General features: G+C 34.5%; 4 protein-coding genes across 19 annotated transcripts in view; 2 read left to right on the top strand and 2 right to left on the bottom strand.

Moving 5' to 3' along the window:
- Positions 1–42,436, bottom strand: part of slim (scruin like at the midline) — a 42,775-nt gene extending 339 nt beyond the window's left edge. Inside the window, exons 1-4 of one of the 6 annotated variants that reach the window (XM_073989662.1) lie at positions 42,141–42,436; positions 41,157–41,841; positions 779–1,321; positions 1–720 (exon numbers count right to left, since the gene is read on the bottom strand). The exon at positions 1–720 is cut by the window's left edge and continues 339 nt beyond it. In XM_073989662.1, coding sequence (XP_073845763.1) covers positions 283–720; positions 779–1,321; positions 41,157–41,813 — 1,638 coding nt within the window. In that variant the 5' untranslated portion in view covers positions 41,814–41,841; positions 42,141–42,436 and the 3' untranslated portion in view covers positions 1–282. The other 5 variants (XM_073989663.1, XM_073989664.1, XM_073989665.1 and 2 more) reach the window with 5 other exon arrangements.
- On the top strand, positions 6,685–11,675 carry LOC141405396 (uncharacterized). Its single transcript, XM_073989680.1, has 2 exons — positions 6,685–7,445; positions 11,636–11,675. The coding sequence occupies exons 1-2, from the start codon at positions 6,932–6,934 to the stop codon at positions 11,638–11,640; spliced, it is 519 nt and encodes a 172-aa protein (XP_073845781.1). The 5' UTR covers positions 6,685–6,931; the 3' UTR covers positions 11,641–11,675.
- A 121-nt stretch (positions 42,437–42,557) lies between the features above and the next one.
- On the bottom strand, positions 42,558–53,392 carry LOC141405395 (uncharacterized). Of its 7 annotated transcripts, none has more exons than XM_073989678.1 (3): positions 53,122–53,392; positions 52,138–52,822; positions 42,558–42,581 (listed from the first exon to the last, which is right to left on the bottom strand). In XM_073989678.1, exons 2-3 carry the CDS (start codon positions 52,792–52,794, stop codon positions 42,573–42,575), a joined length of 666 nt encoding a protein of 221 aa, XP_073845779.1. In that variant the 5' UTR covers positions 52,795–52,822; positions 53,122–53,392; the 3' UTR covers positions 42,558–42,572. The 7 variants fall into 7 exon arrangements, with proteins under 7 accessions (XP_073845779.1, XP_073845780.1, XP_073845773.1 ...); XM_073989679.1 differs by lacking the exon at positions 42,558–42,581 and adding an exon at positions 43,939–44,646; XM_073989672.1 differs by lacking the exon at positions 42,558–42,581 and adding an exon at positions 43,939–44,215.
- A 20,250-nt stretch (positions 53,393–73,642) lies between these two features.
- On the top strand, positions 73,643–143,360 carry Ttd14 (TRPL translocation defect 14). Of its 5 annotated transcripts, XM_073989668.1 has the most exons (12): positions 73,686–73,859; positions 74,029–74,436; positions 89,062–89,129; positions 89,798–89,835; positions 89,912–89,949; positions 90,798–90,929; positions 140,834–140,962; positions 141,025–141,161; positions 141,467–141,680; positions 141,752–142,082; positions 142,149–142,330; positions 142,716–143,360. In XM_073989668.1, exons 2-12 carry the CDS (start codon positions 74,262–74,264, stop codon positions 142,796–142,798), a joined length of 1,527 nt encoding a protein of 508 aa, XP_073845769.1. In that variant the 5' UTR covers positions 73,686–73,859; positions 74,029–74,261; the 3' UTR covers positions 142,799–143,360. The 5 variants fall into 5 exon arrangements, with proteins under 5 accessions (XP_073845768.1, XP_073845771.1, XP_073845770.1 ...); XM_073989667.1 differs by having other exon boundaries at positions 73,643–74,436; XM_073989671.1 differs by lacking the exon at positions 90,798–90,929 and having other exon boundaries at positions 73,701–73,859.
- Positions 143,361–144,179: the final 819 nt, after the last annotated feature.

Here is a 144,179-nt window from a genome sequence, read left to right as displayed (position 1 = left end):
AAGTAGCAAAAATAAATTCATTTTATTTTTTATTTATAATTAGTAAAGTATCCAAATTTTCTATAGGCATTTGCAAAATGACTACCTTCGCAAATCTAATATCCTTCTATAAATAAAATATGGATACTTCAATCCCTTAAATTATCCTAGGCAATATATAAATTTCTTTAACGAAAATATAATTTAAGAATACATTATCCTTGTAAACAAATGGCAAATGATCCGTAATCAATTTGAATGAAACACCTAACAAACACCTGAACAATGTAATGTGAAACGTATCTATTCGAGATGAGCACGCATTCGTTTTGTTAAACCATTTAAGAACGATGATGATGAGGGTTCATCAGATGAGTGTTTGCGAATACGTTCTGGCAAGGCGGGTAAACGATTGACATAACGCTGCGGTATGCCTGCATTTAACAAAGTGGCACGGTCAAATCTATGAAGATTGTGGTTATAGTATGTAATGGCGTCCCAACAAATATCACTAAGCTTTGGAATTGTCATCCACATTTTAAAAAGATGATTGCGGCGTCTCATGTCCCTCTGAACTTCGTTGTATTCGATTCCGCCAAAAATATACATGCACCCGTTACCAGCGTGCGCTGCAGAATGAAAATATAATGGACGTGGAAGGGTAGCGGTATGTATTTTATACCATTGTTTAGTACGTAGATTTAGCTTCCAAATATCATCGAAGTACGTATTAAAATCGCCCTGAATGCAAAAAGATATAAATTAGAAAAAGTTTTAGCATCATATCTAAATAACATACCTGCAGACCTCCAGTAATGAAAGCTTCGATATCACCATTGCTGGCTGTGTGTTGCACGCATGACAGACATTTACGCGCTTTTGGATATCCGGGATCTTGACTTGATGGTGCAGTCCGGTCTGGTAGCGTATCAAAGTGATCCCACCGATTGGTTTCCAAATTAAACGCGGGTATACGTTGTAGATCGTAAACAGTGTGTGAAGTACCTCCCCCCAAAACATATATGTGGTGGCCATCGTACACCACTTCATGCCTATAACGTCCCTCGGGGTCGTCTCTCATTTCCGGCCGACATATATAAACATTCTCCCAAACTTTAGTTTGAAGGTTCAATCGAAATACATCACAGGAATAATCGAAACCCGTTGTTCCGCCTATTGTATAAAGGTAATCGTTATGTATCACAATTCCAGGTCCATATTGGGCTATTGGCAAGTCACCAGTGACTTTAAGAAGCATTACTTTCGGGTTTTCTCCAGTTGTGTAAACGTAACAGTCATTGGAACATGTTTCTCCAAATGGGTAACCTGTACCACCATGCGACTAAAATATCGAATAACAAAATAAAATGTACATACAGTGAGTAAATTAAGTGTTTTGTCTCTTTGAAAAATTTTAATAAATTCGTTAATTTGATTTGAAGAAAGAACGTATCAAAATATAGGACTAGGCAAAGACAAAATCAACATTTCGAAAGCAAAATAAAACATATTAAACATGATTAAAACTCAGAGCAGAATTTAAACACAATTTGTAGAAGTTTGGTAATAACCAAATGAATATATATGATATTCAGCAGAATGATGATTTAAGATAAATTTTTCTTTAAAATGTTTGTTACGGCGGAAAAAATCGTCACATAGAATACAACCCAAATTTTTTTTACAAAATTATAGTTTTATATTTTACATCTTTGTGTTTATTTCAGCTTTAGTTCATATTTTGTTGTATTCAAGTATTTGAATAACAACAAAATGTTTTACAGTGGATATGAAATTGATTAGTTGCGGGCGGAGGGTAGGGAATACTATAGTTTCAGTTGTCACCAAACAACTTCATCAGTTCCCTTTTCCGCCGACTCTGTATCGATAAACAGGTCAATAAGCCCATCCAGCAAATTAAACAAAATGAGAAATTTGCTATATGGCCCTAAAACTGATTACCCTACAATTTGAGTCGAACTAAAGAATTTCATATCCACCACTGTTTTTATGTCGTCTTTGCTTTGCAAAGAATACGAACATAGGAGTGTTGCTTCAATAAGCGGGGGTAAAACAACGAGAAAGTTGTTGTTTTTGCATTACGCATCGATCAACAAGGCCGTGCTGATGCCTATTATTGTTGTTGGCGTTTTTTATTGTTGGACTGCAGAATTTTACATCTTTGTGTTTATTTCAGCTTTAGTCCATATTTTGTTGTATTCAAGTATTTTATATTTATATTCTGAACCAAATGCATATTATACCAGGTTGTGATTTTTTCGTTTTTTAGATATATCACATTTTTGTAGGTGCGTGTTATCCTTGCAGAAAAATATTTTTTTAATTGTTGGTTAGATGAAGAAAATATTAAACACAAAAAAGCATCGGCTTTGAACTAAAAATACATTTTCTTAAAAGAAATATTCACCATATGTTGTAAAAATAGAGAGATGTGTCGTAGTCAGTATTCTTGTTAATTATAGCTGTAATATGTTTTAAATATGATCCATGTTTACACCACTTGTTTGGTTCTTTTAAACGTATAATGTTTATAAAGATTTCTCCGTGAATCAAAATTTTTAATATGTCAATCCTTATAAAAATCTTTTCGTGGATCAACATTTTAGTTCGTTATAACCGTGTTTTCGTTCTAATCGCTTTCATTGGGTTAAAATTAATAAAGTAGGTACAATAAGAACAGGGGGTAGAAACAACAAAATTTGTTCGTTATATCCGGCGATCGTTATAAACGTGTTCGCCTGTAAAATTCTTATTTCAACTTTCAGAGCAGTACCAACAAATTGAGAGAAATTCTACGACCTGGGTGAATTTTTTTGTTCGTTATAATCACGAAGTTGGACGTGAGTGCAAATCTTCATTAAATGTCTATGGGAACAAAAAACTTTGTTCGTTATAAACGTAGTTTCTTATAATCAATGTTCGCTATAACCGATTTCTAAAATCAATAACAACACAAATTATTTTACGTCAAAAAATATTTTGCCTTTAACATATTTTTTTATATAAGTATATAATTAAAAAAGTTAAGTAACAGTGCTTTATTTATAAATGCACTTAAAAGTACAAAATAATTTTTCATGATGGCATCTCTCAAATAAAACGTTTGCATTTGAATTAAAAATTTTGACAACATTGAACGGCAAGCGTTTTATTTGAGAGATTCCATCATGAAAAATAATTTTCTACTTTTAAGTGCATTTATAAATAAAACACTGTTACTTAACTTTTTGCTCTTTCCATTTTCAACGGAACCGCAGAACCAATTTAGGCCGAAAATGTAGATACAAACTTTAAAATGCCTGAAATTGGGTGGTACCATTTATAGGGGCTATATCAAAACCTGGACCTATGTCCACAATTTTTGGTGGAGAAGTTGGGAACTCGAAATCAAAGTTACAGCTATTTCGCCCAAAAAGTAAGACTTGAAATCGGGTGGAGCTACACCAACACCTGGACCTATGTCACAATTTTTGGTGGAGAAATTTCTGTACCACTGGGATCTCCAAATGCCAAGTTACACGCAATTCGGTATAAAAATGAAGATAAAATCCTTAAAACACTTGAAATCGGGTGGTACCGCTATATGGGGGCTATACCAAAACCTGGACCTATGTCCATAATTTTAATGGGTACGTTTCTATACCATTGGAAACCCTAGTTGTCAAAAAACAGCCAATACGGGCTTAAAATGACGATAAAATACCTTAAATCGAGTGGTACCGCTGGATGGGAGCTACAGGAAACAAGTAAGAACGGCGTTAAGTTCGGCCGGGCCGAACTTGTTATACCCCCCACCACAAGTTGTATTGAAGTAAAATGGAATAATTAGTTTCCTTTCGTGTATGAGGAAGACTTAATCCTAAATTTCAGCAATTTCGGTAAAACAATGTGAGGCACCATTCTATGGGGGCTATTTCAAAACGTCGATCTATACCGACAAATTTCTGACGGAAAGTTTTTAGGCTCAAAGAAGACAAAATACCAAATTTCCTATATTTCGGTAAAAGAATGTGGCTAAAACTTCAAAAATACCGAAAATCAAGAAGTACGCTTTTATGGAGATATAGGAAGACGTGGACCTATACTTATAATACTCTTCTTGAATATTTTATAACTCTTGGAAGACTAAGTAACGAATTTCAGCCATTTCGGTTGGATATTGACGTCGCAATCTTCAGTATTACGAAAATCGGGAGGTACCGTTCTATGGGGGCTATATCGAAACGTGGACCTATACCGACGAATTTTAGTCAGAAATGGGGCAATATGAAAGCGTGGACCTGTACAGACATATTTCTGGCGAACAGTTTTATATCGCATTGAAGACTAAATACCAAATTTCAGCCATTTTGGTGGAATATTGAAGACACAACGTTAAAAATACCGAAAATCGGGAGGTACCATTCTATGGGGGCTATATCAAAACGTGGACCGATATATCCCATTTTCAATACCAACCATCCTGCAAGTAATAAAAACTTCTGTACCAAATTTTGACTCTCTATCTTTAAAATTGCTAGCTGTATCTTGATTTCAACAGACAGACGGACGGACGGACAGACGGACATGGTCAAATCGACATATAATTTTATGCTGATCAATAATATATGTATATACTTTATATGGTCTCCGAAGAATATTTCGATGTGTTACAAACGGAATGACAAATTTAATTATACCCTCCATATGGTGGAGGGTATAAAAATGAACCCATATTGGTTTTGGTTTCATATTCATGTATTGCCATCCAAATCTGAAAAGTGTACAAAGTTTTAGTTCGGTTGGTCAACTAAAACTGTGTGAAAAATGAGTTACCAGATTTAAAAAGCATATTAGATAAAAAAACTGTAAAACAGTGTAAAAATGGACCAATATTGGTTTTGATTTCATATTCATGTATTGTCATCCAAATCTGAAAAGTTTGCAAAGTTTTAGTTCGATTGGTCAACTGCAACTGTGTAAAAAATTAGTTACCAGATTTGAAAAGCATGTAAAATTGAACACTGTAAAAATCGACCAATATTGGTTTCGATTTCATATTCATGTATTGTCATCCAAATCTGAAAAGTGTGCAAAGTTTTAGTTCGATTGGTCAACTGCAACTGTGTGAAAAATTAGTTACCAGATTTGAAAAGCAAAATACCGGAAATCGGGTGGTACCGTTATATGGGGATGCCTTGGCACCTACAGCTGTACCTGCTACAAGTGCATCAGTTTCTAACCCCAAAGTTGACGACTCGGTTTTTCGTAAGAATCATGATTTGACCAGGGCTGGTGAAAGCCAGTCCAAGGCAGACAGGACTGCAAGTTTGGGCGGGGACGGCCCTAGGACGAATCTCAAAAAAACTATCGACGACAGTTTAGAGAGACAGAGTAGGGAACTCCTTGACCAGCTGGAAAGGCTTGTGCCGGAAGAAACCACTGAGGACATGCTCCCGAAGGAACTGCTGCACAATCTTACTCTGACTGACGATGAGCTGGACACCACGGTTATCCCGGCCAAGTCTACACGGGTAGATTGTTGCAGCCCTGACGAAGGGGGTATAAGCCTGGTGACTCAACCGGAGGCAAGTCGTATTCCGACTGGTCCTGTGTCGGCACATGCCGACAAAAAGCTTGAAAGGCAGGAGGCGACGGAAACGATGTCCGACGACGGGGAATCGGAAGATGACCCGAAAACGGACAGCGGCTCAAAGTTTGCCTCGGCCCGCAAAGCATCGGATGCGAGACACTACAAGCGTGCCGTATCCTATCTCCGCAGGTTTGTAGGGAGAGATGCGAACTTGCATTCGGAGAGGGAGGTCCACCTCATCAAGGGCAAGTTGAAATTTATGAGGAAGTTCGAAAGAATGTACCCTCGTAAATTTCATCGCGAATTCCCGGTGGAGAGGATCTTCCTCCCGGAAGACGTAGTAGAGAAGCCAAAGCCTGCTACCTCCGGTAAATGTGCTGCGCCAAAATCTTCTCCGAAGCCTAACCCGAACCGAGAGGTAAAGAAAAGGACTATTGAGAGCACCCCTAAGCCAACAGTCGTCACCCCTAGTGGTGATCGAGCGGTAAAGGACTCTGCCTCAAAGCCCGATTCTGCTCCAAAAGGCAAGGGTGACGCAATCGGAGATGCTGGTCTCAACAGGGAGAAGGTTGGACCAGCTAAGGAAACATCGTCTTCGGGTGGAGAGAACAGCGCCCCGCAGAGTAAATCTGTAAAGCGTGTACGCTCCTCTGAGGGTCCGCAGCCTTCAGCCAAGAAGACGATGACTTCTCAGCTGATCGAACCATCAACCTCGTATGCAGCGGCCGCTGAGCGTGTGACCAAGGAGAAGCAACTGAGTACGGAGAAGGTTTCCGCCTCTTCTGGAAAAGTTAAATCCAAGGTACGCGGTCAAAGGCGCAATAAGCCATACGGCAGACCAACTGCTGTGACAGACGATGGCCTGCAAATAGCAATCATCGACAGAGCTGATCCAAATGGAAAAATCAGCGACAGTCACTGGTTGCTATTTGAAACTGGTCTTCGGGCTGCGATAGTTTCTGGACCGGAAGATCCGGAAGACCGTCAACTTGGCAGCGCCTTCTTGCGTAAGGGTGTCAAGGTCATCAACTGTATGAATGAAAGGTCGCGAGACTTTCTCGTTCAGACAGTGAGTGGTCTTGGTGCGCTGTGGGAAGGAGCTGATCTGGCGGCGGTCTCCCTATCGGACATCCCGTCCAGAAAGGTACTCTCAGCGTGGATTCCCCCACCTACGGTAAGCAAGGAAATCCTGCTGAGAATGCTGAGGTTGCAGAATCCCAATCTTGTTACAGCGGGCTGGACTGTTATTAGTCTAGTCCCCTGTAGCGAGTTGGGTGGCTTAGTGGCCAGAGTGGCGGTCGACCCCCCTGGGGAGTTATACTTAAGAGAACGTGAGGGAAAGCTGAATTTCGGTTCAGGATGGGTTCGGTTTCGACTGAGTCCACCTCACGAAAAACAGTAAGGGTAGGGAAGCGGCAAAGGTTGCGCATACTGCAGATTAATCTGCACCATTGCAAGGCCGCTGCCGCTGAACTGCTCTTGTCCCTCACGAACTCTGAAGTAGACATTGTCTTAGTCCAGGAGCCTTATATCTATAAAAATAAGGTTTCTGGACTAAACAATGCCAACTTCGACATCTTTGCCGCGTCCGAGGGGGACAAGGTAAGGACTTGTATAGTAGGTAAAAAGAGTTTAAATCTAATCTTTCTATCTAATTATAGTAACGGTGACATATGCACGGTCAGGATGGAGCATGGAGAAAGCAAGGCCACGCTGCTGTCACCGATATATATGCCTTTTGAGGCCCCAGACCCACCCAACCAGTGTGTCCGACGTCTGCTTGACGAGATGATGGGTACCTGTAACGTAATCCTGGGTTGCGACGCAAACGCTCACCATTTCCAGTGGGGCAGCAAGGACACCAACAAGAGGGGTGAGTCCATATTCGATTTTATTTTATCTTATAATTTACGGATATGTAATAGGGGTAGTGATCCAACGTTTAAAATTAGGAACAGGGAAGAGGTCATTGACCTAACCCTTTCTAATTTAGATGACTCTGTCCTGAGGAATTGGAGGGTATCTAAAGAATGTTCCTTTTCGGACCATATGAAGATATTCTTTGATGTCTCTCTGGACAGAGGTCGCCAAATTCCTTATAGAAACCCACGAAGGACAAACTGGGACAAATACACGGAACTAACGAACTCGCAACTGACTCCTAATATTAGTACGGAAACAGTTGATGACCTCAATGGAACCGTAAATAATCTCACTGATGTTCTTCTTCGTTGCCATAAGGAGTCCTGTCCACTAACATATCCTGGGAGGAAATCTCAGCCGGTGTGGTGGAGCAAGGAGCTTGGCGAACTTAGGAAAAACACTAGACGACTGTATAACAGGGCGCATGAGACTAAACTCGATATTGATTGGGACTCCTATAAAGTGAGTTTCAATAAATATAAGAGTGAAATCAAGCGGGCAAAGAAAACATCTTGGGTTAACTTCTGTGAGTCGGTAGAAGGAGTTAACGACGCAGCTAGGTTTCGACGACTACTCTCCAAGGACCCCAAATCCATTGGAAGTATCAAGAAACAAGATGGTGCGTGGACAGACTCCGCTACTGAGACTCTTGATCTCCTTGCGGAGACCCACTTCCCAGGCTGCAAGGATGAGGATACTGTCAACAATGAGCGTGACGACTTCCGAGTTCAGGAGCCTTTGGATTTGGTACTCATTGACAGGGTGGTCAACAGAAGTAGAATTAAGTGGGCGGTCCGCACTTTCAAGCCTTACAAGTCTCCTGGGCCGGATGGCATAACGCCGGCGATGCTACAATTTGCATCACCGATCTTATACCAAATCCTGGAGGAGATTTTTAGGGCGTGTTTGACTTTCTCATTTATACCGGGGCTGTGGAAGGAGGTAAAGGTAACTTGCATTCCCAAAGCGGGAAAACCTAGTCACTCTGCACCTAAAGACTACAGACCCATAAGTTTATCATCCTTTCTCCTTAAGACACTCGAAAGACTGATCGACCTGGAGATAAGGAGTCATGTAGACACCGTCTCTATAAGCAACTCACAGCACGCCTATGTTAAAGGTAAATCTGTTGAGTCTGCCTTGCATGAGGTGGTCGGCTTCATTGAGAAAAACATGGAAGACTCAAACTTTACCTTGGCTGCCTTTCTAGACATAGAAGGAGCTTTTAACAATGTAAAACTTGAGTCCATCAATCTCTCACTGAAGAAAGTTAATGCACCTGAACCCCTAACGTGCTGGATTAATAATATGCTTCAAAGCAGAATTATAAATTATAGCATTGGGGAGGTAAAAATAAGGAAAACAGTGACTAGAGGCACCCCTCAAGGAGGTGTGCTCTCGCCATTACTGTGGCTCCTTGTTATAAACAATATTTTGATGGAGCTGGACAATCAAGGTATCAAAGTTGTTGCTTATGCTGATGACGTGGTACTGCTGGTTTCCGGTAAATTTCCGTCAACCATTTCGGAGCTTATGCAGGGAGCATTATCGACTCTATCACGCTGGGCCAAGGCTAATGGTCTTGGGGTTAACCCAACGAAGACGGAACTGGTAATGTTCACAAGAAAGCGTAAGCTCGGCGCCGAAGGGAATGATTGCACTTTATTCATGTAAGAATTCCATTGGGAAAAGCTGGGGACTAACTCCTTCGATTATACGCTGGCTGTATAATACAGTGGTTAGACCCATCCTATCCTATGGTTCTCTCGTTTGGTGGCACTCATTGCGTCAAAAGTCAACATCCACTAAGCTTGATAAGGTACAAAGAGCCGCCGCAACTCTTATTACTGGAACTACCAGGAGCACGCCACAGGCTGCACTGAACGCAATGCTGAACTTAAGACCTCTGAGTATCAGCATTAAGTGTCAGGCAACCAGGAGTGCCCTGCGGCTTCATGAACAGGGTCTTTGGCGGGGTCGTACCTATGGGCATGGGTGTATCCTGAATGAATCAGGTATTTTTGTGAACCATTGTGGCAAAATAAGTGACTATATATCACCAGTCTTGAGATTTGACGATATAGAAGTCATTATACCTAGTAGAGACGCCTGGAACCGCAGTAACCCCCCTCTGGGCGGTCTGGCTATATATACCCAGCAAAATAAATTGGAAGTAGTGCAATGTAGACTAGTTCTTTCACGGCATGTTTTTATGCAGTTCAAACGGAGTCGTGAAAAAGGCACTCCATTCCTCACATTTTAACTGCATTTGGATGCAATCCAAATAATCACATCCATTTGTCACAGTTTAACAACATCCGGAGGCAGTTCAACGGAGTCGTGAAAAAGGCACTCCAATTCCTCACAATTTAACAGCATCCGGATGCAGTGCAAACGGAGTCGTGAAAAAGGCACTCCGTTCACTACATTTTATTAGCAGTTGTTAGAGATCCCTACATGTACATAAATCAGTTTATACATCTCTACAGGCAGCGGAATAAAAGAGATAATCACGTTAACATTTCCAAACATTTGTTAATACAAACTAAATAATATTTAATTTGTGAACATTTTTCCGGTAACTCACGAGAAGAAAATTTCCCAATGGAGTGCTGTTGGAGTACATGTCGAAATCTTAACTGGTGATGGGAAGACAATATCAAACCCATTTAGCAGAAGAAGCAAAAGCACTTAAGCTTGGATTAAATAAAGAGCGGAGGAAAACACATGTTTGCTATTGAATTCAATAGAGAATTTTCATAATTTATGTTAATTTAATAAAGTTATTAATATTTTTGTTTTACACAAATAATAAATGAATTTTATTTTGTTATTCAAAACACGTGCTCTGGACTGCCTCCTATTCTACCCCAAAGGGTCAGTTAAAATGCAATGCCAAAGGGTCAGTTAAAATGCAGTGCCAAAGGTTCAGTTAAAATGCAATGCCAAAGGGTCAGTTAAAATGCAGTGCCAAAGGTTCAGTTAAAATGCAATGCCAAAGGGTCAGTTAAAATGCGGTGCAATGGAGTGCCTCTTTCCGGGTCACTCCCTTGTAAAAATCATGAGTGAAAATGCATAATTTGATGCACTTCCAAATCACTTGTACATATCATTTAACTGCCTCTTTGGAGGCAAACTTTTCGCTGGGTACAGACGGCTCCAAGATGGAGGAAGGTACCGGTGCCGGTGTCTACTGTGAAAGTTTATCACTTGAACGCACATACAGGCTAGACAGCAACTGTAGTGTGTTCCAGGCTGAAATCTTCGCGATTTGGAAGGCGGCGGAATTGATTAAAAATCTGGATGCAGAAATCTTTGAACCGGTGTCTATCTATGTGGATAGTCAAGCGGATCTTAAAGCCATCAAATCCTGCAACATCAAATCCGACGTCGTCCTCAAGTGTAGAACAGCTCTGGATGCGCTAACTAACGGCTTTCGGCTATGTTGGGTACCTGGACATCGTGACTACCAGGGTAATGAAAAAGCAGATGAATTAGCTAGACGAGGATCACAGTCCGCTGATCTAGCTATCACTGACTCCATCAAACCGCCCATCTGTCACTTTTTCCAAAAAGTCGAAGCGTTCTCTGACGAAAGAGCCAGTGAATTGTGGCACAATGAACCTAGGTGCATTGTGGCAAGATCCATATGGCCGTCTCTGTCAGCCAGAAGAACGAATTCGCTGTTGAACCTGAGCAAAGCGGAAGTGAAGGTAACGACGGGAGTCATCACTGGACACTGCTATGTCAGGGCCTTTACCATTAAATGGGATAGGGATGTTAATGACTGCAGACTCTGTGAGGATGAGGAGGAGTCGGAGTCGATCGAACACCTCCTGTGTCGTTGTCCAGCCCTGGCTCGTAGACGACACAGACTAGTGGGTGTTCGTTTTCCGCCGTCTCTAACCTTCTACTCAACTGTGGAACCTGCTGTAATCTGCAACATCGTTAAAAATCTAAAGTGGCTGGGACAGCGCAACCTAAACGCGTAACGCTTTGTTTTTTCGATTATTCTGCCTACCTTGTTTCTTATTTGTTTCTTAATTCTTTTAATTCTTTTTATTCCTATTTATCTATTTATTCTATTATTTCTATTTATCTCTCTTATCTATCTTTATCTCTCTCTCCACTTTTCTAAAGGATGATCACAATGGACCGTAAGGTCTCCGAGTGGCGCAGTCACAATTAGTGGCTGCACATCCTCTAACCTAACCTAACCTATATGGGGGCTATAGGAAAAAATGGACCCATATTGATTTTGGTTTCATATTCACGTATTGTCATCTAAATCTGAAAAGTGTGCAAAGTTTTACTTCGATTGGTCAACTGCAACCGTTTTAAAAATCAGTTACCAGATTTGAAAAGGGGGTTAAGTTAGACACCGTATAAACACTGTAAGAATGGACCAATATTGGTTTTGATTTCATATTCATGTATTGTCATCCAAATCTGAAATGTGTGCAAATTTTAAGTTCGATTGGTCAACTGCAACTGTGTGAAAAATTAGTTACCAGATTTGAAAAGCAAATTAGAGAAAACACTGTAAAACAGTGTAAAAATGGACCAATATTGGTTTTGATTTCATATTCGTGTATTGTCATCCAAATCTGAAAAGTGTGCAAAGTTTTAGTTCGATTGGTCAACTGCAACCGTGTTAAAAATGAGTTACCAGATTTGAACTAAACACACACCAAAGCAAGTTAAATAAAACACTGTAAAAATGCATTTTTTATTACACGCTCGAATTGTTTGTGGTAATTATTTAGGGTTTATCGTATTCTACAAGCGTTTCGGCACCGATTGTCAGATATTATAATGGAGAAACTTTTAGACTCAACAATAGAAAAAATGCAAAAAAAAACCGAAAATTCTTACAAAATATGTCGTTGATTTATTTGCAGATATCAAGAAAGACGACATCAATGAAACACTAAAGATTCTAAATGCATACAACCCACAAATTAAATTTACAATGGAGATGGAAAATGATAACACACTACCGTACCTAGACTCAGTCGTTATTAGAGATGGATGCAAACTAAAATTGGACTTGTGCCAGAAACCCACGGCTTCTGGGAGACTCATAAACTACACATCCATACATCCAAGAAAAACCATAATAAATACTGCTTCTATCTTTATTAGAAGGGTGTTAGAAATGAGTGATGCGGAGTATCACAAGAAAATCATTGACAAATTCAAAGAAATTCTTAGCAAAAACAGTTTTCCCAATGAGACTATACACAACCTTATAAATCGTGCAGCCAAAACCAATCACACAAAAACGCGGGAGATGAACGAAAAGATTTACAACCAACCCAATGACATATATTCGAGGTTTCTCTGAACGAGTCAAACACTCAAAAATCTATGACGACACCAAATATGAACTGGCGTTTAAATCAAACAATACTCTGAATAATTTATTCAACAAACTTAAAAACAAAATAGACATCGAAGACAAATCCAATGTAGTTTATTGCATTATTGTTTATTTATTTCCACATTTCATTGTAACAAAGCCTCAATAGGCCATAACAAGTTACGCAAAACAACAAAACCTTAAACTACTCCGAAGCCTAGCTTAAACTTAATATTAAACAAAATTTCTTCGTAATAAAGCAAACAATAACAACCATTTAGTTGACTCCTCTTTAGCCTATCCAAACTAAAAATTAAATGTAATAAACTAATCGAAAAAATCTCAATTGAAGCATAAAAAAAATTTTTACATTAAATTAAACACATGTTTTACTACTTACACAATTTAAAACTATTAGCAAGATTGAGATCAATAAAAAAATAAAATAAAGCAGTTAGACATAAATAATTCATTCAAAATTCATGTGCCTGAGCATGCAAGAAAAGCTTTTTTATAACTTCCTAACGAAAAATTAAATGACTTCAAGTGCTCCGGAAATCTGTTAAACATGCGCGCAATTCGTACTAAAAATGACCTTTCCAAAATAGGGGTCAAACACGGCAACACAATTTGCATATTCCTTGTAAATCTCCCAAAAGAAAACAAGCTGACTACAGATAATGGAACCTGCTGCTTAATTATTTTATAAAAACAACAAATGTTTCTAATACACACAAATTTTTTAAAACTACATCCAAGAAAACATTCAACGTATGATGAAACATGCTGATGCCGACGTAAATTATAAACATAACGAATGACTCTATTGAGCAGTAAACGCAATTTACGTAACACATAACCACAACAACCACTAAAAATCTCCAGGCCATATTGGCATTATTAATGCATGCACCACCCGTACCTTTATTGCACGGGGCAACACTAGGTCTAACGAATATAACTTTCTCAAAGAAAATTTAACCTTAGACACCACCGAGTTGACATGGACTTTAAATGCCAAATTGCTATCAATCACTAAACCCAAGCAATTTAATTTGCTAACGACATCTATAAGATTATTAGAGATGGTAACCGTAATTGCACCGTCAGGAATGCGACCGAAATACATTGCCTTTGATTTTTCTGTGTTAACTTTCAGGCCATTGTTGGACATCCACTCCACTAAGAGGCTAACAGTACAATCTATGGTGTTTTGCAGAACATCCAAAAAGACAAAATCACCAACAAATAAGAGCTGCAGATCGTCAGCAAACGCAAAGGACAAACAATTCCTACTGCTAATGCGACTAAACAAATCATTAACATACATAATGAACAATAAGGAACCTAAGACTGAACCTTAAGGTACTCCACTACTCAGAGATAATACGGTGGACATACAATTTCTACCACTAACATACTGTTTCCTACCACATAAATACGAAGACATTAGCATACACGCAGACGACGAAAACTTAAAACGTTCGAAAAGCTTTTCAACCAAAGCAACATGGTTAATTTTGTCGAATGCCTTTTCAAGGTCAAGCGACAATAGCACACAACTACCTCCGTCACTAATTCTCTTCCTTATGTTGTCGGTTAATCCAATCAGCAAAGAGGTGGTACTTCGATTGCATCGGAATCCATACTGATTATCAAGCAATAAAGAGCTATCACCCAAGTAGGCCATCATTTGCTTCTTCTTAAGATGCTCCATCACTTTTGGCAGAATTGGCATGATTGATATTGGCCTAAGTTCACCAGCTTCATTGTTCTTAGGGGTGGGGACAACCTTTGCTATTTTCCAATCCTCGGGAAATACGGACGAATACGGACAACGTGAACAACATAAACTAAGACATACGGTAAAACTAACTTCAAAAATTTCAAATTAAAACCATCATAGCCTACTGCATTTGATTTTATCAATCTAAAAGCTTCCATAACATCACTACAACAATCTGATCTGAAACCAAAACCATCACAAACTCCAGCAGGGACCGATGGAAAACGCATATTATCACGAGACTGATTGCTAACAAATTCACAATTAAGACGATCAATATTACCACTTTCTACAACATCAACAGAATCATTCGCAATACCATTCGCTTGAAGTATAGACCAAAGATGCTTAGATAATTGCAACAAGTTATCTAAACATCTTTGGTCTATACTTCAAGCGAAAGGTCTTTATGTGCCAATCTCTTTGCCTTTCTTACTACATTCTTCGCCTTATTACGCAATTTGCAATAAGTTCTCCAATTCGCATCGCTCTTTTCAGTTAAAAACGCCTTATAAGCAATATCTCTTAAAGACAGGCTGTATCTTATGTCTTGGGATTTATACCAGTCATCTCCTATTATTTTAACCATACGCTTTTTAATGGGAAAAGCTGAATGAATAAAACTAAGATTGCTATTCAACAATCTAAGCTGAACATCAACATCAGCTGTATTAAAAATAACATCAAAGTTACATAAAGCAACAGCTTCATGCAAACCGCTAGGGTCAAGCGCATCATAGTCAACATACTCATAAAACGTTTTTTTTTGCATGGGCTATGAACTTCGAGAGAGATAAACATGAAAGCATGATCTGAAACACCTGGACAAAAAATATGATTACTACACCTCAACAAATTAGGAAAAGACAATAAAAAGTAGTCTAACAACGAAGTGGAATTATGTGCTACATTAAAATGCGTGGGGATTGAATTATGAACAACACTCAGATTCATTCTACTACATATATCTCTCACTAAGACACTTTTTGTTATGTCAAACATAATAATAACATTCGCATATCTAACCACAATGTCACAAATCTCATTCTCCATTACTCATATGTCTCCATGAGGGAGATAAACAACACCAACTAGAAAAGGAGACTTATTGAAATACAACTCACAAAAAAATGTATTCCACTACTTGATGTCTAAAACAGTTATTTCGATGAGGCACATTTTGGTCGTATCAAAGTGTATATACCCTTTCTAGCTTATGCTGAGGATATAACAGGTGGCTATTTTGCTTCACAATATAATTATATTTATTGAAATTTTTATGGTGGTATTTTAGTGAGATTAAGTTAGATTTACTGCTGTAGGTTGTATATCGTTTGTAGTCAGTCTTATTGTCATAACTATCAGCAAAAATTCGCATTAAATGGTAATCAATGTTGACGATTTTCCAAATTTTATTGACGATTTGACGATTTCCGATCAAAAACTGTCGGCAACGCTGGTCGTATGACATATTTCGTTCACACGTCCAACGACAATTGTCGTTCTGATTCTTACATTGTTGCAATATGAGCCCGAACGCGTACACTCACACAAATACAATTAATGTAGTATTTAGATATTATATTCTTATAAATGTAAATTATGATTTAATATAAATAGACATAATACATGGCGACAGTGACAAGTGCTCTATCTGCACTGCACGAAAGAATAATATTTTTAAAGTGCTCGCCCATGGCACTATAAAAACAAAAGTAAATGTTGATTAGAACCGTTATATTAACGTCTGAAAGTGCTCGCCCATGGCACTATAAAGGAACTAATATAATTTGAAGCATTGTGGCGTTTTTTTATTGGGATAGCGTTAGCAATTTTGTTTTTTTCAAAATAGTCTGGCTTAATCCCATTGTTGTTGTTTTAATATTGTTACGGAATTAGATTTAACTAATCTCCGTGTAGACGTTGTTTTATTCCCCAGTACGATTTGTACCAAATAAAACAGGGTTCGTTTTAGATTACGTTTCTACAATGCTTTATTTACTTTATTGCACTTATTCGGAACCGACTTGAATTCTTTAACCGATCTGTTCAGTTCAGCGCTTAAAACACAACTAACTCAATGTTGCCGTTCCTACCGCTATTTATATCCAAAATCTCCTTGGTCTAGAATTATCCACAAAATCTGGCAACATCTCGAATCTGTGCAGCGAACACACAAACGCACATTCGCACTAAGCGAACAACCATACTCACATACATACAAGTAGACAAGCGCAGTAATGACGTAATTACAACAACAAACAAATGCAAGAAATAAAGAAGTAACAAACTAAACGATAATTACATGATTATGGCAAAACGAAACAAAAGCACAACAATGAAAGGTAAAGAACTAGAATGATGAAGAGATTTCTGCGTAATAAAACTTTACGTTACAATTCAAATTTTTAAATTAACGGAAATTAAACTAAATTAACTTAAACCTATCAGTTACATTCGTAACAATATTTTAAAACACCTATTTTATTAGTGGAAAAGATTTGTCATTGTTCGCCAAGGGGTAAGGCAGGAAATACTATAGTTTCGATCCACGCCACTGGATCTCATCAGTTCCCTTGTTTCTTGTTTGTGGATATTCTCCACCGAAGGTATTTTTCAATAACTTCTTCAACAAGAAACTTTTTATACCCAAACATCAATCGTCAGCTCGAAGTATAAAGGTAAGCAAAGAAAAAAGTTCAATGAGAAGTTTTTCCTTGGCAACCTCATACAACTCCGACGAAAGTGTCTGCGAAAGCAATTCAAACCTCTTCCACTTGTATGTGACGTCGAATTTCGACGAATGCACACACCAAAATTTCGTTGGTCTGCTTTACAGCAAAAACAACACACGTCGTGCCAGTGTCTTCAATTTGAAGCATTGTGGCGTTTTTTTTATTGGGATAGCGTTTGCAATTTTGTTTTTTTCTTTTTTTTTTTCAAAATAGTCTGGAATACTATAGTTTCGATCCACGCCACTGGATCTCATCAGTTCCCTTGTTTCTTGTTTGTGGATATTCTCCACCGAAGGTATTTTTCAATAACTTCTTCAACAAGAAACTTTTTATACCCAAACATCAATCGTCTGTCTGCTCGAAGTATAAAGGTAAGCAAAGAAAAAAGTTCAATGAGAAGTTTTTCCTTGGCAACCTCATACAACTCCGACGAAAGTGTCTGCGAAAGCAATTCAAACCTCTTCCACTTGTATGTGTCGTCGAATTTCGACGAATGCACACACCAAAATTTCGTTGGTCTGCTTTACAGCAAAAACAACACACGTCGTGCCAGTGTCTTCAATTTGAAACATTGTGGCGTTTTTTTATTGGGATAGCGTTTGCAATTTTGTTTTTTTCAAAATAGTCTGGCTTAATCCCATTGTTGTTGTTTTAATATGTTGAAACAACTATTTTATTAGTGGAAAAGATTTGGCATTGTTCGCCTTTATACTTCGAGCTGACGATTGATGTGTGGGTATAAAAAGTTTTTTGTTGAAGAATTCAATAACTTCTTCAACAAAAACAACAAATACCTTCGGTGGAGAATATCCACAAACAAGAAACAAGGAAACTGATGAGATCCAGTGGCGTGGATCGAAACTATAGTATTCCCTGCCTTACCCCTTGGCGAACAATGTTTAATACATTACATATAAACTTAAATAGCTATTGTAATATAAAAATATCTTTTATACATTAAATATAAACTTAAATATTGTTTTGTAAAAATGGGATCAGAAGAATCCAAAATTGCAAACCCAAACGCTAATTTAATTAAAAACATTGAAGTAATAGACCATACAGACCAAATAACTTCCTTATGGTACCTATTACTAGTATTGAATGTGTTAGTAGGAATAAACGTGTTAATAAAATGTTATTGTATGCATAAGAAAGCATTAAAAAAAATTTATCAGTCGAGGAAACGACTTAGATAAAATTTAAAAATCAATTAAAAACAAATTTTAAATAAATAAATAACAATTGAATATAATGAAAATAAGAATAAAACTTTAGTTATATTTCTCAATGGACTGGCAATCAATACTCTGTAAATTTAGAAACATTAAAGAGACATTCGAAAAATCATATAAATGTTTAAACACTGATAGACCGACTAAAGAGGAAGCAGTTGTAAAACACTTAGAAAATGTATTAAGATGTCCGGAAGAAATTAGGGTAGTCCTAAACGTTAACTATTCACGGCTGACTGTATCCCACAAAAGTGCAGCAGACGGATTCTTTTTATATATCAGGAATAGATTACTACAGGTTGCAGAAAGGAAGGGTATAGAACTAAAAATTACAGAATCCATTCATAAAAAAATAGAAATAACAACAATTTCGAAAAATCATCCACAAATACAGAATTGAACAATAAGGATAAATTGCAAGCAACCATATTAACAAAAGAAAGCAAAATGGCTCAATCCAAAGCAGAATTTTTGAAAATCTTAACAAATTTATTATCGGTTTATAGTTACTTATTACTTTACAAGAAGAACACGAAGAAGTATCGGTCGCTTTGGTGAAAACCAAACTTACAGGTACAGCAACAAATCTAATTAGTAATGAGTAGACATCGGATTTTGCATATTTGCATATTTTTTATTAATAAAGATACGAAAATTCTGATTGGACCAAAATTCGTTTTGAAGAAAACCGAATGCAATGACAGGCTCATATTTTTTTATTTTTTTGCATATTTGCATATGCAAAATATGCAAGTAATTTTTTTTTGACAAAAATCATCAAATTAAATTTGGAAAGCCATCAAAAAGTGTTCTAAATTAAGTTTATTGCCGTTAAACGTCGATTTCTTAGCAGATTATCATGTTATTAATTATTATTCCGCCACAGCAATAAATCTGGACTAAAAGACTTAAAAAATTTCCTATAACCCAGCCTTCTTATTACAACATAAGTTGCTTTCTAATACAAATTTGTTCAAAAACTCAATCAGAAATGTCAAAATGTACGTATCCAAATATGTTGATAGTTTCTGCTCGGCCAAAATTGCCTGACAGAATAATAAATGAGCTAGAAATTAAGACTAAGAAAATATTGAATATTACATAAAATCTTTCATATTTTACTAAACATATATAACATACAAAAAAATATATGATAACATGGGGCGCCTTCGCCACTGGGGCGGCTACGCCAGTGCCGATTTTCTCGCAAAATACAAGTGCTAGAAAAAATCCGTTAAAGGCAAAATTTTGAGTTTAATGAAGATCTATCATCTCCCAAAAGTTGGCAGTTGTGTCATAGGTATGATAGCAGACGCACGCGGTTTTGTGTTTTCAGGGTATTGGGAAAAATAATTTCGGTAGGTATTTTTTGTGATATCTTCTTTACCTTTTGTGATATCAAAAACACATTTTGTACCGTTAGAAGATATCTACCGATGAATATAAATCCCAATAATTCGCATGAAAAAAGCAATTGCTAATGTCAATATATTAATATTATGAAATATGTAAGGGGTGGGGCGCCTACGCCACTATAAAAAACATGTTCCCTTTTTGCATAATGTTTATATTTAAGGAAGAAGTATGGTAAATTTCAGTTTTAGAGACCGTTGGAGAATGTTTAATTTCGATGGCGAAGCTGCCCCATGGGTGGCGAGGCTTCGCCACTTTTTATACATTTGTAAATTTTCAAAAATAATATTTTAAAAACAAAATTATGACTATTTATATATTAAAACTTATAGTCAAGATGCGCTAATATTTGTACCAAAAATAATATTTGAAAAAACTTTAACGGTGTCGGTATGAGAACGTTTTGAACAAAAACGTGGCGAAGGCGCCCCATGTTACCATATAGGGTAATCATGAATATTTCCCTTTGAATTTTCCACACGGAAAATAATTTTAAAAAGTAATATTCTTTTAAAATCAATATTTGTTAAAAGTTGAAAACTACTAGATTCGCTTCATTATGGCGTATTCTAGTCGAATCGACAAAAATATTCCCTTTTTTGGCATAAATATGGAAATCAAAAATTGTGAAATTGGGGAAAGGAAACAAATTCTGCACGGAATTTTTATTCATGATTGCACTGATAACTATATTTTAATACTCTAAAGGTACTATGTCTTAGTGAATGAGTTTGCAACATGCAAAATGAAACGAAATAGGCCCACAGTTCCTTTTGATGATCTGCATAGATTCGCACTTATCCATCTGGCCATGTATTTTTGAAAACAAAGCACAGGTCACATTTATAGACCAATTCGCATAGAAATTGGAGATTTTTTGGCCCTAGGGCGATCCCTATTTTGGTAAGAATCGATTCAGATTTGGATATTGCTCCCATATATACAGTACATTCGGATTAATAATCCATACACCACAGGTTTCGGCGGTGTCCGAATTATCAAATTGTTCGGATTAACGAATTGTAAGGAAAATAAATTATTTTATATGATTAAATCAGTCGTGGAAGTTATATAATAATACTTTTTTAAATTGTAATTGCTAATAACGAACACTAAAATGAAAGTGCTCTACGTGTAAAAAATAGTGAGATTTTTCTACTCGACAATCCGGAAAAAGAAAAAACCAATCAGAATGTGAAAGTAGCGCCATATTTCTAGCGTTTTTAAAGTTTACATCAGGATGTAATGGGTACTTTACACGATATGTTTTTAACATATGGGTTGTCACTTTTTAAATACAAAATGTATATGCAAAGTGACAACCCATATGTAAAAAACATATCGTGTAAAGTACCCATAAGCAAACCTAGAGACAGATGTGGAATTTCATCGTTTTGTAAATTAATATTCCTTGAAATCTTTGCCTTTTATGTGTATATTGCATTTGGCAACTTTAATGACAATGTTGCGGCGAATATTTTTCTTAATATATTTATTTATATCCTATACAACAAGACTAATGTGTCATGAAAGGTTTGTCCTACTCGATAATTTTTACTAAATGTTGCTGAAACAATTTTTTACCAACTTCTCCATTAAACAACTGTCAAAATTCGAAGCATTGGTAATAATTAGTACAAATTATCGAGTACACGGACAGGTATAAATTAAACAATTGTGTATACAAAAGGGTTATGACTTTTCGACTGTGCTCCCTCGCCGGGGATAACAATCTTGGCGCGATGCGAGGGCTAGACGTCGCAGCTCTCTCATTCAACTTCCTGTAGTGTTGAACTGGGAGGCTGTGATCGACCAAAGGTTATCCACTCATTGTCAGATACCAACTTAGTGCACTGGAAGTCAAAGTGTATCCTTGGATTGAGTGACATATATTTGGTAGCGATCTCCTACCAAAGTAATTGAGAGATCCCCTAACACCGGGGTGTTATGCGACCTCGTGCCTATCGGTGTTCCAAGGTTTGCAGTTAGGGTACCAACTGTATTCGTACGGAGCCTCGCTTGATACCTGGGCACCTCAGCGAGTAGTCAGTGCCCCAGTCATGGTAGTGGAGGGCTATGCCATGGCTGTACTCAGCTCCCCCATTACCGTCAACTTCTTATGGATAATTCAAATTTAAAACAAAACCACAACAACAATCCCAAACCATCTTCATTATCGACCCTTGCTTCGAACCCGGACAATGCCGCACCTCGTGCGAACACCCAACCCCTGGGCGGGGACGTCAACGAACCGACTCTGGACAATGTCAGTGACGCAATTAATAAGCAGAGCAGGGAATTGCTCGAGCTCCTGAGGGACAGTGAGAGTCTTCGACTCAGTCAGGAGAGCCCCCCTCCATGGGACTGGGAGAGTTGGGAGGATGATGAGATGGATATCACAATTATCCCATCTCAATCATCCACCGCTACTCTCTCTCGTGCTTTGGAGAGCTCTAACCTAACGGTTGAGGCTCCCTCTCCTTCAGGGGCTAAACTGTCGGTCGGTTCCGACAAACCAACCCTGAACAGGCAAGACGCCTTGGTTGAGGATGCTGTGAAGGAGGATACGTCGACGGCCTCCCCCATGTCTCCCTCTACCAAAGCCAATAAATCTCGGCAGAAGAAGGACAGGTATAACTACCGGAGAGCCATCTACTACTGTCGTAGATTTATTGGCAAGGACCCATCCGAGGTGACCCCGTCGGAATTTAGGGAAATTGGCCTGAAGATCAGATTTGTGAGGCGTTTTGAAAAGAAATACCCTCACTTTGAAAGGATCTCCCTGCCAATTGACCAGATCCCGACCCCTGTGGAGGCTGCAGTTTCCAGCTCAGCGGCTGAGAAAAAGGCAACCTCTATGGGGAGAACCACAAAACCAGTGCTGTCAACCTGCTCTAATCCCTTGCGAGCGTCTGCGACGACCGCGGCAGGATTAGACAGGTCGACTCCACTGGCCCCGAAGACTACGGAGCGTAAGGGAAGCACTGGAGTGATCCCTTCCGTTTCGAAGTTGGTGCAGGGTAAAGTGCAGCCACCAGTTAGACAGCCGTCAAAGGTACCGCCTATGCCGACTGTCTTGCCAGTGTCTGCCACTGAACCCGCCGGGGTAAAGAAGGGTGTAGATCCAGTAGGGGCGACGAACTTACAGTTGACTGGACAACAGACAACTGTAAGGTCGTCGACACCTACTGGAGCTCATTCTTCTGATGTAAAGAGAGGTGCTGGCAGTGGGAGTGGCCATGGGGTTGCAGCGGATGACGGACCATCGACCTCAAAACAGAGCGGATACTCGAAGACATCTGCGCAGGAATGCGTCAAGAGGGTCAGATCTTCTGAGGATCCGCATCCTGTAGCTAAGAGGGTGGTGGATCGTCGACCGGGCAACCATATGGCACCGCTCTCACAAGGGACGACCGGTCAGGGGAAGTCTGAAGGGGAAGGCTAGTAAAGCCGACCCAGGAATGTCATACCCACGGACTTCCAAGGGCAGGACCCCGTTGCCAGTTAACCGGGAAGGCGTGATCGCCCCGGAGAATCTCCGGGTGGCGATAATTGACAAGGCTGATCTGGATGGGAGGATCAGCGATTCGCACTGGATTGCAGTGGAAGGCCTGTTGAGAGAGGCCATCACCTCCGATGAGGTTGACGCCAGCAAGACCGGCTTCGGCAGAGCAGTCATCCAAAGGGGAATCAGAATTCTCTACTGCCAGGACGAGGAGTCGAGAGACTTCCTTGTCCAGCTAGTAGGGGATTCTGGTAACCTCTGGGAAGGCTGTAAACTAGCTGCTGTCCCTGTGGAGGAGATTCCCAGGAGGATTGTGGCCACTACGTGGGTGCCGCCTCCTGACTCTGACGCAGGGGGAGTTGTTAAGATGTTGCGGAAGCAAAATAGGGGTCTGTCGGTAGACGGCTGGAGGCTTTTGAAGCGCTTCAGAGAGAGAGACGGCATGGTGATGCGTTTCACCATTGACAATGAGAGTGCTGAATACATCAGAGACTGTGGGGGAGTGCTGTACTTCGGGTCCGGTGGACTTCGGTTCAGGTTCTCGGGGTCACAGTAAGGTTGTTCAGCAGCACGGTCTCAAGGTGTTGCAGATTAATCTGCACCACTGTAAGGCCGCAGCTGCTGAACTCCTTCTCTCCCTCACAGACTCTGCTGTGGATATTGCTTTGGTCCAGGAACCCTATTTGTATAAAAATAGGGTTTCTGGGCTAAACAATAAGCACTTCTCACTATTCCATGCGAATAATGGAGATAAAGTAAGAACTTGTATTGTAGCTAGAAAAAGTTTAAATCTTATTCAACTCTACAATTACAGTGATGGTGATACGACTGTGGTGAGACTGGATGGGGTTACCGGTAGGGCTCTAGTCTTGGCCTCAGTCTATATGCCGTATGAGGCACCCGACCCACCTAGCGAATTGGTGCGCAAACTTGTGGAGGAGACGGCGGGGAGCTGCAGATTGGTGATGGGCTGTGATGCAAATGCTCACCACTTTCACTGGGGAAGCAGAGACACCAATACGAGGGGTGAGTCCATATTCGATTTTATTTTAGTTAATAATCTTAGAGTATGCAACAGGGGTGACACCGCCACCTTTCATAATAGGGTAAGGGAGGAGGTCTTAGACATCACTCTTACAAATATGGAGGATACTTCCATAATGGACTGGAGAGTATCGAATGAGTGTTCTTTTTCAGATCACAGGGCGATACACTTTCGAGTGCATTTTGGAGGTAAAAGGCAACTACCTCATAGGAATCCAAGGAGAACAAGCTGGGAAATCTACAACTCCCTTGCTTCCTCGATGTTGTGCGAGTTCTCCGAACCACGTACAACGGAGGAAATAGATGGCCAAGTTGAAGATCTCACGCGTGTCCTCCTGTGTTGCTATGAGAAGTCCTGCCCGTTAACTTATCCTGGTAGGAGAACACAACCAGTTTGGTGGAATAAGGAGCTGGCTAAGCTTAGGAAAAGCTGTAGGAAAGCATATAATAAAGCTAACAGAACAAAGTCTGATACCGACTGGAATCTCTATAAAGAGAGTTTCAATCGGTATAAGAGTGAAATCAGGAAAGCTAAAAGGGACTCGTGGAAAAGCTTTAGTGAATCGATAGAAGGGGTTAATGCAGCGGCGAGATTCCGTAAGGTGATCTCGAAGGATCCAAAACCCTTCGGGAGCATCAAACGGGATGACGGTACCTGGACTAACTCCGCTCTGGAGACTCTAGATCTGCTGACAGGAACACACTTCCCTGGGAGTGAGGATGCCAGCTCGAGTGCACCGAATGTGTATGAAAGCAGGAACCGCACGCCCGAGGAGGTGGCTCTTGTCAACAGATTAATAAGCTATCCCAAAATCTCATGGGCGATAAGTACTTTTCAGCCATATAAGTCTCCTGGACCTGATGGTGTCATTCCAGCGATGCTTCAGAATGCACCGGCTGTGCTGATAACCATCCTTCAGAAGATTTTTAAGGCATGTTTACTACTATCGCACATTCCGGCACTATGGAAAGAGGTGACAGTGACCTATATTCCCAAAGCTGGGAAACCAAGTCACTCGCTGCCTAAAGACTATAGACCGATTAGTCTTTCCTCTTTTCTCTTAAAGACTTTGGAAAGGTTGTTAGACTTAGAAATTAGAACTTTCTTCAGCAGTGACCTCATAAGCAATTCTCAACATGCTTATATTAAAGGTAAATCAACAGAAACAGCGCTACACTGTGTCGTAGGTTGTATAGAGAAGAATATGGGGGATTCGAATTTCACTTTGGCTGCCTTTCTGGACATAGAGGGTGCCTTTAATAACGTGAAGCTCGAATCCATTCATCTCGCTCTAGAATCACTGGGGGTCCCCTCTATCTTGATAGATTGGATTGACAGTATGCTTAGAAGCAGACTGATCAATTCTAATATTGGGGAGAGCTCTATTAGGAGATCTGTCACCAGGGGCACACCTCAAGGGGGAGTCTTATCCCCCTTGCTCTGGCTACTGGTGATAAATGGGATACTCTTGGAATTCGACAATTTAGGAACAAGGGTAGTTGCTTATGCGGATGATGTGGTAATCCTGATTAGTGGGAAATTCTTAACCACATTATCTGATTTAATGCAAAGGGCACTTGCTAAACTCTCACGCTGGGCTCACAACAATGGACTGGGTGTGAATCCGGCTAAGACAGAGCTGGTGCTCTTTACTAGGAAAAGAAAGATCAGCGAGTTCGTACCACCAACACTAGATGCAGTGCAGTTGAATCTCTCTACGGAGGCGAAATACCTGGGTGTGATTCTTGACCATCAACTTAGATGGAAAAGGAACACAGAGGAGCGCACCAAAAGGGGTCTAATTGCACTCTATTCTTGTAAGAACTCGATAGGTAAGAGTTGGGGTCTGAGACCAAATGTCGTACATTGGTTGTTCTCGACAGTGGTATGCCCCATTTTGACCTATGGGTGTCTTGTTTGGTGGCAGGCCCTGAATAGTAAGTCAAATTTGTCTAGACTAGCTAGTGTGCAAAGATCAGCCTCAGTTCTTATTACGGGGGCAATGAAGAGCACCCCTCAAGCAGCACTGAGTGCAATACTGAACATCCACCCTATGGATGCTTCTGTTCAGTATCTAGCATCCCGTAGTGCCTTGAGGCTCAAGGAGCTTAATCTATGGCGTACTTCAGGGTCTGGACATGCTAGCATTTTACATCTTAGCAGTCAGATCGGACTATGTGGCGGTGGGTCTGTAACAGACTACATCTCGCCTTCGCTGGACTTTGATGTAGCGGAGGTCTATATCCCTGACAGAAGTGAATGGGAGCATGGCAGGCCACTACCCGATAGCCTCTCCATCTTTACTGATGGCTCTAAGATGGTCGAAGGTACTGGTGCGGGGGTGTACTGCAATGAGCTAAACATCAAACGCTCTTACAAGCTTAATACGAATTGCAGTGTCTTTCAAGCGGAGGTCTTCGCAGTAATGAAGGCCTTAGAATTAATAGTAGGACTGACGGACGAAACAGGTAGGGCAGTCACAATCTATGTAGATAGACAGGCCGCCCTTAAGGCGCTAAGGTCTTATACTATTAAATCTAGGATTGTTCAAAACTGTAGGTCCTTGTTAAAAACTTGTAACTCACGTGTTAGGCTATGCTGGGTACCAGGGCACTGCAATGTTGAGGGAAACGAGATTGTTGACGAATTAGCAAGACGTGGCTCCCAGTCCTCTAACCTTATGGTAGAGGACTACGTCAAACCCCCGCTTTGCTATTTTCTCGCCAGCTTAGCCAGTTCTACGCAGAGAAAACCGAAAGGATATGGCAGGACGTACCTGGCTGTAAGGTATCAAAGTCTATCTGGCCGGCTATCTCGAGGCGTAGGACTGCGTCCCTTCTCTCACTATGCAAGTCGGAGATCAGGATCGCCACAGGAGTCATAACTGGCCACTGCGGCATTAGATCATGACGTGCAAGTGGGATGGCAACAGCATTGAGTACTGTAGGCTATGTGAGGATGAGGAGGAAACGGAGACAATTGAGCACCTTTTATGTAAATGTCCTAGACTAATTGTCAAAAGGCATTTACTTTTTGGTGTACACGTGATTGAATCTCTTTCCTACTTTTCCTCTGTCGACCCAAAAATCTTGGTAGCGTACTGCAAGAGCCTTAAGTGGCTCTGGGGCAGTACAGTGCGGTCTTAATCTGCATCCGTATGTAGCATGTAGTATACCTATATTTACATATTTACTTATATCCATATTTTCCTTACTTTCATTTACTCTTCTCCTACTCTTGATTATTACTAATTACTTTATTTTCTTCTCCCTCCTCTCATCTATTCTGTACATTTCCATTTTCTCCCTCTCCTTCCTATCCAAACCCCCTACATAACCAACCACATCCCAAACACATAGCATTGGAACTCTCACATTATCATCTTTGGCATCACCATAACAAACACCCTAACCAGCAAAAAATCACCATCTCCATTATGCACGAAATCACCATATATTCAACACAATAACCTGATTTACCTAACAACATCACAACAACATCACCAGCAATCACCAATAACAAACACATTAACCAGCAACAATCATCATCTCCATCATGCACACAATCACCATATATTCAACACAATAACCGGATTCACCTAAGTACATCACAACAAAACACCATCAATCACCAATAACAACAATAGTCTGGATGATCACAATGGACCTCAAGTTCTCCGAGTGGAGTGGCTGTCAGCATTGACAGTCACGCATCCTGAACCTAACCTAACCTAACCTTTCGACTGTGCTATCAAAATTGTTTTCCTGTAGCAGGAATAAATGAACTAGATTTTTTAGCATTCCAAATACTTTTCTAGCAGAAATATGTGAGTGGTTTTGCCATTTTAAAGACAATTCCAAGGTTTTTGACTTATTTTACCACTACCACTCTATTGTGTGGTTTTTCTAAGTGATGTCATTTTGCACTAATCATTGGGCGTTCTTCATTTTGCTTATTATTCATCGTGGATGGGTATAACAATAATGCATTACTTTTCGCCGAGGAGTGATCATTTTCCAATTCTGCATTAAGCGGTTGTATATTGTACGCATACAACAGCTTAATGCACAATTGGTATAGATCGATATTGTAAAATTATGTATTTTTAGTGCATTAAACTAAAACCATGTCATCAATATTAAAGCGGCAGTTAGAGGATTTTTCCACAGAAGCTTTTTTACCACAAAGAACAAAAATTGTTAATTTATGTCTGTATATACTGAATAAAGGACTAAACACTATAAAATATATTCAAATCTAATATTCAAACCGTATACTTCTAATTATAGTTATATTCCAGAACCTGGAATCGTAAATGGTACTTTAGTACTTTTTCCCATTTTGCGCTAAAAAACGAACCTTTTCCAAAAACTAGAGAAAATTGCGCTTTTATCTAAACAAAAATAGCGATGACTAACTCTAGCTCCTTTGTTTTTCTGCTAGACAATTTTGGCCGATTAGAAACTATCACCATTTTTGGACACGTTGATTTTAACATTTCTGATTGAGTTTTTGATTTTCCATTACCTGTCTACATTTGTAAAGGAAGCAAATTATGTTGTAATAGGAATGCTGGGTTATTTGACATTTTCTCACCTTGTGAAAACTGATTTAAGTCTTGTTAGTCTAGATGTATTGCTGTGGCGGAATATCTGGAGAGTCTCAATAAAATAATAATAAGCAAAAAACTATGTTAAACGTCAAAAAACTTAATTTAGAATGCTTTTTTGATGATTTTCCAAATTTAATTGACGATTTTTGTCAAAAAAAACACTTGCATATTTAGCATATTTTGCATATTTTTTGCATATATTTTGCATATTTTTTATATGACCCCAAACATCGAAAAATTTACCCTCAAAACGCCTAGATCCAAAATTTGAGTCCAATCGGATAAGAAATAAAAAACATGCTAAAATCCGATGTCTAGTAATGAGACAACTCTAAAAGACATAATTGAAACATTAACAAACACAGTTAAGGGCGAATCAGTGGAAGTGGTTACTGCCAAATTGACGAACCTTAGACAAAACAACAAGACCGCTAGCCAATTTGTAAAAGAAATAGAAGAACTGACAAAATCCCTTGAGCAAGCCTATATCTCGGACGGTTAGCAAATAATACTGCAAGGAAGTACAGTACACAGCATGCTATAAAAGCCATGACAAAGAATTGTTCTAATAGCAAAGTTAAAATTATAATGGAAGCGGGAACATTCAATACTATGAATGAAGCCGTTAGCAAATTCGTTAATAGTTACACCGAGGCAACGGACAGTAACAATTCGGTATTCTACTACAACCAAAGAGGTAGAAATAATAGAAATAGAAATCAAAACAAAAATCAAAATAGAAATCAAAATAGAGACAATCGTAGATACCACAATGACAGACCACAAGGTCAATCTTATAACAGAGGTGGTAATCGCAACAGACAAAGGAACAATGACCGAAGTGTAAATGTAACACAATCGGGAAACGAGTTGCCCCCTTGACCGATCCAGAATAAATGAAATATATTATTTTAATCTCAGTCTAAGTAATTTTATAGAAGTTCAAAATGCCGACACAAAATGTAGACTAATATTGCTAGTTGACACTGGTGCTGACATATCATTATTAAAGAATTTATATGGACAATATGAAAACGTAAATAAAAATAATATAACTAATCTATCAGGTATCGGGAAAGGAACCATAAAATCTTTAGGATCCATAGATGTTAATCTTAAATTATCAAATTTTATTGTGCCACACAAATTTCATATTGTTCCACAGACGTGGCGGAATACTTGGAATGGACTTTATGAAAAAATATAATTGTTTATTAGATTTTAAAAGTGGAAATGATAGTTTCGCTTTAAGACCTCGTAATTTCCACGGTTGTATAGGAATCCCATTAATTCACAAAATTAAAGAAGACACTATTTTACTTACTGCCAGATCAGAAGTGATTAAACAAGCACGTTTAGTAACTAATGAAAAATCAGTACTAGTGCCAAACTAAGAAATTCAACCAGGAATATTCATAGCTAGCACAATAGTAGAAAGTGATGTAGCTTTCGTAAGAATAATAAATAAAACTAAAGATGATGTTACATTAAACAGTAAAAATATTAAATTTGAATCATTAGAAAATTATGATATAATAACGGAAAATCAACAAACAGATAAAAGAACTAAAGAAGTTCTAAGTAAATTAAAATTTCCTTTTCTCTTTAAAGAAGGCCTCAGAAATCTCTGTGCTGAATTCAGCGATATTTTCGGTATTGACAGTGAACCTATAACATCAAATAATTTCTACAAACAAAAACTTAATATATATCAAAAACGCCAATATATATCAAAAATTATAGAATAACAGAATCTCATAAGGAAGAAATAGATAAACAAGTCTCAAAATTAATTAAGGATAAAATAGTGGAGCCATCTATTTCCGATTATAATAGCCCACTTCTCTTGGTACCCAAGAAATCACTACCAAACTCTTCCGAGAAAAGATGGCGGTTAGTAGTAGCCTACCGTCAAGTAAATAAAAAGTTGTTAGCATATAAATTTCCCCTTCCAAGAATAGATGATATTCTTGATCAACTCGGTAGAGCAAAATATAGAAATGCTCTAATGACGGACATTTGTAAATACCTTAAAATTGATAAATTGACATCAACCGCTCATCACCACCAAACCCTGGGAACAGTAGAGCGCAGCCATAGAACATTAAATGAGTATGTTCGTTCATACATATCTGTAGATTAATGTTTGGTTGAAATATTTCCAATATTGTTACAATACAACACCTTCAACAGTACACCAATACTGTCCTTTTGAACTAGTATATGGAAAAATCCCTACACCATTAATAAATTTAGGAAATGTAGATAATGTAGATCCCTTGTATAATTTAGATGACTATGCAAAGGAAATTAATTATAGATTGCAAACAGCGTACAAACGCGCAAAATTAATGATAGAAAGTTATAAAACAAAACAGAAAAAATTATATGATAGAACAACAAATGACTTTAATATAAAAGTGAGAAACTTAGTTTTATTAAGGAATGAAATAGGACATAAATTACAGAGTAAGAACCATATACGGTAACTGACTTAAATGATAGAAATAATATACAAATTATGGATAGTAAAGGAAAGCAACTACTAGTTCACAATGATAGATTAAAACCATTTAATAAATAAATAAAAACACATTTGATCAAATGTGTTAAAAATGAGAAAAATGTTTTAAAAATGTGTTAAAAATGAGAAAACATTTTTAAAAAATACAAAATATTTTAAATATAACGTTATGTATAATAAAAATATGAACTACGTAAATATAAAAAATAATAAGAATAAGAAAATGTTTAAAATACCTAGTACATAAAACACTATCATTGTTCATCAACAGAACTAAAGCATTATTATTTCGCTCTAAAATACTGTATTAAGACGAAATCTTATGTTTTCAGCAAATTTAAAGAATATGAAGCAATGGCAACTGCAATGTTACTTGGTCATATATATGAAGTTTAACTATTGACCAGGGCTGCGAATATAGGGAAAGGAATACAAGTCGTATTGTTAAGTCAATTTGACGAATCTTCCTACTTTTTATAAGTCCAATGCACAAACACACAGGTACAGAATGGGTTCATCGGATGGACAATAAACAATAGCGATGACAGTGAGTGAAAAAGGGCATAGAGCTGCAGATGATTATTTATTAACAACGAAGAAAAATAATGTGAAATCTGGACTAGTTTCCAAAGTTAAGATTTTACCCAAAACAAAACTGTTGAATTCAAAATAGGTATTCTGCTTGAAAAAGACGAAAATAGGAATTTAAATACATAAGTACAAAGTCAGGTTTGCGGTAAATGGCTGCCTTCAAGAATATGGTGTCGACTACGTGGATAATTTTGCACCAGTAGCCAAGTTGTCAACCTTACGGATGATTTTGGCTGTAGGTATATATCATGGGTACTTATTTTATCAAACGGATGTGAAAACGGCTTTTCTTTAAGGTGATTTGAACGAATATGTATATTTGGAACTTCCTGAAGTTTTTTTACGCCTGTGATGGAAATGGTCAAAATCCTTATATAGCTTTAAGCAAGCACCAACATGTTGGAACGTAAAGTTTAAGAAGTTCACAAATTGTTTTTACGTCAAAGTAGATAAAATTGCTGCGATAGTAATATCCAGTATCGGGCAAAACATTTGCATTTTAGTTTAAGCGCTATAATATTTGTAAAAACTAACTTTTTGTTCAGTTTTCAGCGTGGAAACGTTCGAAAAAAAAAAAGAAAAAAAAAGTTTTAGTACCTTATAACGCCATTCTACTTTTTATAACGTACTTACAAAAATATCCCATGTTTTAGCAAGACAAAACAATTGCAACTCCGTCATATCGCAAAAAAATTCTCGGAATTAAGTGTGTTCCCAGCAAACACAATGTCGGACGTCCGACGCGTCTGCTCAAAGTCGGAAGTTTTTTCCGACGCGTCTGACCGACTTCAGTCCGAACTCTGTCCGACTAGTCTGACGAACTTTTCCCGTCCTCTCTCTCCCTCTCTGAAGGGAATTTTTCTATTTTCTCTTGTGATGCTTTGGCAAAATTAAGTGTAAATAAGCAGAGAGAAAAGAAAGTGTAATTGTTGACGAACGAAAAATTGAGTGCTCGGGTTTTAATTTCTGTATCGGAGAACAAATTTGGTTTATTTTTGTTATGCGTGTTGATGCATAATAGTGTTTAAATGTTATTCATAGTGATCGGTTGCATACATATTTCTTTATTTTTATTAAGGTAATGAAAGTAAACATTTTTTTCGTCAAACTTCAACACTATTCCGTGGAAAGTCATATGTTTTATATTTGTATATGACCAAATTTAACTTTCTGAACACTTTTATGTGTATCAACATTTTTTTTTTGCATGTGAAGACATTTATTTTTTCATATATTAATAACAATTGTTTTACATATTTCACAGATCGTGTTGAAGAATTTGTTGTTCTCCACAGTTTTTTTTCCACCAAGTTTAACACAGCATAAGATGATATTAAAACCTTTAATATGTTTATAGTAGATAAACTTTTATAGGATTTGGATATTTCATGAATTAACTGTGTATTTTCAACATCTTTTAATAATAAAAACAAATTCTGGTCGAATATTGGTAAATAAATCAGAAGTTCATACGATAGTTCATCTGACTTCGGACCAAATTCGGTCCGAAAGTCGACAAACACTTTCGAATTTCATAAGATTTTACTTCCGAATTCGGACCGATATCTGTCCGATAGTCGGTAAATAAATCAGAAATTTATACGACAGTTCATCAGAGTTCGGACGGAATTCGGAGACCGAACACATCAACCACGCCATATGACTTTCGGACAGAGTTCGGACCGAATTCGGATCCGAACTCGGACGTTTCATCCGACTTTCGGACCGAATTCGGTCCGAACTCTGATGTTTCTTCCGATGTTGGTTGGCTGGGTAGTTAATTGCATGTTGCATGTATGTTAAAAAAAAACCCCAAAAACAACGGAACGAGGTCGACTATGTTTGGTAGTTGATATCGGACCTCTACACAACATTATACAACCCGGAAGAAACATCAGAGTTCGGACCGAATTCGGTCCGAAAGTTGGCTAAAACATCCGATTTTCATCCGAATTTCGGTCAGAGAACACGTCAACCACGCCATATGACTTTCGGACAGAGTTCGGACCGAATTCGGATCCGAACTCGGACGTTTCATCCGACTTTCGGACCGAATTCGGTCCGAACTCTGATGTTTCTTCCGATGTTGGTTTGCTGGGTTAAGAGATTACCTGAGAAAAACTAAATCTTCCATATCGTGAGCTGTTGGGTTGTATAATGTTGTGTACAGGTCCGATATCAACTACCAAATTGGCTATCTGGGCAGATTTCAATAAAATCCACCAGAAAATCATTAACAGAATTTGGAGAGAATTGCAAGATGTCTCCAATTACATTTCATCGAAGAATAACACACATTTTTTCCTTTTAAAATATTTCCTTCATAAATTTTAACCGTGAAAAGCTTATGTACAGTAATGTTGTAGCGTACAACATAGTCGACCTCGTTCCGTTGTTTTTGGTTTTTTTTTAACATACATGCAACATGCAATTAAGTACCCAGCAAACCAACATCGGAAGAAACATCAGAGTTTGGACCGAATTCGGTCCGAAAGTCGGATGAAACGTCCGAGTTCGGATCCGAATTCGGTCCGAACTCTGTCCGAAAGTCATATGGCGTGGTTGACGTGTTCGGTCTCCGAATACCGTCCGAACTCTGATGAACTGTCGTATAAATTTCTGATTTATTTACTGACTATAGGACAGATATCGGTCCGAATTCGGAAGTAAAATCTTATGAAATTCGAAAGTGTTTGTCGACTTTCGGACTAAACACCTGCATAGATACAACTGAATATATCAGTTCCAACATTTTTAAACATTGAGTGAGTATGGATATGTAGAATGTAGTTTCAGTTACAAGTTGATACTGATACTTTTTCAAACAGGTATGATATGAGTTGGTATAGACAGAAAAAAAGGAACATATTTGTTTATATCTGGTTTGTACAAACTGATATAAATGGATATTGTTAATTACAAATGAGGTCCTACAAATCTCTGTCAATCCCATGCTATAACTTATTTGACCCGAAAGTCAGGATACAAAATCTGGTTAGACATGGTGCTACTGGACCGAGTACTACAAACCAAATCAAAAATGTGAATTTCGAATTTCTTCAGAATCATTCCATGGACCAATAACAAATTCTGCATTATGAAAACCATTAGGAATAACAAAATCGTTTAATTTGTTATGGAGAGTATATTATGGTTGTCATTCTGTTTATAACTCCTCGAAATAATAATTTAAGATCATATAAAGTGTATATGTTCTTTATCAGCCTGCTTCTACACCGATATAGCCCCATGACTGTACTTCTGTGGAAATGACTTTAATGTCCGAAGTATGTAGGTGGATAATACTTCGGTAAATGTATTGTAGGTCCATTCAGCTTGGAACAACCCCTACCTTACAAAGTGACGCGTCGTTTTAAGTGCTTTTGAAGGTATTATTAAGAGAACTTAAGGTCAATCCCCGACCAGAACAACAACATTATCGGCGGTGGTGGCCTGAGTATTTCTGTCATATAAACTTATTTACAAGTTGTGTCGTAAGATACTCCGTTCGGGCTCGGCGATAAAAGTAGGTCCCGTATCATAGTGCCAATATGAATCGCTGTGCACTCATTGATATGGAAGAAGTATGCTTTCTCCCTTCCGGGATGTTGTAGGCACATATAATATATAAGTATTTGTTTAAACTAACCATAGGAAAGCAAATATGTTACTCTCTCTATCTCCCTCTCTTTTTAATCAGTACCACACCAATTTAAAAATGTAACAAGCTAACATTTCCCTGCGGGAAATAAATTGGTTTAAAGGTATTTTAAACCTAGTTTTGAAATACCCACAAAAAACGCTTCAATATAACAAAACTATTTGCAATAAATATTTGGAATATAATAAAACTATTTTTGATAAATATTCGCGATTTCATTATTAGGTCGGAAACTTTTCTAGTAGCCCTCGTACATTCCACTCACTGAACCCAGAAAAACATTCAAATTGATGCGTTCAGTATAAAAATGTTTAAAAATGTTATTTTTTATGAAATTTTCCTTAGAAGTTATTCACACAAGCCTGTTACACCTATAGTATCTGTTGGTATCTGTAGTATTTGAAAAATATCTGTTGTACAACAGATACTTGAGAACGAAAAAACAAATAAAGTTCTCACTCGTTCATATACAACACAGAACTGTTTCTAACAGTTATGTTATTGTGAATATACACAACCCAAACAATATCATAACTGTAAAGGTAAGGTCACATTAGGCAAATATTTGCTCCAGCGACCGGCATTGTGCACTTACTGAGATCAAATGAGTGTTATAATACATTGAATTTATGCTCACTTGCTCTCAATAAGCGCACACTGCCGGTCGCTGGAGCAAATATTTGCCTAATGTAACTGTACCTTTACACTCATTCCCACATGTATATCATATTATATCTGTTATGTATATGATATATCTGTTTTGTTGATATAAACAGTTATACCATTGCACGTGTTTATTTCGGACCGAATTTGGTCCGAAGTCAGACGAACTATCGTATGAACTTCTGATTTATTTACCAATATTCGACCAGAATTTGTTTTTATTATTAAAAGATGTTGAAAATACACAGTTAATTCATGAAATATCCAAATCCTATAAAAGTTTATCTACTATAAACATATTAAAGGTTTTAATATCATCTTATGCTGTGTTAAACTTGGTGGAAAAACAAACTGTGGAGAACAACAAATTCTTCAGCACGATCTGTGAAATATGTAAAACAATTGTTATTAATATATGAAAAAATAAATGTCTTCACATGCAAAAAAAATTTGATACACATAGAAGTGTTCAGAAAGTTAAATTTGGTCATATACAAATATAAAACATATGACTTTCCACGGAATAATGTTGAAGATTGACAAAAAAAATGTTTACTTTCATTACCTTAATAAAAATAAAGAAATATGTATGCAACCGATCACTATGAATAACATTTAAACACTATTATGCATCAACACGCATAACAAAAATAAACCAAATTTGTTCACCGATACAGAAATTAAAACCCGAGCACTCAATTTTTCGTTCGTACTGCATCAACAATTACACTTTCTTTTATCTCTGCTTATGTACACTTAATTTTGCCAAAGCAGCACAAGAGAAAATAAAAAATTCCCTTCAGAGAGGGAGAGAGAGGACGGGAAAAGTTCGTCAGACTAGTCGGACAGAGTTCGGACCGAAGTCGGTCAGACGCGTCGGAAAAAACTTACGACTTTGAGCAGACGCGTCGGACGTCCGACATTGTGTTTGCTGGGTAGGTAAAGACCTAAGTTTTTAAAATTTTAATATGGTCTACGATATTTGCTACCATAAAATGTATTTGTTTTTTTTTTCTAAGAAAATGTTAAGGTCCTTGCCTTAGTTTTTAGTTTAGTACTTTTAATTTAATTTTTATTTGTTTATTCTTGGTAATTTCAAAGTCCGAAGATCACATATAACGAATTACAATCTACAATATACTACTCGTAATTTCGAGCGGAAATAGCTCACATCAACAGAATATAACATAACATTATCAAAATATATTAAACCTCATAACGTGGATATTAAACACGATAAATACAAAAATTAGGAGTTTACAATCAAAAATGCTTGAGCATAAATTACTACTCAATATTCAACGGGAAAAAACATTAAGGTCAATCATATAAAAAATTAATAAATTACAATTATAAAATAAGTAAAATATAATTTAATTCATTTATATCTACTCAAATATCTGCCAATGGCAGAATCACTGTTATGCATGCAATCAAAGACATATTGGGGAGAATCTTCTAAAAAATATGCACAGAGGCTTGGACTCAAATCATGTGGCAATGAATTAAATGTTCTAACTACCCTAACAGAAAATGCACGCTCGAAAGTGATGTTAGCTTAGGAATTCTAAGTTGAGGGTTCCTTGTCGATCTAGTATATGTAAAATGCTGCAATAAAAATGAGGGGAATTGATATCTAAAAACCTTATAAAAATGCAAAATACTTCGCCCAACTACAAAATCTTGAAATTTACAACCAACCAATTTTCAAACATACGTAGTCACATGCTAACGAACATTGAGCGAATATACAGAACGGATAACACGATAAAATACCAATTAATATTAATAAAATCACCACCCAACGTCCCCGAGTAGACTTCAATATAATACAATATCAAAGGCAGGCTCTAGCTTTTTCGTAAGCTCCAGGGAAAAAGAAAATTCAACACTATCAGGCATGTCACAGATTCCGATCGGAATGGTTGCAATTCCGAAATTTCATTTCGATCGTTTTTGTCTTAGCTTCTTTAGATTCCGATCGATTTTGTGAAGTCAAAAAACTTAATTATTTATTTTAAATGCGAAATTAAATGTAAATTTGTTAATAAAACAACATTTTAATTATTTCTAAGTGTTTTTAGAGTGTTTTAAAGTGGCAGATTTAAACAAAATAAAAATACAATTCCGTTAGCAAAATCAAAAGTGGTTTCATTCCGAAAAATTCTTCGTTTTTCGTTTTCTGAAGAAGCTAAATTCCACTTTCGATCGGAATTCATTTCTGTGACATGCCTGTATATAACTTCCTCAAAAGAAAATTGACTTTAAAAACAATCAAATTAACCAGAGTACTTATTATAAACAATAAAGTCCACAGTCTTCGAAATGTGCCATCTTTCACTGAGACACAAAATGAATATCAATTGTTGGTTCGTTTTGATATAAAAAGAATGAAATTTTAACCTTTATTAAAGACAATTTTAAAACTAATAAAAAGTAGCCACGACGTACTATAACAAGTAAAGGAATGGAGATTTGATGGTTTCGTACAAAAGTTTGCTTGGATTTTTTTGAATAAAATTATCCCTATTTATCTAAAAAAAGAAATAGGAAAGGCATCATTTCAAAAACTGAGAAGCCAATTGATAATTCCCTTCGCCTGGATGAAATCATGATATTGGTAGCGATCAGTAAAATTTTGCAACACTGTCAGTTCGTTTTGAAAAACAATACTCTTTGTAATAGAGGGTAATAAATGAAGTTGAGCCAAAGGGGGAATACTCCACTCAAGCAATCGAAAATGAGATTGAATCTTCAACAATAAACAAAACAAACAAAAAACAGCTGAGGCACGGGCGAATGGAGCTTTGTTAAAAACAAAAAAAAAAAAAAACAAAATTCCAATAACAACCTCACAGGCAACTGTGTTGGTGTTCCTAGAATACTAGACACTTAAAGAGTTCGGTTTTTCGCTAAAAAGGCATCATTTCAAAAACTGAGAAGCCAATTGATAATTCCCTTCGCCGGGATGAAATCATGATATTGGTAGCGATCAGTAAAATTTTGCAACACTGTCAGTTCGTTTTGAAAAACATTACTCTCTGTAATAGAGGGTAATAAATGAAGTTGAGCCAATGGGGGAATACTCCACTCAAACAATCGAAAAAAAAAAATAGGAAATTTTACAATCTCCCGCTACGATTGATTAAGTCCATTGACCTAATCAGTTTAAAATCTTATATTAGAAGCAGAATAAAAATACATCCATTTTAAATAAATAACTAAAAACAAATGTGTATGCTTTTGGTATACATATATCCCAACAATCACATCCGTGGCTCATGCCAATCAGAACACACTGCTATCAATGATGGTACCATTTCTTATTAGAAAACTTCGTGCATGTAATGCCACTGATAATGAACCTCAATTTCATGTGATAATTTAGAAATAAGAAATAAAGGCGCGTTCTTTGTCTGCATAAAAATAAACATTTAGTGTACTATGAGAGATGACAGTGTTTCCAATATGCAAACACATATGCCAACATGAATTTTATAAAGAACTGTGTACCTAAGCTGCTAACATTTGGATTCTATAGATTATGTTCAGATCAAATCTACATTAACATTACAACAAACATACCAACAAATGAAAAGAAGAAAATGAAAACAACGGAAACAAGTTGTTGCATTAGGGAAGACCGACCACACTACGTCATATTGAATGTAAACATCACCTTTAGAAGTTCAACAAGCATGAAGCACTCGATTGTGTCCCCCTCGGAGATTATAAAACTACGTACTTTAGCAGTTTCATATGTGTGTATTTATGTTTTGTAAGCATACATACATATTTTATTTGAGAATGGGTAGGTACAACATTTAACGATACAGACGTATGACGGGGTGGGGTGATTATGTCCATTTGTTACGTAGCTACGGTGCACTGAGTCATTTTCTGAACGTTTGTATAGAATTTACGTAGCAAAACATAAAAACAAGAAAGTAACCTCGTGAATAGAGGTGTAAAGAAAAACATATTTTTCAGCTGAACTTTGAAAATTTTACAACATATGAATTACTGTATTCGTAGTCGTAGTTACACGAGGTTATGTTTAAAACAAAGGGAATTTATTTTAAAAACCATTATGCTAGAATTAGTTTTGAATACGTTTGATAAGGCTCAAAGTCTTTTATGTAATGATGTCTGTTGTTCGGGTCTTCATGTCCATTCTTCTAGTAGAAGCACATAAATAATTAATTTTTCCATCGACAACGATAATTGAACAGTTTTAATTGAGAAAATCGAATAAAAGCAAGACGATGCTGGTATATAGGTACCCGTATGTAATAAATTAATATATCTGACAATGAAAGTATATTATTTTTCGCTGGCACAAACAAATGACAACCAGAAACAAACTCAAACTAATTGGAGAGCTCATTGATTACGACATTTGCTATAAAAATCAGGAAAATGCGAGAAATAATTCCGCATGTTTTCTTAAAAATTTGACAAAACCCTGATATGGGGTATATATTTTAGTAATAACATTTCTAATACTAAAGGCTAATAAATATACTTACAATCAATACATTGTTATAGATCACCAAAGCGTTCGATGCCAACTCCCTCGGCATTTCTGAATTATCTGCATTTAAGAGTAGCTTCCAACGACCTGTTGCAAAATTGAATGCCCACAGCTCTTGAAAAAGCATACAGGCGTCAAACCGTGTGACATTCGGTGTTCTATTTGGATTATATCCCCCAAGGGAGTACAAATGTGATTCAGAAGCTATGATGCGGTGGCCACTTCTAGCTATGGGAAATTCTCCTGCATCATGATTCGCTTTGTACTGACATCGAATTAGTCGAAATGGTTGAAAACTGTAGGTATGCTTAACTCGTTCCCGATATCGATTTAACATTCTGTGCAGCCGTTGTAAAGAAACGCTTTCATGATCAAAATTAGAATCGTCGTCACAATCAATTTCATCTGATGACCAAGAATCTTGCGGTACCAGGTCTTCTAATACATCGTAATCGTCACTACTTTCATCATCTTCGTCGCCATCATCTGCACCTTCTTCTGCCCCATCACTATCATTATCACTGTCCTCTACGACGTCCATTGCCACATATTCTTCTTGTGCACCTATTTCTTCCAATGCCAGGTTCTGTAATGGTTCATAATCTTGTCCCTGCTCCTGTTGCTGCCGCTGATGTTCGTCTTCTTGGTCCATGTTGATTTCCTTTCGTTCTATCACCCCTCTAAAATATGTATATGTATGACTGATAAGTGCCTTATTAAGATTATTTAACAAACTCAGCATGAAAAGAACGACAAGTTTTAGTATTTTCATAACAAAGAATTGCTACAACAATTACTCGCACTTTTTTAACGGAAAAGTTTTTAACGGAAAAGCAGCAGATGATATAAAAATATTAGTTTGTTAAATTTTTGATTTTTGATACAAATTATTTGCCTTTTACGTATTAAACATGGACCAGCTGACTGATACCACTACATCTACATGTGGGGCTGTCAGTTTGACGTTGCCTTACCTTACCTTTTTCACAGCTCTTTGTCAATTTGTTTTGTTGTATTTTTATTTATTTGATTTGATATCCGATATCCGTCAAAAATGGTTATGGTGAATTTTGGAGTAGAGGTTTTGCATCTCCTTACACGGGATAAAATTCGAGTGGGAAAAAGAAAAATATCCTAAATACAACTTTTATATTTGTTGCTGTAGGATACTTGAGGCACCAATTATTAATGTTTTGCTTCTATTTTTCCTTCCGTAAACAAAAACACGTACTACGTCACAAGAAAGACAACCAAGCCACTTCAACAAGAATGTCGTCGTTGCCGATTTTTAATTAATTACTACGAGTTCATTTGAAAGATCTAGTTCAATAGCTCAGCTCTTTATACTGAACTAGGTCAGTAATCTAGTTCATAGTTCACTGTCCAGTTCAATCATTGGGATCAAAATCGTTCACCGGCTCTTAATCGGTCGTTTGATGATAACGCATACATGCAACAAATACAAACAAACAAAAGACTAATATAATTTAACTACTCCATAACAAAAATATAACATTTACATAGTTTTATTGCATCCTTAAAGAAAGATTAATTAATTTTAGAAAAAACATCCTTCATTTAGGTGGCTGGCAAAAAATCTTATGTTGTGTGTGTGTGTAGAAATTGTCATTGCGAAAAAGCTTTGTGCGTGTGTGTTTCTTTTTATGTTTTCCTTTTTCTATCCAAAAAGGCAGATTCATTAGGTAATCGATTCGACATATTGTAATATGTTATTGCTCTGTTCCAGAACCTGCAAGAATCTACTAATTTTTACTACGATAACAATTTTTCCTTTATGTTATCGGAAAAAATAGTAAAAACTAGTAGATTCTTGCAGTTCCGGAACAGAGCTTATGTCTCTATGTTTTTTTCATGGTACAATTAGAAAGGTAGATACCTCAGCCCAGCTGATCGAATCTAAAACGTCAAAAAACTAGGAATTCGCCATGAAAAATGAAAACAAAAAACCATATGATTCGGTAAGTAAGAGATAGCATGTCTACACTTTATAGAGAAACACAAGCGATAAAAAGAGACAACAAGAGACCATTTGGCGAAAATTTTGACAGTTTACATTACAAAAAAGTTGCTTTGTTGTAGCAATTCGCCGATGCATCTACCTTTCTTATTGTACCATGGTTTTTTTGTAGAAATCTCATTTTCGGACAGCTATTCCATGTACCTTGATCCAAAACGTAAACAAACTGATCACATTACGAAGGCATCCCTTAGCATAGACGACGCCGTCACTTTATGTATTTGTGAACGACATGTTGAACTAGATTGTGAATCGTTCGTTGATCGTACGGTCACCGACTGATTATAGTTGAATTAGGTGAACTATTATGAACTATATCGACTGATCTAGTTCATACGCTCTTTTCAATGAATCGTTCAATTGAACTAGTTCGTTCATGAACTATACAACTCTATTAATTACACTACGTATACATCAATATTACTAAATGAGCGTTTATACCCTCACATAGAGCTGTCAAACTATCGATAGTCTGACTATCGTTTTGGTTGTTGTCGTAAAACAAAGGTGGCTTCGGCCACGAAAATATGTTATTTGGGTTATCTGTCTCGAATTATTTAAAAAATATTGGCTCTGTAGTGGGATTCTGTAACTACCGATGGAATTAACGACAAATGTCGATAGTTAACGATATTTGTCGGTAAGTGCTATTCTGTATACAAATTCTACCGATTTTTATGTCGGTAATTATCGAAAATCATCGGTCAGTTACCGACGAAAAATTAGGAGTCGTTAAGTCTACCGACATAAAAGAATTTTCATATTTATTTATTGATTTATTTATTTATTTACAATTTAATTACAAAAGTGGTAAAAGCATTAGCTACAAAGGCCATCAGCTATGCTTGACGTCGACGATTGCGCCACATATTGGGCATTTATTGTCCGCGTTTTTGTTAATTAGATGTTGATGTGTTAAGATCGTATGTCCCATACGTAAGCGGGAGAAGATCTTAATTTTCTTCTTTTCAGCATTTGTAGGATATACTGGAACATGGTTATGTGGGTTTACTGCGCTGTAATGGTGATGTTGAAAGATGTTCACATTATTTGTATGTTGTTTTTGAAGATAACTTTTGATGTGGGATTTGAGATCCATGCTTTCAATAATTGAATCAGCTATCAGGGGTGATTTGCAGGCATGTTTAGCAGCTATATGTGCAAAGGTATTACCAGGGCCCTATTCCTCTAAACAACTTATTGCTTTTCATTTTGCATTTATCAAAAAGTAGTTATTTTGAAAAGTGATAACCTTTTTTTGTTCCACAAAATTACTTTTCAATTTCCCTTGCACTTAGCAAATTTGTCTATCACTGTTTTTTTTAGCACAGTTGTTGTGCTCTCTTGCTCAATTTTTCCGCCATATTGGTAAGTCTCTCAGGTTTCTTGCAAAGTGTGAATGATATTTGTTCCACAGAACGTTTTATCATCTTTGCATTATTTTTTACTTGGCAATAATAAATAAGACATGTAAAATTGAGACGAGCGAAAAAATTAAATGAAACTGATATTATTAAAAGTAAATAAAATAAAATAAAATAAAATAAAATAAAATAAAAAATAAAATAGAATAGAATAAAATAAATTAAAATAAAACAAAATAAAATAAAGTGAAATAAAATAAAATAAAATGAAGTGAAGTGAAATAAAGTAAAATAAAATGAAATAAAGTAAAATAAAATAAAATAAAATAAAATAAAATAAAGTAAAATAAAATAAAATAAAATAAAATAAAATTAAATTAAATAAAATATTTTAATATGAAATAAAAATAAAATAAAATAATTTTAATAAAGATTAAATAATAATTAAACGAAATAAATTAAAATAAGATCAAAATAAATGAAATGAAGTTAAATAAAATAAAAAATAAAATGAAATAAAATAAAAAAATAAAGCAATATAAAATACAGTGTTCGAAAATAAACACTATGATATCGTACCGTACCGTACCGTTCTGTACCGTACCAAGATGGATAGGTACACTACGATAGTGTACCGCTCCGGAACACAAACACTAAAAAATATTTTAGTGATACTGTACCGGAACACAACGATAATCGTAGTGTACCGCATGCCGGAGCACTAAAAATCGTAGTGCTCCGACTGCGGAGGACTAAAAATCGTAGCGTTCCGACTGCGGAGCACTAAAAATTTTAGTGTTCCGACTGCCGGAGCACTGGGTTAAGAGATTACCTGAGAAAAACTAAATCTTCCATATCGTGAGCTGTTGGGTTGTATAATGTTGTGTACAGGTCCGATATCAACTACCAAATTGGCTATCTGGGCAGATTTCAATAAAATCCACCAGAAAATCATTAACAGAATTTGGAGAGAATTGCAAGATGTCTCCAATTACATTTCATCGAAGAATAACACACATTTTTTCCTTTTAAAATATTTCCTTCATAAATTTTAACCGTGAAAAGCTTATGTACAGTAATGTTGTAGCGTACAACATAGTCGACCTCGTTCCGTTGTTTTTGGTTTTTTTTTTAACATACATGCAACATGCAATTAAGTACCCAGCAAACCAACATCGGAAGAAACATCAGAGTTTGGACCGAATTCGGTCCGAAAGTCGGATGAAACGTCCGAGTTCGGATCCGAATTCGGTCCGAACTCTGTCCGAAAGTCATATGGCGTGGTTGACGTGTTCGGTCTCCGAATACCGTCCGAACTCTGATGAACTGTCGTATAAATTTCTGATTTATTTACTGACTATAGGACAGATATCGGTCCGAATTCGGAAGTAAAATCTTATGAAATTCGAAAGTGTTTGTCGACTTTCGGACTAAACACCTGCATAGATACAACTGAATATATCAGTTCCAACATTTTTAAACATTGAGTGAGTATGGATATGTAGAATGTAGTTTCAGTTACAAGTTGATACTGATACTTTTTCAAACAGGTATGATATGAGTTGGTATAGACAGAAAAAAAGGAACATATTTGTTTATATCTGGTTTGTACAAACTGATATAAATGGATATTGTTAATTACAAATGAGGTCCTACAAATCTCTGTCAATCCCATGCTATAACTTATTTGACCCGAAAGTCAGGATACAAAATCTGGTTAGACATGGTGCTACTGGACCGAGTACTACAAACCAAATCAAAAATGTGAATTTCGAATTTCTTCAGAATCATTCCATGGACCAATAACAAATTCTGCATTATGAAAACCATTAGGAATAACAAAATCGTTTAATTTGTTATGGAGAGTATATTATGGTTGTCATTCTGTTTATAACTCCTCGAAATAATAATTTAAGATCATATAAAGTGTATATGTTCTTTATCAGCCTGCTTCTACACCGATATAGCCCCATGACTGTACTTCTGTGGAAATGACTTTAATGTCCGAAGTATGTAGGTGGATAATACTTCGGTAAATGTATTGTAGGTCCATTCAGCTTGGAACAACCCCTACCTTACAAAGTGACGCGTCGTTTTAAGTGCTTTTGAAGGTATTATTAAGAGAACTTAAGGTCAATCCCCGACCAGAACAACAACATTATCGGCGGTGGTGGCCTGAGTATTTCTGTCATATAAACTTATTTACAAGTTGTGTCGTAAGATACTCCGTTCGGGCTCGGCGATAAAAGTAGGTCCCGTATCATAGTGCCAATATGAATCGCTGTGCACTCATTGATATGGAAGAAGTATGCTTTCTCCCTTCCGGGATGTTGTAGGCACATATAATATATAAGTATTTGTTTAAACTAACCATAGGAAAGCAAATATGTTACTCTCTCTATCTCCCTCTCTTTTTAATCAGTACCACACCAATTTAAAAATGTAACAAGCTAACATTTCCCTGCGGGAAATAAATTGGTTTAAAGGTATTTTAAACCTAGTTTTGAAATACCCACAAAAAACGCTTCAATATAACAAAACTATTTGCAATAAATATTTGGAATATAATAAAACTATTTTTGATAAATATTCGCGATTTCATTATTAGGTCGGAAACTTTTCTAGTAGCCCTCGTACATTCCACTCACTGAACCCAGAAAAACATTCAAATTGATGCGTTCAGTATAAAAATGTTTAAAAATGTTATTTTTTATGAAATTTTCCTTAGAAGTTATTCACACAAGCCTGTTACACCTATAGTATCTGTTGGTATCTGTAGTATTTGAAAAATATCTGTTGTACAACAGATACTTGAGAACGAAAAAACAAATAAAGTTCTCACTCGTTCATATACAACACAGAACTGTTTCTAACAGTTATGTTATTGTGAATATACACAACCCAAACAATATCATAACTGTAAAGGTAAGGTCACATTAGGCAAATATTTGCTCCAGCGACCGGCATTGTGCACTTACTGAGATCAAATGAGTGTTATAATACATTGAATTTATGCTCACTTGCTCTCAATAAGCGCACACTGCCGGTCGCTGGAGCAAATATTTGCCTAATGTAACTGTACCTTTACACTCATTCCCACATGTATATCATATTATATCTGTTATGTATATGATATATCTGTTTTGTTGATATAAACAGTTATACCATTGCACGTGTTTATTTCGGACCGAATTTGGTCCGAAGTCAGACGAACTATCGTATGAACTTCTGATTTATTTACCAATATTCGACCAGAATTTGTTGTTATTATTAAAAGATGTTGAAAATACACAGTTAATTCATGAAATATCCAAATCCTATAAAAGTTTATCTACTATAAACATATTAAAGGTTTTAATATCATCTTATGCTGTGTTAAACTTGGTGGAAAAACAAACTGTGGAGAACAACAAATTCTTCAGCACGATCTGTGAAATATGTAAAACAATTGTTATTAATATATGAAAAAATAAATGTCTTCACATGCAAAAAAAATTTGATACACATAGAAGTGTTCAGAAAGTTAAATTTGGTCATATACAAATATAAAACATATGACTTTCCACGGAATAATGTTGAAGATTGACAAAAAAAATGTTTACTTTCATTACCTTAATAAAAATAAAGAAATATGTATGCAACCGATCACTATGAATAACATTTAAACACTATTATGCATCAACACGCATAACAAAAATAAACCAAATTTGTTCACCGATACAGAAATTAAAACCCGAGCACTCAATTTTTCGTTCGTACTGCATCAACAATTACACTTTCTTTTATCTCTGCTTATGTACACTTAATTTTGCCAAAGCAGCACAAGAGAAAATAAAAAATTCCCTTCAGAGAGGGAGAGAGAGGACGGGAAAAGTTCGTCAGACTAGTCGGACAGAGTTCGGACCGAAGTCGGTCAGACGCGTCGGAAAAAACTTACGACTTTGAGCAGACGCGTCGGACGTCCGACATTGTGTTTGCTGGGTAGGTAAAGACCTAAGTTTTTAAAATTTTAATATGGTCTACGATATTTGCTACCATAAAATGTATTTGTTTTTTTTTCTAAGAAAATGTTAAGGTCCTTGCCTTAGTTTTTAGTTTAGTACTTTTAATTTAATTTTTATTTGTTTATTCTTGGTAATTTCAAAGTCCGAAGATCACATATAACGAATTACAATCTACAATATACTACTCGTAATTTCGAGCGGAAATAGCTCACATCAACAGAATATAACATAACATTATCAAAATATATTAAACCTCATAACGTGGATATTAAACACGATAAATACAAAAATTAGGAGTTTACAATCAAAAATGCTTGAGCATAAATTACTACTCAATATTCAACGGGAAAAAACATTAAGGTCAATCATATAAAAAATTAATAAATTACAATTATAAAATAAGTAAAATATAATTTAATTCATTTATATCTACTCAAATATCTGCCAATGGCAGAATCACTGTTATGCATGCAATCAAAGACATATTGGGGAGAATCTTCTAAAAAATATGCACAGAGGCTTGGACTCAAATCATGTGGCAATGAATTAAATGTTCTAACTACCCTAACAGAAAATGCACGCTCGAAAGTGATGTTAGCTTAGGAATTCTAAGTTGAGGGTTCCTTGTCGATCTAGTATATGTAAAATGCTGCAATAAAAATGAGGGGAATTGATATCTAAAAACCTTATAAAAATGCAAAATACTTCGCCCAACTACAAAATCTTGAAATTTACAACCAACCAATTTTCAAACATACGTAGTCACATGCTAACGAACATTGAGCGAATATACAGAACGGATAACACGATAAAATACCAATTAATATTAATAAAATCACCACCCAACGTCCCCGAGTAGACTTCAATATAATACAATATCAAAGGCAGGCTCTAGCTTTTTCGTAAGCTCCAGGGAAAAAGAAAATTCAACACTATCAGGCATGTCACAGATTCCGATCGGAATGGTTGCAATTCCGAAATTTCATTTCGATCGTTTTTGTCTTAGCTTCTTTAGATTCCGATCGATTTTGTGAAGTCAAAAAACTTAATTATTTATTTTAAATGCGAAATTAAATGTAAATTTGTTAATAAAACAACATTTTAATTATTTCTAAGTGTTTTTAGAGTGTTTTAAAGTGGCAGATTTAAACAAAATAAAAATACAATTCCGTTAGCAAAATCAAAAGTGGTTTCATTCCGAAAAATTCTTCGTTTTTCGTTTTCTGAAGAAGCTAAATTCCACTTTCGATCGGAATTCATTTCTGTGACATGCCTGTATATAACTTCCTCAAAAGAAAATTGACTTTAAAAACAATCAAATTAACCAGAGTACTTATTATAAACAATAAAGTCCACAGTCTTCGAAATGTGCCATCTTTCACTGAGACACAAAATGAATATCAATTGTTGGTTCGTTTTGATATAAAAAGAATGAAATTTTAACCTTTATTAAAGACAATTTTAAAACTAATAAAAAGTAGCCACGACGTACTATAACAAGTAAAGGAATGGAGATTTGATGGTTTCGTACAAAAGTTTGCTTGGATTTTTTTGAATAAAATTATCCCTATTTATCTAAAAAAAGAAATAGGAAAGGCATCATTTCAAAAACTGAGAAGCCAATTGATAATTCCCTTCGCCTGGATGAAATCATGATATTGGTAGCGATCAGTAAAATTTTGCAACACTGTCAGTTCGTTTTGAAAAACAATACTCTTTGTAATAGAGGGTAATAAATGAAGTTGAGCCAAAGGGGGAATACTCCACTCAAGCAATCGAAAATGAGATTGAATCTTCAACAATAAACAAAACAAACAAAAAACAGCTGAGGCACGGGCGAATGGAGCTTTGTTAAAAACAAAAAAAAAAAAAAACAAAATTCCAATAACAACCTCACAGGCAACTGTGTTGGTGTTCCTAGAATACTAGACACTTAAAGAGTTCGGTTTTTCGCTAAAAAGGCATCATTTCAAAAACTGAGAAGCCAATTGATAATTCCCTTCGCCGGGATGAAATCATGATATTGGTAGCGATCAGTAAAATTTTGCAACACTGTCAGTTCGTTTTGAAAAACATTACTCTCTGTAATAGAGGGTAATAAATGAAGTTGAGCCAATGGGGGAATACTCCACTCAAACAATCGAAAAAAAAAAATAGGAAATTTTACAATCTCCCGCTACGATTGATTAAGTCCATTGACCTAATCAGTTTAAAATCTTATATTAGAAGCAGAATAAAAATACATCCATTTTAAATAAATAACTAAAAACAAATGTGTATGCTTTTGGTATACATATATCCCAACAATCACATCCGTGGCTCATGCCAATCAGAACACACTGCTATCAATGATGGTACCATTTCTTATTAGAAAACTTCGTGCATGTAATGCCACTGATAATGAACCTCAATTTCATGTGATAATTTAGAAATAAGAAATAAAGGCGCGTTCTTTGTCTGCATAAAAATAAACATTTAGTGTACTATGAGAGATGACAGTGTTTCCAATATGCAAACACATATGCCAACATGAATTTTATAAAGAACTGTGTACCTAAGCTGCTAACATTTGGATTCTATAGATTATGTTCAGATCAAATCTACATTAACATTACAACAAACATACCAACAAATGAAAAGAAGAAAATGAAAACAACGGAAACAAGTTGTTGCATTAGGGAAGACCGACCACACTACGTCATATTGAATGTAAACATCACCTTTAGAAGTTCAACAAGCATGAAGCACTCGATTGTGTCCCCCTCGGAGATTATAAAACTACGTACTTTAGCAGTTTCATATGTGTGTATTTATGTTTTGTAAGCATACATACATATTTTATTTGAGAATGGGTAGGTACAACATTTAACGATACAGACGTATGACGGGGTGGGGTGATTATGTCCATTTGTTACGTAGCTACGGTGCACTGAGTCATTTTCTGAACGTTTGTATAGAATTTACGTAGCAAAACATAAAAACAAGAAAGTAACCTCGTGAATAGAGGTGTAAAGAAAAACATATTTTTCAGCTGAACTTTGAAAATTTTACAACATATGAATTACTGTATTCGTAGTCGTAGTTACACGAGGTTATGTTTAAAACAAAGGGAATTTATTTTAAAAACCATTATGCTAGAATTAGTTTTGAATACGTTTGATAAGGCTCAAAGTCTTTTATGTAATGATGTCTGTTGTTCGGGTCTTCATGTCCATTCTTCTAGTAGAAGCACATAAATAATTAATTTTTCCATCGACAACGATAATTGAACAGTTTTAATTGAGAAAATCGAATAAAAGCAAGACGATGCTGGTATATAGGTACCCGTATGTAATAAATTAATATATCTGACAATGAAAGTATATTATTTTTCGCTGGCACAAACAAATGACAACCAGAAACAAACTCAAACTAATTGGAGAGCTCATTGATTACGACATTTGCTATAAAAATCAGGAAAATGCGAGAAATAATTCCGCATGTTTTCTTAAAAATTTGACAAAACCCTGATATGGGGTATATATTTTAGTAATAACATTTCTAATACTAAAGGCTAATAAATATACTTACAATCAATACATTGTTATAGATCACCAAAGCGTTCGATGCCAACTCCCTCGGCATTTCTGAATTATCTGCATTTAAGAGTAGCTTCCAACGACCTGTTGCAAAATTGAATGCCCACAGCTCTTGAAAAAGCATACAGGCGTCAAACCGTGTGACATTCGGTGTTCTATTTGGATTATATCCCCCAAGGGAGTACAAATGTGATTCAGAAGCTATGATGCGGTGGCCACTTCTAGCTATGGGAAATTCTCCTGCATCATGATTCGCTTTGTACTGACATCGAATTAGTCGAAATGGTTGAAAACTGTAGGTATGCTTAACTCGTTCCCGATATCGATTTAACATTCTGTGCAGCCGTTGTAAAGAAACGCTTTCATGATCAAAATTAGAATCGTCGTCACAATCAATTTCATCTGATGACCAAGAATCTTGCGGTACCAGGTCTTCTAATACATCGTAATCGTCACTACTTTCATCATCTTCGTCGCCATCATCTGCACCTTCTTCTGCCCCATCACTATCATTATCACTGTCCTCTACGACGTCCATTGCCACATATTCTTCTTGTGCACCTATTTCTTCCAATGCCAGGTTCTGTAATGGTTCATAATCTTGTCCCTGCTCCTGTTGCTGCCGCTGATGTTCGTCTTCTTGGTCCATGTTGATTTCCTTTCGTTCTATCACCCCTCTAAAATATGTATATGTATGACTGATAAGTGCCTTATTAAGATTATTTAACAAACTCTGCATGAAAAGAACGACAAGTTTTAGTATTTTCATAACAAAGAATTGCTACAACAATTACTCGCACTTTTTTAACGGAAAAGTTTTTAACGGAAAAGCAGCAGATGATATAAAAATATTAGTTTGTTAAATTTTTGATTTTTGATACAAATTATTTGCCTTTTACGTATTAAACATGGACCAGCTGACTGATACCACTACATCTACATGTGGGGCTGTCAGTTTGACGTTGCCTTACCTTACCTTTTTCACAGCTCTTTGTCAATTTGTTTTGTTGTATTTTTATTTATTTGATTTGATATCCGTCAAAAATGGTTATGGTGAATTTTGGAGTAGAGGTTTTGCATCTCCTTACACGGGATAAAATTCGAGTGGGAAAAAGAAAAATATCCTAAATACAACTTTTATATTTGTTGCTGTAGGATACTTGAGGCACCAATTATTAATGTTTTGCTTCTATTTTTCCTTCCGTAAACAAAAACACGTACTACGTCACAAGAAAGACAACCAAGCCACTTCAACAAGAATGTCGTCGTTGCCGATTTTTAATTAATTACTACGAGTTCATTTGAAAGATCTAGTTCAATAGCTCAGCTCTTTATACTGAACTAGGTCAGTAATCTAGTTCATAGTTCACTGTCCAGTTCAATCATTGGGATCAAAATCGTTCACCGGCTCTTAATCGGTCGTTTGATGATAACGCATACATGCAACAAATACAAACAAACAAAAGACTAATATAATTTAACTACTCCATAACAAAAATATAACATTTACATAGTTTTATTGCATCCTTAAAGAAAGATTAATTAATTTTAGAAAAAACATCCTTCATTTAGGTGGCTGGCAAAAAATCTTATGTTGTGTGTGTGTGTAGAAATTGTCATTGCGAAAAAGCTTTGTGCGTGTGTGTTTCTTTTTATGTTTTCCTTTTTCTATCCAAAAAGGCAGATTCATTAGGTAATCGATTCGACATATTGTAATATGTTATTGCTCTGTTCCAGAACCTGCAAGAATCTACTAATTTTTACTACGATAACAATTTTTCCTTTATGTTATCGGAAAAAATAGTAAAAACTAGTAGATTCTTGCAGTTCCGGAACAGAGCTTATGTCTCTATGTTTTTTTCATGGTACAATTAGAAAGGTAGATACCTCAGCCCAGCTGATCGAATCTAAAACGTCAAAAAACTAGGAATTCGCCATGAAAAATGAAAACAAAAAACCATATGATTCGGTAAGTAAGAGATAGCATGTCTACACTTTATAGAGAAACACAAGCGATAAAAAGAGACAACAAGAGACCATTTGGCGAAAATTTTGACAGTTTACATTACAAAAAAGTTGCTTTGTTGTAGCAATTCGCCGATGCATCTACCTTTCTTATTGTACCATGGTTTTTTTGTAGAAATCTCATTTTCGGACAGCTATTCCATGTACCTTGATCCAAAACGTAAACAAACTGATCACATTACGAAGGCATCCCTTAGCATAGACGACGCCGTCACTTTATGTATTTGTGAACGACATGTTGAACTAGATTGTGAATCGTTCGTTGATCGTACGGTCACCGACTGATTATAGTTGAATTAGGTGAACTATTATGAACTATATCGACTGATCTAGTTCATACGCTCTTTTCAATGAATCGTTCAATTGAACTAGTTCGTTCATGAACTATACAACTCTATTAATTACACTACGTATACATCAATATTACTAAATGAGCGTTTATACCCTCACATAGAGCTGTCAAACTATCGATAGTCTGACTATCGTTTTGGTTGTTGTCGTAAAACAAAGGTGGCTTCGGCCACGAAAATATGTTATTTGGGTTATCTGTCTCGAATTATTTAAAAAATATTGGCTCTGTAGTGGGATTCTGTAACTACCGATGGAATTAACGACAAATGTCGATAGTTAACGATATTTGTCGGTAAGTGCTATTCTGTATACAAATTCTACCGATTTTTATGTCGGTAATTATCGAAAATCATCGGTCAGTTACCGACGAAAAATTAGGAGTCGTTAAGTCTACCGACATAAAAGAATTTTCATATTTATTTATTGATTTATTTATTTATTTACAATTTAATTACAAAAGTGGTAAAAGCATTAGCTACAAAGGCCATCAGCTATGCTTGACGTCGACGATTGCGCCACATATTGGGCATTTATTGTCCGCGTTTTTGTTAATTAGATGTTGATGTGTTAAGATCGTATGTCCCATACGTAAGCGGGAGAAGATCTTAATTTTCTTCTTTTCAGCATTTGTAGGATATACTGGAACATGGTTATGTGGGTTTACTGCGCTGTAATGGTGATGTTGAAAGATGTTCACATTATTTGTATGTTGTTTTTGAAGATAACTTTTGATGTGGGATTTGAGATCCATGCTTTCAATAATTGAATCAGCTATCAGGGGTGATTTGCAGGCATGTTTAGCAGCTATATGTGCAAAGGTATTACCAGGGCCCTATTCCTCTAAACAACTTATCGCTTTTCATTTTGCATTTATCAAAAAGTAGTTATTTTGAAAAGTGATAACCTTTTTTTGTTCCACAAAATTACTTTTCAATTTCCCTTGCACTTAGCAAATTTGTCTATCACTGTTTTTTTTAGCACAGTTGTTGTGCTCTCTTGCTCAATTTTTCCGCCATATTGGTAAGTCTCTCAGGTTTCTTGCAAAGTGTGAATGATATTTGTTCCACAGAACGTTTTATCATCTTTGCATTATTTTTTACTTGGCAATAATAAATAAGACATGTAAAATTGAGAAAAAATTAAATGAAACTGATATTATTAAAAGTAAATAAAATAAAATAAAATAAAATAAAAAATAAAATAGAATAGAATAAAATAAATTAAAATAAAACAAAATAAAATAAAGTGAAATAAAATAAAATAAAATGAAGTGAAGTGAAATAAAGTGAAATAAAATGAAATAAAGTAAAATAAAATAAAATAAAATAAAATAAAGTAAAATAAAATAAAATAAAATAAAATAAAATAAAATAAAATAAAATAAAATAAAATAAAATAAAATAAAATAAAATAAAATTAAATTAAATAAAATATTTTAATATGAAATAAAAATAAAATAAAATAATTTTAATAAAGATTAAATAATAATTAAACGAAATAAATTAAAATAAGATCAAAATAAATGAAATGAAGTTAAATAAAATAAAAAATAAAATGAAATAAAATAAAAAAATAAAGCAATATAAAATACAGTGTTCGAAAATAAACACTATGATATCGTACCGTACCGTACCGTTCTGTACCGTACCAAGATGGATAGGTACACTACGATAGTGTACCGCTCCGGAACACAAACACTAAAAAATATTTTAGTGATACTGTACCGGAACACAACAATAATCGTAGTGTACCGCATGCCGGAGCACTAAAAATCGTAGTGCTCCGACTGCGGAGGACTAAAAATCGTAGCGTTCCGACTGCGGAGCACTAAAAATTTTAGTGTTCCGACTGCCGGAGCACTAAAAATCGTAGTGCTCCGACTGCGGAGGACTAAAAATCGTAGTGTTCCGACTGCGGAGCACTAAAAATTTTAGTGTTCCGACTGCCGGAGCACTAAAAATCGTAGTGCTCCGACTGCGGAGCACTAAAAATTTTATTGTTTCGACTGCCGGATCACTAAAAATCATAGTGCACCACGTGTTGGAACACTAAAAAATAATAAAGGTATTATGTTTTCTTAGGTAAATTAAATATTTGGTTAAATTTGATCAAATAAAAATAAAGATGACTGTTACATCCATGTATGTTTAAATTAGTTAAACACATTGCGAAATTTGGTCAAAATTATGAAAAAACAATATTTAGTTTTTTTGTGGAATGAAGCACAAAGATCGTCGTGCCGGAGCACTAAAAATCGTTTTGTACCACGTTTTGAAACTATTAGGTAATGAACCATACATGAATTTATTATGATTTCTGAGGAAATTAAATATATATATATATATTTTTTTAATAAATAAAAATTAAAAGAAAATGTGAAAAACATCTGATTTAGTTTTTGGACAATGGAGCACTAAAAATCGTAGTGTTCGTCTGCGGAACACTAAAAATCGTAGTGTTCCTACTGCCGGAACACAAAAAATTGTAGTGTTCCGACTGCCGGAGCACTAAAAATCGTAGTGCTCCGACTGCGGAGCACTAAAAATTTTATTGTTTCGACTGCCGGATCACTAAAAATCATAGTGCACCACGTGTTGGAACACTAAAAAATAATAAAGGTATTATGTTTTCTTAGGTAAATTAAATATTTGGTTAAATTTGATCAAATAAAAATAAAGATAACTGTTACATCCATTTATGTTTAAATTAGTTAAACACATTGCGAAATTTGGTCAAAATTATGAAAAAACAATATTTAGTTTTTTTGTGGAATGAAGCACAAAGATCGTCGTGCCGGAGCACTAAAAATCGTTTTGTACCACGTTTTGAAACTATTAGGTAATGAACCATACATGAATTTATTATGATTTCTGAGGAAATTAAATATTTATATATTTTTTTTTAATAAATAAAAATTAAAAGAAAATGTGAAAAACATCTGATTTGGTTTTTGGACAATGGAGCACTAAAAATCGTAGTGTTCGTCTGCGGAACACTAAAAATCGTAGTGTTCCTACTGCCGGAACACAAAAAATTTTAGTGTTCCGACTGCCGGATCACTAAAAATCGTAGTGCACCACGTGTTGGAACACTAAAAAATAACAAAGGAGTTATGTTTTCTTAGGAAAATGAAATATTTGGTTAAATTTGATTAATAAAAATTAAAATAAAATGTTACATCCATGTAAGTTTGGTTTGGGTTTTGGACAATGGAGCACTAAAAATCGTAGTGTTCGACTGCAGAACATTAAACATCGTAGTGATCCGGCAGTCGGAACACGACGATTTTTAGTGCTCCGCAGCCGAACACTACGATTTTTATTGTTCCATTGTTTCGATTTTTAGAGATCCGGCAGTCGGAACACTAAAATTTTTAGTGATCCGGCAGTCGGAACACTACGATTTTTAGTGCTCCGCAGCCGAACACTACGATTTTTATTGTTCCATTGTTTCGATTTTTAGAGATCCGGCAGTCGGAACACTAAAATTTTTAGTGATCCGGCAGTCGGAACACTACGATTTTTAGTGCTCCGCAGCCGAACACTACGATTTTTATTGATCCATTGTCCAAAAATCAAATCAGGCGTTTTTCACGTGTTCTATTAAATTTTATTCCTAATTTGTATTTATTAAAAAAAATTATAAAATATTTAATTTTCCTCACAAATCATAATAAACTCATGTATCCACAGTCAGAACACCACAATTTGTAGTGCGCCATTGTACAACAACCGAATCAACGTTATTAATTAATATGTATACATACATACATGGATTTAGGAGGTGTATCTGAGTTTTTATTTATTAATTTGTACTTATCTCAAAAATTATAAATATTTAATTTTCCTCGCAAATCATAATAAACTCGTGTGTGGTACATTATCATTACGTTATTTTTTAGTGTTCCGACACGTGGTACACAACGAACACTACTACGAACGACTGCGGAACACTACGATTTTTAGTGCTCCGACTGCGAAGCACTACGATTTTTAGTGTTCCGACTGCGGAGCACTACGATTTTTAGTGTTCCGACTGCGGTACCCATCGTTTTTAGTGTACCAAAATGTGGTACACTACGTTAATCGTTGTGCTCCGGAACAGTATCACTAAAATATTTTTTAGTGTTTGTGTTCCGGAACACTAACACTAAAAATATTTTAGTGGTACTGTTCTCGGAGCGGTACACTATGTTAGTGTACTGTTTATTTTCGAACTCTGATAAAATGAAGTGAAATAAAATAAAATTAACCCACTTAGGGCCGAGAATTTGTTTTGCGAGAAAACTTGAAATTGTTTATGAAAATTTTATTTTTGAAAATTTTTAAGCATTTTTTATAAAATAACTTTTTTCTCTAAATCGTATAGTTTTTCTGCAATCGGGCCTTCTTTTAAAAGTGCCAAAAACTTTGGAGGGTAATATTGGTGTATCCTTACATGCCAATCCCTTGGTTTTTGATTGAGAAAGTACTCTTACTATATTCCTAACAAATCCCTGACCCTATATGATTCTAACATTTATGCTTAAACTTTTATCGCATATTTAAATTTTTCATCAAAAGTCGAAAATTACAAAAAAGTCAATTTTTTTGAATAGCTTGGGTTTTAGGTCGATTGCGTGGAAATGCGTAGGTCAAATGAAGCGTTATAAGCGTGAAATGACAGATAACAGACAGTACTATAACAAAATGCAAAAAACCCCACAAAAATATTCGAAAAAACCAGAGTTTTACATCCATTTTTGCAACCATTTTTGGTGGCGTTTAAACGACCAGTGGCTTTATCTGGGTTAAGTGAAATAAAGTAAAGTAAATTGAAATAAAATAAAGTTAAAAAATAAATAAAATAAAGTAAAATAAAATTAAGTGAAATAAAATAATCTAAAATAAAATGAAGGGAAATACAAATAAAATAAAATACAATAAAATTAAGCGAAATCAAACAAGTAAAAAGCGTTATGTTCGGCATAGAGTAATTAGTTTTCTTTCTCCCCAAAGTGGAGAAGTTTCTCGTCAAATTATAACTAATTCGTTCTAGAAATGTATCTAAAAACCTTAAAATAGCTGAAATCGGACGGTACTGCTATATGGAGGCTATAAAAAAACGTAGACCTATATCCATAATTTTTTGTGGAGACGTTTCTTTGTGATTGACTGAATTATATAGGGCTTTTTTTGCAACGAAGTGTGAATGTCTTTTTTGTGAATATCGTAAACAAGTCAAAGCATCTTAACGTCGTCATAAGTCTATCTATTAGTTTCAGTTTTATTACACATTTTTCATAAAAAATTGTTTTTTTCTTGGCCTCCATTCTTTTATTCTTTTTATTTTTCCCATTTTTCTACCAAAAAAACAAAACTCCGACATAAAATAAAACTCACAACAAAGTGACGGCACAACAATCAGCTGTTCTAACCCTTGTAAAAGTACAATGGAATGTTTACAATACTTTTAGGTCGAGTAAATTAACAACCCTGTGGTAAATTAAACTTTCATATATTTTGTTGTTGTGGTATTGTAAACACTTGTAGATCTACAATATTAACAAGATGTACAAGATCTACAATGCCACTTTACAAACATGAGTGAATACCGCTATTGTAAAACTATCCATTTTGAAACGAATTTACAACCTAAACCCAGAAATAGGGTGTAAAATGTTGTATTTGCCATTCAAAACACCCAAATAAATACCCGGTAAATACCATCTCTAACGCTGAAGTAGGATGGTTGATTCAGAGGGTAGAAGTTCGGAAAAATCTTTACAATTTCTTGTCATAACCGTGTTTTCAGTATTTCCGAACAAAATCTCGCTTTAGCAATGTACATTGGCAAAGAGAACGTTTACCTCGCAAATTTAAGGCAAACTTATCAAAATTTGATCTGCAAAATCAAAATGCAGAGTTTTCTGTGGAACGAAAGAGCAAATTTTTTTGCAAAATCTTAGCAAAATACGCTTTGCCGTTACAACTTTTTACTTAGCAGAAATAACGTTTGTGGAACAGAAATCAAAATAAGAGCTACATTATTTTGAAAAGTAAGCAAACTCACTTTATAATTAGCAACTTATCACTTATCAAAAAATAATGGTTCTGTGGAACACTTAACTTTCAGCATTGTCAAAAATATTGATAAGTGCAAAATGAAAAGTTGATAAGTTGTTTCGTGGAATAGGGCCCAGATAAGCCAACATGGCCGGGTATCCATACAAGTTTAATTTTGTTTACATTGGATATAAGAAGGTCTCTTATTTTATTTATACCAGCCCAATTTGAGTTTGATATGTTTTTAATGGACTTGATAGCAGATAAGCAGTCAGTCAAAATTAGAGTTTTTCCCTTGTTTAGTTTTGCTATGTGTATAGCTTCCAGGATACCAGCTACTTCACCGGTGAAAACAGAGCTGTATATTGACAAAGCTTTAGAGGCAAGTACATTACATCATTATTAACGACTGCATATGCAGTTGTGTCATCATTTTTTTGATGCGTCGGTAAGAATCGTTGTCCAGTTGATGTGTTTGGCGATTATTTGATTAGTGAGTGAAATGAATACGTTGTTGGGAGTGTTTTCTTTTTTTATAGCATGATAAGGAAACGTCACAGGAATCCTCTGATAATAACCATGGTGGGTATTTTGAGGCATGGGTTGTTACTTTGCCCATGAAGTTTAATATGTTGTTGTGTATACAGTCATATATTAAGTGGGGTTCAGACGATCAGTTTTGACTGACAGCTTTGCTCAAATAATCGGTTGCTTGCCAGTGTGGTCGTTCATTTTTGTCAATCATCAGGCAACCACAAAATTTTTTGTGGATGTTGGACAGTCAGCTGTTGGTTGTTTGTTTGTTTGACCGTGTGAACGAAACAACGTCAGTCAAGATATAAATAAGCAGAGTAAATATCAAATAAAAGTTAAAAAAGTCGTGTGTTTTTATTAATTTGATTGATTATTATTGCAAATAAGAGATAAAAATAGCAGATAAAAATCTTTTCCTTCATTTTAATATCGGCCAAGCAAAAAATTGCAAACAAAACGACAAACATGGACAACGAAAATGAATTTTTAAAGGAATTTTTATGTTGCTACGAAATGCAAAGATGCCTCTGGGACATAACCAGTCCAGAATATATGATGTGCGACATTAAAACAAAAGCATATGGAGAACTACTAAATGTTACGAAGAAATACAAGAAGGATTGTTCTATTGACGACGTCAAGAAGAAAATAAACGTAATCCGCTCATCGTACAGAAGGGAATTGAAAAAATAAAGCAATCTGAATCTTCTGGAGCTGGAGTGGACAGCGTTGGCTCAGAATCTCAAATTTCTTTAAAATATTCACATGTGAATATTGTTTTCGGGAGGCTATCCATTTTTTTACCCATTTTCTTCTTCTTGTCACTTTATTTTCTTCCTCTAAAAGCGAAAGGATCAAAAATGCACATCCAATCTTTTTGTCATCCATATTTATTAATAAAAGTTGTTATTTATATGATTTTATAGCTATGTGAACACAGTAATTTTTCAACTTGACTGTTGGTTTGTCATCCAACTTGAATGACTGTTTGGCCGCTACGAACAGCACAACAAAACTGAAGCAATCGATATTTGACCAAAAGCTGTCAGTCAAAACTGATCGTCTGAACCCCACTTTAGAGTTGTATAGTTCATGAACGAACTAGTTCAATTGAACGATTCATTGAAAAGAGCGTATGAACTAGATCAGTCGATATAGTTCATTATAGTTCACTGAACTATAATCAGGGTTACCAGCCAAGTCGGGCTATAGGAAAGGTTCGGAATTAAATGACTAACATTAAAATAAATAAATAATTCGAATATACAAATTTCGAATGATTTGTGATATAAATGCTAGTCTCCAAGCTTAGCCTTCGTCCACCCACTAAAAAAAAAACACCATTCAATATGCCTGATGATCGGTCTAACCACCCGTGAAACGTAGCATAGTGGTTGAATGTGTGGGACTTCGGTGGATTCCTAATTTTTCAATGTACCTATTAGGTCTAAATAGCTCAACTCGAAAGAGAATTAATTCAAATATCACTCTAAAAATGACCTTCGCCTTAATAAGGCAAAACAAAAAAAAAATGATTTCAGCATGAACCAGGCTGGGATTCGAACCTAGGACCCCAACAACCAAGTGACACGGTTGCAGGCGTCTTAGCGTTCTAAGCCACCATCAACTTGTCAAAGATTCCGATGACAAATATTGATGATCAAAATCTTCTGATACAGAAGAACAAATAAAATAAAGGTGGAAAAAAGCTGCCTTAGTATTTGTAATAAAGCATTGAAAAATAGGGTTACCAGCCAAGTCGGACTATAGGAAAGGTTTGGAATTAAATGACTAACATTAAAATAAATAAATAATTCGAATATACAAATTTCGAATGATTTGTGATATAAATGCTAGTCTCCAAGCTTAGCCTTCGTCCACACACTAAAAAAAAAACACCATTCAATATGCCTGATGATCGGTCTAACCACCCGTGAAACGTAGCATAGTGGTTGAATGTGTGGGACTTCGGTGGATTCCTAATTTTTCAATGTACCTATTAGGTCTAAATAGCTCAACTCGAAAGAGAATTAATTCAAATATCACTCTAAAAATGACCATCGCCTTAATAAGGCAAAACAAAAAAAAAAAATGAAGGAAATTTTGTTTATGTTTCTGTTAATTACGAATGGTGTCGTGGAAACGGGTTAATTCGTGTACGTCGTTCGACTGGCGAATAACGTAATTGAAACGCTCGTGTGAACATGACATAAATTGGGACATGCTGTGGCCTACCTTATACATTAGGTGTGTTCGTTTACTCAATAATTTGTACAAATTTGTACAAGTCCAGTAACTTCTTGTAAGCGACTAAGGTCTTTTGCATTGTACTGTAGAGTAAACGAACAGCATCCAGTAACAATTTGTACAAATTGTGAGTAAACGAACACACATATTATTGTACTATGAGGGTTGTATATTTTGATTGATTTCGCTGAAATCACGAAATGAGATCATTTCATTTTTGTGTGCAAAATCATGGTAAATTTTGCTTGATTTCGCACGAAATCACGAAACGCCTGCGAAATCATGAAACGATGCCGAATGTAAACCAAGCACAAAATAGAAAATAAAAAATATATTCAAAATGCAAAAGTTTTTAAAAAATATGTCGATGGTCAGACTAGCATGATTTCAACATGGCGACGTCAAGTTTTAGGCGAGGGGTATGAAGTAGTGAAACCCATGTACATGGTTTTCTGTGTTTGTTGTATTGCCTATTCTTTTAGTCGTTGCAAGATTTTTTTCTTCCATTTTCTTTCATTTTTATTTCTCAAGCAAACTTAATAACAAAACAAGCATAAAAAGATTTAATAAAAACATTTAATTAATGAAATAGTGAAAATTTAGCTATTAATATTAATTTAATTATTAATGTTAATTATTTTGTGTTGTTTTTTAGTTTATTTACGTTTGTTTTGTTTTTATTGGTATGAGAAACACAACAAATGCGAATGGTAAAATAAAGAGGACAGGCAAAAATCTTAAATTTCACGTTAATGTGTGTGGACACTAACGAAATTTGAAAAGAAACTTTAACGAAATTGGTTTCAAGAAACCTTGCTAGTCTGACCATCGACTATGCAAAAGATTAATGAAAAGTAAGATACCAAATACTTAAAATGCATTCAATGGAAGGTTTAAAGTGTTCCCTATTTTCTTCATGGTACGTTTGTGGTCCATGTGTTCATAATTAGCTGTGTTCCTTTACTTACCTGAGGTTACAATTTTTACCATTTGTTACCATTTTTAACCTGCAAAGCGTTCCTTAACCCCGAAAAGTGGCAAAACTGGAAGCAAATTTGAAGAGAGTGAGAGTGGAGAGAGTGCGAAAATGGCTTTCTCTTCTACCACAGGCTACCAGCAAAATTTCTCCAGGTAAAAAATGGCAGAACTGATTTTTCGACTTTTGTTTGACGATTATTTCACAATGAAAAAGAAAATGGACGAAAAACAGAAGAAAAAGTCGAACGCTGACAAAACTAAATTTAAAACTGTGAAATAAAAGACGAAAATTGATTTTTTTCTTTTTGACATTGCTGCCAGTTCTACCATTTTTGCGTTCCTTTAATTTTCTGGTAAAAATGTTCATGAGAGAGCAATTTTGAGCAATTTTGACACTTTTCTCTTTTACCACTCTTATGCTATGTTTACATTTACGAAATCCACTCGATTTCAACTGTCAATTCCATAGCTCAAACGTCAAATGAAATCTCATCTGGATTTCATTTGACGTTTAACCTATGGATTTGACTGTTGAAATCGAGTGGATTTCGTAAATGTAAACCAAGCATTACCATTAAAAAAGTAAAGGAACAAAGCTATTGTCTAAAAACATGGAAACAAAAAAGTTATAGCCCGTTTCCACGGTACGTCGTTCGTTCTCTATTCGTTGTTCGACCCATAACTACGAATAAATTACTTATTTCCCCACACAAAATTCTATGAACGAACGACGATTTTTCTACGTTGTTCGATTAGAAATACTCTCTGAACGACGAATAAGTATGTCCCATCCCTAACAAATGAGAGAATTTATCGAAAAAATTAATTATGACATGTTTAAATTCAAAATTGAAAAATTTGTTGAAAACACAAAAATTTTTAGAAAAACTGAAAAAGATGAATGAAAATTAATGAACTAAACATTTTTTATAGATGCAGAAGGAAGATGGTTGTGTTTCCTTCTTAATTACACACACATTTCTTGTCCATTAGTTCAAAATCGCGTAAAAAATCAGAAACAAATAACTGAAAGTTCTTGAACAGAGCAAATGTTAACATGTCTCCCTTCTGTTGGGTTTGAAAATAGAGATATAAAAAATTAATTGAAAAATACAAACAATTGGAAGAAAAGATAGAAAACATGAATGAAAATTGTGCAGTTTCATACACAATACATATTTGAAGGAAAGATAATTCTTCTTCCAGTTGATTCATCATCATCATATTACGTGGTTTTTGTTTGAAATATCCATTTAAAAAAGTTACTCTGGCTTTGAAAATAACACATGAAAATATTTTAGCTTTTAGGAGAGAGCGGTAGTCTTATGCCAGACAATGAAAGGTATGAAGGGGGTGAAACTGTGCCAAGCAAAAAAGTTTGAAAGTAGTGCAATGCAGAGTTATGATTTCAATACATCTTTCAACGCAGTCCACACGGAGTTATGAAAATGTACTGCGCTCGATACATTTTGGAAGCACTCGCTTAAAGATCCCTAGCCAAGCAAGCCAATTTTTTGATCCCTACAGTCGCAGTCTTTTTTTCTGAACACAAGAAAGAGTGTTAAAATTCTGAGAATTTGTTTTATAAAAAATAAAAAAATACAAACTAAAGTTATGAACATTGCTGTAATCCACGAGACGCAAATTATTTTTGAAGTGGAGTTGGAGTTTTTTTTTGGAAATCTGATCTGAAGTAGGAGGAAAAATGAAAAACCATTTGGATGATGAAGCAATATCAATTTCGATGTCATAAAAAGCAGAGTGAAGGAAGTAAACTTAGGTACGATCAAATTTAATGGAGAGTTTTTACAATTTGTGTTAATGTAATAAAGTTAATATTCTTGTTTACACGAATAAGCAATGTATTTTATTTATTTTGGGATATTTGCAATGGCTTGCATTTTATAGCACCTTTATGCCAAGTTTATACTTGCGCTCCAAAATCGACTGGATTTCACGAAATCCTGAAATACACCCCGGTGTTTACACTTATTTTTTTGTTGATTTCAAACATATCACAATGATCAAGGTGCATGCATATGCGCAGCTGATCGAACATGAATTTTCAAAACAAGTTGTTGTAAATTGAATTAAGCATCAAAAATATACGACAATATAGAACATTAAAACTTTATATTGAAAATTATCGTAAAATGACCTATATATCGTATTAATTGCGTATAGTACTAACAAATGAAAATATCAAAAAATGATTTTATCGTTGAGACTTCATTATAATAAATTTTAGCTCTGTTCCAGAACTAAAAAGTTTTTACAATTTTTACCACTTTTACACATTTTCGTTCCCTTACACAAAATGTATATGAAAATCGTTTACGACTGTTACAACTTTTACCACTTTATAAAGTACGGGAACAGGCCATTCGTTAGATAAAAATTGTGCTCAGAACCTGCACAAAATTAGTACTTGCAGTAGTTTTCCCGTTTAGTGCTAAAAATGCGTTCCCATACTCCGAAATCTAGCAAGACTTGCACTTCTCTTTAAACAAAAATAGCGCCGAATAACACCCTCTTCTTCTGTTTTCTGCCATACAATTTTGGCCTAGTAGAAAACTAGCAGCAAGCATGTTCATTGGCATCTAATATTATAGCCGATACGTTGATTTTGATTTATTTATGCTGGAGTTTTTGCAATTTCCGTCATTTTTCCGTTCCCTTATTTTTTATGAAATTTGTATTGGGAAGCAAGTTTTGAAAATTCGCTCTTTTTTCTAACATTACCATTAAAAAGTACGGGAACACAATAAAAAATATCATTGTAACAAAGTAATTTAATATTTTTTCACATTGTTTACAAATTTTGATACTAAAATTTTTTGTTGCAGCAATTGACCATCTACCTTGTTTATTGTGATACGTGAAAAGTGTTGCAACTTTTGGTACTTTTTTAGGCAAAAGCAGGGTTGTATATCATGTGTACTGTGATTTCGATGTTGATTTCGCTGAAATCACGAAATGAGAGGATTTCATTTTTGTATGCGAAATCATGATAAATTTTGCTTGATTTCGCGCGAAATCACGAAACGCCCTCGAAATCACGAAACGACGCCAAATGTAAACTAAGCATTAGACTGCATTTAAATTCAATCCAAAACACTACATCAAAGGCTGTGAGTTGGATCGAAAATGGAGTGCATCCTAGCTGTGTGCCGTGGAAGCAAAATGGAGTGCATCCTAGCTGCGCGCCCTCTTGTAAAATTCATAGGAAAAGATGTACTCCAGCGGCAATTGTTCTAGTGATTTAACTGCATCCGCGGATGCAAACTTTTTGCTGGGTGTACACAAGGTTCTGTAATCTGAAATGTTCTTTGTGTTTAAATTCGTGACTTTCAAACCAATGTAAAGCAATAAAAATATCAACATTTGATTTCATATATGTGTGTAGACGTCAATGAAATTTTGAAAAATAGTGGCAAAGAATTTTCTAATGAATGTTGTTCATTTGTTAGTACGATATATAGATAATTTTACTACAATTTTCGAAATAAAGTTGTAAAGTTCTATATTGTCGTATATTTTTTATGACTAATTCAATTTAAAAACTTGTTTTGAAAATGCATGTTCGATCCAGCTGCGCATATGCATCCACCTTGTTTATTGTGATATGTTTGAAATCAACAAAAAATAAGTGTAAACACCGGGATGTATCTCAGGACTTCGTGAAATCCAGTGGATTTTAGAGCGCAAGTGTAAACTTGGCATTAAAGTGTTAAGGCCACAACAGAATCAATCGACGCTTGCTTTGCTTGCTTCCCCAAATGTCAAATTATAAAGGAATGCCAGAGCCTCTTTGCAAATCTGCCTGCGTTCTCCTTTTGGGGGCTCTGGCATTCCTTTATAATTTGGGAAGCAAGCAAAGCGATGATTGATTCTGTTCTGGCCTTTACGAACTGAGAACAACAACAAGAAGCTCTGTTCCAGAACTAAAAAGTTTTTACAATTTTTACCACTTTTACACATTTTGCGTTCCCGTACACAAAATTTATATGAAAATCGTTTACGACTTTTACAACTTTTACTACTTTTACCACTTTATAAAGTACGGGAACAGGCCAATTGATTCATTAGAAATGCTCCACATTAATAGTCTGCCAACAACAAGAAGAATCAACAGCAAAACGGACACTGACAACACAGCTTACTGGTACAAGCATTTAACACCGAGAGGGAGATCGTTGCAATAAATAGAAATAGTAATCAGTGCAATAAAAACATTCGACGATAGTAGTCACACTACACTAGTTTTAAGTCAGATTTTTATTATAATTTACGTGTAAGCGATCGTCTCATTTTTTATGTGTTTTATTTATTTATTATTTAACAATGCTGTGAATTTCGAAATATTGGAGAAATCATATAAATAAATAAACATATAGTCTGTTCCAGTACTGCAAGAATCTAAAAATTTTTACTGTTTTCTCCGATAACATAAAGGAAAAAATGTTATCGTAGTAAAAAATAGTAGCTTCTTGCTGGTTCTGGGACAGACCAATTTTTATGCCATATTTATTAAGCCCGATCTCTTAAGCGCCCCATACACTATCAAATTTTGATGTCAACGTTTGTAGTAGTATGTGTAAATGTTTCAAAATTTGAGAATGTATGTGTGAATTTTATATGATTGAGGAAAATCAAAATAGTTTTGATATTGAAAATGACACCCCATCAAACTGATGAATATGGTTCATTTTCAAAATTGTCAAAAAGGAATATTATTCATTTAAATTGTCATTCCTATTTTAATTATTAATTAATTAATTTGAGTTTAATTGTGATTTGTTTGTTTTTTTCGTAAAATATGAATGAGAAGGAATTCATTATCCATTTCATCGATTTTTATCGATCTTTCCCTGCGCTGTGGAACGTATTCTGTAAAGAATATAAAGACCGCAATAGAAAAAACGCAGAATATGAGCAATTATTATTAAAATACAAAGAATTTTATCCAGAAGCTTCAATGGAGGATATGAAAAAGTGGATAAATGTTCTACGAACAAATTTCAGACGTGAATTAAAAAAAATTGAGGATCAAACAAGGAGTGGGGCCGGGGCAGATGAGGCATTTGAACCAGGGTTGTACTATTTTAGCGCCATGGAATTTTTACGCGACAGCGAAACGCCTAGAACGCCTATAAGCACGATTGATCTGACGGTTGAACACAATACGGTTTGTATGATAGAATTGAAATATTGTGGTCAAGAAGTTTGGAGGTTTAGTTTTATGTTTATCGCAGACGAAAACAAGAATCTTTGATAAACTTCGATTGGTATTACACTGTCTGTTATAGAACACCGTTCTCCCTTTCTAGTCAAGTTTCGTGGTTGTGGGCCAACACATATCTGAGGCTTTGATGCAAAAAAGCGATCATTGTGTCAGGATGATATCTTCCAAACCCTTAAGTACTTTGATTGACTGTCGGAGACAGAGTTGTAGCTCTTCCCATTAAGAACAAAAATACATAAAATCCATAAAACTTCATCTAGAAGTTCAAAATCGCCAAAGTCCATACTGTTCTAAATTGGAGGAAATAACCAATATCAAAAATTTACCTAAGATTTCAAAAAATATCCTCCTACATCATATAGGTGAACAATTTTTAAAGGTGAAAATCACAAAATTTATATTTTGTTTACTTTTTCCTGTTCATCTCCGTAAATACCAAACCATTCAATAATAGTTATAACGATTTAGTATATACTAAAGTATGAACTATAGTAATTCTCCTTTTAATACCTTCCTGCATATGCCTCATATACTTTGCGTTTAAATTCTGATTTTTATTGGGAAGTACATACTTCCTTACCGAAATCCGCTGCCAAAAGAAAAGAAAGAAAATACTAATGCAATTGTTTAATGTATGTAAACATGTTTTTTAATACATAATGTGTGTTAATATTTATATAAACTTTGATTGCCAAGGTACTTGACCCTCATTTACAAAGTACTCTGCAAAATTGTTTCTTGTGTCTTTCGCAATTTGGGAAGCATTCCTTGCTTGGCTTGGTAACAATGAGTTTAGGTTTGCAATATTTCTCCAAGAACCATTATTGATCATTCCACTGTTTATGTCTTCTCGATCAACGCAAGTGTGAGGGATATATTCCGCTTGGCATTTCCTTCGCAAAAAATTGTGCAGATAGCAACATGTTAATACGATTATTTCTACCTTTTCGGGGCATAGTCCTACAGAGAATGATGTGTATAAGTATTTATTCACATTGATTGTATTATGTTTTAAAGTACCAATTGCATTTTGAAGCACCCCGAATCTGGATGCCATAATTCCAAATACATTTTCCACTATCCTTCTTGCCCTACTTAGGCGATAGTTGAAAATTCTTTCTTTTGGACTTAAAGAAGTATGCGGATAGGGTTTTAATAAATTTTCTGAAAGGGGGAATGCATCGTCTCCAAACAGAACATACGGTAACTCCTTGTTGCATAAATTGGGTTTTTTGGGTGAAGGTAGTTTTAGTTCTTTTCCTTTTAAGGCTTTTCCAAAGCTTGTGTTGGCGAAAACACCCCCATCCGACACCCTACCATTTGTCCCTACATCCGCCACAATAAATTGGTAATTTGCGTCTACCACGGCCATTAAAACTATGCTGGGAAATCCTTTGTAATTATAATAATAGGAACCACTTCCAGGGGGTTTCCTAATTGCAACATGTTTCCCGTCTACGGCCCCAATGCAATTAGGAAAATTCCAGTTTTCTTCAAATCCTTCGGCAATTATAGTCCATTCTTCTTCTGTTGAAGGAACATAAAAGACAACAATTTTTTAATCTAGTTTTTTATTTGTAGAAAAAGATCAATAATCCCCTGAAGCGAAAGAAAGTGCTTGAAGATGAGTTGCTTTCAATCGTAAAAAAAGAGTTAAGCAAGTCATCTGACAATTTCGATCGGTTAGGAGAAACCGTGGCTTTTAAAGTAAGGAATATGGAACGAACACAGCAACTACTTGCGGAGAAATGCATAAACGATATTTTATTTGAAGGAGAGTGTGGCAACCTAACACAACGCAGAATAATCCAAATAATGGAAAACGCTACAAAGTTTGAAACAATTTATACTCCAGGAAATGAAACCACAACTAAAAACTCGGATACAATTTCGGGATTATCTTGTGCCGATTATTTTTCATCTTTTAAATAATATTCCACGTTTAATAGTGCAATATTTTTCGTTTATAAATTTTGTTCACATATTTTTGTTGTCCAAAAAAATGCTGTGCATTCATTGTAAACAGATCAGAATAACGATTAATTAATAAAAAATCCATGTTATAAATAATGGGAGGGCCGGTGTTGTCTCACAATGACTGGTAGCATCAGCTAGACCAACTGGCGACACAGAACGTTCTGCAGATTCGTTAAGTCAATGGAAGATCGAAAATATAACTTTGCAGTAACTAACTTTAACGAATTTGTCCATTCGCTACCATCAGCATATGACTGTACAAAAAAAGGAGTGATGGACCTAAATATCCTATGAACATATCCATCAATCTGGCTGACTGGTGTGCACGAAAAATTTCAAACAGATAAACCGAAACCTGAATTTCACAAGATCGAAGATGGGCCACATTTCTCCACTTATTCTACATCAGTAATTTATTGGGAAAAACCAACCCATGTTAGGTTTGCTTCATTACTTTTTGTCACACACTGAGGACTGAGGGTATACCTCTGTCGGAAAAGCCGATTAATACTTTTTGACTTGTTTAATATCAAGGACACTACTTTACGGGGTTTCTGAAAAATTTGCTACTTTGTTTAGTGAACTACAAAGTCTACTAAAATTTTAGTGCGAGAGTCAGGGAATATTGGCTTCGATTAGAAAAAAATAATAATGTAGTCCTGATGAAAACGACTAGCCGTGATTAACATTTCACCACGATCCGAAAAGTGACAAACTGGGTTAAAGGGCTAAAGTCTTGAACTTTTGTGGATGAGGAACTAAAGGACAGGGCCTCGCTCATCTTGAAGTAATCTCAAAAGCAGACAAGATAGCATTTAGAGTATCACACAGAAAAAAATCTTGAATTTTTTGTGGGCTGGAAAAAGAATATTGTTATAATAGGCAATAGAGTTGTAGATCGTTAAAACGAACTAAATTTATGCAACCTTCAAAAATGGTTTCAGTTGGGTAAATTCATATAATTTATCTGGATAGCCAGTTATGTCCTTTACAAAAAAATTATTAAATCAGGAATACTTTGCGTACCTTCTTCAACGGGTGCATGAATGTAGGTACATTATTCTGCATGTCTTAACTAAAGTTAACTTTAGCACGATCACTGGCACAACTAAATTCAGAGAGGTGTGACTTTGGAATTTGAATACTATTGCATTCACGTCATTTTGGATCGCATGCTAATCATTGACGCCCACGAATTTCTTAAAACATTTTCCTAGGGCTTAAATTGTTCTAGAGGAAATAAAAATATTTTCTGGACTTTCGTGGAAATGGGGTTCACCACCTTTTATTCTACCTTAATATAGTTTTTGAGGACATTTATAATTGCTTCACAAGTTTCAATAACTATTCTTCCAATAGCCTGCGGTGAAATAGCGGCACTGAATTTCAAGGTTTCAAACTTGCACCCTGTGGCCAGAAAACGCAATGTAACCGACAACCGCTGACACGGAGGAATTGATTTTCTTAAATGTGTATCCTGTTTCTCAATTAAAGGCGCAATTAAGGATAATAACTCATCGAAACAGGACATATTCATCCTCATAAAGTTTCGAAAATCATTCGGAGAGGTTTCCCGCAATTCGGCAACCAGATTTTGAATCGTATATTGCTCTCGTTTTTGTAGCCATTCCTTGGTCCAAATGCGTTGCTTCTTCCGTTTCAAAGTCTTGTTATCTTGTTTTCTTTTTTTAATGAGCAATGCCACAGCGACGGCTAGAAGTTTTTTATTTTTTGCCCCCATGTTGATTCTACAAAAAATTATTTTGAATGTTGATTGATTTGTGTGTAGGAAAACTTTCAATCTCACACGTACAGAAGGAGTTCATCGGCTTGTCAATCAAATTTGATAGTGTATGCCATGCTTTAAAAATGATAAACTAAAATATTTATTAACAAAAATAAATAACTTAATGGCGAAATGTTTGTTCACATTCTTGAATACCCATTTTATGTTTCTTTTAATAAGAAATATATTAAAATATATCTAAAAGTGCGTATTTTAATTTTTGACGATTTGTTTGACGATATTATAAAATAGATTTGACGATTTCTAAAATAAAAATCGTCATTTTGACGATTTTCCATAAAAATAATCTGGCAGCCCTGGATGTAGTAACAACTCAGTCGATTAATATTGTCATCGATTGTTTTGTCATCTCTAATTTAATTTTCCTATGTTTCATTTGATTTGTTAACGTGCAGATAGATGTGTTATCTACCGCGAGAATATATAGTTATTTGTTTTGTGATGGACTGTTTGCAAAAAACTTTAAAAAGAAAATGTCACATTTAGAAAACCGTTGGCGTCGTCAAGTAATGTCAAAAATTTTTTAAACATCTCAATTTAATATCGTTATTGTGCGAGTTCTTGTTTTATTTGGTATTTGTTAATTCTTACTTTACATGTGGTCGGTCTCGGTCATGCGGTTTGGTCGGATGTATAATCTATAAATTGGCAAACACATACAACAAATGTATGAAGGAAAAAGTTATACAATTTAAAGAAAATGGTGCGACCTAGTCTCGTTTTTGTTTGATATGGAATAACAAACAAATGCCGAAACACTTTTTTCCTGTAAAAAAAGAAAAAAATCAATCCACGTAACGTACTAACCTCAAAAGCAGCTGAGAACAAAAACCAAAGCGGAGATTAATCACAACACTAAAAATTAGTATAACCTAAGTTCGCGGTCGCGGTTCGCAACTTAATTGATTATGACAACAGAATCTAGTAAAAAAGAATCACAAGAAATGGCTTCAAAAGATAACGGAAACACAAATGGTCCATCCCACGAAGCAAGGCTGGAGAGTCCACAAAAATGTCTAAAACTTCAGAAAGTTACCAATGGACAGGTGGAAAAACGTGTCTATAAAATTGTTCTTACTGGGGGTAAGTTATTTCAAGCGGAAGTATTAAGTGTGATACATACGAATTGTTTTGATTATATAGTGTGTTTGTCGTTCTTATTCGTGTTACTGTAATCAACCTTTTGCTCATTCAATGCATCTTTTCAATGTCAAGGTCGTAGGCACAACTTGTTACACACAGAATATCTCTGTTTATGTTGTACAAAAACCGTATTTTATAGTCCGATGCTAACAAAATACTTGTGTAGTATATATAGACATGAAACAATATAATTGAGATTATAATATATATAATGCATTTAAATATATTATTTAATTCCCAGTATACAGTTGAACCTCGATTATCACTGTTGGCCGACGGAGAGGGGTTATGGATAGTCGATTTTCCATTTAATCGAGTATCTGTGAAACAACCACTCAATTACATGTATACGACAGGTGGCTGTCCTTCTAATCCTCATTATAACGAAAATCTTCCTGTGGTACGCTTTTCAACATTCTTGAATGATTAAATTGTGTTATTTTAATATTCAGAGATAAACAGATTATGACTAAGGATTGGGAAAAGATTGATATGGGAAAACAATAAAACCTAATCCCTAATCTTTTCTCCAAACTATTTGTATTATTATATACCCAGCAAAATGTTCGATGCCAAAGATGACATTCAATCATGGGTGCAAGTGATCTAGCATGTCATCTTTTTAGCATCTTCATCGATGAATTTTATATGAGCGTGGACCCCAAAAGATGACGTTCTTTTCTGGATCCTAAGCATGTCATTTTAACCAATGCGTTGACATGTCATTTTCACCAATGCTTTGGCATGTCATTTCCACCAATGATTTGACATGTCATTTTCACCAATGCTTTGACACGTCATTTTCACCCATGCTTTGACATGTCATTTTAACCAATGCTTTGGCATGTCATTTTCACCAACCCCTTGGCATGAAATTTTCATGTCTTGTTTGGAAAATGGAAATGCTGTATTGAAATATGGTTTTCATGAAAAACAAAACTCTTTATTAATTCAAACGAATTCATGAAATAGCTACAATTAATTTATCAGTTTAGTTTTTCAAAAGTTTACATCCAAAATTGCAATGTAATCACCACCGCTGCAACGCAAAAGATTACTTCCTCCGTTCTCCGCAACTGATATTCTTTCATCTTACAAAAGGTTTTTTCAATTATCTTCCCATCACCAGATCAGATTTCAACATGGACTCCAAATGCACTCCTTTAAGTATTTTTATTTCGTAAATTACTTTTATTTTATAATTTTGTTATTTTATAACAACATTTTGGTAATTTATACTCTTTTGTTTAGTGACGGAAATATGTAGGGATCTACAATCCGGCTTGCTTTAGGGATCTCTAAGAACAAAATGTAACGAACGGGGAGGAGAGACTTTTTATGGAAAATACCATTTATGCTTAATTAATTTATTTTTAATTGTTTCTTTCCAAAAGTAGTTTCTTCTTTATTTTCAGATTCTTGTTCCTTTTCGTTTCGGACTTTTTTTCAAATTCCAAGAAGCGAGATTTGATTGATTTCATTCTATGTCAGATTTAGAACAGACAAGGGAATTTTTAAAATAACAATGTGTGCAGTCCGATTCTATTTTTAGCTCGATGGTTGGGACTTCATATAATACCAATTGTTTAGAAGTTTTAGTTGTTTGATATGCAGGAAATGTAAGACAACATCACGACGACAGTTCTAACAACTTTGGTCTGTTCCAGAAACTGCAAGAATCTACTTATTTTTACTACGATAACAATTTTTCCTTTATTTTATCGGAAAAAATAGTAAAAATTAGTAGATTTTTGCAGTACTGGAACATACCAAAATGAAAATAAACAGGTGTGTAAATAAAAACACAAACATCATCTCTATTGGATCGATGGAATGGGTACAAATGCTGATGAAAAGATCGGATCTTTCACGACTTCCTTTGCATTGGTTCAAATCCTAATGAAAAGATCGGATCTTTCACGACTTCCTTTGAACCAATGCAAAAGATGACATGAAATCACGTCATCGCAAAGAACCCCTTCCGTCAAATTTTGCTGGGTATGTAATTGACTAATACGCAAATTTATAATGGCCTTCCAGGTTTTATTAATTATGAATGGAAACGGTTATAAAGCCACACAGCCTTGTGCAAAGGATAGCATGCCAGCCTCGAATCCCAGGCTAGGCGTAGAAAATAATTCAACGACGCAAAAACACCTCAAAATAATGTTGACTTTCATTTCCCGATTAGCTTTCCTTTCTAAACTTCATTACAGATATGAGAGAAGGGCCACCTTTGTCCCTTCAGGCATGCTCGTGGTAAAAGGCACGACTTTTGTCAATGTAAAGTTGTTTATTTTTGTGCTGTACATGTGTTTTGTTTTGACAAATATGAAAAATGTGTGTGAAGATAAATTGGATTTCAAATTGGAAAATTTAAATTTAGGAGGTGTTCGTCCACGGAATATTTTTTTCTGGATAGGGCATCGAACGTCCATCAAGCCCATGTCTTTCTATAGATTCTAAATATATTCAGATTTTGGAAAAAAATTATTTTATATATTCCCACGGCGAAAACTGCTAAAGGGAAATTATTGTGGGGCCCCCCACTAAATAATGGGGAGGGGTTCGTCCACGAAATATTTTTTCTGTATAGGGCATCGAACGTCCATCAAGCCCATGTCTTTCAATAGATTCTAAATATATTCAGATTTGGGAAAAAAATTATTTTATATATTCCCACTACGAAAACTGCTAAAGGGAAATTATTGTGGGCCCCCACTTAATAATGGGGAGGGGTTCGTCCACGGAATATTTTTTTCTGGATAGGGCATCGAATGTACATCAAGCCCATGTCTTTCAATAGATTCTAAATATATTCAGAATTTGGAAAAAAATTATTTTATATATTCCCACTACGAAAACTGCTTTATTATGATTTTTAATTATCCTTTATGTTGGCGGTGAGTATACTGCTTAGTCATTTCACTTGGCAAAACCTGACCATGTGTTTGTCGATACACTTAATACAGTGCCCGAAATAAACATAGGTTCACATGTAAATTTGTAATTTTTTCATAATTCAGATGACTTTTATAGGATTTTATAATTTTGTATTTTGGAGTTGGGCATTCCCCATGATGTCAATATATCAGTTATTTGGTTTTGCGACAAAATAAAAATTTAAAAAAATTTTTCCTTATTTTAGGTGCGAAATAATGATAGGTTCAGGGCAATTTTTGCGGATTTACACGTATAAATTTGAGGAAAACTTTTTACAAATCGTTGTTTTTTTAGATCGCCGATGTCCAACGATCAATTTAGTTTAGAAGATGTCTCCGAATTATTTTCAAATCGAAGATTTTTTCAACACTTTAAAGCAGTTTTCAAGAAACAAATTTTTAACGTGGGAGAGGAGGCGAATCTGTGGTTGTCAGAGGCAAGGATCATTTCAAATGGCATGAAAAGAGTAACAATCAAACAACTAAATCCAATTTATTAAAAAGTTTCATAAATTGGGCGCAAAATTTGAACGTCAAAAAAGTCTGGAGGGTTCTCCAACACCACTTTGATGGCAAGAATCGCTTATTTTTCCCATTTATTGGAGTTAAAATAATTTTGCATCTCAAAAAACAGTCAACGTGATCTTCCGGTATCGAAAATGCGATGTAAACAAACGTTAGTAAGCTCGAATCGACCTAGGAAGAATACAAAAATTGCCAAGGAAAACAGCAATCGAGCCTGAAGAAGAACAGACGTAGGTTTAGGTAAAAATGCTTATGAAAAATGGATGGGAAATTGTTTGAGTAATAGAAAAAATCCTTCCTAGCCATTTGGCATGAGAGCTCACAGAATTGTTAGTCGAAATCTGGCGGTTTTCTTTTTTGGGCTCGGTTGCAGTTTTACTTGGAAATTTTTGTATTCTTCCTTGGTCGATTCGAGCTTACTAACGTTTGTTTACATCGCATTTTCGATAGCTGAAGATCAAGTTGACTGTTGTTTTGAGATGCAAAATTATTTTAACTGCAAAAAATGGGAAAAATAAGCGATTCTTGCCATCAAAGTGGCGTTGGAGAACCCTCCAGACTTTTTTCACATTGAAATTTGCGCCCAACTTATGAAAATTTTTTAAAAACTGGATTTAGTTTTTTGACTGATACTCTTTTCATGCAATCTGAAATGATCCTTGCCTCTGACAACAACAGATTCACCTCCTCTCCCACGTTAAAAATTTGTTTCTTAAAAACTGATTTAAAGTGTTGAGCAAATCTGCATTTTGAAAATAATTTGCGGACAACATCTAATCTAAATTACTCGTTGGACATCGGCGATCTAAAAAAACAACGATTTGTAAAAAGTTTTCTTCAAATTTATACCTGTAAATCCCCAATAATTGCCCTGAACCTATCATTATTTCGCACCAAAAATAAGGGAAAAAATTTTAAAATTTTACAAATTTTTATTTTGTCGCAAAATCAAATAATTGATATATTGATATCATGGGGAGTGTCCAACTCCATAATACAAAATTATAAAATCCTATAAAAGTCATCAGAATTATGAAAAAAATAGAAATTTACATGTGAACCTATGTTTATTTCGGGCACTGTATTGTACGTTACATTTATATCAAAGTTTTGTAGAAAGTGTATATGAGAATTTTATTTTTTTATTTACAACCAAACAAAAATAAAACAAAGCAATCCGTTTTTAATCACCTAACTGTTCAAAATATGATCAGAAGATACATAATTATAATCACTTTTCAAACACCTGCATGACCATTTTTTGATTAAGCACTCTTCAATCTTCCAGATGATCAAAATGTGACAATAAATAACAAAAAATAGTCACATTTTAAACACTTAAATGACTAATTTGTGATTGCTACACATTTATTGTTGTATTTTAAATTGAACTCTTTTTAATCACTACAGGGAGTCACTTTCGAGTCCCTTTCTGATCATACAAGCGACTTAATCAGTTTTTGATCACCAAAAGGACTCTAAAAAGACTCCTCAATGTGATTTTTGAAAAAATAGTCTTCCAAATGCTGGCTGGGATATTAGAAAAATGTTTGTACGTTTGTTTGTGTGTTTGAAGTTTATGGACTCGAAAGCCGCTGAACCGATCTCCCTGAAATTTTCAGAGTATATCACTACATGACCTGAAAGTAACATAGTAACATATACAAATTTCTGAAATTCCGCTTTGATCCGGAGATATAGGTTCAGAATCGGAGGTACCTCCTAAAAAATTTAGATTTTTTTTGCAAATATCTATAGAATGGTAACAGATAATGTCTCCAAATTTTGGATGTGTGAAGGAATTTAGTCTAGAAATAACTTTGCCAAATTATATTGAAATAGGTTCAGATTTGGATATGGCTTACATGTATATTTTCGGCCGGTTTCATTTATTTTAAGCATTAAACACGCTATGTAGGAACAGGAGCTAATGTCATTTTGGTCATGTCGTGTGGCCTTAAAGCTTGCCAGCAAAATGAATTGGAAGTAGTGCAATCTAGTTCTTTCACGGCATGTTTTGATGCAGTTCTAACGAAGTCGTGATAAAGTCCAACAAATTACATCCATTTCTCACATTTTAACTGTATCCGGAGTTGTGAAAAACGCACTCCAATTCCTTACATTTTAACCGAATTCGGATGCGATCCAACGATGTTGTTGTTGTTGTAGCAGCATATAATGCTGGGTTGGCAGCCGCTGGCCGAAACACTTTTGGTTTCGGGTCAATCCGGTACGTAAGAACCCGCTGCCGTGGGATTGCGATCCAACGATTGACATCCATTTCTCACATTTTAACAGCATCCGGATGCTGTCCAAATGAAGTCGTGATAAAGGCACTCCTTTCGTTACAAGTACATAAGTCAGTTTGTACATCCCTACAATTCCTCCAAAAACAGAAAAAACATTACCAAAAATTTGTTATAAAAGCTCCGTTCCTTTACGTGCAAAAATCTTCAAGTTTTACCACTTTTTACTCGAAAAGTGTTCCTTTACTTGATGTAAGCATACAATTGTTATGAGAGCAGTTCACAACTTTCGCTAATTTTGCCACTTTTACCATTTTTAAAAGTCAAGGAACAGACCAAAAGTCTGTTCTGAACTTTTGCTGTAACTCATGAGAAGAAAATTTCCTAATGGAGTGCTGCTGGAGTACATGTCGAAATCTTAAATGGGAAGGAATATAAAAACCCCTTAAGCAGATGAAGCAAGAATAGTTCAACTTGGATTAAATGGAGAGCGGAGGAAACAAACTCAGTTGCGATTGAATTTAATGAAGCAGTTTCATAATTTGTGTTAATGTAAAAAATTCGTATTATTCTTGTTTTACACAAACAATATATAATTTTTATTAATTCTGGAATATTTTGCAATGGCTTGCATTTTTATTGCATCTTTGAACTGAATAAAAACACAATCCGAAGAGAGCCTTTAAATTCACATCCAAAGCACTGCATCAAAACACGTGCTTTGGATGCAATTTGGGTTGAAACAAAGTACCCTGTTGGAGTGGACTGTAATCTTCCGATGCAGTATTTATTGGTTAAAAGTTGTGTTAGAATACAAAAGTATGCTAATTGGTACTCTTATAGTGCCCAAATTTACGTTCTATATCACGTCATCGTACTTGAGACCAAGAAGTTGCCAGTACGCTATTGAAGGCACCCTCGTTTCAACCCATGCATTCTTTGTGCATATTTTCACATTAAAATGATTGTTAATTAATAAATTCTTAATTTTCCCTAGGAAAGTAGCATAAACCGGACAGAAGGTTTATGCTACTTTCCTAGGGAAAAGGATGTGGAGCCGTTAGAGGACTCAACATTTTTCAAATATTTCATCATTTCGCATTTGGATACCTATTTTTGTTACTTTTTTTGCATACAATATTATTTCCCTCCAGAATGTGAACATTGTTTTAAATATTTATGGGTAAAAACGATGAAAGTAGGCTACGGAATATCTCTTGAGATAATTCAAGAAGTAAGGGTATGATTCGAAAATACCAGCTAATAGACCATTGTATTATTTTGAACAATATTTCACATGCAAAATTAATAAATTGTAATTGAAGTGTATCTATTGTAACTGAAGTGTATCTATTATTATAAGCAACTAATCTACTGCCCTTACTGGAAACATAACCTAAACTTAATTTCAAATGAAGCTTACGTTTGTTGTTGATTGCTATATTTGTATGACATTGGAGTATAGGAAAAAGCATATTATCAACTTCGTTAAATAAATATATCAGTTATTTTGAACTTTCAATAGAATGTGCAAGGTGTATCTATTATTTTGAGCAGGACAATACATTTGCAACAAAATTGCACATTTTAGAAAAATGTCTCTAAAACATTTTTTTGAAAGTGATAGTTTATTTCTTCAAAAATAAGAAAATAAATAGTTTTGACTCGATAGAGGGTAAGTGCACCAATAGTCGGCACTTTAAGAATTTGCCTAACTTCAATCATTCACTATTCCGAGTAATCTTTTCCAAATGCAATAAACATAACATATTTCGAAATTTTGTTTACGTTTCGATGAAATAAACAAATTTTGATTCATTTCTTATAAATGTTGAGAAAAATGCAAATTTAGTGAAATAGTGCATTTTTGCTAGTAGCCGGCAGCATTTCCCAATTGTCGGCATGACATGTTCCAGTAGTCGGCATATCGTCTTTAGTAATGAAATGTTATAAGTCGATCGATTCTTTTATTTTAAACAACAAAGAACGCACTTCTGTAGTGTGATTCTCTAACTCGTTTTTTGAGTTACCAACAAAAATCGGTAACATTAAAACGCAAATTTATGAATGAAACATTAAATAAAAGTTGACAATACTGTTGCTATCGGTAAAACTTTACGACTACTTTTTATTCGCCGCTAACTAACGGAATAATATCGTTAATTATCGAAGTTATAAGCATTTTCATTTTACCGATTTTTGTCGGTAACTCAAAAAATGAGTTAGAGAATCGCACTACTGGACAAATAATTCTTATTTTCTTTTTAAAATTAAATAATTCTAAGATTTTTGTTAACATTTAGAATTCAGAAAAAAATCTTTTTAGGTGTTTTTAACATAAACTTATTTATTTGAGAGGTCAGTAGTTTTTTTGCATTTTTTGTTCACATTCCAATGAATTTTGCATCGAAAAATAAGAACATTTAAATATATCGCTTAAATAAATTAGTTATTGTCTATAGTCGGTAATAATAACCTAATTGTCCCTAATTGTCGGCATATCACAAACGCACAGTGGAAAGGTGTGACAAAAATACTTCTGGATAATATATCGAACTGAAATTTTTAACAATGTGTCCTACTGGACTAAAACACTCTAACAAAAATATTGTAGTCCTATGTCCAAGTTTTCGCGAGCAGTATTTTAGTGTTACCAACACATTTTTCAATCGAATTTGTTGTAATTCGGTACCAGGAGTTCTTATTGCATAGTAAACCTCCCCGCGAAAAATGGTCAGTATTGGTCCATGATTTGGTATATGTACTTCCAAATGATTTATATCTTGATTTATTATGTAAGAAAGGATAATAAAATTACTTTAAAATATTTCAAAAAATATAAATTCAGCACATAAAAACCGGGCTAAACTTTTGGTTATAACTGCTAAAACCGCAAATGTCGCAAAAGGTCTAAACTGTTTTGAAATCTACAGACACTTTATTTTGGTACTAGTGGCGATTCTTGCATATGCTTGGAAATTACTAAAACTTTAAGGAAATCCATACATCGATATTAAATATTTTCATTTTGACCAATATTATAACAAAAATATTTGGTAACTCTTGCAACTTTGACGAATTGTTATAAGTATTTCCTACTTCCTACGAAGCTTAGAATATTTAATAAATCATTTAACTTAAGGCGCGAATAATAGTCCATTGTTTCAGAAACACGCTCATAATATAACCATTTTTTTCATTTACAACATTGGTGTCGTTTTTTTCCTTTTCTTTTTTATTGGGATAGCTGCTACAATTTTGATTTTTCAAAGTATGTAGTCTGGCTTAATCCCATTGTTGTTGTTTTAATATTTAAAACAACTAATTTATTAGTGGAGAAGGTTTGGCATTGTTCGCCAAGGGGCAAGGCAGGGAAGACAAGTTTAGATCCTCGCCTCAGGATCCCATCAGTTCCCTTGTTTTTTTTTTTTTTTTTTTTTTTTTTTTTGATACTCTCTTCCGAAGATTTTTTTCAATTACTTCAATTAGAAGTTTTTCTTTGGCAACCTCACACAACCCCGACGAATGTGTTTGCAAAACAAAGCAAACCTTCTTCTTTTTTATTTTTTCTTAAGCGACATGTATTTTCGTTTGTGGTGAAAAACACTCACTAACAAAAACTTAACACACATCGGGCAAGATTTTTATAGTGCAGGGGATAGCTGTCTCGATAAGCTTTCCAATGGTACCCATGTTGTCCTGGCAGAATTTTCCTTAAATGATCTGTGGTCAAAATAATTATCCTTATTGAAGGGTTTATCCCAAAAACAGTAAATATCGCGACATCGGAAAATATTTTTTATAGATTTTATTAGCGCAGGGGATAGCTGTCTCGATAAGCTTTCCAATGGTACCCATGTTGTCCCGGCAAAATTTTCCGTAAAGACTCTAAAAAAGATATTTTTTGCAAAGAAAAGCATTTTTGAATAGCTCTGTTAAAATTAACAGAGCTCTGCTAACGCGCTGTTAGCAAAAGCGATAACAGAACGCTTTGTATCTCCGCTAGAGTGGTGTAATTCCGGAACGAACTAGTTCCAAGGAACTACTCCGGACAAGGAACTATTGGAACTATATCCGGCTCTTTCATTTATAGAGTTCCTTTAGTTCATATAGTTCCAGCCGTGCATATAATTGCTTTCATTTATATAATTCATTTTCTTTCTTCGATCTTTCACGTTCGGTTCCTTCATCATCAGATGCGTTCACATTGTTAAATAAATGTAAATTACATCCTCGTTACATTGCAGCAATTTATTTATTTTTATGTCAATTTATCCACCAAAAAATGAAAACAAAAAGAAAGAGAAAGATGAGTTAAACTACTTCATTCTCGGAACTATTTGGAATGAAGGAAATAAAAAGAACGAGGAACGAGAAAGATGCAATGAACTATATCAGTCTCGGAACTATTTGGAATGAAGGAAATAAAAAGAACGAGGAACGAGAAAGATGCATTGAACTATATCGCTCTCGGAACTATTTGGAACTATGGAACTATATTAAGGAACTAGTTCCTTTTGGCAAAAGGAACTAGAAAGATCGATCCGCTCCAGGAACTATATTGCCCAACTCTAATCTCCGCTAGAGTGATTCGTGTCTTCGCTAGAGTGATTTGTGTCTTTGCTAATTAAATACGAATTTATCTTACCACTGATGTCCATAGTGGTCTGTTCCAGTACTGCAAGAATCTACTAATTTTTACAATTTTTTTCGATAACATAAAGGAAAAAATGCTATCGTAGTAAAAAATAGTAGCTTCTTGCAGGTTCTGGAACAGAGCACAGGATAGAAACCTACGTAGAAGTATAGGTTTGATAAGGTTTCGGGTCAATCCGGAAAGAAAAGAAGTAATATGTTTCTGCATAGTATAATTTTTTCTTCTAAAGACTGCAACCTAGATTCGATAAATAATATTTTTAAAGGAGTTGTTGGATAAGCACATAAGCACCTGCATGCGTGGTAGATGGACTTAATATATTTTAAGGTGGAATAAGGACTATTGCCGTACAGATAAAGACATGTTCGATTTGCTTAACACCAGCGTAGTTACTAGGTAGGTTAGAGTGTTAATATAGATAAAACTTCTTCTGGATAAGAATTTGATGGTATTGATTCTGGAAATTAGTTATTTTTTTTATTGTTGTAAAATAATTCAGCTAAATCTCGGGTTTTGTTGTTTTTAAATTTTAAAACAACAAGTTTTATTTAAAGTGGGATGTAGTTAAAATTGATTTAATTTCGGGAAAGGCAAAGAATACTACTTTCGTCCAACGCCACTTGGACTCATCAGTTCTCTTAGTTCTTTGTATTGAAACAAAGAACTCTTCCCCAATTTTATGACGACCAGAGCTCAAGAATAAACGTAACCGATAAATTCGTTTAAATGCGAATTCATCAGAAACATTTAGAAAATCTCGTAGCCGCATATGTAAACCAAGTAACTACTTCCCACTGTTATGGTCTTTGCATTTTTTATAATTTTTTCGATTGTTGCTCCCAATATTTCACATTAATTTGCGTAAAGAAAGATTATATTGTTGACGCAAAATTATTTTGTTGACTTTTACGTTTACGGCAAATATCGAGTATTGATGATTTGATAGAAAATATTTTTGCACTAGAGAGGATGTGCACAACTTCAGAATATCTGAAATGATTTTCTAAATGTTTCATTTGTGTCATTGCTATCTTTTTGGTTATTTAAAATGTAGACGTAAAGACAGTGATAAATTTTGTCATGTTCTCATTTTTTCATATTTTTATATTGTAATAAAAATTTAGAGATTTAAATTTGAAATCTTTAAACAACTGCTAAAATGCAGTGACCTTTGCGTACTGCATGCACTGAAATCCCGCATTCACATTGGACGACATCCATTTTTTGTGCATGTATCTGTGCGCACATTTCCCGGGAGCATCCCTGGAGGAACTATGGACACTTCTATCATATCAATAAGCACACCCTGATTCATATTAGCTAATGAAATTGGGCCTCCTTTTTTGTTTTTCGAACTTTCCCAAGCCTCACTTTCCCACTCCTGCCGACCGAGTGGTCGACCTCCCTTTTCGTAGGGATCGCATCATGATGGGGTATGAGAAGGAAATCCAAAACCAGCTACAGAATCTTCTTCATCAGCCAGTTAGTTAAAACGTTAAAGGATACATACAGTATCGGCCAAATCTACAAAGCCCCCTCAGTACATTTTTTTAAAATGATAATTTTTTTAAGTAAACAAAGTTATAAATTTATTTATTTTTTTTCATTTTATTTATTTATATCTTTATTACATATTGGAAAACACAAACATAAGGAATTCAGAATATAATCCCAGCAAAATGTTCGATGCCAAAGATGACATTCAATCATGGGTGCAAGTGATCTAGCATGTCATCTTTTTAGCATCTTCATCGATGAATTTTATATGAGCGTGGACCCCAAAAGATGACGTTCTTTTCTGGATCCTAAGCATGTCATTTTAACCAATGCGTTGACATGTCATTTCCACCAATGCTTTGGCATGTCATTTCCACCAATGATTTGACATGTCATTTTCACCAATGCTTTGACACGTCATTTTCACCCATGCTTTGACATGTCATTTTAACCAAACCCCTTGGCATGAAATTTTCATGTCTTGTTTGGAAAATGGAAATGCTGTATTGAAATATGGTTTTCATGAAAAACAAAACTCTTTATTAATTCAAACGAATTCATGAAATAACTACAATGAATTTTTCACCAATGCTTTGACACGTCATTTTCACCCATGCTTTGACATGTCATTTTAACCAAACCCCTTGGCATGAAATTTTCATGTCTTGTTTGGAAAATGGAAATGCTGTATTGAAATATGGTTTTCATGAAAAACAAAACTCTTTATTAATTCAAACGAATTCATGAAATAACTACAATGAATTTATCAGTTTATTTTTTCAAAAGTTTACATCCAAAATTGCAATGTAATCACCACCGCTGCAACGCAAAAGATTACTTCCTCCGTTCTCCGCAACTGATATTCTTTCATCTTACAAAAGGTTTTTTCAATTATCTTCCCATCACCAGTTCAGATTTCGACATGGACTCCAAATGCACTCCTTTAAGTATTTTTTTTTTCGTAACATTTTGGTAATTTATACTCTTTTGTTTAGTGACGGAAATATGTAGGGATCTACAACCCGGCTTGCTTTAGGGATCTCTAAGCACAAAATGTAACGAACGGGGAGGAGAGACTTTTTATGGAAAATACCATTTATGCTTAATTAATTTATTTTTAATTGTTTCTTTCCAAAAGTAGTTTCTTCTTTATTTTCAGATTCTTGTTCCTTTTCGTTTCGGACTTTTTTTCAAATTCCAAGAAGCGAGATTTGATTGATTTCTTTCTATGTCAGATTTAGAACAGACAAGGGAACTTTTAAAATAGCAATGTGTGCAGTCCGATTTTATTTTTAGCTCGATGGTTGGGACTTCATATAATACCAATTGTTTAGAAGTTTTAGTTGTTTGATATGCAGGAAATGTAAGACAACATCACGACGACAGTTCTAACAACTTTGGTCTGTTCCAGAAACTGCAAGAATCTACTTATGTATTTTTACTACGATAACAATTTTTCCTTTATATTATCGGAAAAAATAGTAAAAATTAGTAGATTTTTGCAGTACTGGAACATACCAATATGAAAATAAACAGGTGTGTAAATAAAAACACAAACATCATCTCTATTGGATCGATGAAATGGGTACAAATGCTGATGAAAAGATCGGATCTTTCACGACTTCCTTTGCATTGGTTCAAATCCTAATGAAAAGATCGGATCTTTCCTTCCTTTGAACCAATGCAAAATATGACATGAAATCGCGTCATCGAACAGAACCCCTTCCGTCAAATTTTGCTGGGTATCTACTAGATCTAAAAGGAACATTAATTCTAATGGACGAAATTAGGAAATGTGATGATACACTACCATTCAAAATTTTTAGCACCATCTAGTATTCAACATAATGCGTCTACTTTTTAATGTAGGCAATCAAAATAATTTTAACCTGCTGGTGTAGGAAGGCAACACAAAATCGCTATTAAAATGAAGACCACTTACCCCCAGTTTTTGTAAAAAAAAATATGTTGTCACACGAATTGTCAAATTTTTTAGATCGATTTACTCGCCTTAGCGCAAATGTGGAACGCTGATTTTTGAATGAGGAATTCTTAACTATATATAGAACGTGTCTACGAAAAACTTGATCTGTATGTCGTCTATGGATGCCCAAATTATTACGAATATAGACGAACGAACAAAAAATAGTTACAAAAACAGGGGGTTAGTGCAAAAAGAAGAAATTGTTTTTACACGGATTCGGTTTTATCAGAGTATATTGCATTATGGGGATCCCATACCAGAGAAGCATATTCTAAAATATGTCTAACAAGAGACGTAAATAGTTGCTTTGTTATATACGTGTCTGGGAATTCTTTGGCCGATCTGGTCGATTTACCATAGATATTACATACATGGTCGGAACACCCGAAGGAACATTTATCGACTTTGATAGACATCCATCAAACAAAACTACTTGTGATATATTTTGTAAATAAGATGTTATCCCCTTGACTTGACAACTTTTTATATCCGAGTATGATTCTGTAACTTATTTTTGGCGCTTCGGTAAAATTGAAACGTAAAATCATGAATGAAAAGTTGACCTCACTGTTGCTATCGGTAAAGCTTAGTGACTGCTATTCACGCCTAGGCGTCACAACTTGAAAGTTTTTGAATTCGAGATACACTTACATACATATGTATATAATCAGCCTTTAAAAATATTATTTAATTATATTTATCTATATTTTATAGGCCCATGCGGTGGAAAGACTACTGGTCAATCTCGTCTATGCACATTTTTTGAAAACCTTGGTTGGAAGGTAAGTTATTTTATGTATTTTTTAACAAATATTTGTGGGAAATTATACTTTTAAAGGATGTCTTCAGATTTTTGTTTTTAAATTATATTAAAAAATAAATTCTTAAAGAAAGAGGTGAGGCATACGAGAACCCTTCTTCTCTCAATGCCCACTCACCGATAAATTGACCATTTCTGCAAGGAAAATTGTCTAAATTAAGTCTGTACCAAGGCATATTGAATACGTAGAGCAATCGACATATTTGGAAATAACAACAGTAATAATTTTACTATAAAAGGGGTTTGAAATTTCATATAGACAGCTGGAATGATACGACTACCTATTCAATTTGCCTAAGTCAACAGAATCCACAGATTTAAAATGTACTTGAAATATTTTATGGAGTTGCAAATAATTTAAAATAAATAAATTATATAATATTTTTACCAATATTACAGTTATTGTAATATTTAATAATGTTATAATAGAATCCCTAATATGAGGATGATCCACAATGGAACGAAACTTTTCTTTGTGGAGAAGCTACATACAATGCCCAAAACCTAACATTACTATTGAAAACGTATTATCTAAATATTCTGATTTATTAGTCACTGTTTAAAAACTTTCTATTTTAAACTAAATTTTATTGATATGTTTTAAAATTCAGCATATGTCCATATTTTCAGGTGTTCAGAGTACCTGAAACTGCTACTGTCCTACTCAGGTAAATTTTGTTCATTTGTTCAATGTATTTGGTTACAATATTGCTAAATTGCAAATTTTTCAAATTATGTTTGCAGTGGCGGTGTCAAGTTTTCCGATCTCACTGAAAAAGAAGGTAAATCATTATTTGTCACTTATCTATAGTTTACGTTTAGAAATGTAAGTAATCCAAACAAACAATTTATTCGATTCGATATAGAATACAATAAGCCAGAGACGCAAATGCCAACTTAATAATTAAAGAAATGTTTGTTGTCATTCCGCAGAACACAAACCTATATATAATGACAAAAACATATTACCGATTTTTTTTGCATTATTATGACAGTCAATTTCAATTTCTAATGTTTGTTACTATTTATATTTTATCTTTTCAAATAATTTCGCCACAATTTGTCAAGTGTCATAGTTGTCTTCTTATTCTTCTTATCCACTTTGCGTGATTGTATATAATTAAATTAATGTTTGATTTGCTTGGCTAAATAGAAAAAATACGTTTGTTGTTGTTTGTTGTAAGATAACCCCCTACCCCAAAGACATGAATATACAATCTAATCATCTAAACTATCGATAGTTTATTTTTCGTACAAGTACTAAAACAATATAAAATACATGTATCACTGAAGATATTATTGGGATGTATTTTTCGACCCTTATATTGTGGTTATGTTCTTGTGTATGTATTCCCAAGTATAAAAAATAGACGCTTCTTGTTATCGTCTTTCTGTATTCAAACACAAGGCATTGTCACGCAATTTACTTCCAGGTTAGTGTATATCTGTGTGGACACATTAAAAATGAAAATGATAAGAAAATGTTTACGTTTTTTGGCATTAACAAAGTGACTGGTTCTTGTCACATGTTTTATATTCTTTATTTTTGCGATTGTCTGATAATTTTTAAAGATATCGATTGCAAAAATTTTTATATTAATGCTCTTGGGAAACAATTTTACGTATTTAGCACCTCCAACACCATCAACATTTACATACAAAAATCTTCCCTTTGCCGCACCGGAACACAGTCTTATAGATTTGACGGCTTCTTGTCCACGTTGTTTGGCGAACGCTGCCTCAAAACCAAATGGCAGCGAAGGTGAGTGTATAAACGCTCTAAACCAGTGGAAATATAAATTTTTGTTATTGCAATTTGCACTTTTGTTCTCAAACATCAGTTATATTGTATTACCTTCACAAAACTACAGAAAATGCTTTCGTACTTGTGTATTTGTATACATATAGATGCGCAGACCGCTCTTTGTTCACATTCAAAACTAATGCATGATCAATTTGACGAATGTTATCAGTGTAAAATGAGGAAATTGAATTCTTAAAAAGAACAATAAAAATGTGTTCTGTAAACTTCTGTAATTTCAATAAATCCCCATGAATCCACCATAAAGAAAACATTTGAAAATATTATTGCATTGCTGCTGACTAACAATTTCATTAATCGTGAAATATTTGAAATGCTTTTAGCTATTGATAACTCATTCACTTATTCATTTTGCACACATTTCACCATTTGTGTCCCCACAGTTAGAATTTTTAATTAATAATTGCTGTGACCAGAGATTCGCAAAGACTAAAAACTCCATCATCAGTCCTAATTCATTTAATTCGTATCATTGCCAACGAATAACTGTTGTTGTAAGTCGTCCTACAGCTGTTGCAGAATGCGTTGATGGGTAAGCCGTGGTCAAGGAGGTCTTGGCCAGAAGCGGATATTAATATGATTATCGTAAGATGTTAGTGTTAATTTTCATTACTTTTTCATTTCAATTCATCCTCCATAAATAATAATAAATGTGCTTTCAAAACATAATTTTCTGTATTATTTAATATCGCCTCACATTCACATAAAGTAATAAATAAGATTCCACAAAATATAGGTCCGGAGCATTTCTGTATTTTCTAGTCTTTGCCATTTTCTAAAAGAAAAACACAGAAAACTCAAGTTAGTATGTTTAGCGGAATATATTTATATACTTTTTGTGTATAAAATTAGAAACCTTCTAGAAATGGTTCATGCATACATACATATACTATATCTAGCATTTACATGTACAGGGCTAAAATTATTGTTTGTAGTCTACTGTCAAAACTTTCTATTAGATCAAATCAATGATTTGAATAATTGTTTATGAATTGTATTATCAATAAATAATATCTTAAAATTTTAAATCCATTTCAATATAAAAACGTAAGAATGAACAAACATATTTACGTCTTTTTTTCAAAAAATATTTAGTGTACAATGTATACATTTTCGTTTGCAAACAAAAAGAAAGCGGCAAATACCTAGTAAACAAAAGCATTTAGAAATATATTATACATGCTATACATATATGTATGCATATAAAGAGAGCAGAAAAGTTAAGGTGGTACCCCTGTCATAGTGATGTTGTTTTCGGAATATAGCGTTAAATATAAGTACGTAGTATACGTACATATAGCGTTAAATATAAGTACGTAGCGTACGTACGTGTAGCGTTCAATATAAGTAGTATATTTAAAATTATTTTTGTTTGTTGGAAAATTTTTTGGGATTCTGTAAAGCAACTTTTAATGAGAAAGATATATGGTTCTTGAACCACCTTCTATTGTAGCAAATGAATGTTTCTAGGAGATCGCTATGTGTGTTCGTCTGACCCTCCGAACGCAATTTTAATTGTCAAGAATTTTTGGGCACTTGGTGGTCTCAAATATGACGGCCGGTAATATGAAAATGCGGGGGAAATATGCAAAGTGTATAAAGTAGGTTAGGGTAGGTCAAATGACCAAAACGCATACATAACGCGGTCCAACGATTGACATCCATTTCTAACATTTTAACCACATCCGGATGCCGTCCAAATGAAGTCGTGATAAAGGCACTCCGTTCGTTACATTTATATAGCAGTTGTTAGAGGTCCCTAGAAGTACATAAGTCAGTTTGTACATCCCAACAATTCGTCCAAAAACAGAAAAAAAAACATTTGTTATAAAAGCTCCGTTCCTTTACGTGCAGGAATCTTCAACTTTTACCACTTTTTACTCGAAAAGTGTTCCTTTACTTGATGTAAGCATTTCAAGAAAGACGGATTTTAAGCGAATTTGTTATTTTTGTGACTTGAATTTTTTTTATTTATTTTTCATTACTTTGCAATCGAAGCCATATGGATAATTCAATGGCCAATTCAGATATAATTACAAAGATTCCACCTTACTTCATAGCTACTCTATAAATAAAATATTAAACATTATTGTTCTTACAAACTATACATAAAAATTAAAAAAAAATGATTGCATTGATTATAATTTGCCTCCTTTACATCATAACTACTCATATGTATATTATCAACATATTATAAAATAGGTAAGAATTAATATAGAATTTTCAAAAATATCATCGGTACAACCAATATTTTCTTCTTTATGCCATAGCTACTCGAATAAAAGTTATGTTTTTGTATTTTTTGTTTTGTTTTGTGAAGTTTAATAACAATGAATATATATGCTATAAAATTTTAAGTATTTAATTTAATAATAACCTGTTTTTTGAAAGGCGAAATAGATAAAAATTAATATAGAATTTTCAAAAATATCATCGGCACAACCAATATTTTCTTCTTTATGCCATAGCTACTCGAATAAAAATTATGTTTTTTGTATTTTTTGTTCTGTGAAGATTAATACCCAGCAAAATAAATTGGAAGTAGTGCAATGTGGACTAGTTCTGTCACGGCATGTTTTGATGCAGTTCAAACGGAGTCGTGAAAAAGGCACTCCAGTCCTCACATTTTAACTGCATTTGGATGCAATCCAAAGAATCACATCCACTTGTCACATTTTAACAACATCCGGATGCAGTTCAGCGGAGTCGTGAAAAAGGCACTCCAATTCCTCACAATTTAACAGCATCCGGATGCAGTCCAAACGGAGTCGTGAAAAAGGCACTCCGTTCGCTACATATTATTAGCAGTTGTTAGAGATCCCTACATGTACATAAATCAATTTGTACATCTCTACAGGCAGCGACATAAATTTTCCAATAAGAGATAAGCGTGTTAATATTTTCGAACATTTGTTAATACAAAATGAATAATATTTCATTTGTGAACATTTTTCCGGTAACTCAAGAGAAGAAAATTTCCGAATGGAGTGCTGTTGGAGTACATGTCGAAATCTTAACTGGTGATGGGAAGACAACCCATTTAGCAAATGAAACAAAAACTGTTCAGCTTGGAACAAATGGAGAGCGGAGGAAACACGCATGTTTGCGATTGAATTCAATGGAGAATTTTCATAATTTGTGTTAATGTAATAAAGTTCTTAATATTTTTGTTTTACACAAATAATGCATTTTATTTGTTCTGACATATTTTGTAATGGCTTGCACAATTTCTGCAGAATGCCTGTATCAAAACACGTGCTTTGGACTGCCTCCTATTCTACCCCAAAGGGTTAGTTAAAATGCAATGCCAAAGGGTCAGTTAAAATGCAGTGCCAGAGGGTCAGTTAAAATGCAGTGCCAAAGGGTCAGTTAAAATGCAGTGCAATGGAGTGCCTCTTTCCGTAGTCACGCTCTTGTAAAAATCATGAGTGAAAATGCATAATTTGATGCACTTCCAGATCACTTGTACATATCATTTAACTGCCTCTTTGGAGGCAAACTTTTTGCTGGGTAACAATAAATATATATGCTATAAAATTTTAACTGTTTAATTTAATAATAACCAGTTTTTTGACAAGAAACTCCAAACAGCATACGGAGCCATAAAATCAAAGAGAATATCAATCCTTTGTGATTCCTGAAAAGTGAGTAAAGAGCTTTTTTTTATATAGACCATTGGAATAGCAGAAAACTTTGAGGTCGTTAGGAAGCACATTAAATAGCCTTGCTACTCTAACAGTGAATGATTCATTCATATGGGTTCCAACTCTAGGCAATATTATTTGGTTTAGGCGAACTGAATGCATGAATGAGAAGAACTTTGTTAAAAACAGAGGTGATTGTTGTTTGAAAACTTTGTAAAATAACAATAGCAGTCTAAAACTTATAAATGAAGAAAGAATTTTTGCATACATTTTAAGAACATATTAATTAAACCTCGCCCTTAAAGCTTTTTTGGCGGTCAGTTTTCTTTGTTTGTATAAAAATCAATAATACACCCGGCTCTCACCAAGAAAATAACAGTGTGTTGAACTCGCCAAAATTAAGTGTAATGTGTGTTGCAGAAACGCTTTGAGTGTGTACTTTTCACTTGGACTGGTGAGGTGAATGAGAGAACAGGGGCTCAATTCTGTGTCTATGGAAATGTGAAATGAAAAATGTAAAGTAATGAAAATTCTACTGTATCTTTCTCTAATTTGCCAATATTTTAAACAACAGTCACGGTGCTCTTGAACCAAATTTAAATGGAAGGTGCTTACGCCTGGGAAGTTTTTGCGGATTCTTAAACTACAATGTCATAGATGAGAAAAAAAAAAACAAAACAAAAAGATCGCCGATTCAAGTAGACATTTCAAGGGTTTTTTTTAGGTTTTTACGATGTTGCTTGGAAACCGCAAGACCTGTCGAAATGGGACTAAAAAAATGTTGTAGCCATATAAAATGTCTACAAGATTGACATTTATGATATCTTCGTAGTTTTTACCGTTATTGAGATATAGAAGTTCAAATTAGGGCAATGGATTGACTGCATCGTCCCTTATATTACAATACAATGTTATGCACATTGCACCTTAACTAACTTTAAATGAAAACCGCTTACACTAGGGAAGTTTTTGCTGATTCTGAAACAGAAATGTTTATAGATGAGAAAAATCCAAAAATAAGAAAAAATCGTTGGATGGATTTTTTAATAAATCGCGATCAAAGTTCACATTTTCAGGTTTTCACGATTTTGCTTGGAAACCGCAAGTCCTATCGAAATGGGACTAAAGAAAATGTAGTAGCAGTGAAAATTATGTACAAGATTGGCTGACTGATATTTTCCTAGGTTTTACCATTTTTGATGTATAGAGGTTCAGATCAAACTTTCAGATTTTTTCTAAGGTCTTCAGGATTTAGCTTGAAAACTGCAAATCCTTTTGAAATGGGACTAAGGAATTTGTTGTAGCTGTGAAAATTCTCTTTAAGATTGGCTTTTGTAATTTTTTCCTAGGTTCTACCATTTTTGAGATATACAAATTTAAGTTGGGAAATTGCAGTCATGACATTGTTTTATAAGGAGGCGATACAGTCAATCCATTGTCCTAATTTGAACTTATATATCTCAATAGCGGTAAAAACTACGAAGATATCCTAAAAGTCAATCTTCACAGCAAAAATTTGGATCCGTTAGTCATTATGTAACCCATTACAAAGTAATGTATAAAAAATAACTACTTATATTACTCCCCAGCAAAATGTTTGCCTCCAAAGATGCAGTTAAATGATATGTACAAGTGACCTGGATGTGCATCAAATTATGCATTTTCACTGATGATTTTTACAAGAGCGTGACTACTGAAAGATGCACTCCAAAGCACTGCATTTTAACTAACCCTTTGGCACTGCATTTTAACTGACCCTTTGGCATTGCATTTTAACTAACCCTTTTGCACTGCATTTTAACAGACCCTCTGGCACTGCATTTTAACTGACCCTTTGGCATTGCATTTTAACTAACCCTTTGGGGTAGAATAGGAGGCAGTCCAAAGCACGTGTTTGGTACAGGCATTCTGCGGAAATTGTGCAAGCCATTACAAAATATGCCAGAACAAATAAAATGCATTTATTATTTGTGCAAAACAAAAATATTAACAACTTTATTACATTAACACAAATTATGAAAATTCTCCATTGAATTCAATCGCAAACATGCGTGTTTCCTCCACTCTCTATTTAATCCAAGCTGAATTGTTTATGCTTCGTCTGCTATTTGGGTTTGATATTGTCTTCCCATCACCAGTTAAGATTTCGACACGTACTCCAACATCACTCCATTCGGATATTTTCTTCTGGTGAGTTGCCGGAAAAATGTTCACAAATTAAATATTATTTAGTTTGTATTAACAAATGTTTGGACATGTTAACACGCTTATCTCTTTTTGGAAAATGAAAACCGCTGCCTGTAGAGATGTACAATCTGATTTATGTACATATAGGGATCTCTAACAACTGCTAATAAAATGTAGCGAACGGAGTGCCTTTTTCACGACTCCGTTTGGACTGCATCCGGATGCTGTTAAATTGTGAGGAATTGGAGTGCCTTTTTCACGACTCCGTTGAACTGCATCCGGATGTTGTTAAAATGTGACAAGTGGATGTGATTCTTTGGATTGCATCCAAATGCGGTTAAAATGTGAGGACTGGAGTGCCTTTTTCACGACTCCAGTTGAACTGCATCAAAACATGCCGTGACAGAACTAGTCCACATTGCACTACTTCCAATTTATTTTGCTGGGTCATTATTAAGTAATGAATACGGTGGCACAGAGCTTGTGTGTCCGACTACAAATCCGAGGGTTGTGTGTTCAACGCTCACCGCCGGCCGTGTGTTTTTTGTTAAAAAAAAGAACAGGTTGTGCACATGTATGTCATTAAACAACCCTTAATGTTCGTGTGTGTGGCCGGGTGTGTAGTGTGTTGGGCTACAAAGCAAAAGTTCGTGTGTTCAAATCCCGGAGAGGGCGAAGTAAAAAAATAAAAAAAAAATATGAAGTGTGTTGAAATTGAAAACAAATTCCACCTCAACTGTTCTAAAAATAGAAAATATAATTTTTTAACTTATAGCTTATTTTTCAACTTCCAGTGGCCATGAAATAACTAGTTATTCTAGTGGTTATATTGGTCATAGAATAACTAGTTATTCAGTGCGACATGCGCTTGTTAAAATAATGGGTTAGTAGGGGGTTTTGTAAGTAGTTACGACTACCAAAAAGTACTATAAAAACCCATTATTTTGGGACGACTTTTTTGCTGGGTTGTAGAGAATTTTCATATTCTATTTCGATAGGACTTCCAAGCAAAATCGTGAAAACCTAAAAAAACCCTTAAAAATGTCAACTTGAATCGCGATTTATTTAAAAAGCGCTTCGGCGATGTTTTTGTCTGTTTTTTGAATTTTCTCATCTATGAACATTGTTGTTTCAGAACCCGCAAAAACTTGCCAGGTGTAAGCATCATTGAACGCAAACAAACAAAACTATTCCCGTACCAATCACACAAAGTCAGAAACTTTTCAGTTTCTCTGAATCGCACAGAGGGGAAATTTGTGTTAAAATTTGATCAAAAGCCCTAGAAAGCTCATTTATAGTCGGACTGATATAAAATTTTGCACAAAGCATATCTTCTGTACAAGGATTAATCCTATAGAAAATAATGAAAATCGGTCCAGATTTGGATGCAGCTTCCATATATATTCGCATCTGATATGAGATAAAAATGCACCAAAATCACTGAAATTTGACACATGCAACCTGAACTAGCCTAAAAAACATTGAGCCAATTTTCAAAAAAATTGGTACAGATGTATATATAGTCCCATATACATATATTTCATTCCAAATTTTATTTTTTGAAACTTACATAAATTAAATTTTCTCAATTCACATGAGAAAAGCCGTGAATATTTCTGAATAATGCAGACATATTTGATAGGTGTTGGTTTAGTCTGATAAATAAGAGCCCCGGTTATAAGGCGGAACAAAATTTAGTGAGTAAACCTTGCAATTCCATATAAAAATATTTCATATTTTAGTTGAGAAAAATTAGATTTTTTCGGAATGGCGCAAATATGCGCAATTTTTTATGATTGAATCTGATATTTGAGACTCAACCGCATAAAACATTAGAAGAAACTATGGTCGGGAAACGACGGGGAAATAGACTTTTTCACTATTAAAATTGTAGTAATCTTAAAAATTATCATAAAAAATTTTTATAAAGAGGATATGTATCACCATTATTAAAGAGCAAAGATGTAAAATCAATCTGAAAATTTTAAATGCTAATCTTGTTCGGAGACTGTACAAAAACAATAAATCTTGAAAAATATAAATTTTCGCGAAAATAATGTTATTTTAATGTTCACCTTATTTCTTAGTTTTCGAAAATTTACTTTTTGTTTTCAGTATGGCTGAGTTCAATCGACTGCTGAATTGGATTGGTTAATCTTACAAAGTCGAGGATGTTTATAGCAAATATAGAAAAGAGTCTGGTCGCGTTTATCAACATTTTTTTTTTTTTTTTTTCATAAAAAAACGATTTTGAGTTTTGAGCAACTTTAGGCATATGTTTCCCCTCTGTGAATCGTTTCGCTCTCAAAACAAAACAAAACCACAAACTTTTCAATGCAAAAATACGAAAACGGTACGAAATCTGAAATGTATTTCGGCTATGCTTTGCGGAGTTGTTTCATTCACCACCGAAACAAAAAGAATTTTTGGTAAACATTTGCTGTGCGAAACGATCAATGCCACTCTCAGACTCTTAGCCTCACACAAACATATGATTGCTTAACAACCTTATCAGCTAACATCAACATACTTGGAACATAATAGTACGGTTGATGTTTTCAACCACCAAACTAATCATTCATTGAATCGTTCACGTATTTTGAACATTTTCGTTTTCTATATGTATGTTGTTGTGGAATTGAGACCTTTTCGCTATTCGTTTGGTTCGCACTCACGAATCTAAACAAAACGAAGCCAAACACCGAGTTCGGTCTACGTGGGTTATGTTTCGTTTTGTATTGTTCCTATGGAAAATATGTAACGAAACCATTGGAAATGTTTCATAAAGTATTTTTACGTACACTGGTAAGCACCTTCCTGTCAGGAAATGAAAGAAACTTCCCTTGAAAACTCCCCCTCCCCCTCGATGGTAGGGGTACATTTTTGAAACCTATATTTTTGGATACATTTTAAATTTATTTTAAAATGTATGGAAAAATTATATTTAAAAAGTAGTAATGGGGAATTTTGTAATATATGTAACAGTTTCACAAAATATAATCCAAAACGTGGACCAGCACTGACACATTTACGGGGAAAAGTTTTGCAGGCCCAAAGAAGACACAATATCACTCTTCAACCATTTTTTCATTCAAAAATTATAAAATAAATCAATTAAACAGCAAATACATCATTTTTTACTTCAACACACATAGTGTTCGCGCCAGTGTTCGAAATTTCGAACACCATTTTCCGGGAAAACGAAAAATCAATTTTTTTGAGTAGATTTTTGACATCTGTAGGTCCTAATTACCCTAAAAAAGTATTTTTTTTTTTCTTAAAAAAAAATAAAAAATTGTCTCGGGACGAAATGGGTTAAGGGAATATTTTATTTATGTATCTAGCATTATAGTAACAAAGCCAATTCGCTCGCAATTCCTCAAAGTAAATAAAATCATTTTAAGAAAACAGGTGGTAAAACTTACTAAAGGGCCGTCAGGCGACCGAATAGCCGCTCCCTAAAAGAAAAAGTTACATATGAGTTGCCACATGTGTACCAAAGACATAGAAGGAGAGAGACAGGAAGACAGGAAACAAATGCATTTTCCAAAAACATGTGATAATAGTGTGGAATTTTGGTTAACAAAAACAGCAATGCTAATCGCCTTTTTTCCATTTGACACGAGTTTTTGTGTCTAAATTTTGTTTCCTTTTTTGATTTTTTTTAATAAAAAAAAAATAAATGCTGTAACATGACATGTGAGTTTAAATTTGTTTCTTGTCAATATTCCAATGCATTTCAGAGAATAAAGGGGTCAGTACATAAGCTGCCTTGCCTGCTTACCTTGCTTGCTTCTGATAAAATAATAAAAAAGAAAAGGGCAACCCAGTTCGAAATTTGCTCGGCCTTCTTTATTCTTTTATTTTTGTTATGTGAGAAATGAAACAGGAAAGCAAGGCATCCAAGCGAGGCAGCTTATGTACCTAGGCCTTAACAGTTTTCGTACACTATCTACTTTACAGAATGTTGTTATGATATCGTAACATCAGAGGTTAACTCCATCTGTTGATAATTTTTCACAATTGACTTTTCAAATCTTATTCAAATCTAAAAATATAAAAATAATAAAAGGAAAACATGAAGAATAAAACCAAAGACATAAAGCTAGATAGACCAGACTATGCAAAATAATGTTTATCAAAAATGTATTGAAAGAAACCTCGCCCTAAACAGAAACAAAGCAATTCATTGTACATAGGACTGTAAATAACGTCAAGTTGTGTAAAGAATTCTTAACATTAGTTATGTGGTTACCTATCATTATGTAAAGTATATGTAAGTGTACCATCTTAGTATATTTATGTCTTTGACGAAACATTCAAAATGAATTTTTAAACTCATAATTGTACTCCATATCAGTTATCAGTCCATTATATATTACTATTGCTTAAAATAGTTAACAATGTTGTTATGATATCGTATCAACAGATGGGTTTAACATCATTGACACATCGCTCATTTACTCAAAGAGTGACATAACTCAAAAATGCGTTTTCTGAGTTAGCAATTTCTATATTTCTACGACTTCTACTTTATCTTGTGTCAAATTTTCATGCATATCTCTAAAATTCGACGAGTTACAGCTCATTTACTACGAGTTTCACATGATTCAACACAAAAGTTTTTTTGAGTTTATGGAGCATTGTACAAATCATGCTTAGGTTAGGTTAGGTTTAGGATGCGCAGCTGCCGTGCTGGCAGCCACTCCACTCGGAGACCTTGAGGTCCATTGTGATCATCCTGACTATTTAAGTATATGTGTTGTATGTGATGATGTTGTTGTGATATGATGGGGGTTTAAGTCGGCTATGGATGAAGTGATTATAGATGCGGCTATATGGTGAAGTGTGATATGTTGTGTGTTATGGATGAGGTTATATGATGTTACGTGTCTGTAGATGATGATAATGATAATCATGCTTGATCATGTACAGAAATTTAGCACTGATATCTGGCTATCTGGTTGCAAGTATCGTCCAAGTAGTTATTTTAGTTTTAGTGTAATAATCTTTTTAAGTTGGGAAGTCAAATTTCAATCGCCAACTTAAAACGCGTTTTTCTCGAAACTTGATTTTTCGAGATGTGTCACTCTTTGAGTAAATGAGCGACATGTTAACAATTGAGTTTTCCTATCTTTTTTTACGTCTTTGATGTGTACAAAATTTATAGATGGCAAATTTGACATCTCATACGGCAATGATGGCTCATGTGAACGGCACTTTAGTTGGCCCGCACAGAGCATCTGTTCTATAAAACGTCATTTACATTTGAGCTTTTTGTCTGGTTAACCTTCTTTATGAGGATTTATTTGAAATATACAAAATAGAATTGACATTTAAAACCCAGTGGATTTGTTAAAACTGGTTTTATGTAAACGGGCTATACATATGTCCACGCGGTTGTTCGAACTACATCGTTCGTTCTCATAATTGCGTACACGTAATAACCTATTCATACATAATTCATAATAAAATGGTTAATGCTCTTCTTTAAAACATGTTTGGTGTTCGTGCGTGAATGTGCCTCTTAGAAGAATAAACAACGTGCCAATTTAAATACGAATATAACATTTGGGATTCGAAAATTTTCCGATTTTCTAAAAGTAGTATGTAGTTTTAAATGATCGAAAAAGTATAATAATTAGATCGACCTTTCAATTTAAATAAGGTCTCTTTTCATGAATTATAGCATATTTAAAATTACATATAAATAAGGAATTAAAATTTAGTCATAATTTGTTGTTTTTAAAGAGATACCTTGGTTATTTCAAAATTTAAGTACAAATCTTCCCTTAAAAAATCTATAAACAGCATGAACTTACGATTAACATATTATGTTAAAAAAGTAGTATGTATTATAATCAAGTTATACTGAATAAACTGCGGCGTAGCATTTTTGGTCGTGACCCTTAAGATTCCATTTATTATTTATACATACAGTGAATTAAAATTATTAAATTCATATGTATATATTTACATACGATCAAAAGTTAATATGATTGAGAAATATGTTATCATAGCAAAATGACACATCTCATTAAATTTAAATGTATATATTTTTAAATCTTCATTTAATTAATTAATTCTACAAAGTTTTCACGATACAGTGTCCTCGCCTCTTGGCAAGTACCTTTTTGGTTTTCGCGATACACTCGAAGTAAAACTTTGATTATTCCCTGTTAGATGTCCATATGGAAGGGTCATCGTCATCTTTGACGTAATATTACATTTCTTGCAATCGCTAACATGTGCATTTTTTAAATTTTATTCTTAATAATTTTACTTGTATCACTGTTGTCTCATTAAGTGTTTTTTTATGGAGTAGCTGCTCTACATACACATAGCTCAGAAAGTCTGCGTTCACCTTACTACTTTTCTAAAGTGATACTAAAACATAATATAAATGGGTAAATGAGAACAGTTTTTCTTTCATAAATATTTTATTCGCACTCTTCAGTACAAGAATAAAAAATCCGGAAAATACGTTACTATTCTTCGTAATAGTAACGGTATAAAAGTGTTACAACTGCTAAATTAGGGCCCCAAAATGTCTGCGTTCACTTTGTAGGTTGTAATAGTTCCGTTAGTTTTTTGGACATTTTTTGCAGTTTTCTTAAATTTTTAATCAATATTGTCACAACTGATCATTCTGTGAGATTGTTTGCACACTTAACTTAAAAAAGTAAATTATTTCAAGAATGCAAAACAAGGGCAAAAAGGAAAATTCTAGGTAAATTATGGAAAAACCTATCGAAATATTGGCGAAACTGTAGTAGAACATATTAGTCCACATAGAGAGTAATAATTAACTATAAACAAGCCTGAATTTTTACGTAAAAAACAGATCTGGACATTATATAGAAGCCAAAGCCTAACAATCTCAGCAGTATGCCTTGAAACGTTATCTTGTTGGAACCAAAATGTCGTAGCTAAGTTTTTCTGCATTTTGGTTCAAATTGTGTTTCAAGATGTTTAGATAACCATACTTGTCCATTGTCGTTTCAATAAATATAAATTGGCCCACTCAAGAAGCTGCCATACACCCCTAACCATAACAGCACCCCCACCATGTTTTACCGTGCCAAACTAGATTTTGTTTTTCAAGCTTCTCCAAACTATTTGACGTCCTTTTATTCCAAACATACAGAACTTGCTTTCTTCCGAAAATATCACTTGTTTCTAGAATTCTGGAGGCTTGTTTATGTATTCATTAGCAAACTCAATACGCCTCTGCCTGTTCACTAGTGATATGTATGGCATTCACCGTGCGACTCTACCGTTATATCCAGCTTTATGCAGTACTCTTGTTTTAGCTATATTAGTTATGTTAAGCTCCTCTCGGTATGAAAATATTTTTGACCGTCTAAATCTGGGCTTTGACCGTCCAGATCTGGACTTTGACGTTAAAATTCCGATTTGTTTATAGTTATTTATCACTCTCTATATGGACTAATATGTTCCACTACATTTCATTTATTATACAGAAAAATATAAATAAGCCTCACAGGCCTATATCTTATATTATGTAGCCACAATACCCTAATTAACAATACATACAATAAAATAGAAATAAAACTTAAAATTAATAATAGCAATAATCTATACTTAGAATTCATTGAAATCAATATCAATACCTCGAACCACTGTCACCAACTAAACAAGACAGTCTAGTAAGGCAATGCAAAAGGTTGGCGGGACACAAAATTCCAAATGTATTAGCTCTCAACAAAAGAGCAAGAATAGTTACTGAAAACAGTAGAAATGCTACAAATTAAACAAATGTATAACAGAAGCGATTCAGAAATCTAGGAATTATGCAGACAATATAGACAAGGCTCCCCAGCCTATAAACAATAAAAAAATAAAGGATCCCATAATTATGAAGAGCGCAGATATTCCATGACTTTAAGCCTATAAGAATAATTGGTATTCGTAAAATTACGTACGGCCAGAGGCAGCCGATTCCACAGTCTCACTGCCCTAACAACAAAAGAGTTTTCACCAATGGAAGTCAAAAATCTAGGCAGCACAAGTTGTGGATTTGTAGACAACCTAAAAAATACAAAACTATCTCTAAGAAATGAGTCGGAGTTGCTCATAACCCTGCATGACATTGCAAAATACGAAGATCAACATAATTGGTAAAAGACACCCCAAGAAAATCACTCACAAACATTGATACATGATCACTACGTCGCAAGTTATACACATAACGAACAATTGAATTAACAATCTTTCCAATACATTGCATCTGACCAGAAGAGGTGTCACTAATGACTTCCAAACAATAATTAACATGCGACATCAATAAAGATACGGCCACTCTCTTCCTCACAAATAGAGGCAAATAAGCATCATGGCAATACAATCTCCGAAGTTGAAACCTCACACGAGACAATAAAACATCAATGTGCTTTTTAAAGTCCAACTTACTATCAATTATAACACCAAGACATTTCATTTCATCCACAAGTTCCACACCCATAGAGTTCACACAGATATTAACCAGAGCCTGAGCTCCAGGATGATTGAACAACATAGCTTTTGTTTTACTCAAATTTATCGCAAGACCGTTGGCCGATATCCATAACGAAATTGACAGCAGAACAGAATTCACCAAAATTACCATTTCAGTCACACAACTATCCCTAAAGAACATATGTACATCATCCGCATACAAAAATAAACTACATCTTTCATCAACAAACGATTCCACTGTCATTAATGAACATTATAAATAACAGAGGACCCAAGACAGAACCTTGAGGACCCCCCCCCCACATTGAACACCACAAATATCAGACTCAACACCCAAGTGGGAAACAAACTGAGATCTGCCCTCCAAATACGAAGCAATCAATCTGCTCGCCGAAGAAGAAAATCCAAAATTAAATTTCAACTTCTCAAGTAAAAGAGCACGATTATTAGACGCCTTTGACAGGTCAAGTCCCAATAACAAGCCAATATCAGAGGAATTAAAGACATCACTTATCATATCAGTAAGACACAATAAGTGAGTCGTTGTACTACACCCCTGTCGAAATCCAAACTGAGATCTACTCAAGAGTTTACGATCATCGAGGAAATCAACGACATCATCTTTAATAATCGGACGCAAATTGAGGATGTGATAAGATTGGTAGCGGCACCACACGAGCAAGCTTCCACGCTCGCGGAAACGTTGACGTCATAATAATACAATTTACAAAATGTAGGAAATGACAAGAAACGTATGGAAAAATACTCTTAAAAAATTTGATTGGTACACCATCAACTCCAACAGCACCAGATTTTACCCTGCTCAAAGCCCTTACAACATCATCAATGAATATGCAATAAAACCGAAAACAATCATTCTCTTCATCAACCTTACCACAACGAAATTGACCATTGAAGTTAGTAGTACCCGAACTCATAATCTCATAATCATTTGCTTCATTGACATTTATAGACGGAATATCATGACCAATATCCAAACAGCCAAAAGACCTAAGGGATTTCCACAGCTGACTTTTATTCACGCGACCAAAAACGTTGGTATAGATATAGAGAACTGAAACCATAATTGCATATAAAATCGACAATGCCAACCCAATCAGCTCTACCAAAGTCCCAATACTCAATAAACTTCTCCTCTAAGACAACAGGTAGATCAAGACATCCAAAAATAAAGGCATGGTGGGATATACTCGGACACCGCGCCTGAGACGAAAACCCTAACTCCAAATTCCCACTTATCAGGTAAAAGTCAATTAGTGAGGTGGAGCTATGGGCCAAATCAAAATGGGTAGGCTGAGAATTATGTACAATACTTAAGCCCAGTGATCTACACACACCCCTCATAACAGCAGAGTTAGAAGGTCTGAACAAATTATAGTTAAAATCGCCAAGAACGATAACAATAGCATACCGATCAAAAATACTCTCATGCGTATCACGGAAGGACTCAATGTCACCATGAGGAAGGTATACAACAGCTACTAACACAACTGAAGTACCAACGCGAATCTCAACACACAATGACTCACATACACCATAACTACTCGCACGGAAGACTACCTTATAGCCAATCCCATGTGCAATGTACAGAGAAACTCCACCATCAACACGACCAACACGGTCACTCCGTACAAACTTATATCCTGGAATCAAAAGGGACCTCTGGTTACAAAGTAACCAGATATTTCGAGCGACATGCCCTTGTTAAAATAATGGGTGGGAAAGGAGGTTTGTAATGAGGATTTTTGCTGGGCATCCCAGCAAAAATTCGGATCCATTAGTCATTACGTAACCCATTACAAAGTAATGTAAACAAGCTTCTTTTCCCATTACAAGTAATCTGAAAAGTAATGGGATACTTCTTAAAAAAATTACAAGGCAAACCTACTTACTTTGCTCCTCACTAAGTAATGAGGACTGTGGCACAGTGAGTGTGTGTCCGACTATAAATCCTAGGGTTGTGTGTTCAGCGCTCACTGTCGGCACGCGAGTTTTTTTAATTAAAAAATAACAGTTCGTGGTGCACATGTGCACTGCACATTTAAGTTCTTAAGCTACCATTTGTGTTCGTGTGCGTGGCATAGTATGTAGTGTCTTTGGCTAGAAATCAGTGGGTTCGTGTGTTCAACTCGCACAGCGAGTGTGATGAAATTAAAAAAAAAAACTCTACATCAACTGTTCTAAAAATAGACTTTTTTCAACTTACTTTTCAATTTCTAGTTGCCACAGAATAAATAGTTATTCTAGTGGTCATAAAATAACTACAAACTGAGTGCAACATGCCCTTGTAAAAATAATGGGGAAGAAAGGGGGTTTGCGAGTAGTTACGGCTGCCAAAAATCCCTTACAAAACCCATGATTTTGGGAGGACTTTTTTTGCTGGGATGTATGCATATTTTAAAAAAGGTTTGAAAAAAGGAATTTATTAAAAAATCTGGTTTCAAATATGTTCCAGTTAACAAAATAGGAAATTCATAAAGAAAAAAAGTACATATATTTTAATATTTGTTATTTAAGGGGTTATGGCCACTTCTTGACCACGTAAAAAGCCTGAAAAGTCACTCCTTGATCTATTTTCGGAAAATTTTTTGTTGAACAATATTGCACAGTTTTCTGACAAATGGGCGTCTACCAAACACTGTTTTTTGCTAAAGCAGTTTGCGTTGCCCACTGTAGCTCGAAAATGAATAAACCGATCAGCATATCACTCATTTACTCAAAGAGCGACACATCTCAAAAAATCCAGTTTCGAGAAAAACGCGTTTATGTTGGAGAATAAAATTTGACTTCCCTACATAAAGAGATTATTACACAAAAAAATAAAATAACTACTTGGAACATGTTTTGCAAACAGATAGACAGATATTAGAGCTAAATTTCTGTGCAAGATCAAGCATGATTTGAAGTGTTTTAGTACTTCATAAACTCAAATAACTTTTTTGTTAAATTATGTCAAACCCTGAGCTGTAACTCGTTGAGTTTAAGTTAGCGTAGAAGTCGTAGAAAAAATAGAAAGTGCTAACTCAGAAAACGCATTTTTGACGCACTCTTTGAGTAAATGAGGGATATGTTTTTGTGGAATCATTTAAAACAAGTCAATAAAAAATGTTCAATTTTGTAAATGGCCTAACCCCTGAATGAAATGAAAATGTTGTAATGAGAAAATGTATATATTAATCATTAACAACATTTGAAATCTATCCAAAGATACAACAACATTTATTTTGATTACGGAAAATAAAAAAAAATATGAAGAAGTCTGGGAGTGAATCCAAATTATTCTGCATTAGAGCCCGTAAAAAGCTCTAAAAATAAATTAAAAATGCAGTATAGTCCCAATAATCCGGGAACTTGTTAATCCGGACACTAAAATAGTCGAGAGTTTTCTACTCGATAATCCGGACATCTGTATATTTTTACACTTAGAGCATTGTTTTACTTCTATTTTACATTTGAGTGTTCGGTTTTAGCAATTACAATTAAAAAAAAAAAACTTTTTTACGCCTACTACGAGTGACTTTATCATAGAAAATAATTTATTTTTAGTACTATTCGGTACAATTCAATTCAGGACAATTCAATAATTCGGACACCGCCGAAATATGTGGTGCCCGGATTATCGAGATTATACTGTATTTACATAATCTAGACAACGAGTAATAAATTAACATAACAACACTGTCCTTTTTGAATTTAAAATCCTAAATATAAACATATTTTTGGACAACATGGTTTTGTCTTTTGTTTTGTCCGGAATGTAAGTGAAAAATTGATGTATGTAATTCACACTCTACATTTAAATAACTTTCGATTTAATTTCGTAACATTCCTTTCAAAACTATGATTTTTAAACAAGTAACATAATATATATATATAGAACCAATCTTATTTTTTTGTTAGAAAACTTTTGTAATTGTATTTGTAGATAATTGATATAATATCGCAATGTCTTAATCTAATTAGGGCAAAGTGTCAAGTTCTCGCCAGTGATGCGGTGCAATCTGACTTGACAAGCATATATATAATAGGATTAGTGCAAGCAAGAAACGTAATATGTGTAGCAATTCAGGAAAAAAATACCAATTATTTTTTGCACAATGTTTATTTGAATTGGAAAATATACAAAAAATGTATTACAAGTGACTCGCGTTGAACAATTGTAGTGTGATTCTATAAATGGTTAACGACAATATTATTGACAAATATCGAATCAATTTTAATTACCAAATTATCGACCGATGTAGACAATGATGGCTTGTATACAACCTGAAAATGCATGCACATGGGACCAAAAACCAATATGGGTCTATTTTTTCCTATAGCCCCCATACAACGGTACCACCCGATTTCAGGTATTTTGAGGATTTTATCTTCATTTTTAACCCGAAGTGGCTGTAACTTGACATTTGGAGTTACCAATGGTTTAGAAACTTTGGTATATAAATGTACAACGCGATTTTAGGTATTTTGACGTTTATATCTACATTTTCTGCCTAAATTGTTTGTGATAGGTTATGGCGTTCTCAGTGGTCAAAAAAACTATTTACTAAAAAATTAAAAATAATTTAAAAAATAAGTTACAGTGTTTTATTTATAAATTAACTAAAAACTAGAAAATAATTTTTCTCTTAGCCTCAATAAGTATATCTTCATGATAGTATCTTCTTCATGATAGGATCTCTCAAATCTCTCTTATTAGAGTAGTACCTCACAGTGTGATGTAGGGATACGTATTACCAAGCAAAAATCGATCTTTCGATCTTCTGATTCTTACTTAGAACTCAATAATCGATCTTTCGATCTTTTGATTCTCACTTAGAACTCAAAAATCGATTTTTCGATTCTTACGTAGGAATCAAAAATCGATCTTTCGATCCTTTGATTCTTACTTAGAACTCACTGAGAATCGTTCGATCTAAGGCGTCATCTCTTAGTTGAAAATGTGAACGTTTTAGTGTACAATGCTTCGCGTTTAACACTGCCGTACCGTTAGATTAACTTTGTTCATCAGTAAACAAATAATATAATATTGTAGTCTTGCTCTTACCAATGTAATCTGTATGTTTCATTTTCTTGGTACATCAAAAAGTCAAAACAGAATTGATCTTTCGATTTCCACTGCAAGAATCGAAGAATCATAATAGAAAATCGATCTTTCGATTCTCTATGAAGTCAAAACTCGATTCCGATTTTTAGATTCTTCAAATCAAAGAATCGAGGAATCGATTACTCGAAAATCGACTTGCGTATCCCTAGTGTGATGCAGTGTTTTTCATTTATAGCTCTGTTCCAGAACTAAAAAGTTTTTACAATTTTTACCACTTTTACACATTTTGCGTTCCCGTACACAAAATTTATATGAAAATCGTTTACGACTTTTACAACTTTTACCACTTTTACCACTTTATAAAGTACGGGAACAGGCCATATGATATATGTTTTTAATTTTAATTTTTTAGTAATTAATAGTATTATATATTAAGTTTTTTCTTCATTACGTTAGTATTGCATTTATTTTGGACGTTTGTCCTTTTGTTTGAGTAGTGAGTCACTGGTTTAAGCATATTGTATTTCAAATTGAATAAAATAAATAAATTGAATTGTTTAAATCTTGATTTTTTCCTATTCATCCTCTTTGCCAATTTGTTGTGTCGGAGAGGGGTTGAAATAATACACGCGCTGTTGCTATTCAGTACGTTTATTCAATAAGATATAACTTACCCCCGTTTACACATGCAAGTGACAGTTCGAAAAATACCAATACACTCACACATATTTACTGCCACACCAACTAACAACCTCACTGCCGACAAAAATTTCCTTGTCAGTAATCAATGTAAGTCCCAGTTTACATTGGGCGAGTTTACTTGCGGCAATTGTCATTTTGTAGGTCCCAATTTACATTAAGCGAGTTTACTTGCGGCAATTGTCAGTTTTATGGAGAGAGAGGTGAGGCATATGGTAACCCTTTGCCTCTCAGCCCCCTCTCTCACCTACAAACTGACAATTGCCGCAAGTAAACTCGCCTAATGTAAATTGGGACTAGTAGAGTTGTATAGTTCATGAACGAACTAGTTCAATTGAACGATTCATTGAAAAGAGCGTATGAACTAGATCAGTCGATATAGTTAATTATAGTTCAATAGTTCACTGAACTATAATCAGTCGGTGACCGTACGATCAACGAACGATTCACAATCTAGTTCAACAAGTCGTTCACAAATACATAAAGTGACGGCGTCGTCTATGTTAAGGGATGCCTTCGTAATGTGATCAGTTTATTTGGATCAAGGTACATGGAATAGCAGTCCGAAAATGAAGATTTCTACAAAAACATAGAGACATAACATATTACTATATGTCGAATCGATTACCTAATGAATCTGCCTTTTTGGATAGAAAAAATGGAAAACATAAAAAGAAACACACACGCACAAAGCTTTTTCGCAATGACAATTTCGACACACACACACACACACAACATAAATTTTTTTGCCAGCCACCTAAATGAAGGATGTTTTTTTCTAAAATGAATTAATCTTTCTTTAAGAATGCAATAAAACTATGTAAATGTAATATTTTTGTTATGGAGTAGTTAAATTATATTAGTCTTTTGTTTGTTTGTATTTGGTGTATGTATGCGTTTTCATCAAACGACCGACTAAGAGCCGCCGGTGAACGATTTTTAGCCGAATGATTGAAGTGGACAGTGAACTATGAACTAGATCACTGACCTAGTTCAGTTTAAAGAGCTGAGCTATTGAACTATATCTTTCAAATGAACTAGATTGTACAACTCTATTTTGTAGGAGAGAGAGGTGAGGCATATGGTAACCCTTTGCCTCTCAGCACCCTCTCTCACCTACAAACTGACAATTGCCGCAAGTAAACTCGCCTAATGTAAATTGGGACTAAGTGCTTTGAAAGTAATTTCAATTTTTCCGAACGTTTACACGTGCAAGTGTCAGTTCGAAAAAATTGAAGTTTCGACTATAATATGTATACACAACTGCAAGTTACTTGCATGTGTAATCCTTGGGTTACGACTAACTAAAAAGGAATGAACAATGACATTTCATGAATATATAGAGTTGCCAATATGTATAAATATAAAATAGGGATATAACAGTAGTAATTCGAACAAATTTGAATTCGAATCGTCTCAGAGAAACAGGTCATAAATATGTTGACATACACTGCTTTCGCGGCAATAGCGCAAATTTAATTATAATTTCTTATTAAATTTTACTTCGACGTTTTTCTTATACGTTGGCATATGTTTACACTATTTCAATGAAATGTCAGTTATTATACAAAAAGCAAAGCCATACAGGGCAAATACTTCAACAAATGCATTTTCCAAAAACATGTTATAATAGTTCCGAATTTTGGTTATAGATGGCTAAACAATTTACTGGCTTTTGTTTCCCATTTGTTCCCCATAGAAGACATAAAAGTCGGGTTTTGTGGCTAAAAATTCTTTCTTTACTTTTGAACTATTTATGATGGTAAAAGACAATAGTAAATAGTAAAAGTTCATGTTAGCGAAAATTTTTTATTTAGCAATGATGTGAACCTTATTTTAGACTTATATTACTGATGAAATAATTTTCATTACTATTTTTAATTAAAACGACGTAAGACTTCTTGGCCAATTTCCCCTTGTTTTCAGAACTTTTTTGACAATATATCAGAATTAATATATGTATGTTCAAAACAATGGATATATTAATAATCGCATATATTTTTGGGTGTACCATCTATCAAATAACTCACAACCACAGTGAATGTTATGTAATTCAGTGATATCACTTCGGCAAGACCAAAGAAAGAGCATACAATCGGAAACCCTCACGCTGTGGTGTCAGAATATGGTCAATTTTTAAATTTCGAAAATTCAGGTGTCCAATCGTTGTTATTGTCATAAATAGGCCAATTGTAGTTATTCTGTCGCCCAATCGTGCATCAATAGACTAATTTTGGGGTCCAATCGTCGAACTTCACTTATATAAATTCTGGTTTCCTATGGTGGATCTTCTCATAAATTGATCAGGAACAAGGAAAACTCTGGCAACCAGTCTTGAACTCGTTTAAAATGAAATTCTGGCGTCCAATCCAATGTATTCAATCTACATTTTTAATTCTCTCAGCCTTTAGTCAAAATGTGCCTCATAGAAATAAATATTTTAGGTCCAAAGTGTGTTTCAGAAAACTTGGAGTCGACTTAGCTATGTTGGTCCGTCTGCATGGCTGCCTGGAGAGCACGATAACTCTCGAACATATCAACCGATTCGGCCCAAAATTTGGTCTTCGTAACGTTTTGTCCAAATTTAAATCAACTTCGAAGATGGACCATATCCACCCACTCTTTCGGTAACCTTCCACTGAGTATTTCCAAAATATTCTGAGAAGTGTAGTTTAAGGCCTCTCTGGATAATTAGTAAATATACCTGTATAAGATCATAATAATTTAGTTTAAAGTAGAAATATGAAATAAACAAATTAATAAATAACAAGTAAAAAAGTATCAGTCGGCTTTGCCGACAGAGATATACCCTCAGCCTGTGCAAATTGAAACACTTTTTCCACAAAAAACGTTTCAAAATTTAAGTCGTATGAACCGACAAAAATGTTGATTAGGATTAAAGTTCAAAAATTTTGCGGAAAAGGTACTTAAAGGAATGGACCGACATAGACCATGGGAGTGCCATAGGGGGTTTTTACACCCTTCGGGCTGTTTTCTCAAGAAATATGGACTTGCCCCTGAAACAACTTTTACCATCGTAATTGAGGCAGCGAATGTAAGTTGCTTCAACAAAAATCAAAGTGATTCAATAGCAGGTCTTAAATTGAACTTATCCATAATTTTGTGTGGGAGGTACGGGATGGAGTGGACAAATATAGTCCATATTCGAACCTGATCTATATCTGGTAGATATTATGAGAATGTGTAAAGTATTGACCAAATCGGTCACTCCCATCAAGAGTTATCGTGCGCACAATTTTTCCGAATAATTTTTGAACTTTTGTGTGGGAGATACCGGAAGGAGTGGAGTGGAGGAGTTGAGTCCATATTAGAACCTCATCTAAGTTTGGTAGAAATTACACGATGTGCAAAGTATGGACCAAATCGGTTATTCCCTACAAGAGTTATCGTGCGCATAAGTTTCGCGACAATTTTTGAACATTTGTGGGGGAGGTACCTGAAGGAGTGGACCTATATGGTCAATCTTCGAATGTGGACAAAATATTTCGATACCAAAAATTTGAACCGAATCGATTGATCCGTTCGAGAGTTATCGTGCGCACCAGCCTGCCAGACAGACAGACGGACGGACATTGCTAGATCTACTCAAAATTGTCTGAAACGGATATCGTACAAACATACTTGGGGTCTAAAACCATTATTTCGATGAGGCACATTTTTGGTCGTATCAAAGTGTAAATACCCTCTTTAGCCTAAAGGCTGAGGGTATAAAAAGACCTCTCTGAAAACGCTTTCCTTTTTTTGCAACAATTGTTCTCGGGGTCCCTATTACTACAGTGCAAGTTTTTCAGGGGCAAGTCCATACTTCCAGAGAAAATGGTCCGAAACCTGTAAAGAACACCTACGGCTACCATGTGTAGTGGCTGGTGTGTACGCCAACTTTCGAACCGGATACTGCGTTGGTCCAAACTTTGTTTATCACAATATTTCTGCGACCGTTATATAAAGTTCGATGATGGTGATTTTCGGTCTACTCCTTCTGGTATTTTCCCCAAAAATTTCAAGAATTTTACCTAAAGTGGTATGCGCGATTTTCTTGGACGGAGCAACAGATGGTCCAAGCTTTGGATTTAGTAATATTTTGTCCAAACTTAGTTTTAGCTCAAAATATGGACCATACTGGGGCACCTCTCTCACAAACCTTCAAAATAGTTGTTTAATGCAGTTTAAGGTCTGTTCGAGGATCCTTAGGAATTTTTACTAAAGGTATTCCTTGTGTTTTGAGTGGTATTATGTTTTTCGTGGGCAAGTCCATATATCTTGAAAAACGCTGAAAATTATACTGTGACGAACTGAAATGACTGGTGGGCGCAATATCTTTTAAAAGGAATGACTCCCAAAATAAGATCTACTTCCAAAATGAACTAGGTCGGTCGGTAAATTTCTTCAGGTACCTCCTCCGCAACATTTCTGATAAATGATAAAATCCATATTTTGTATACGACCGAAAATGGCTACACAATTCAGAAAATCTCCTAATACATAGATTTGGGTTGAAATATTTTGGTTGTGTAGCCGCTATTCGATCTGTCCATAGATGAAAGTTTCAGTTCCTGTCCGCAAAGCCGACTGATACTTGTTGAGATTTTGACGAAGAAGAATCTGTTTCCGATCAGTTTTTTTGCTTTCGTTTGTCGTCACAAAGTCCTTTGCCGAAGATGGAAAGATTATCATTTTAGAAATGTGCATCCATTGAAAGTACTTCCTAAAATAAAATTTAAAGAGTAATCGACAGAAAAATCCTTGAAGATGAAATTCAATGTAATTTCGAAATATTGCAAATAATACGCAATAAATAAAATATATACATTGACCTCAATAATCTTCATTTTATTAACATTCGAAAGGGTCGAGCAAAACATAAAAATACGACAAAAATTTTTTTTTTGTCCAATAGGCATTTACTAATTTGTAGCAAGACACCAGTTTCAAATAACCACAACGACGACACTGCGGTGAAACATAAATTATATCTTAAAAAATGGTTGATATAGTTTTTTTTGCGTAAATTTTTAATTGTTATGATGTTCAAAATAGTTCATTACAAAAATGTGTTAGAGACTATATACAAAAATTAAAACCACAAGGATTTAGCAACGATTTTATATTTTATTGTTGAATTGCTCTTATCAAAAATTTTAAAAACAAAAGATCGCAAGAATGTTTTCCTAGATGTTGTTTATGAGCCAAAGTATTGGACGTAATATGCTACAAACGTTCAATAAATACAAATGAACGTATAGTTCTGAACTCAGTAACACTCACAGTCAGCCCTAAAATTACGATAAACGCTTAAACAACGCCTCAAAACTTAACAACAACTATGCCGAAAATTGCTCAAAAAGCCTAACTTTTTCATTATTTTTATATTTTCAAATATGTTGGACAATAAGTATACCAATGTAGTTAAATAATTCTCTGCAATACTTCCTCCATATACTTTACATGTTTCTTGAAAAATGTAAAACAGTTTAAAATTTTACTCAAAACTTAAAAAAATGTGTAACATAAGCTAATATCCTATAGGAACGAAAATCATTTCGGGGGGGCCCGGGCCCCCCCCCTGGCTACGTCTGTGCCTTACACTTAACCAGATTAACCCAGTGGGTTTGGATTCCAAATGTCAACTCCATAGTGCAAACGTCAAATAAATCCTCTCGAAGTGGGTTAACCCCGCAAAAAACTCTAGTGTAACTGTACTATTAGTCTATGCCCATGGCAAGACATAAAACTATAAAGACTTGAAAAAATGTTAACAGAGACATGTTAAAATAAACAAGTAAAAAAGCATTAAGTTCGGCCGGGCCGAACTTTTCATACCCTCCACCATAAAATATTCATTCCTGTCCCCAACTTTAAGTGAGTACGTTAAAATGTCAGATAATGTACATAAAATGCTTCACTCGGGAGGCCCTTTTTTATGGTGCCTATATCTAACTGTTGACAATTTTTGGTGGGCTAGAAATTGGGATGTACTGTTATATAAGGGTTATAATCAAACATGGGCCTATGTTGACAGTTTTTGATTGGAGCCTTTAATGTCAAATAACTCCTAATTCGGTTAAAAATTGTAGCTAGAATCCTCAAAATACCGAAAATTGGTACATAACATGGGAACATCAAATGTCCTTAACAGCTAGTTCGGAGGTATGTGGGCTATACGAAAATATGAACTTAAATGAACAATTTTTGTTGCAGAATTTTTGTTGACCTTTAAATTTAAAATTACAGAAAGTTCGTCCAAAAAATAAAGCTAAGGTACTGAAAATCGGGAGGTTTGTTTTGGGGCTATACAATAACATGGACCTACGTTCGGTTAAACATTTTAAGTAAAATCTTCAAAGTACCGAAAATCGGGAAGTATCGTTATATTGGGGCTATGTTGAAAATGTAAGAACCCTAAATGGCAATTGATAGCTAAATCGGTCTGAAAATGTAGATAAAAACGTCAAAATGCCGTAAATCGGGGGTATATGGGGGCTATACCATAACGCGGACCTATGTCCACATGTTTTGTCACATATGTTTATTGACATTTAAGAACTTCAAATGTCAAATTATAGCTAATTCGGTCTGAAAATGTAGCTAAAACCGTCAAAATACCGTAAATCGGGGGTACCGTTATATGATGGCTATACCAAAACGTGGACCTATGTCCACAACTTTTGTTATATATGTTTATTGACACTTAAAAACCCTAAATGTCAAATTATAGCCAAATCTGTTTGAAAATGTAGCTAAAACCGTCAAAATACCGTAAATTGGGGGTACCGTTATATGGGGGCTAAACAAAAAAGTGGATCTATGTCCACAACTCTTAATATATAAGTTTATCAACACTTAAGAACCCTAAATGTCAAATTACAGCTACATCGGTCTGATAATGTAGCTAAAAACGTCAAAATACCGTATATCGGGGGGTACCGTTATATGGGGGCTATACCAAAACGTGGACCTATGTCCACAACTTTTGTTATATAAGTTTATTGACATTTAAGAACCCTAAATGTCAAATTACAGCTACATCGGTCTGAAAATGTAGCTAAAAACGTGAAAATACCGCAAATTGGGGGGTACCGTTATATGGGGGCTATACCAAAACGTGGACCTATGTCCACAACTTCTAATATATAAGTTTATCAACACTTAAGAACCCTAAATGTCAAATTATAGCTACATCGGTCTGAAAATGTAGCTAAAAACGTCGAAATAACGTATATCGGGGGGTACCGTTATATGGGGGCTATACCAAAACGTGGACCTATGTCCACAACTTTTGTTATATAAGTTTATTGATACTTAAGAACCCTAAATGTCAAATTATAGCTAAATCGGTCTAAAAATGTAGCTAAAAACTTCAAAATACCGAAAATCGGGGGGTACCGTTATATGGGGGCTATACCAAAACGTGGACCTATGTCCACAAGTTTTGTTATATATGTTTATTGACACCAATGAACCCTAAATGTCAAATTATAGCCAAATCGGTCTGAAAATGTAGCTAAAAACGTCAAAATACCGTAAATCGGGGGGTACCGTTATATGGGGGCTATACCAAAACGTGGACCGATATAGCCCATCATCGAACTTGACCTGCCTGCAAACAAAAGACGCATTTTCCCAAAATTTCAGCGTCCTATCTCAATTTTTGTGGATGCTAGAGTGATTACCACAGACGGACGGACGGACGGACGGACGGACGTGCTCAGATCGACTTAGAATTTTACCCTGATCAAGAATATATATACTTTATAGGGTCGCAAATGAGTATTTCAATGCGTTACAAACGGAAAAACAAACTTAATATACCCTCCATACTATGGTGGAGGGTATAAAAATAAACATAACAAGTAAAAAAGCGTTAAGTTCGGCCGGGCCGCATTTTTTATACCATCCACAATGAAATACTATAATATGGCATAATTACTTTTCTTTCTGTGCCCACAATTTTAGGTGGATAAGTTGCTTGATCACTTGAAACCCAAGCTGCAAAGTTATAGCTAATTCGGTCTGAAAACGTAAATAAAAACGTCAAAATACCCGAAATGGGATTGTACCGTTGTATGGGGGCTATAACAAATCGTTGACCTATGTCCATAATTTTTGGTGGAGAAGTTTTTTGGTTACTGGGAACACTAAGTTCCAAATTATAGCTAATTTTGCCCCAAAAATTAGGCTAAAACCTTTAGAATACCTGAAATCGGGCGGTATCGTTATATGGGGGTTACAAGAAATCGTGAACATACCTATGTCCATAATTTTTGGTGGAGAAGTTTCGTACCCACTGCAAACCTCAAATGTCAAATTACAGCTAGTTCGGTAAAATTTTTTAGCTAAAATCCTGAAAGTACCGAAAATCGGGAGGTATCGTTATATTATAGCTATGTATATCAAAACATGCACCTATGTTGACGATTTTTCGTGAAGAAGTTCGGTTAAACATTTTAGCTAAAACTTAGAACCCCAATTGTCATATTACAGCAAGTTTGCTTTAAAATTGTAGCTAAAATCCTTAAAATAAAAAAAAAACAGGAAATACCGTTAGATGGGGGCTATACCATAACATGGTGGACCTATGTTGACAATTTTTGGCCGAGAATGGGTGGAACCACTAAGAACCTTAAATGTTTGGTTAAAAATTGTAGCTTAAATCCGCAAAATACTATACTTGTATTTATTTTACTTTTTACTTCGTTCCTGAAAATCTGCAATTTTCGACTTATGTAGTTATCTATAAAAACCGGAGATATCTATATTGTTATATATCATATTGTTATTTATACGCGCGTATATGTTACACACGAAACTCTCTTATCAGAGATCATAGGTTTAAATTTTTAGGGCATACAACTTTGAATTAAAGAAGAACTCCAATCTTGTTTATATTTGACTTGATGTCACGAAGATTAAATAAAAATATTGTGTTTTCCATCAGGCAAAATTCTTTAATAGCACAGAGCTTACGCACACATACAATTTTCAAATTTTGAAATTCACAACATGTAAAGAATATATTAGCGCTATTCACTTATGATGGTATTATCTACAACTCTTGTATATGTGCTAGGGTTTTTTACAATGAAGTGCGAATGTCTTTTTTTTGATTATTGTAAACAAATCAGAACATCTCAAGCTCGTCAGTCGATTTTTTAATTTCAGTTTTATTACCCTCTTTTCCAAAAATACACTTTTTCTTGACCTCCATTCTTTCATTCTTTTAATTTCCACACCAAAACACACACTGACCATAGATGGTCTGTCGGAAATTATGACGTATCTGACATACATTTCAGACGTGTACTACATACGCCAGAAACGTCATAAACCTAGTCAAAAACAAAGTTTTTGACAGATGTTTTCTGATAATAAAATAGTCATTTTATTATTTTTTGAGATCTTATTTTATTAATAAAAAATGTTTATATGTTTATTATTTCACCCGCAAATTCTTTGAATCATACATAAACCCAGCGAAAAGTTTGCCTCCAAAGAGGCAGTTAAATTATATGTACAAGTGATTTGGAAGTGCATCAAATTATGCATTTTCACTCATGATTTTTACAAGGGAGTGACCCCGGAAAGAGGGACTCCATTGCACCGCATTTTAACTGACCCTTTGGCATTGCATTTTAACTGAACCTTTGGCACTGCATTTTAACTGACCCTTTGACATTGCATTTTAACTGACCCTTTGGGGTAGAATAGGAGGCAGTCCAGAGCACGTGTTTTGAATAACAAAATAAAATGCATTTATTGTTTGTGTAAAACAAAAATATTAATAACTTTATTAAATTAACACAAATTATGAAAATTCTCTATTGAATTCAATAGCAAACATGTGTGTTTCCTCCGCTCTTCATTTAAGCCAAGCTTAAGTGCTTTTGCTTCATCTGCTAAATGGGTTTGATATTGTCTTCCCATCACCAGTTAAGATTTCGACATGTACTCCAACAGCACTCCATTGGGAAATTTTCTTCTCGTGAGTTACCGGAAAAATGTTCACAAATTAAATATTATTTAGTTTGTATTAACAAATGTTTGGAAATGTTAAAACGATTATCTCTTTTTGGAAATGTATTCCGCTACCTGTAGAGATGTACAAACTGATTTATGTACATGTAGGGATCTCTAACAACTGCTAATAAAATGTAGTGAACGGAGTGCCTTTTTCACGACTCCGTATGCACTGCATCCGGATGCTGTTAAATTGTGAGGAATTGGAGTGCCTTTTTCACGACTCCGTTGAACTGACTCCGGATGTTGTTAAAATGTTACAAATGGATGTGATTCTTTGGATTGCATCCAAATGCGGTTAAAATGTGAGGAATGGAGTGCATTTTTCACGACTCCGTTTGAACTGCATAAAAACATGCCGTGAAAGAACTAGTCTACATTGCATTACTTCCAATTTATTTTGCTGGCAAGTAGTGGTAGTGTTCAGAGTGTATTGCAGATGGCGTGCTAAGTGTGTAATCCAATTTATTGTCCAATTATTTTAGTTATTTAATAAAAAATAAATAATTACAAATGTTGGCTTTGTATTGTTGGACTGCAAAATAATACTTGTTGTGTATTTATTTCAGCTATAGTCCATATTTTGTTGCTTCAAAATTTGAAGAAACAAAATGTTTAACAGTGGATAATGAAATTGATTACTACGAGCGGAGGCAGAGAATACTATAGTTTCGGAAGCAGCCAAACTTCCTCATCAGTTCTCTTAACCGCTGACTCGGTGTCGATAAACAGGTCAATAAGAGTGACCAGAAAATTAAACAGAACGAGAAATTTTCTGTATCCTCCTAAATCTGTTGACCGCACAATTGAGTCAGAATAATCAAAATCATATACCCACTACTGTTTTTTATGCTGTCTTTGCATCGCAAAGAAGACAAGCATAAGTAGTGTTGTTTGCAGTAAGCAGAGATCACAACAAAATGTTGTTTTTGCTTTATGCGTAGTCAACAAGTAAGGCCGTGCTGATTGCCTGTTATTGTTGTTGGCTTTGTATTGTTGGACTGCAAAATAATACTTGTTGTGTATTTATTTCAGCTATAGTCCATATTTTGTTGCTTCAAAATTTGAAGAAACAAAATGTTTAACAGTGGATAATGAAATTGATTACTACGAGCGGAGGCAGAGAATACTATAGTTTCGGAAGCAGCCAAACTTCCTCATCAGTTCTCTTAACCGCTGACTCGGTGTCGATAAACAGGTCAATAAGAGTGACCAGAACATTAAACAGAACGAGAAATTTTCTGTATCCTCCTAAATCTGTTGACCGCACAATTGAGTCAGAATAATCAAAATCATATACCCACTACTGTTTTTTATGCTGTCTTTGCATCGCAAAGAAGACAAGCATAAGTAGTGTTGTTTGCAGTAAGCAGAGATCACAACAAAATGTTGTTTTTGCTTTATGCGTAGTCAACAAGTAAGGCCGTGCTGATTGCCTGTTATTGTTGTTGGCTTTGTATTGTTGGACTGCAAAATAATACTTGTTGTGTATTTATTTCAGCTATAGTCCATATTTTGTTGCTTCAAAATTTGAAGAAACAAAATGTTTAACAGTGGATAATGAAATTGATTACTACGAGCGGAGGCAGAGAATACTATAGTTTCGGAAGCAGCCAAACTTCCTCATCAGTTCTCTTAACCGCTGACTCGGTGTCGATAAACAGGTCAATAAGAGTGACCAGAAAATTAAACAGAACGAGAAATTTTCTGTATCCTCCTAAATCTGTTGACCGCACAATCAATTTCATTATCCACTGTTAAACATTTTGTTTCTTCAAATTTTGAAGCAACAAAATATGGACTATAGCTGAAATAAATACACAACAAGTATTATTTTGCAGTCCAACAATACAAAGCCAACAACAATAACAGGCAATCAGCACGGCCTTACTTGTTGACTACGCATAAAGCAAAAACAACATTTTGTTGTGATCTCTGCTTACTGCAAACAACACTACTTATGCTTGTCTTCTTTGCGATGCAAAGACAGCATAAAAAACAGTAGTGGGTATATGATTTTGATTATTCTGACTCAATTGTGCGGTCAACAGATTTAGGAGGATACAGAAAATTTCTCGTTCTGTTTAATGTTCTGGTCACTCTTATTGACCTGTTTATCGACACCGAGTCAGCGGTTAAGAGAACTGATGAGGAAGTTTGGCTGCTTCCGAAACTATAGTATTCTCTGCCTCCGCTCGTAGTAATCAATTTCATTATCCACTGTTAAACATTTTGTTTCTTCAAATTTTGAAGCAACAAAATATGGACTATAGCTGAAATAAATACACAACAAGTATTATTTTGCAGTCCAACAATACAAAGCCAACAACAATAACAGGCAATCAGCACGGCCTTACTTGTTGACTACGCATAAAGCAAAAACAACATTTTGTTGTGATCTCTGCTTACTGCAAACAACACTACTTATGCTTGTCTTCTTTGCGATGCAAAGACAGCATAAAAAACAGTAGTGGGTATATGATTTTGATTATTCTGACTCAATTGTGCGGTCAACAGATTTAGGAGGATACAGAAAATTTCTCGTTCTGTTTAATTTTCTGGTCACTCTTATTGACCTGTTTATCGACACCGAGTCAGCGGTTAAGAGAACTGATGAGGAAGTTTGGCTGCTTCCGAAACTATAGTATTCTCTGCCTCCGCTCGTAGTAATCAATTTCATTATCCACTGTTAAACATTTTGTTTCTTCAAATTTTGAAGCAACAAAATATGGACTATAGCTGAAATAAATACACAACAATAATTACAAATAATTAAGGTAGAGTGTTTTATTTGTGCACTAAAAACTAAGACATATTTTTCCCTAGCCTCAAAAAGTATATTCTTCTCCATGATGGGATCTCTCAAATAACACGCTTGCCATTTTCAATTTAAATTCAAGCGTTTTATTTGAGAGATCCCATCATGAAGAAAAATATACTTATTGATGCTAGGAAAAAAATGATTTCACCAGTGACATAGGATGAAAGTTTTTGTTAGTTGAATAAAAACCAAAAAATCCCTGATGATGGTCGTCGAAGACGTCCGAAATATTGGAAATAAACAAAGTAAATAAAAGCAAATAGAATTTTGTTTTATTGAAAAGAGGACCTAAAGCCGAACAAAAAAAGTACAAAAATAATATTATATTAGATTTTATAACTTCCAATCTCATGCAGAAGTCCACATTATAGTACATGGAATTAAAATCAGTACACATTTTGCTAAGTGGTTCACCCATAGAATAACTGGTTCGGTGAAAATCTATATATAAGAATTGATAATATCTACTACATCTAAAAGGAACATTTATTCCCAACAAAAAGTCTGCCTCCAAAAAAGCAGTTAAATAATATATACAATAGGGATATAACTTTTTGCACTTTTTTGCAGATATCGAAAATACCACCACATAGCCGTGTAGAGCATGAAAAACTATTATGAAATAAGGTGTAATTTTTTCTCTATCGCGAAAAAAGTTTCCGCACCAAATGCATTGAAGTTCAGTAATGCATTATTGAATTTTATCTGTTATAACAACATGTTTGCTTTTCAATAAAATTTTTATTTTTTTGTAATCTAATTTAAAATCATTATCAAAGCGTTCTGGACCAATTTGATCTCAAATCGCGCCATTTCGGAGCATATTAGGAATTTTCACACTATTGCAATTTTTGGGTTTTCTTTATAAACTCGTGAATTTTATGTTTATATTGTTTGTACCTATCGGACAAGAGAATATGGTGGTTACAGACCGTTTTTAATGACTTTGCCTGTGAGAAATGTATTTTGTCTATAAATATTTATTCAAACAAAGCAAATTTAAAATTATAAGTAGAAAAAATACCAAAAGGGTTTTAGTAATTGCGGTCGGTGCTGAAACTTTTTTCATCGAATCGATCTTAGAAACGCGTTTTCATTATTATGACAAAATTCCCCACATGGTACTGGTGTTGTATTTTTGTAGAAAACAAATACAATTCCCACAGGCAAGGTCAACAAAAACAGCCTGTAACTTTCGCGAATTCGTTGCAAATGACCCCAAATTCTCTTGTCCGATAGGTACAAAAAATATAAACATAAAATTCACGAGTTTATAAAGAAAAACCAAAAATTGCAATAGTGTCAAAAATTCCTAATATGCTCCGAAATGGCGCGATTTGAGATCAAATTGGTCCAGAACGCTTTGATAATGATTTTAAATTAGATTACAAAAAAATAAAAATTTTAATGAAATGCATTTCTGAACTTCCATGCATTTGGTGCGGAAACTTTTTTCGCGATAAAGAAAAATTGACACCGTATTTCATAATAGTTTTTCATGCTCTACTCGGCTATGTGGTGGTATTTTTTTGGTTATAGCCCTAATGTACAAGTGATCTGGAAGTGCATCAAGTTATGCATTTTCACTTATGATTTTTACAAGAGTGTGACTACGGAAAGAGGCACTCCATTGAACTGCATTTTAACTGAACCTTTGGCACTGCATTTTAACTGACCCTCTGACACTGCATTTTAACCGACCCTTTGCATTGCATTTTAACTAACCCTTTGGGGAAGAATAGGAGGCAGTCCAAAGCACGTGTTTTGATACAGGCATTCTGCGGAAGTTGTGCAAGCCATTACAAAATATGCCAGAACAAATAAAATGCATTATTTGTGTAAAACAAAAATACATATTAAGAACTTTATTACATTAACACAAATTATGAAAATTCTCCATTGAATTCAATCGCAAACATGCGTGTTTCTTCCGCTCTCCATTTGTTCCAAGCTGAACTGTTTTTGCTTCATTTGCTAAATGGGTTGTCTTCCCATCACCAGTTAAGATTTCGACATGTACTCCAACAGCACTCCATTCGGAAAATTTCTTCTCTTGAGTTACTGGAAAAATGTTCACAAATGAAATATTATTTAGTTTGTATTAACAAATGCTTATCTCTTATTGGAAAATGTATGCCGCTGCCTGTAGAGATGTACAAACTGATTTATGTACATGTAGGGATCTCTAACATCTGCTAATAATATGTAGCGAACGGAGTGCCTTTTTCACGACACCGTTTGGACTGCATCCAGATGCTGTTAAATTGTGAGGAATTGGAGTGCCTTTTTCACGACTCCGCTGAACTGCATCCGGATGTTGTTAAAATGTGACAAGTGGATGTGATTCTTTGGATTGCATCCAAATGCGGTTAAAATGTGAGGACTGGAGTGTCTTTTTCACGACTCCGGTTGAACTGCATCAAAACATGCCGTGACAGAACTAGTCCACATTGCACTACTTCCAATTTATTTTGCTGAGTTCTAATAGACGATATTGACCCATTTCGTACTTGGTGTTCGATTTTTCAAACAGTAAAATCACTTTTTTCAAAAAATATTTATGGATGAAAAAGGTTACATTTTAAACAAGATTTGGTATATGTATAAAGTCTAATCTGTCGGCAAATAAAAAAAAATTGTTCCCTTGAAAAACCCCCCTCCCCCTCGATGTTAAGGGTAGATTCTTGAAACTTATATTTTTGGATCTTTTTTAAATTAATTTTAAAAAATAAATTAAAAAAAAGAAATTAAAAAAGTAATCATGGGGAAATATTGCCAATATATGTAGCCGTTTCACAAAATTTAGAGAATATGATTTACATGCGCTAGCGCGACTTTACATATGTGCAAAGTTGACTGTTCGAAATTTCGAACACTGGTATTTAACCTACATATCGATGGGTATAATAAAACGTGGAAATTTACTGACAAATTGCGGGGAAAAGTTATTATAGCACCATATAAGACTAAATACTAAATTTCAGCCATTTCTAAAAGTTTTGTAGGTCCAAAGAAGTCTCAATACCAATCTTCAACCATTTTTTTTATACAAAAATGGTGAAATAAATCAATTTTATTTAACATCTATACATATAGCTTATGCGCCAGTGTTCGAAATTTCGAACACCACTTTCCCGGAAAACGAAAAATCGGAAAAATTTTTTGAGTTGATTTTTGACATCAGTGGGTCCTAATTACCCTAAAAAAGTGCTTTGTTTTTAATAAATAAATAAAAAATTTGTCTCGGTACGATATGGGTTAAGATATCAGACGGCACACTACCATTCAATACTATCGACATCGTAACGAAATCGGAACAAAATTCGGACGATACTTCCGATATCTGATCCGAAATCGTAACGATATCTTAACGAAAGTTGTATGAAGTGGTTGACATAATGTCGGAACGAAATTTCGGAGCGACATCGGATCGATTTCGGTCCGATTTCGTAACGAAATCTGAAGAAAATCCTTGGGAAATTCGGAAAGGAAATTTCTTTCCGACATTCATTCCGAAATCGGAACGAAATCGGTACAAAATCTGAACAATTTCCTCTCCGAAAAATCGTTTAGAAATCGGAACGAAATCTGAACGACTTTGCTTCCGAAATTGTTCGGACGTGTCGGACATCAGACATTTGGTTTGCTGGGATAATACGCCTACTTTTTAATGTAGGCAATCAAATTAACTTTAGCCTGCTAGAGTATGAAGGCAATTCAAAATTACTACTCCAATGTAAACCCCTCAATGCAAAAAGTAGAAATTGCTTTTGCACTGATTCGATTTTATCAAAATAGATTGCATATTGCGGATCCCATACGACAGAGCCATATTCTAATATAGGTCTAACAAGGGATGTGAATAATTGCTTTGTTATATATGGATCAGAAAACTCTTTGGCCCATCTTTTTATAAATCCTAAGTCTGCATAGGCTTTATTTACCATAGAAATTACATGATTATTAAAGTTTAATTTTGAATCCATCAAAAGGCCAAGATCAACAAATGGTTCTACGGATGACAAAACAAAATTATTAATATTGAATTGCCTTATCAAAGAAGATGATATGGAAAACACATCCCAGCAAAATTTATTTGAAGTTGTTCTATTTGAAGTAGTGATTGAATAGCTTTTTTAGAAGCAGTCCACGCAGAGTCATGAAAAATGCATTCCGTTCTTCACGTTTTGACAATGTCCGATTTGAATCCATTTCATAAAATTTTCACATTTTAGCAATGCTTACATTTATAATAACTTTTTGCAAATAAAATTCGTACCAACGCAAGAAACAATTTATTTTATGGCATTTTAATTACTCGGCAAAATGTTTGTATCCAAAAAGATAATCATGGGTGCAAGAAATATCAGACTGCATATTTGTTTGTAGCCAAAAAAAGTAGTTGAATCATGAGTACAAGTGACTATGTATTTTTACGTGAAAGAAGTCATGATTTTTACAAGGGCATGGTGCAGCTAGGATGCAATCAATTTTAGATGTTTATCACCTATTTTGCATGACTCTATGCAAGAAGGGTTTTAAGATGTTTTTGGGCATTTTTGAGCAATAAAAGCTAACTTTCTAGAATAAAGGTACTTGATTTTTATTTGCATTCAGTCGCTTTTTAAAATGATTTATTTGAAATATCCCATTATTTTATATTCATTATATTTCAATTCCATTAAGATTTTCGAACTATTATCATACTACTATTTTTTCAAACAAAACATGAGTTTGGTAGTAATTTGAACGAAAGAGGCCATAAATATTAATTAGAAGTTACCACAACTCTTTTAAATACTTTTTCCAAATGGCGCTGAGGTCTCAAATCAGTGAAAATCCTCGCTTATTAGATGTTAACTTCTCCCATATCCTCAAAATACTTGCTTGCGAATCAATTTTTAAATGAATCGAAAAATCAATTCAAAATACATTCCATGGAATGTATATTTATTCACTACAAAGAACTAACGCAAAATGTGTACTTAAGAAGCAAATTAGACAGTATCCTCACTGCACCATGCCCTTGTAAAAATCATGACTTCTTTCACGTAGAAAGATGTAGTCCGAAATCACTTGCACCCATGATTCAACTACTTCTTTGGCTACAAATATTTTGCTGGGATAGTATGTTTACATTTATTCAAATTTAAATCCATAAAGTTAATTCTACACCACTGAAAAAGGTTATTTAAATCAGTTTGAAGTAAATCAGCTTGCTTCGCCGAATTATTGCATTATTGAACTTGACAAATCGTTTATAAACAAAAGAAAGAGAACCGGTCCAAGGTGGCTTCCCTGTGGAACACCCGACGGAACAACAATCGATTTTGATAAACATCCATCAAACAGAACAACTTAAGATCTATTTTGCAAATAAGATGCTATCCACTTGAGTAAATTTGTATTGAAGCCTATATAATCTAATTTATATAGCAAAAGCTTATGCTTGACTCTGTCAAAAGCTTTGTTAAAATCTGTATAGATTGTATCAGTCTGATAACATTGAACAAATCCTTTTATTACAATCGATGTAAATTGAATAAGATTTGTTATTTTTGAGAGACCACTGCGGAAACCATGCTGATATGGACTTAGCATGGGTTGAATTTTGATGGAAATTACATCCGTGATTAGTTTTTCGAATAATTTAGGAATTACACTTAATTTTGCAATTCCTCTATAATTCGAAGCATTTGATAGACTGCCAGATTTGTGTACAGGTATAATGTAAGATTTTTTCCATAAAGTGGGAAAATGACCAAATTTAAGGGAATAATTAAACAGTTTTAATTATTTATTTTTAGTTTTTTAGTAAACGCATTCATTACCACTGAGACCCCCTTAACCAAATTACAACCAATTTAGGCCGAAATGTAGATACAACTTCGAAATACCTGAACTCGGGTGGTACCGTTATATCCTGGACCTATGTCCACAATCTTTGGTGGGGAAGTTTCTGGACCATTGGGAAGTCTAAATGCCAAGTTACAGCCAATGCGGACCAAAATCGGGCTGAGGGCTGCTGTAGGAAAAAATAAATTCATATTAGTTTTGGTTACATACATATTCATGTATTGTCATCCAAATCTGAAAAGTGTGCAAAGTTTTAGTTTGATTGGTCAACTTGAACTAAACAGACTGACAAACAACAAAGCAAATTAAATAAAACACTGTAATAATAAATGAAACACTATAATGAAAATATTACAGCCTGTATTTGTATGTCCATATTTATATTAGGCAATTTTCCCTGCGACAATTGTCAGTTTGATGGAGAGAGAGGTGAGGCATATGGTAACCCTTTGCCTCTCAACACCCTCCCTCACCTAGAAATTGACATTTGCCACAAGGAAAATTGCTTAATGTAAATATGGACTACACCATTTTCAGATGTAATTCGAAGAATTTCAGTTGTAATTTGTAATTTGAGAATTCCAATTGGATTTCGGATTATTTCATTTGTATTTTTAGAATATCATTTGAAATTCGAATTAATTCATTTGTAATTTGAATTTTTCATTTGTAAATCGAATTATTTCATTTGAAATTCCAATTTTTTTTATTTGTAATTTGAATTTTTCTATTTGTAAATCGAAGTTTTTCATTTGGAGTTTCAAATGAAAAAGAAATCAAATTACAAATGGAAAAATTCGAATTACAAATGAACAATTCAAACTACAAATGAAATAATTCGAATATCAAATGGAATTCTCAAATTACAAATGAAATAATTCGAAATTCAATTGGAATTCTCAAATTACAAGTGAAATGTTTCGAATTACAACTAAAATTATTCGAATTACATGTGAAAATGGTGTATGTCGAAACGAAAATGTGTGCAAAAACATCCCAAACTTTAGTTTTCGAAATATTTTTGCCTTTGCTTTTGCTTCACAAAAAAAAAAAACGAATTAGAAAAACACACACGGTAGTATTTCGTACACATTCATTTTCTTATCGACATACAGAAACAGGCTGTTAATAAAAATGTGTTTATTTTTTTCAAACTAAGTACGGCTCTTTAATAACCAAGGCAGTCTTGTAGTTGTAGAATTGGTAATAAGTGAAAACCATGGAGGTTTATGACGTTTACTACTTTTTATTTATTTATTTAACAACCGAACATTAATTCAAAGCCATCGGGCCAAAATAGATGAATTATATTATAACAATTCATTATTTGTTATCACTACTCACAAAAAATAATTTGACAATTGTATGATTACAATTCAGAATAATAATACAATGAGGAATATAATAAATTTATCTATGTATGTAGAATGTGAGATCTGGGGTAAAAATGACAAACGATCACATAAAAACTCATTAAAAGTAGGAGAAAAAAAATTAAGTTAAGTGGCATATAAGACGTTTTGCATAAGTAGTCGGACAAGATGTTAAAAATTCGAGCTACTCTTACTTCAAGTGACGTATCCATAAGATGAACAGCATTCAAAATATTTAATTGATTACGCCTTGTAAAGATAGAAAAATTAAAGGAAGACACTAAGAATCGGCGACATTGGTTCCTAACCAATTTGTAAAAAAATAAAAGCAGACGTACTTTTATAAAATTTGAAAATGTTGAACCTAAAAACTTTACCACATAAGGTGAAATATGAACACGCCGATTTACTCCATATACGTAACGAACTACTCTGTAATATATACGTTACAATTTTCTTACCGTCGAAAATCTAAAAAATCATCATACAGACCATATCTGACGCTGACATAAAAGTCAGACCAAAATGGCGGTAAAATAATTAGCTGCTCTATACCCTTCGATTTTGTCGCGTTTTCGTGGTCGTTTTGTGCATTTACCCTGTTTTGTTCAGAAAAAGACTATATTTTGTTTTTTTTTATATATTCGTTACAGAACATACAAAAACACAAAACACAGTTTTTTCTGAGCAAACAGGGGTAAATGTCCAAAATGACTATGAAAACTCGACAAAATCGATTAGTTGTCAATCAGATCCGTACCTAAAATTTTCTGAGCGACATTTTTGCAGAACATTTCGAACCTGAAAAACGTCATCTTGTGGTACTTTTATAGCGGCTCTTATAATAAAGGAAGAAAAGGACATTGAAGGAAGCGAGTTAGAAGGTCGAAGTGCTCTACGAAAATAATCCTCATTCGATTTGACTGCAGACATGTCATCTCGAAAATAAGCTATAACAACAGTGAACAAAGATATAACGCTAATTCCTGATGCCTTACAGGGTCTCTAGCAAAAACTTCATCACGCCATAACGCGGAAGTTCGACTCACGGCGGATCTGTCCTTTGGGATTCTTAATATACTCACCAAGGGCTTTCATCTCCAAAAGGAATTATCTCTGCCCCAAAATTTGTGTTCACAGTGTAATCATCGCCCAGGCTAAACGGCTGGAGCTTGAATCTTGAAATTTTGGGTGAGGGTTACTCTTGGTCCGAAGGTGTCAGATAAGGCTGGGTTTTTGGAAATTCGAACTAGAACGCTACGAACAGTACTAAAAGGTTCTAAATATGGTACCATTTGTATTTGTCGAACCGGTAGAGCTAGAGTTCTGAAATTTGGGATGAGGATCACTGATAGAGGTGTAGGATAGATCTACCAAAGGGTTTTTGGATATTTGAAATATAAGTGTATGAAAAGTACTAACATGTACTAAATTTGGTACCAAATCGTATTTAGTTAAAAAGTACAGTTGACATAAGGAGGTGGTTTTGGAAGGGTGTACACATGTGTACGAAAAGTAATAAATGGTACTAAATTTGGTACAATTAGGATTTGGACAATTTAGGAATACTGAAATTTTGAATTAAGGTTACTGTTGGTGTGTGGAATGGAGGTAGTTTTGAAGATTCGCACTTATGGGTGAAAAAAGTACTAAATGGTACTACATTTGGTACAATTTGGATTTGGATGAACGGATAGAGCAGGAATCCAGAAATTTGGAATAAGATTGTTGTTGGAGCATAGGATTGAGGCAGTCTTGGAAATTCGTACTTATTCGTGTACGAAAAGTACTAAATTTGGTACAATTAGGATTTGGGCGAACGGATAGGGCTGTAATCCAGAAATTTGGAATAAGGATTGCTGATGGAGTATACGATTGAGGTAGTCTTGGAAATTCGTACTTATGGGTACGAAAAGTACTAAATTTGGCAAAATTAGAATTTGGGAGAACGGATAGACCTGGAATCCTGAAATTTGGAATTATGTGAACTGATGGAGAGTAGAACGGAAGTAGTTTTGAAAATTCATACTTATGGGTGTAAAAAGTGCTAAATTGTATTAAATTTGGTAAAATTTGAAATTGGTTGAACGGATAGGACTGGAATCCAGAAATTTGGAATTAAGATTGAAGTATATGATTGAGGTAGTATTGGAAATTCGTACTTATGGATACGAAAAGTACTAAATGGTACTACATTTGGTACAATTTGGATTTGGGTGAACGGATAGTCCTGGAATCCTGAAATTTAGAATTAAGGTCACGGTTGAAGTGTAGAATGGAAATAGTTTTGAAAATTCGTACTTATGGGATATAAAATACCAAATGGTAGTAAATTTGGTACAATTACGATTTGGGTGAACGCATATAGCTGGAATCCTGAAATTTGGAATTAAGGTTAGGGTTGAAGTTTAGAATGGAAGTAGTTTTAAAAATTCGTACTTATGGGTACAAAAAGTACTAAAAGTGGTACAATTAGATTTTGGACGAACGGATAGAGCTGGAATCGTAAAATTTGTAACCAATGTTACTGTTGAAGTGTAGAATGGAAGTAGTATTGAAAATTCATACTTATGGATACGAAAAGTACTAAATGGTACTAAATTTGGTACAATTTTGATTTTGGTGAACGGATACAGATTAAATACTACTATAAATGTTGTAAGCTCCATGAAATGTCTTTGTTTGTTTCTTGATAGTGGTTTGGTGTTTGATGTGCATGTGAATTCTGTGGTGTCCAAGGTAAACTTTATTTTGAGAAAGTTGTACTGTTTGGACTTACAGTGAGTGTCAAAAATATTGGTTTTCAATTACCAATAATAACACCTCAGTATTTTAGAAGCCCATGCCCAATATCCAAAAAACCAAATACATAAAAAATGTTGGTCCTGTGGCAATTAAAAAGTGCATGTAACATAGATCCATGGCAACCCTATAAGCGAGAATAACAAAGAAAACAGAATCCTTGTTCCTGTGTGCAAAAATATTATATTTTGTAGCAAATGACTAAAATTTAGCGCTAAGGAAAAACGCTATCCCATAAAAGAGAAAACTGGTCATATTTCATTATAAGAACAGCAGAAATAAAAGGTACTTTTGCTTATTTTTGAATATTAAAGTCGAATATAGTTGAAATAATGTGCAAAAGTCACGAAAATGTAGAAATAATCGATTTCGTGAAACACATAAGCCAGCCAAAACCAAGAACTGGGATGGAAGGTAGTGGAATCTCCTGAAAAATTACGGTTAAACCGCCCTTAATTTCTTTGAAATTGGTCACTGAGTCCTAAAGATAGAAAATATGCACTTACATTCCAAAAAAAAATCGTAAGGATAAAGCCTTTTATGGCCTTGTAACACATCACAAACCATCGGCTTATTTACGTAACCAAAAATCTAGTTCAACTTTCGCCTTGATGTACCTTCAAAATTTGATGTACATCAGAAACTTTGTGAAATGGAGTTAGTTTTGAATGCCTAAGCAGCAAAAACAATATACCACCAAGTTTCCGACCTTTCTCTGTACTCCAACACAAAAAGTACGAAGTAGATTCCAGGAGACATGTATTTATTAATGACTTATGATGCGTTACAAGGCTATTTATCCTTACTATTTTTTTGGAATGTAAGTGCATATTTTCTATCGTCTGAAAGTCATTTAGTACTCGGTGAGCAATTTCAAGAAAATTAAGGGAGGTTTAGCCGTAATTATTCAGAAGATTCTTCTACCTTCTATCCCAGTTCTTGGTTTGGCTGGCTTATGTGTTTCACGAAATCGATATTTCTATATTTTCGTGACTTTTGCACATTATTTCAACTATATTCGACTAAATATTCAAAAATAAGCAAAAGTTCCTTTTATTTCTACTGTTTTATAATGAAATATGACCAGTTTTCTCTTTTGTGGGATAGCGTTTTTCCTTAGCGCACATAGGAACAAAGATTCTGTTCGCAATTATTAAAATGTATACTAATATTGCAGAAAAAGTTCGATAATGACCTGTTTTTTGGCAAAATATTTAACAAAAGTTACAAAAACCGAATACTTTTGAAGCATAGAAAACAGGGTTAACAACGTTTTCTTTGTTATTCTCGATTATAGGGTTGCCATGGATCCATGTTACATACACTTTTTAATTGCCACAGGACCAACATATTTTTAAGTATTTGGTTTTTTGGATATTGGGCATAGGCTTCTAAAATACTGAGGTGTTATTATTGGTGAAATTGAAAACCGAATATTTTTGACACTCACTGTACATTTGACACTTTTTGAGTTTGCGATCTATGTTATTTTTCTATAAGGTGCTTACGTTCCAGACACCTTTATGTGTGTTGAGTCTGTTCACGTTGTCTCGTTCTGTGAGGAACACATAGATACTTGTTCCGCGGTTGACTCCTTTGTTTGAAAATCGTTTTTTGTGAGAATTTCGCGTGTTTATAACAATTTGCCAGCATGTCTTAACATTTTCTCTTTAAAATGTTACAAGAGTAAATTGTATGCTCATTTTAATCTTAATGAAATGCAACGTTCATAACTTTTGTCTTATTTTGTAATGATATGACTGTTGCATGGCTGATTCTATTAATGTTTATTTTGTTATATATTTACGTTTGTTAATTTATGAGTCTGCTTTTACTCTTATGTATAATTCTATTCACGATAAACTAAGAAATATTGTTAGATATAAGCAAACTGAGAGTAGTTATTGTATAGCCGTTTTTGGGACCGCTCATGGCCCTGTGGGCTAGGTTACCGTATTTGTCAAATTGGGAATAAGTATTGCTGATGGAGTATAGGACTTGAGGTAGTTTTGAAAATTTGTACTTATGGGTACGAAAAGTACTAAATTTAGGATAGAGCAGGAATGCTGAAATTTGGAGTAAAGATTGCTGTTGGAGTATAGGATTGAGGTAGTTTTTAAAATTCGTACTTATAGGTACCAAAAGTACTAAATTTGGTACAATTCGGATTTGATTGAACGGTTAGAGCTGGAAACCTGAAATTTAAATTGAAGTTTCTGTTGGAGTGCAGGATTGAGTTAGTTTTGGAAATTTGTACTTATGGGTACAAAAATACTAAATGGTACTAAATTTGGTACAATTTGGATTGGTTGAACGGATATAACTGGAATCCTGAAATTTGGAATTAAAATTTCTGTTCAAGTGTAGAGTTGAGATAGTTTTGGAAATCGGACTTATGGGTACGAAGAGTACATAATGGTACTAAATTTGGTACAATTAGGATTTTGGTGGACGGATAGTCCTGGAATCCTGAAATTTGGAATTAAGATTAGTGTGTAGGAATGAGATATGGAGGTAGTTTTAGAAATGTACCTGAAGTGTTAAGTGGAAATAAATTTTGAACCTTTTGATATTTGTTAAAATATATTTAGTCATTACGTAACCCATTACAAAGTAATGTAAACAAGCTTCTTTTCGCATTACAAGTAATCTGAAAAGTAATGGGCTACTTCTTAAAAAATTGACAAGGCAAACCTAATTACTTTACTCCGACTATAAATCCTAGGTTTGTGTGTTCAATGCTCACCGTCGGCACGCGACTTTTTGTTAATTAAAAAATAACAGTTCGTGGTGCACATGTGCACTGCACATTTAAGTTCTTAAGCAAGCCTTAATATTCGTGTGCGTGGCACAGCGTGTAGTGTCTTTGGCTAGAAATCAGAGGGTTCGTGGGTTCAACTCGGGCAGACAGCGAAATAAAATAAAGTAAAATAAAAGTAAGAAGTGTGATGAAATTAGAAACAAATTCTCTACATCAACTGTTCTACAAATAGAATTTTTTTCACCTTACTTTTCAACTTCTAGTGGCTACAGAATAACTAGTTATTCTAGTGGTCATAAAATAACTAGAAACTGAGTGCGACATGCCCTTGTAAAAGTAATGGGGAAGAAAGGGGGTTATTTTTTCTACAATTGTAATTTTTATATGATTTACCTTAATGTTTTTTTTCGTTGAATTTTGAGTAGTAATTTACGCCCATGCACTTTCAATTGTAAATTTTTAATTTTTTGTATTTTTCGTGTTTAATATCCACGATATTATATTTAGTATATTTTGATAACGTAATGTTATATTCTGTTGATATGAGGTATTTCTGCTCGAACTTTCGAGTAGTTGTTTTAGTCGGAAGACAGACATTATTTTGGTCTTGTCTATTTAACTGCTAATTTTATTAATTGCAAGTTGTCAGTTAGTGGAATATAGATGTGTTATTAGTCATGGCCTATTTTTATTGCTATCGTGGATATTAATCTCCATATTTTAATCTACATATATCCCTATTATTGATAATAAGAAAATTGTATGATATATTTTGTTTCATTGTTTATTGTAGATTGTAATTTCTTATATGTGGTCTTCGGACTTTGAAATTACCAAGAATAAATAAATAAATCATTCTAAATTAGGTATTTGGGGGCTGAGTCCGAATTCTAAAATAAGAGCCACTGTTGGTGTGTGAGGTTAAGATATAGTGGGGAAACAGATAGAGCTGGCAATGAGAATCACGACTGGTGTATATGGTTGATGTAATATTTGAAGTTTATACCCAGGCGCACGAAAAGTATTATTTTTGGTACCATTTTGAAATTCTGAAGTATGGTTCGAAGGTCTCTTGGGGTTGAGCTATGGAGGTGGTATTGGAGATACCTCCTATAAGGCTACGAGAAGTACTAAATTTTGACTTGAGTGTAGGATTAAAGCCGAAATTATATAATTTGGAATACAAATATTAGTGTACGCATAGTACTAAAGGGTAATATACAATAATTGTTTTAGAATTACTAAATTGTACTACACATTGAAGCATCGATATGAATGAAGTGGTAAATCCAACGCTATGAAATTTGTTATGAGAGTCACTGTTGGGATTAGATCACAATGGTTATGAAAATTCGCACTTAAAATGTATGGCATGTTTCTACATGTAATGCCATAGGCATTGGGCGAACAAGTGGGGATAAAACAGTAAAATTTTAGATAAGGTCGTGGATTTGAAAAATTCTATTGCATATTGTATCATTCGTTTTATGTGAACGCGAAGGCGGTTTTTATTTTTCAACAAAATTGTGCTCTGAACGCATTAGAAAGTCCATTACGAAACGTAGACCTATGCGACTATGCGAAACGTGTTCACACCCTTAGGACAGAATGTCATACATTGAAATACATCGCTGCTGATTTGCAGGGGTGAGTAGTACAACAAAATTTTCAGTGTTGACCATTTCGGTATTAAATATAGTTTGTGGTTATTTACTTTCCGCATACGAAGTGGCGGGCAATACTTTGCTAGTTTATATAATTTCGTAACAAAGCCTATTGGCCGTCGAAGTTACACAAAAAAATATTTCTGTTGAAAAAAGTTGGAATAAGTTTATTTGCCTTCTAAAAAAATAAGAAGCTCATTATTATTATTTTTTTATGTGCAACAGCATAGACATTCTCCTATTTCATTCAACGCGCGTTTCTAAAAATCTCTTTATCACCTTTTAAATTTTTTATATACAGTGAGTGTCAAAAATATTCGGTTTTCAATTTCACCAATAATAACACCTCAGTATTTTAGAACCCCATAACCAATATTCAAAAAACCAAATACTTAAAAAATGTTGGTCCTGTGGCTATTAAAAAATGTATGTAGCATTGATCCATGGCAACCCTATAAGCGAGAATAACAAAGAACACGTTGTTAACCCTGTTTTCTATGCGTCAAAAATATTCGGTTTTTGTAACTTTTGTTAAATATTTTGGTAAAAAACCAGTCAATATCGAACTTTTTCTGCAATATTAGTATAAATTTCAATAATTGCGAACAGAATCTTTGTTACTGTGTGCAAAAATATTATATTTTATAACAAATTATTACAATTTAGGGCTAAGGAAAATCGCTATCCTAGAAAAGAGTAAAAATGTTTATACATATTTCATTATAAAAACGGCAGAAATAAAGGGAATTTTTGCTTATTTTTGAATATTTAGTCGAATACATTTGAAATAATGTGCAAAAGTCACGAAAATATAGAAATAATCGATTTCGTGAAACACATAAGCCAGCCAAACCAAGGCCTGGGAGGGAAGGTAGAGGAATATCCTGAAAAATGACGGCTAAACCGCCCTTAATTTTCTTGAAATTGGTCACCGAGCCCTAAATGACTTTCAGAAGATAAAAAATATGCACTTACTTTCCAAAAAAATCGTAAGGATAAAGCCTTTCATGGCCTTGTAACACATCATAAGTCATTGATAAATACATGTCTCCTATAAGACTTAGACATTCAAAACTAACTTCATTTCACCAGGTTTCTGATGTACATCAAGTTTTGAAGGTACATCAAGGCGAAATTTGAACTAGATTTTTGGTTATGTAAATAAGCCGATGGTGTGTGATGTGTTACAAGGCCATGAAAGGCTTTATCCTTTCGATTTTTTTTGGAATGTAAGTGCATATTTTCTATCTTTTGAAAGTCATTTAGGACTCGGTGACCAATTTCGGGAAAATTAAGGGCGGTTTAGCCGTAATTTTTCAGGAGATTCCTCTACCTTCCCTCCCAGTCCTTGGTTTGGCTGGGTTATGTGTTTCACGAAATCAATTATTTCTATATTTTCGTGACTTTTGCACATTATTTCAAATGTATTCGACTAAATATTCAAAAATAAGCAAAAATTCCCTTTATTCCTGCCGTTTTTATAAAGAAATATGAACAGTTTTCTCTTTTCTAGCAAAGCGTTTTCCCTTAGCCCTAAATTTTAATAATTTGCTATGAAATGTGATATTTTTGCACACAGGAACAAAGATTCTGTTCGCAATTATTGAAATTTATACTAATATTGCAGAAAAAGTTCGATATTGACCGGTTTTTTGCCAAAATATTTAACAAAATTTACAAAAACCGAATATTTTTGACGCATAGAAAACAGGGTTAACAACTTCTTCTTTGTTATTCTCGCTTATAGGGTTGCCATGGATCCATGTTACATACATTTTTTAATTGCCCAACATTTTTTTAGTATTTGGTTTTTTGAATATTGGTTATGGGGTTCGAAAATACTGAGGTGTTATTATTGGTGAAATTGAAAACCGAATATTTTTGACACTCACTGTATTTCTGATTATGTAATATGAATAAAATGATCGTTTACACAAAATGCAACTGCATACATAATATGAGTTATTGTGGCCCTAAAATGCTTCAGTTCAATGAAATTCACGTCACGTGTCAGATTTTATTTCAGTTGTCGTCAATTAAATATGTCATTTTTTTCTTTTGCTCAATTGAGTGTCTGTTATTGATACTAAATTGCTTAGTGCTGTAGACTATTGAAAGACACTTGAACTTTGAAATATACCTAAGTGGAAGAGAAGAACCACATTTTTTGTTGAGTACATTTTCTACATTTTCTGTCGGTGGCGTCCTTTTGTGCAATTCCGTTTAGCTTTTAGTAGTATTTTAATAACATAAATTCCTTTTTAAGATGCAAATCCAACTACATTTCTTTAAAGTACGTATAAGAAACATACGCAAGCTGTGTCATTCGCCTCGTTTTAAGCCAAGCTTTTTGTATCCTAACATTGAATTGTGTTTTGTTTGTTGGTTTTTTTTGTCACTATATGTCTGTCTTCTATAATTATTAACATTTTCACGACTCTTTAATTTCTTTGTAGCATACAAATTTCAAGAAAACTTGATACGTACTATGATACAGATTGAAAACACCTACTTTGAGTTGGGTAAATCCAGTACCCGAAACTGTTTAATTATATGTGATCGAGGCGTAATGGATGCAAGTGCATGTGAGTATGATAACATTTTTATAAATTTATCAATTATTTAAATATTGCAATTACAATTATAGATATTTCCAAGGATAAATGGGAGAAAATGATGGCATCTAACAATTGGAATTCCATTGAAATGAGAGACAATCGTTACAATCAGATATTGCACTTGGTATCTGCTGCCAATGGTGCTGAGGAGTTCTATACCACCGAAGTAAGTATTTCGATTTGAGGGACATGTTGTGTAGCCTTAGATACTAAGAGAAAATAATTGTAGCACCAAAGCACCAAATTATATATTATGTTAGCAATATTATTTTGAATTCAATAATTTTATTCTTTTGTTTTCAAAGAAAATGAAAAAACTTTTGAAGGTAATAAAAATTGATTTAAAAAGAGTTATTCATTGTTACGCTTTATTGCTAGCATATATTGTTATTATTTGAATGCGTAAAATTTATTTTAAATTCAGTTCGAGAGTATACTTGATTATTGTTATATATTTTTATTATATTAAAGGAACACGCTTGCCGTTCAGAAGGTGTGGAGTTGGCTCGTGAACTTGATTATAAATCTGCTGCAGCTTGGGTTGGTCACCCATATTTTGATGTTATAGACAACTCCACAAATTTTGAGACTAAAATGAATCGAATGATAGAAAGCGTTTGTCAAAAACTTGGTATCGACATTGGTGATCGTTTGCAGGCAACCTCAAGAAAACTCAAATTTTTGGGTAAGTAGTAAACCGTTCATCGATAGGTTATACCGTTGGTTATTATTGCATGCTTCTTATTGTTTTGACAGTTGCCACTCTACCACCGGATTCGGAATTTCCACCATTCCAAGACTTCGATGTTGAACATCACTATTTACAGTCTTCTGGACCTAAAGTACAAGCAAGATTGCGCAAACGTGGACAAAACAATCATTGGAGCTATATACACACAATTCGTAGACCAAATGTCCACGGACAATCTCGCATTGAGGTAAAAACACAATTGACTCAGCGTGATTACATAAACTTATTGGCTCAGCGCGATGACGCCCACTTTACAATTTACAAGAAGCGCCGTTGTTTCTTGGTCAATAATCAATATTTCCAATTGGATATATATAAGGAACCCAGCCACCCTAGGTAAGATTTTGCAAACTATGTAAAAATCCACGAAATTACAAATACGATTTATGATTGTCATTTTAGGTGCAAGGGTTTAATTCTTTTGGAAACATACTCCTCTCTATCTGGCGAGGCTCTATTGAATTGTCTGCCAAAATTCTTGAACATAGTCAAAGAAGTTACTGGCGACCCAGATTACTCAATGTTTAATTTATCTCTGAAGGAGGATTGGAGTATCACGAAAAAGTTTTGCCATTCTTTGCATGGTAAGGAAATGTGTAATCATGTCTATGGACAAAATGGCTCATCTTCGTAGAATGTTAATTTTTTATTTGTATAATAACAAACTCGCTATGTAAACGAACCCTTAGGTTTGTTAATATTTTAAAGATCTAAAAACTTGTTTCCTTACTTACCTCAAAGAAAATAGTTTTTTTTTTTTAATTTTATCTTAACGTTTTATATGTAGGAGCTATTAGAATGCAGTGGAAAGCAGTACTTAACATCTAACTTTAATTTAGCATTCTTAAATTTACCAATTGTCTATATGTATATGTATCTAAAAAGTTTCGGGATTCGATAAATTTCTACATAATTGTGTGAATAACATTTCGGTCCATTGTTCTTATTGTTTTTGTATTTCTATTATAGAGGACTGTTCCGGCTATAAATCAAAGCAGCCAAGCGGAGTTTCGACTAAACAATTGGTTCTGAATGGTCATGCCAAGGGTTAGTTTACGTATAATTTTATGATTTATCTCTTAACAAATTAATGAAATTTACAATAGAAATATCTGCTTTGAAAACTGAACTTATTAGATCAATTTAGACTTAATCATATTTTTAATTGTTAATGAGGCTCGAACTAAGTACTTAAACTAGTTGTGAAATCAGTTTAAGGACAATTTTTTTAATAACCATTTTAATACTTTTGACATGGTTTGACCTCTCTCTCCCAATATTTGTCTAAAACTTAAATGAATTGCCTTTTTATGTTAACACAAACCGAAATGACAGACCCGTCTTATTTGGTTCTTAGTAGTAATTATGGAAAAAAATATTTATTTTTTTGTACTTAAAATTGAAGATGCTTTTAAATTTTAATGAGTTGTATAACGCCTTAGTCCTTTGTATTGTTCTACTTAAATTTTTGAGAAATCCACCGTTAAATTATGTTATTAAATTAAATTGCCGAATTGTGTAAAAGAAAAAATACATTTGTAATTTATGAGTCTTGTATTTTACAGTATATATGATTTTACCTCGTAATAAAGAACGCCAAATTAAAAGCTAAAATATTGGAATTTTTATTTGATGGGTGTGCCTAAATAATGTGATCACTTGGGAGACACCGTGGCGCAGTGGTAAGCACGTCCACCTTGAACTCAGAAGGTCTGCGGTTCAATCTCACACCAGAACATCAACATATTCACTGAGTATTTCAGCCACGAAAAACTTCTCTACAATTGGCGTCGTAAGACACGCCGTTCGGACTCTGTGATAAAAGTAGCTCCCATATAACTGAGCCAATATGTGGCGGCGTCCACTCATTGATACTCGTATGAGAGAAGTCCCTTTGTGATGTTGTGGGAACATATTTGCCTAAAAATAAATGTGCCTATCTTAAAAAAATTCTTTTTTTGCAAAACTATCTACATATCGTCACATGAAATTAGAAATTTATTCGTGCAAAAATGCAACATTTATGAAAAAAGTAAAACCTGTTTTCTATAGGTTGATTAGGTACATATAACGTAGGGGAGTTTGCCATTCTCCTACTAGGCGCGTCTTCCCGGGTGGCGGATGGAAAGGGGGTCTCTGCGATGTGTGGAGTCGGAACTGACCTAGGGTAACCTAAGCCGGACCTAGCCCCGCACACTGGGGGGCTAGGAAACCCCCGTGGACCAAAAATTGGATCGGGGTAGTTTCCTTAAATAAATCAACTAAGATGGGTAAAAAGAATAGGAGAAATAAAGTTACGGTGCAGGGAGTTAATAACCCAGTACCGGCGGCAAGTGTTGGTGAGACCACAATCCATGTGTCGTCGAAATCAAGTGACTGTGATTCGGCTGTTTTAGGTGTAGATGCCTTGGCACCTACAGCTGTACTCGCTAC

Source organism: Musca autumnalis, unplaced genomic scaffold (genome assembly GCF_047663935.1).
Source record: "Musca autumnalis isolate F117 unplaced genomic scaffold, ASM4766393v1 scaffold_5, whole genome shotgun sequence".
Classification (NCBI taxonomy): Eukaryota; Metazoa; Arthropoda; class Insecta; order Diptera; family Muscidae; genus Musca; species Musca autumnalis.
This window is presented reverse-complemented; position numbering and strand designations above follow the sequence as displayed.

Coding starts and splice junctions, on each gene's coding strand:
- LOC141405395 (XM_073989672.1), bottom strand. CDS start 52,794: ATGGACCAAGAAGACGAACATCAGCGGCAGCAACAGGAGCAGGGACAA.
- LOC141405396 (XM_073989680.1), top strand. CDS start 6,932: ATGGGTTCGGTTTCGACTGAGTCCACCTCACGAAAAACAGTAAGGGTA.
- Ttd14 (XM_073989667.1), top strand. CDS start 74,262: ATGACAACAGAATCTAGTAAAAAAGAATCACAAGAAATGGCTTCAAAA. Junction 74,437..89,061: donor TAAAATTGTTCTTACTGGGG/GTAAGTTATTTC, acceptor TATATTTTATAG/GCCCATGCGGTGGAAAGACT. Junction 140,963..141,024: donor CGTAATGGATGCAAGTGCAT/GTGAGTATGATA, acceptor TTACAATTATAG/ATATTTCCAAGGATAAATGG.